The following is a 144179-nucleotide window of genomic DNA, read 5'->3' as shown; positions in this document are numbered from 1 at the left end:
CTGAGTGTGGCTAGTATAATGGAATATAAGATTGAGACTTCATAGTTTTCTGATGCACTGATACATGGTCTTGATCTACTACCGAAGTGCTCAGGAACACACATTTCCCAAGGTCTAACCAGACAGAATTGGGATTCCCAGACCCTCATTTTCTGGAAGAGTTAGAAAACAGTCAACAACACTAACCCTGGAAGCTCTGGCAGCCCTGATTTTTTTGAACCCAAACTGGTGCACACTAAACCAGGTCTATGGGTGGTTCAGATTTCACAAGTCAGGGTTTTACTAGGAAATTTTATATCAAACCATTCTCCTGACAAGCTCCAAAATGCTATTGTACATGCAAACCAGCAAAAAATTTCTCAGAACAACTTCACTAAATACTACAGGAACCCACTGTGATTACTGAAATCTCCGCAGCTGTAATGTATGTGTTTGATGCTTGGCTGCTGTGGTCACCGCTTGGATGCACTGTGATGATGAGACACGTAAGACTGTTAGAGCAAAAAAAGTATTTTTAGAGTGTTACATTTTATGTTTTTTTAAATTAATTCAGTTGGTCAGAGCATGGTGCTAATATGCCATGGTTTTGGGTTCGATCTCTGTGGGGGTATTCACTTAAGAGCTGGGCTCAATGATCCTTATGAGTCCCTTCCAGGTCAGAATATTCTGTGATTCTGTGAAATAACAAATGATGTCATCCAAAGTTAATACCAACTTTATTTTTCACTTTATTTAGTCATTGCCACTTTGGGATAATAATTATTCCTTTGTCCCATTCCCATATGTCTGACATGCTTCATAAGCCTTGTTATGTGATGATGCTAGTGCTCACTTCAAGTCTTTTCTGTGCCATTGTTTCACAGACTACAACTGATCCAAGCACTAGTGAGAGCAAGAGTGCTGATGACTATATTATGGTTTCCAAAGAAGAGGAGAGAAGTAGAAGTGCTGCTCCAGAGTCGGTGCAGCCCCTTCAGGCACACAAGGAGGCAGCAGTGAAGGCAGAAGCTCCGTCTCGTTCTTCTTTGATATTTTCCGACCCTCTGATGGGCTCCATTTCAGCCTCCTCCAGCAACCTGAGCTCCAGCCCTGATGATGACAGTAGTAATAACAGCAAAGATTCTGACTTTGCTATTGTCAGCCCACTGGACATCTAAGGAAACAGGTTGGGAGAGTTTGGGGAATCTGTCATTACAACTCAGCTCTAATTTCTGTGATTACATGGGTTGGATAGTTCTTTGGATTACAAGGACAGAAAATAGATAAAGGTAGCCCATTTCAGCTGCCAAAAGCCTAAATTAAAATAAAAAGGCAAACAAAAAAGACATAAATTTGCTACTTTTAAAAAATAATATATACATTTTAATAACTGCCTTAAATAAAGACCCAGTAAAACCCAGTTCTAATATACAGTTATTAGTAATTATGCTGTTACCCTACGTAGGAGCTTTGTTACTATAGAAGTGATGCTTTCCCAAAACATAGAGTAGTATATGCTTGGTACCATAATGGAAATGTGTGGATACCTGACATCAGACCTGATGCAGGAAAGACAGACTAGATTTAATATTGTCCTTTTACAAAATATGCTTGACTGAGTTTTCTGTGTAGGAAAGGGTACTGTTTCTTCAGAGACTGTGATTAGAAAAGTAGGGAATGAGTATCAAAAAGATTAAAAGCATCATCCTGGTAGGAAGTTTGTTCTCCCTTGAGGAATCCTAGTTTCTTCAATTTCATCCTGCAATAGCCTGAGGTGTGTTCAGGGCAGAGGTTTGTGTAGTTGTTCCTCAGTGCTTACTGGAGACTATGTGACAAGCTCCTTGAGAACGGAGGCCTACACAACAGAGCCTTATTTGCCTTTCTCTACTTTTTCCCCTTGAGAGTTCCCAATTCACCTCTTTCCTTCTTTATCTTCTACTTCCCCTAGCATGATTTTTTTAATTTTGCTCAGACTACTGCAGTCAAAAAGTCAGTGCAAGGGAAATAACAGGATTTTATAATGTAGACCTGAGCTGGTTGAACTAAAGCTAGCCCAAGTATGATAACTTACCAGGGAAGGTTGCAAACTGAAATGAAATGTTCATAATTAAAAGCACTTTATGTCTCATTGCTATTATCTTCTATAGACTCTGTTTACATATATTGCTATATGATTTCCACATTTCTAATCACAAGAAACATAATGGTGCAGCAGCATTAACCAACAGAAAGTTTTTAATTAACTTTGTTACTTGTTCTTCTATGGAAAAGTGTATTTTTTCCAATCAAGTCCATAATACATTTAATAACAGCTTTCTTTGAGTAGATAAGGGGGGCTTTCTGTACTCTCTGATCCCTGTAACCTCTGTTGGAATTCAGAAAACAGCTAGGGATGAGTAGACCGCTCCTCTTGCAGGGCCTACACAGAGTTAGCTTGAGGAAGGAATGTTAATATGTCACTCTGTCACAGCAGCAAAAAAATGCATCATTTGCTTTTAAGATGCATATACATTATACCATGCAACAACTTCCTATTTGCATGGCAAAGCTTGTGTTTGTTCAAAGTTATGAAATTGTAGTTATTTGCTGCTTAGTCTGTAATTGTAAATGAAGTACTGTATCCCAAAGATAAGGTGACATGTAATTTGCTGGTCTTAGATTTTACAAGGTCTGTGTCAGTGACTGAACTGAAGAGTTAATTGTCATGTAATTACATGGTAGCTGCCATCCTTACATGTTCAAAAGCCACCATGTAGTTCTTCAGAGATTATTTGTGCCTTGTAAAATGTTAAAATACTAGAATGTTATGAGTGGGCATAGCATCACACCTCTCTGCAACAGAGTTATACAAACAGTCAGGTGACTGTTTAGATGAAAGATCTTAAATGCATAACATTTTGGAGAGGTGTTTATTTTAAGCTTCATAAAAGATCACTTTGGAATTCAGCATGCATGCCTGTCTCCAGTTTATTTTATTACCCTGAGTTTGCATGAATACCAGGGGATGGGGTGGCTGGTTGATTTATTTAAGCCTTTCAAGCTTTTCTAGCTTTAACCTATACAGCAAGGCTTGTGGCACCATCAGCAAAGGGTGGCTGTTGAAGAAGTACCTGTGGAAAGAGGAAAGAAATATTCTGGGGACAGAGAGAAAAGTTTTATATTCTGTGATACATAAACATTCAAAGATTCCAGTAGCTTGGCAGGAGAAAATGTTTTTACTTCTTTTTTATTTTTTTAAGCATCAGTCTTTTGATTTCTATTCTAGTGGGTTGTTTCAGGGATCACATTGCTATTTTCTTGAACAGTCTCATTGCCAATGGAAGAGTGTGATTTGTACAGGTTTTTTATTTTTGTAAATTAGTTGTATCTTTAATGTTGCATATTTTAAAACAGTAGTTTATAAAGATTTGGGGAGTTTCTAAGAGGAACCAGTGAATACCAATAAACTGAATGCGTATCATGCCATGGGATATGATAAAAATCTCCAAAAGCAGAGAGACAATTATACCAATAAGATCAGAGTAACTCCAGTCAATGAATCTGGTTTGGTTGTACCATGTCCTTTCACATCTTAAATATGTTGTCTCTGATATTTGATCATAGTGCGGAGATAATGAAAAGTATTTTAGTATATTCGTTAAGTTAGAAACTTGTAAGTTAGAAAAAACATCAAATCATCCCCCTGTTTTGTGTTATGTTAAGAATATACTGAAAGAGAAATTGTCATTTAAAATACAAGATTATTCATTTTCTCTGGAAATGACCTGCTCCTAATGTTCATGGATAACAGTAATCAGATAGAAAAATTATTAGCATTGCAAATTGCTGACAAAAACTGATGCAGCGTTAAGATTGCCGATCTGAGACTGTTTTACTGTATTTACTTCATAAAGTAATAAATATTTATTACTTTAAAGTCTCTTGCATGTCATGTCAGTTGTATGTTCTGCAGAAAGGCAGCATCATATTTTGACTGGGTATTGATTTAGTCGTGGAGCTTTGTATCTTTACTCTGGAAGACCATTTAGCCCGCTTTATTAAAGAAAGAATTAACAAACTTTTGGGTTGTGCTTGTGCTGTTTTCTCAAAAAAGAGGGAGAGCTTTTTGGCTAGAATACTGGAAGTATCATTTCTGAGAACTAGGATGATAAAAACTTTAAAACTATCTATATAAGCACAAAAACTGATTGTTACTTTAATCAGATTTTATGTATGTGATCCAGGGAATAAAACTGGATGTCATTTATCTCAACTAAACAATACAGAATATTTCCTGTTTTATGAAATGTCTTGTATCTGAAAATGAATCAGTATTTACCATGACATAACTTTTCTGTAATTTCATGAAGCTAAGTATAGTGTCATCATTGTGTCTCAATGACAGTGCCAGTATCTGTACAGTACATTTCTGAATCTCTATACTTGAATTCACATTCTTAACTCATGATTCTCCAGTATGTTCTCATTAAATGGCATAGAGGCAACTATTTTAAAGATTACATTTCAGATTTAAGGTGTACTTGTGCCTGGCAGTTACAACGTCATCTGTTCAAATACATCCTAACATGAACAGATTTTCAAATTCTTGGTGTCAGCGCTTAAATAATACTTTTCATTTTGTGCTGCATGCGTTGGTCTAGAATGAATGATTCTAATGATTTATTAGACTTGAAAAGGTGCAATTTCATAAAATAAACTTCATTTGGCTACAGAATAGTAATTACACTGTCTTGTAATCTGTGCTGTTCTTTTGAGAGTGATTATATACAGTCTGTGCATAATGTTTGCCGTGTCCCCAGTCTGCTAGACTCTGGCTTTAGTAGCTAAATTTAGAGATGAAAAAGCATGAAAAAAGGTCATTAGAGTAACAGCAGTTTGAAGCATGCACACAGGCAACTTGATTTCCTGCTTCTCACAACTTACTTAACCACTGAAATGGTAAGGGAGGTTTTAGGTATGTGGGAGGATCCTGCAAGAGGCAAAGTGCACAACCCTGGAACAGACAATGAGCTGGAAGGGTTGCAGCTTGAGACTGAAACTATGGGTTCTTAAGGGCAGGAACCATCTTTTTCTCTGATGTTGTACAACACAAACACTGTCAAAATTAGAATAACAATAATAATAATATACTCATTATTTCACCACATCTTGCTCTTTCAAACTGCAAGCTAGATTTAATCCAATAACAGTAACTCAGATGATAACAGTAGTGTGGGAGCAGCAGAATCTGGTCCTACACTGCTGAAATAAGTGCAGAAGAGGAACAGTCATTTAAATAAATTAATTAAAACCAAAGAAACCTCACACCAGAAACAGGACTATAATATTGCCAAATACAAAAAAAACTGTATTTCTTTCTAGATATATACAAATTATAAGAGGTATTTTCCAAACTGTGCTTCAGATAGCATTTATGTAACTTGTTTAACTATGCCAGGAAGGTTTGTGCAAACCTATCTTTGTTTTTAACTTGTAAAAGCCTGGCTGATGCCAGGATATGGGAACTATTAAAATATATCAGCTGCAGAGAGAAGACATTGTGGTTCCATTTTCTGTGAATGGTAAGAATTTGATCCTTCAAATCCCGCTGATTTAACACTTTCACTGTCTTGTGTGGTAACAATGTGAAAAACCCTGTAATCATTTCCAGAGACCTGATGGGACCTCCACTGTGTAAGGCATCACATGCAGTTGCAGAGCTTTGAGCTGAGAAAGTTTTCACAGCTTTGCCTTTGGCTGTGGGCTTTGGGGACTGTAGCAAAACCAGGTTTGTCTGAATTTTTAACTCCTACGAAGATGCATTTGAAGATTTTACAAATTATCATGTAAGTATTTGAGACCTTTTGAAATATAAATGTTACATAGTTTTGAGATGGAAGAATAGTTGTCAAAATATCTTGATTGCCTGCCTGCTGTGTTAATTGAATTCAGCAGATGGGGAATCTAGCAGCATTTCCAGAGCATCATTAAACTGCCCTTTCAAACAAGAGTATACCAAGCAAACAGATATTAAAAGGCAGATTGTCAGTGGTGTCATATAGCTTTCTGGATAATATATATCTCTCTGCAATAGTCACGTACATGCATCATCAAGCCCCAAATGGAGGGGCTTGCAACATTCTGGAACATGTGGCAGAAAATGTAAGTGAACGTGAGGCTGTTCATAAAAACATTTTTAAAGCTTCAAGGATTAGAATATGCCAAAACAATTTTTAAAATATAAAATAAATTCACACAAAGAATATTTAGGCTTGCAAAGATTATCAGGTCTCAAAAAAGTTTCATTTAGTTTTGAGAAGTTTAATGGAACTCCAGGTTATAGCACAGGGTGACTTACAGAAGCACCTATATAGGAGTTTGGGACTGCAATGAACTTCCTGTGCTTCAGACTTGGAACTTTCAAATTCTGGAGAACATTAATTCCAGTATGTAAGCAATGAATTGCACATGTTTGCTAAGTTGCAAAGAAGTCATGATGGGGGAATTCCTCAGCAGACCCTCTTTCCAAACTTCTTTTGTTCTCATTTCCCACAGTCAAGCCCATCTGACAATTTTGTGGTACCCATAAAAACTTCAGCTGTTTCATCTTCTTGAATAACTGAATTCTCAATCACTGTGATCAAAGTTAGCTGTTAATCATCTCAGGACTCTAATACCCTATGCCTGCAGCCTGGCCACCAGCCCAACCAGTGTGCTTCTTGTTCTCATGTAAAATCTGAAATCTTATGAAAATCTCACAATAGTTCTACAGCAGGTGGTATCCATATTCAGTCCTCGTGACTTCCCTGTGGTAAACTTTATTGTAAGTTTTATTGCCTAATATTTTCTCTACCCATATTTCTGTTGTAATTCTTACAATCAAGAAAAAAACAGAAGAATATCTTGGCTTCACTCAAAAATACTTGGCTTTTTCTTTTCTGCCTCTCCTGGTGAAGTCTCTTTGCTGAGAATTTTTGGTTCTGTTTCTTGTAAAACAGCCTATGTGTATTTATACTGCTTGTGGGGTAAAGTTCTGATATATGTTCTCTTTAAAAATGCTGAAACAAAACACTGATTTCTCCAAACTTTTTCTCATAATAAATGGGGCTTGAGTTAAGCATAAACTTTAAAAAAAAACTGTGAACGGGAGTAGTGTCTGTTTCCAATTTCTAGAAAACTTCATCTTTTAGTAAACACACTAGAGGGCAAATAATGGCTCTACCAAACTATGCCATTTTCTTTAAAAAAAAAAAAATTAATTCCCTATCCCACCTGGTGAAACCATGGAGAGGGAGAACTCTATTTGGGGTAGGGTGCTCCTGGGCACAGGGGAAGGTGGCTTATGGTTGTGCTTGGAGGAAATGCAGGGCACCCAAGGCCATGCCATGCTGACATGTGTTCCCATGCATGGGAAGACCCATCCTTGTGCAGGGAACACAGGCTGCAGTGTTGCTGGACAGATGGAGGATCAGAAGATGAAAATTAGGGTGTTTTACCTTCCATGGATCTTTAAGCTTCAGAGGAAATAAAAACAGGAAAGCAATTGCAAGCATCATTAATTGTGCTGGCATTGCAGTCACTGAAATGTGCTTTCCTCAGTGTTTTCTTTCTGTGGGATGCAAATTTTGCATTGTAGAGGGGCTTATAAAGAGCAATAAAAATCTCTTTTTTCATATTCTGACATTTTTGCTATATGTGAATATTATGGATTTTTAAAGAGATGTTGTTTTTATTGGTGTATATCCACACAGAGATTGCAGCAACTTGCCTCCTTCTCTCTCCTCCATTTATCAGACATTCTGAAGAAAGCCAAAGAAAAGAGAGGGAGAGACAGAGCATCTTTAAAATTCTTGTAATCTAAGTCCTGAGTTTTTATGTGATGGTATTAGTATGCTTGGTATCTTGCACTGAGTAGAAAACCAATGTCTATTAAAACATGCAGGAGAGAGAAAAAGTGTTTACAATTTTTCATCTACGTGAGCACTGTGTGTTTTGCCAGTGCTTGTTAAGTTGCATCTGGCCTTACTGGAAGAATTTATATGATGAATTTGCCTTCTGCAGATTTGGAGTTTTTTGAGAAAGAAAATTAGTACTTGCTTTTCCACATAAGATTTCTTATTCTTTTCTAAAATCTTCATTCTCTGAAAATACCTTTTTGTTGTGCTTCTCTAAAATGGGCCAAGACTTAATTTTTCTTCCTCACCATCCTCTGTCTTTAGTCTGCACCCTGGCTTGTGTCTACACAACCTGCAGACCCATCTCATCTCCCCACCTCTGCCTTCCCTTCCCCAGGTTGGGATTTAGGAGAGATCCAGTTACAAATCATTTGGGGGAAACTGCACCAAGAGATGTAAGGGGACGATACAAATTGCAGCCTGACCCAAATGAGCAAATCACACCTTGCCAGCAAACATTCACTGGTTCTCTGACCTTGCAAAGCCACAAGCACACCCAGAGGTCTCGGGCTGTTGAGCCTTCCTCTTGTGAAGGGGAAGCATTTGTAGAAAGCAATCTGCATGATAGAGCAGTGTACCATTATTTGAGAATAACTGTATCCTTTACCTTTAAAATCAGGAAACATGAGCCTAACCATCAGGAAGTTTATAAAATGCGCAGCAAAGACCTCAAGCACAGAGAAGCAGCCCAAAATTCTCACATTTCATAAGCCTGTCAATGCACACTGTGGATGCTGCCATGATCAAGATAAAGACACGTGCTGGGGGCTGGTTATAGAAATATGAACTTCAGTTTCTGCTGCAAAATGCTGATGAGACCAAATAGAACCATCAGGTAGAAACAAGGCAAGTTCTTCCTTCAGAAAGAAACTGTAAAAGTTTCAAGTATACTACTTTGATACTCTCTAAGAGAAAGGCACCTTCTGGTTCAAAATTATTTCAGTTAGAAAATTTATGTAATCCTTTACAGAAAGTACAAAAGGTGAAAGATATACAAAGCTTTTAAAACTAATATATTTCAATTCATGATGTTTTAAAATTCCTTCAGCAATTCACTGGTTTTTGGATGGAGGGGAGCTTATCTTTAACAAGAAATAAAATCTATATGAGGCACGTGGGCCTGTGCTGCAGGATGATCCTTGGGAACAGAGCCAGGCAAGTTTAAAACTGAGAGATACTTAAAACAGAAACTGGGGCTTTGCTGCTTACACTCAAAGGCAGGACTGGCATTTTATGGGGCTGGCTCCTGGAGGTAGGTGCTGACCTGAAAAATTCACTCCTCTAGGAAGGCTGGTGAGCAGTACTGTCAGGGACAGCTCATACACTTAGGCAAATGGAGATGTCTGTCCATCTGTCTCTGCACATCCTGTACAATATCAAAACCATTAGCTGTATGATTGGCATTCACCATATTTTGGATGAAAGGCCAGTAGGGTAACCCAAGTTTTTAGCAGTGTGCTGGGCAATCTTCTCTCCAACCTTACCACATTTGCAGGGCCACCATGGGGAGAGGTAAATCCCCATTTCTAGAGCCTGCAGTGCAGACCCAGCCTGCTTGGATCAGATCACCCTGAGTGTGAATCAGCGCACTTTGACTGATGCCCACAGCCTCAGCAGCTTATTCAGATCAAGGTGTGCTCTTTTAATCCAATGTCTGCTGGCCTAGATAACCATGTGCATCAATGGTTCACCACAGGGCTTGGGGTGGCACTGCAAGCCAGCAAGTCAGGGGAATGCAAATGGTCTCCAGAAGAAAAGGCGCCACAGGGAAGTTTTGATTTATAAGAGGATCTGTTAAATTTTGAGAGTCTTAGAGAGACTAACAGAGGACTAAGCTTATTGGGAGCATTTTGTTTATCAGCTACATTGTTGCACTGGTAACTTGGGTAACCTGGGCATTGGGGAGAGCCTCTTCTCCCCTTCCTGCTTCATAGTTCTGTGCTAGCACTTGTTCATCTCTGCTGATGGTGTGTGCCCTTCTAAAACACCCATAAGAAATGACAGGTCCTTGTCCTGTCCAAGGTCCCTGGAAATGCTCAGTGCAGACACAGCCCCTAAGTACCCCTTGGTCTTCAGAGCTACCAGACACTGATCACACTTGGACTCGTGGGTCTGGTTGGCTGTGCACAGAACATCCGTGCTGAAGGCGTCCTGCACTCTGCTGGGAGCAGCCACCACAGAGCCTCCGGCAGCGCTGCCGCAGCCGCTGCTGAATCACGTAGCAAGCCCCAGCGAGGGCGGCAGCAGCTCACGCTTCTTGGAAGTCCTCGCCTCAGTTCAGGGGAAGTCTCAAAGAGGAATCACAGGCCAGCCAGTGCCTCTGCACTGGGGTGGGGATGGGACACTTGCCAGCAGCCCTGCACTGAGCTCTAGCAGCCTGTGGACAGCAGTGCCTGGCCCTTGCCCATTCCCTCCGAGGCTGCATTGATTTTGGGGGCTGTGTAGGGCACTTGGCACCCATCCTGCAACACACTCTGTGCCAGACATCCTCCCCATGCTCTGCTCCCCAGCCCCTCAGCATCACATCTCACTGTTCTGGGGCTGCTGTGAAGGTAGTGGCAAGTTTGCAAAGGCTTTTGGTATGAGTTGGCACTGAGCCTCATACAGGCTGGTGAACTCTAATTTTCATATATCCATGCATCTTCCAGTTTGGCTACATCTGGGGAGAAAGATTCCCCTTTTGGTTGTATTTGGCTTCCTGTTGAAAATCTTTTCAAAGCTTTTTCTTGGGACTTGAATCCCTCAGGGGGGTGAAGGGAGGGTGTTGGTGCTCTTCACTTTTCCAGAGTCAGGGAAGTGTTGGGGGTTATTTTCCTTCTTTTATCTGTGCATAGGCCTTCCTCCTGGGGATGAGCACACTGCCTCTCCAGTGCTGCTCTGTGCCAGGGGTGATGATCACAGGGCTCCAACGGGCCGCTGAGCATCTTCCAGAGAGAGCAAGGGGTACCACCAGGGATGATGGGAGAAGTCTGCATCTGAGCAGGCACAGCCATGGCCCTCGCCCATCCCCTGCCCTCCTGGAAACCCAGGCTGTGCGACAGCAGGGAGCTGTGCAGCACAGGCTCCAAGTTTCCCTGTGAACCAGGCTCTTCAATAAGCAGAGCGTGAAGAACCCCATCACCAAGGGTCCTCTGCCATGCCATGCGTGGGCCAGGCAGTGCCCTGTGGGCTGCCAGTGCCCCACAGCACAATGAATCTGCACTGACCTGAAACAGCATTAAAAATAGATCCCGAGATACTGGGGAGAGCGGAAAGGCGAAGCATGAGCTCATTGCTGCTGCTGACTTTTGCATTTGAATAGATTTTCTTAAACAGTAAAGAAGCAGCTAACATCTGGTTAGACTTTTGTTATGGAGTCCATGTTTTAGCACCATAATTACTGTTGCATTCAGAGTTTTCCTGAATTCCCTTATTTTACATCTCATATAGCTTAATGAAAGTGGCTAAGAGATTGAGCTGAAAATGCTTGTGCAATATTGATTAGGAGGATAATTTTAGGAAGGCTTGGTAACTAGAACACTTCATTAAAAGAACTTCTTTTTCTAAAAAATGTTGCATAGTATCTTGTGATTTTGTGACCTACCTTCTCAGCTAAAGATTAAAGATGATTTTTTCAAACTAAAGGTGTTGGAGAGTAAAAGAAACTAACTGTACCATGATAATAATGAGGAGAAGCTGTGAGAGCAGTGTGAAGGCTGTTGACTTCTAGTTGCCTCGAAACAGATTTACAAACAGCTCAAAGAATAAATTTAAGTACACATGAATAACAACTGCATTAGTCACGTTAGGGCTTAATGAAGTGTTTATGAAAAGCAGCCTTGTAGCACTGTCCTTCAGAAGTAATTCACTAAGATGGGTCTGATAACATGTTCTGGATTTAATTTGTCCAGTGTTTAGGTCTATTAGGAAGGGAGACAAGGATAGGATACCCAATATTGTTTCAGGATTAACAATCAATTGGAGAAAGTCAGAAATTCTGACTGAGCATCTGTGGTTTATCAGATTGAACTTTATGTGTTGTAAGTTCACAGACACCATTAAAATCAAGAGTAGAACCTACACCAAGCTCTGATTTTCACAGAACTTTTGGTAGGAACAGGACAAGAAATGGGGAGTTGAAGAGAAATTCTGTTCATAACAAAAGGAGGCTGCCAATGGTGATGTAATTGCCTCAGTGCAAGGCAAGGCACTGCCTTTTCTGCCCCACCTTGGACACTTGCCCATGCTGTTTTCCTTCTGTGGATGACCTGTGGCCAGGGAGTCTGAGATTGTAATGCTGCCATCTCTGCCATAATCTCTGTGGTCATTATGGAAACAGGGAACTTGCTGTGCTCCCACCGCAGCTGCATCAAGTTCCTCCAGCTACCCTAGGGCCATTCAGAGAATTGAGGAGTCAAATGCTTCTCCTTGGCTGTTGGAGAAGACCAATGTGACAGCTCATCAGCAAACCAGGTGTCTGAATTCACTGATAGCGGCAGAGCCACACCAAGCAGGAGCAGGAGCTGGTTTGTCTTTGGTTTTGGTGTCATTATGACCCCGTGTAATCTGCAAGGGTAGAGCAGGTTCTGCACAGGATGCTGAGGTGGGACCAGAGTTAGCATTTGGATGAATTAGCTGCCTCAATACCACTGAAGTGGATATTTGGATTTAATAGCTGAAGTGCTTTGCTGCTTCTGAAAATACTGCCAGCAGCTTTAAAGTCTAGTCTGAGCTGTTCTGTATGCCCTTTTCCAAGATCTGGAGGGGATAAATATAGCTCTTCCCTAATATTGCATAACGAATACATGAAAAATGGTGTCCTCTGCTGCTGAGGTAATGGGAAAACCCTGCTTTACTTCACATTGATAATTGGAGTAGGTCTGTTGATTACAGCATTTCTGAGAACTATAAACTCAGAAAAGAAAGAAGAGTAGTTGGCTGCAGAGGTTAAGTCTTGTGGTTTACTCCACAAGGTACTATAGATCTATCACTAATGCCACGTACTTGTTTGTATTAATGCAAAGAAAAAACTGCAATGGTCTGGATGCTGAGAGCATCATGAATCTGCTCTGGTTTGATTTTCTGTGGAATTCAAGATTAAGGCCACGTTTGAAGGATTGCTTGGATCAAATAGGTACATGCAAGAGAAGTAATCAGATGAGACTGTGTTTGCTACACTGAAAGAAAGTTGCTGCCCCAAAAAATCATTCTGTGACTTCAATAACTCTCAGGGCATGGAAATATTGACTGATAGATGCATGACTTCTCCTGAATTATCACTTGCCTATGTGTACTAATGTAGAAAATACAGACAGTGCCTATTCTTTGCCAATGACTGGAAAAATAATTAATGCTCTAGGTTACCTTTGTGGTTTTCAACAATAAAGGCTGGACGAGCTTTATGCTTTCATTAAGGAATAAATCCAGCACAGACAAAAAAGGGTGTTGGATACATCAGCCTCTGCACTGTTACGTGCCAATTTAGCCAATATCATGTAGTGCAATCTCTCTGCAGCATGAGAAAATGAAAGAATTTAGAGCAGGTTCTTTTCCTCAGAGTCTTTCACAAAGTACATTTCCAGATCTTTGCTATTCAACCTATTCTGAAAAAAAGGCAGAAGTAAATCTATGTTTATGTGGTTTATTATTTCAGGATGTTTATAATTTTTACATAAAAGTGCTGAACTTTATTTGAATTCGCTAGTTCATTTAATTTGTGGGAGAGGAAGGTTCCTGGGGGAAAAAAAATATTTGTAGAAGTCTGTGCAGAACAAATATGGTATGCTTCATGTTTGAATCTGGAAACCAAGACTTCTCCTTTTAGAAAGTGTGGGAAAGAATACCAATGAACTCTCATACATGGGATGACTTTAAATAATCTTTCTTCATCTGGGAAGTTCTAACATTAACAGAGGACCTAGTATCTTTGGAGAGCATAAGCACACCTTTATGGAAGGATGAAGGAGTTTCGGAGAAGGATGACCTGTCCAAGATCAAAAACTGAACATTGGTTTGAAACATTTTGGCCGTTGCTGAATTTTAACTTGTTCCCTTTGTATGTAATGAAAACCATCATTAAAACAATAAATAACTAGCTTGCAATGTTTATCTGGCCTTAAATAAGATCCTCCTATCATGGTATTTGAAAGTCACCATGGTCATAGAGAGGAACTGTTCCTTAAGTTTTGCTTTAAAAAGCAAATCGCTCAGTGTGCCTTTGGCAAAGTAAGTTTTAGGAAGCAAAGGACTTACCGTAAAATGCTGACATTTCCAAACTGGTCTTTTACAATGATCTTCCTCCATATTTGAACATCTTAGGGAGTGAGATCCCTAATGGACCTCCCAGTCTCCTCTTACCTGTCTTCTTACAGTAAAAGACAGAACTCAGCACTGGGCACAAATATTACTCTGTTGGCACTGATTTACACTTCTTTTGAGGAGTGGGAGGAATGGGAAGACACCTTTTATGATGGAGAGGAATTTTCCTGGCATTGCTGTAGTTCTTAGAGAAGAGAGCTGTGTCCAAGAGCATCGCTGGAAAACATGCCTTGAGGATCAGGGCTGGAGTTTACCTCACCCTTGGATATGTTTTGAAGCTCCAAACTATAAAAATGGAATTACAATTAACATGCTGTTTCCCCCAATTCTTTTCTTCTACTTTTTCATTGTTTTTATTGTTATTAGTGTCTCTTACAAAATACCCAATGTGATTACCAAGGGTTTGAAGCCCTTGCCTTGCAAATCATATGATAAGTAACATAGATCAGGGTGGATTTTCTCCACTTTTAGTTTCTCCACTAAAAGTGGAGAAAATGTCACCTGCTCACAGTGTCCTTCAGGAAGCAGGGAGATGTCATTCTTGCATGTTATCTTTCTGTATTTCCTGTAAGGCTCAGTATGTTGGTTGGAGTAAACAAGGGTACACCCAGATGAGTGCTGCAGGTTGTTATGGGTTGAAATAGCAGGTAGCTCACGTTATTTGTGTACAAAGTTTCAGTTCCTTAATAGCACAGCAAATCTTGAAACTAGGCTTACACACTTCTGTGGTACGTGGGAAGAATGCCTGTTTCTCTAGGCTTTGATTATAAATTCTGTACATTGAATAATTTATGTTAACCAGGATCCTCAAATAAAACTAGTGAAAATGCAAATAATGCTTCTTCCTTTTTATGAGAAAACTTCTAAGAGCATATAAATATTTTGTTAGAAGCTCCATTTCAGCTAGCAGACCTCCAGAAATTAGGGCACAGAGCTGTAAACTTCACATCCTGTTTTTTCCTTAATACCATCTGGGGAAAATAATGGAATGTAGGCTTTACTGTCTTTCCACAGATCATACACAAGCAAAAAGGCTATCGCTTGCTCTGTTGTGTTGAGACTGTCACCATTCATGTGAAGCCGAAACCTTGGATTAATCTCTGAACCATGATGGCTTTCTTTTCAAAGCAGCACCCTTAAATTAAAAGCTCTATGTGACTTGAGGCTCTGGCTGCCTGAGGCTGCTCTGGTCTCTAGGTCTCCTTTCAGTGGCCCCATCTCATGCAACTCCTCCCTAAAAGGTGTTACACCAACTCACTGCCCTGGGAGGAGAAACACAGTTGGAAAACTGACTCTAGATTTTCTCCTTCCCAAACATTGCAGCAAGGTCTATACCGCTGATTTTTTTTTTTTTTCAGATCTTTTGTAGATCTTGAGTGTTTTATTGATAAGTAGGGATATTTCATCTAGACTCTCCCCAAATTACTAACAGCCAGCAGCCAAGGAGCTGCATTTCCCAGTCATTGCAGCATTGTCACAGAAAGAGGAGACCCATCAAGGCTCTTATTGCCACAAAGGATTTAGATGTCATGCAGAGGAAGCAGAAATCCTGTCTGTTTTGTTACCTAATTCTTCACCCTTCAGAAAGCAAAAGAACTTCTGGCTCTTTCAAAAATTCAGCAATGTGATTTGATCTCCATCTTGATCTGTGTTTTCAGAAGCCTCCCAGCTGATTACTGTTAAGGACCTGAGTCTTCTTTCTTACATTTAATGTAACAGGAATAATATTAATGGGGTTTGGGTGTTTGTTTGCTCATTAAGCAGCCAGCAGGAGCTCGTTTAATGGAGCTCAAACTCACAGTTATTATATTATCACTTAGTTATTCAGCACTGACATCACTGCATCTTCACAGCAGGCAGCTGCACAACTTGAAAAGGGGTGTGTTTCACTTCAGCCTTGTACATCTTGATGAAAATAGGGGAACAGGAGTGGCTGGAGGCAGCTCTGTGCCAGCCTGATCCTGCCTTACTTCATATAGCCTTTCAAGCAAACCAGGCCCTCATCACAGAGCACAAGCCATGGGAAGTTATTCTGAAATAGGGCAGCTACAGGGAAGAGTAATCAGAGGAAAGCTGCTGCCAGTAAAAATGTCACATTGCTGTACAACTGTGCTTGCTGAGATATGTGCTTGCTTGTTTAATAGAGAGGAAGGGGAGGGATGGATGCCTTTGCAGTGGTTAAAAGTGCTCACCTAAGTTTCCTGAAATCTCAATTCTTTAGTTAATCCATGGGTGAAACAAATTTAACACCATGAAGCAGCTGTTTCTCTGTGAGTTAATTTCTAGTGTAGACTTCCCTGTAGTCCTTGAGGAGTTAATTGTTTCTTGTGTCTTTCCCAAACAAACTCTTGTCAATTGGCCAGGCAATACAAGCCAAGATTATCCCACCACTCCACAAAGCTGTGTTACAGGGGCATGCTGTAGAGTTTTTGTACTCATGGTGGTGTTTTAATCACTTTTCTTGCAAACATGCAGGACAGCAAAGGCCAGATGCCAGGCAGTGTAAGGTCTCAGTTAAGTCTCTTTGTACAACAGCTACATTGCCAAAGTCAGTCATTGTTCAGGTGGCAAAGTTGGGGTGAGTCAACGGTGCTCAGCTTTGCAAAGCCACGCACCAGCTCACTACAGAAAATGTGGAAAAGCAGCAAGGAAAAGAGGCAGGAATACTCTGTACATGGGTTTGTGGGGTTTTTTCATTGTTCTGTGCAGAAGAATATGTTCTCTTAGCGCTTTCTCAAGGGAAAAGAAAAATCTCTTTGGGCAGAATTGAATCATTTCTCTAACAGAAATGATTGGCAGACTCATGCAGAAGCACATTCCTGCAGATAAGTGATTGCTTCTTATATAAGAGAACAGCTTTTGCAGGAAGTCCTGAATGCACAACTTTGAACATCTTGTATTCAGTGTTGAGAACACATGACACAGGAATTTGTATTCACCACAGTGAGAGACCTCTGAAGTTTCTGGCCATGACTTTATAGATTATGTTTGTTGCTGTGTCATTCTGAGATTCAGAAGTGATTTTAAAGGGTGATGTGCAAAGGCAGAAATCTTTTTGTTCCACTAATGTTATAGAGGTGCCTACCTTTTTGTTGAGTCTATGGATCAGGGTCTGGGAATCTGCAGCCACAGAGGGATCCCTTCAACCCATTCCCTTCTTTGTTTAACTTTGTGTATGTAATTTCCTTTTTGTTGTTAGCAAGACAACACAAACATAAAAATTTTAACGCCTTGGTTTGTTTAGCAGAAATTACTAATTTTCTATTGCCAGAAAATTCCCTGAGGAGAGGAAGCCAAGAATGTTGGGGGGAAACACAGACAAACTACAGGTAACGCATGAGGCTTGAGGAAACGGCTCCGATGACTTGTGGAATATTGAATATTAGAGAGGAGTGTTCCCATATCTGTAGATATGGTTTGATATCTACCTGCTGAAGAGGTTACTGTCTGGTATGATTTCACTAACTGAGATTTTTGGATCTTTGGGTGTTTTGAGTATTCTTTAGAAACTTTTTGAGTGTCTTACTACATGGATGCATACCTGGGAGGTACCTAACATCGCTGGTATATTATTGTATAGTCTGCATATTGCATCTATGGAAAGCTCATGGAATTTTCATGAGGAAAATGTCCTCTGTATGCAATACAGGAAAGGCAGCAGGTCTGGAAGAAGTTGGGCAGGAGGAGCCCTGAAGTCTGGTGTGTGCAGATGGTGGGGTTATGAACCCCACAGAAGTTTTCTTCAAAGAGATGCCTTCATTGTATATTTAACCTAGATAATGGCATTTGGGAGCAAGCATCCCCCAAATAGATAAAGATAAGTAAATTCCAGTGTAAGGAACTGAACTGGCAAACTAGAATGCAGGCTGGCATCACAGTCAGTCCTTTGGGGCTTAGGGCATTCTGCAGCCACAGTGTCTTCTTAACATTGGACAAATGACTCAAAGTCATCCTATGACTTCTTTTCCTGCCCCTACAATGTTGCAGGGAGAGTTGACAAAATTGTTCAGCCAAACAGGTGAAGCATGATCCTAATTCAATTATTTATTCAATAAACATTTTCTGACTTTTGGTCTATAGCTTTGTTCCAGTGGAAAATAGCTATAAACATCCAAGGATAGTAACAATTTGAACTAGTATCTGGCATCAAGACAAATCTATTTTTGAGAAAAGGAGGAGGTGCCTAATAAACCCAGGACATACTTAGACAGTCCCTGTGGCCAGATGCCCATTACCTTGAGAAGTCTGAGAAGCTGCAGCCCTAGAAGGGCTTTGCCAGCTCTGCTCTGCTCTATGGAGGTCAGGTTTCCCAGACATCAGGTGTTAGCTGTGCCACAGCAGGATAGACATACATAGAAAAGGCTCAGCAACACCTCAGTGTTTCTGATGCTGATGCTGTTCAGGAGCTTGTATGTGTTACCAGTGTAAGGGAAAACAACTACAAGAACAGTGTTTAATAATGAAAGTGCAGAAGTGACACCAGGAGAGGTATTTTTCTGACTTTCAAGGCTCCCACAATAAGCAGAATACCTCTGGTTTATGGTTTATTTTTGTCAGTTCACTCTGCCTTCCACCTAAAAAGTGAACTTTATATTCTCCCTTTGTTTTGCTCTGCTGTCAGTCAGAATAGTGACTTGTGACCTTTTAGAGCTGTGACCAGTGTTTCCTGACTGTGCATTAGCCCAAGCTATTTCATGCATTGTTTGACAGCATAGAGATGAAACAACTAGCAGTAAGTTAATTGCAAACATGACTCTTGCAAGCTCTGCCTTGCAAGCACTCTACCTTGGGAATTCATCTGCTTCTTTAACTTGATACAGAGAAAGTCTCGTCTTCATTGCTTACAAGTGTGCAAAGAGATGGCTAATTGAGCTGTTGTCATCGTTGTTGCAAATGAGACCAGCATGCTGGAGCTGTAGTCTCAAGAGCACTATTAATCATCTTAAAGTGTCCTTTTTACTGCAAGCCCAGAGTAATGTAGATTGATTAAGGAACTGGGGGAGAGATGTGTGAAAACAATGCATGTGACAGATGTGCCTATGGCCACTGGATTAAGGAGGAAGGAAAACTTGCTTTCTCTGGATTTATATTTAGAGCTATTAAATGCTTAAAGAAAATTAATGTAGCTACCTAAAATATTCAAATGCAAGCAGTTCCCCTCAGATAGATGGAGCTGCCTCTAAAATACCCCTGTGAACTGAAGCAGGGACATCCAGGATGGTGGCCCTCCCTTCTGCAGCATGAAGTGCAGCCCACTCTGATGTTCTCACTGTTCCTCCTTGCTTTGTCCCTCTAATTTATTCCTGAGAGGCTGAGGCTAACAGGGGAGTGATAATTACATGCTGACTGCTCTTGTTAACCTTCAGTGACCTGCTCCTGTTGCTTTGCTGGCAGGAGCCCCCCTCACCACATTACAGGGAAGTGACAGAGGTGCTGCTGGTGCCCCAGTGGGTGGCTGCAGTCTCACACGTGAGTGCAGCCATCTGTGCTCCCTGTTGATCTAACACATGTAAAATACAACATTAACATGACGAAGGCATTTGGGGGTAGCTTAATGTGAAGCTGGAGAGAGAATTTTTCTTCCCCTGTTCTTTTATTCTACTACATTGTTTCACCATGATCCTTTAAAGGGTTATTATCTGCTGGATATTGATGCTTCTGAATAGTGCTGCTTGCTGAGAAAGCTCTGCAAGATGTGCCTCTTCAGGGTATTTAATTTTGATCTCCTGTATGCCAATCTACAAAGGTATTACTAACAGGATTTACTGCATCGTGGTTCACATCATCTGCACTTTTAAAGAGTCTGGGATGAATCCCACAGAGAATTTAGGAGCTACTTTCCAAATAGTTATGGCTGGAACAGAGAAGCAAGGAGCTGTGAGCATGGCTGGCACTTCCCATTTCAGCAGAGAGAGGACAAGAGATATCCCTTGTCTTCACCAAAGGATGCCCTGCGGTGTCCACTGGCAAAGGGCTGGTCCTGATCTTTGCCCTAAGGAGGAAAAGCACAGTTCAGATGCCCTGCTAGGCAGAAGAGGCAGGTGCTGCAGTGTGTTCCCAGCCCTTTGTGGCATCTGTGGGGAAAGCAAGGACATTGTATCTTTCTCCTTCATTCACCTACAATAATTGCTGTCATGACCAGCTAGATCACTTTTTTCATGCCTTTTGTTTTCTGCACAGAAGCCTTTCCACATGAAACTGGTCAGTATTGCTCATTATAAGCTCTCAGTGGTTGCTTTAGCTTTTGCCCTGCCTGAGTTGATTGTCCATAAAAGATAGTTTTATTTCTTGAGCTTCCATTCAAGCTGTGAGGTGAGGGTGCATCTGGAAAGCACAGCGCAGAACAGAGACCTTCCACTCTTGCCCCAAATAGATTGTGTCCATGGCAGGAAGCAGGACATGATTACCAGGGCTAGCTTCTCTTCTCTCCCAAAAACATCCCTGAGACTGCCATCTGAGCACCAGGAAGCAGCACACTCCTAGCAGATGTGCAGTAACAAGGAGCAATTTAAACCATGTTCTTGGCCGTGCTGTTCAGGACCCTCAGTATATTGTGGGTCCTGCACAGGAATGCAGTAAATAAAGTGCCAGCTTACCCTAGAGAGTGCTGCTGTTGAACACATGCAATCTACTCATGAATTGTCTTTGGATACATATGATGGTTTGCATTCAGTAATTTTCTTACATGATTGGCTGTATTAACCCTAATTCACCAATCATGTCCTCATCAACGCATGTGTTTGCTCCACTTGAATAGCAAACTTTGGGTGTCTCAGCAAAGGATGCTGAGTCACATTTACAAATTGGCACAGAAAAAGAGTAGTTTTATCTCCAAACAGGATTGTACTTCCAGGAGGATTAGTGAGTGAGTGTATTGGGAATTCATTTTGAGTCTTTGTTTCTTCCCTTAGTTTTGATATTCACATTTTTATTTTCAGAAGAGCAGGGATGCACCTAGTCAACTTGGCTGTCTCTTCATGGAATACACTTCTTCTGAAAAGGAAAAAAAAAGGGATCCATAGAAATGCAGTCTGAAGCTGCTTACATAACATGGCTTATCCTACCACATCTCCAAACCCCAAATTACTAATTTTGCTCAGCCATGAGGCACAGAGAAAAGAAGAAAGATCAAGGTATCTTTGACAGGAAACTTGAAGCAAACAGGGACTAAAAATGAATGAATAACTGAGTTTACTCTTATTTAAGCAACATTGGCAGGAGTCCTTTGAGTGACCTCCACAAAGCTTTGTTGAGGCATCCTTTTATACTCTTCTAGAAGATTAAAGCTACCTTTCATATCTTTAAATGTCCTCTTTCATAGATTCCATATGTTATCATCCTTGATATGCATAAAAGAGAGCTGATTAGAGAGCCGCCTTGAAGACATCACTTTACCGAGTCATCCAATTTTGAAGACACATAAAATGGTTGCTGGTTTTTGGGCATTTCTCCTGAAAGGGTGAATGAACTGATTAAGCTGGAACTGCCATTGGCTTTTTCTTGCCCAAAGAACCCGGCACTGCCTCTAGGGAGATGACAGAGAAGAAATGCTGTGGGCAGCTATTTTAACAGCTCTTTACCAAATGGATTATGCACAATTTGTCTGGCATTGAATCACTGGCTTGTGTAAACACCAGATGCAAGTGAAATGCAATGTCTTAACTAAAATGCTGTGTTTTGGCCTGTGAAAGCAATAGATTATTAAAGTTAATCCTATGGTTACCTATATTTATTATGTGATATGTTGTGTGATTTTATTATCCTCCCTGTCTCCCTGGCTGTGCCAGAGGCTGCTTTCACACCCAGAAGCTGCCAGGAAAGGGTGCTGCTGAGACCCCCATGTGTGCTTTGCTCTTGGGGTGGGCTCAGAGGGAATGTTTCTTGATGTCTCCAGAAATCAAGTCTTGCTGTTTGATGCTCTGAAGAAGGACCTGAGCACCAGCAACCTTCCTGTTCTCGCTCCAGTGCCTGCATCTCTGTCCTTAGGGGTGTGCTGAATCTAAGATCCCCAGGGAGGGGCAGGCACAGAGCCTTATTTTGGCCAAAGGAAAGATGTGACCATAGCCTGCTGGGGTGAATGTGGAGGAAGAGAGACATCTGCAAACATTTAAACTGCACATGGGGTAGATGCCTGCCATTCTGTGCTCCAATGACTGCCAAGAAAACCTGCAAAGAGATGCAGGGAAAGCACTGTTGTCACAGGGCTCTTGCCTTCCCAGCCCAGTCTCCTTTGCAGCAGTGCTGGCCATAGTTCCAGGGAGTGTGTCCAGGTAAGAGCAGGACATGGGTCTATGCAGGAGAGCTCTTGCTGGGTGGTCAAAGGAGCTGGAGGTCGGTGTCCCACCTGAAGGTGGCTCCTGGGGCACCTCCCCACAGCCCTCCACAAACATGCATCTCATCAAGCAGCACATGTTCAGATATAGTGGTTTAAGGTGCTCAGCCTTGAAACAGCAGAGCATTCAGGTGCTGGGTGGCAAATGTGGAGCCAACAGGGTTTTGTAGCTGTTTATAGTGAACACAGCCCTGGGGATGAAGAGGATATCCATGAAGATGATATATATTCATGTGTGTACATATATACACCCAGTCTACACCCCACCAAACTTTTCATAGTCTCACAGCTACCACATGCCTGAACCTAGAGCCACACCTGCTCTTGCAAGACCTTGCCTTGATTTATTTTTTTTCCCCTAGATGGGCAACAAAACATTTGATTTCCTTCCTTTCAGCTCTTAGAAGAACTGCATTATCAAAACACTGCCTACAGATCTGGAGAAGAGAATGGGGAAAGCTGTATGCAAAAGGACAGCCAGTGATGATAGTTCACTGCATATCTGCTGTGATGGGGGGATCCAAGACTGCCAAGAAGAGTTGTTGGTTTACCTGAATGGTGTGGCCAACTGAGCAACAGCAGAATTAATCAATACAGTTTGCTTTACAAACAAACAATAATATAACTACATGACATATATTAAAGTATGAAGGCTGGTGTTACAAGCATTAGGTGGTGCAGAGACTGAGCTGGCAGGGCATTAGTGATACGTGACAGTATGAGGAATTTAGTCACAGACACAAAGAGACTTCTGGAAACTGAGCTAGCTCTACATACTGCCTGCTCCCCCCTAGCCAGGCAGTATGTAAGATGCAGAAGTAGCTCAGTTCTGTTCAGCTCTGCAGTTACCACAGCCAGGAATGCAGTGGCTGTGGGACTTCTTAGTTTCTCCTTCCAGTGGCCAGATGTGGCTCCTCAGCCGGCAGGGAAGGATGAAGAGTAGCCCATGCTCAGCATGGTGCCTGCTTTGTGCACAAAGTAGCAATTGAGGACAAGGTCTGAGGCTTTCCAGTACTGTTCTGCCATGAGAAAAATAATTCAATTATCTGACAAAAAATGTGACTTAGAGGTGCTGAAATGTGTTCCTTCTTGATGAAAACACATAATTATGGAAAGTCATTAACCTTGCTGCAGAAGAGCTGTATCTTGATGCTTTAGTAATCCAAAGATAAAATGTGAAGTACCTGTTTCAAGCTCTCAGCTTTACTTAAGCCATCTGGGATCTGCACAAGCCATCTGATAACAGGTTTGCACCACTGGTCTGTTAAATGAACTTCATTAACCTCCCACTCTATAACAGTGCAGCTTTCTTTTTCTATCATGCAATTCATTGAATTACCAAATATCCAAGAAAACCAGCATTCTCTGAGGCTGGGAATGGACAGAAACTATAGTTTTGATCACAGTGATCTTGAGTCTGAACTTTTTAAATTAATCCCCTGTTCCTTCTGACCTCTTTACCAGCAAAAGGTTTGCAACCTTTTTTTTTTATTGCTGTGGCACCACACAGCGAGGAGTGAGCTAGCTTTTCCATTACAAAGCACTTTTTCATTTCTCAGCATGCTGAAGCCTGGCACACAATGCTAACCCAAGATGCAGGAAGGTTTTTTAGCAGCTTAAAGTGAATTAAATTTTCTTTGAGTTTTGGGAGCAAACAGGGTTGTTTGTTTCTAAGAGGAAAAACTGGGTGGTTTTAGCTGGAGCCTGGCAAAACTGTGCATAAATAGAGCCAGGAAAACCAAGTTGTTTCTCAGGCTCTAAATATACTCTTTCCCCTTACTCTGACAGAGATTTTATTTTTAAAAACAGACAAGATTCCAGCAATCTTAGTTCTTGCTTTGAATAAGTTCCCTCTTTCGTTCGTGTAATGCGTTTGCCTTTTTTTGTTTTCCTTATTTTGCCTTGCCAGTTCAACACTGAATAGAGCCATCCCCTGTCCTAGATTTATCTGCACAGGAAATCCATCCTGTTTCCACTGCAAGCAGCTTCTTTGGGTCACCCTTAGCACAACACTCTGTGGGCAAGGTGATCACAAACAGCATACCCATCTCATCCCTGCATGATTTCTGGGGAATGCAGAGAAGGCTCACGCTGGTCTTGCAGTAACTTTACCAAAACACAGTCCTGGCCTGAGAAGCAATGTCAATGTAATGAACATGCAGGGCAAGTATTGACAAGTCCAGTTTCCCTCTTAGATCCCCCAACCTGAGATGCAGCTCTCATTCCCCAAAGAGGGAGTGGGCTTTTCTCTCCTCCATCGCTTCTGTTGAGAAAATTTTAATAACACAACTGGTAATATCATTTGCTTTATGGTCAGTTGCCTCTGTTTTATTTGTAAAGTATTCTGAGATGCTTGAATAAGTCCAAAATACCCTCCAGCCATAAGCCATGCTGGAGGAAAATTGATTGAGTAAACTGAAGTCATTAGAGGAAGTAAAGAGTGTTAAGCAAGATACATGAATGTAAAAATCTGCACTGCCGCTTTGCCCATTTGAAGATCACTATGTAGTATAGATCTCTGATCTCTAGATTAATTTTGACTTGAATTGGTTTCCAATTGTATTAGATGTTATTTTCTTACTGAAATTATGTTTTACAAAGAACTGGATTAAAAAAACTGGTGTCCATCTAGTTCCCCTTAAATCACACACAGCATCTACAGAGGCATGGGTTGTTTTCACTTTTATAACACCAGTACAACAGAAGAAATGACCAGTGTGTGCTGCCATTTATGTGCTGCCTCCTCCTAAAGGCAAAATTGCCTGTGTGGCCATGTGCAGTGAGCATGATGAACATTCTATTAATGGAGATCCACCCTCAAAAACTAATCTAAGACAAAATCTAAATGGAAAATTATTAAAAATAAATGTTCCTTCTCACTAAAACCACAATATGGGGAAAAAAAAATCACCCTTCTATTATGTTAACCCTTATGTGCTCCTTGGAGCCTGTAGCTCTCAAAGTTATCTGCCCAGGGGGAGTTTTCATCAGTATGTGCTTCATCCTCATGGAACAGGGGGAGGAAGCTGATACAGCCCATCTGTTTCACTTTGGAGGCAGAGAGCTGAGGAAGCTGATTTGCCCAGCGCAATTTGACACGCTGAATGACAGCGCCAGGAAGGGAGCTCAGGTCTCATGTGTGCACCACTCTGCTCTCGCTGCCTGAGATCAAAGCAGCCCCTTTCCTTTGGTGCATCTGTCACAGACAAGGAGCTACATAAATAGCCTTGCAGCAGCGCTTGTGCTCTGACAAGCACATGATTCAATCCCTCAGAAGAAAGCAATGCTGAGCATAGTTACAGTTGTAGTTAGTGGAAATGTCCCATAGGAGAAATAGTGTCCAGTGCACAACTTGCAGTCCCATTTTTCAGTCCCAAAAACTTAAAGCTTCAGTATCATTCTTTTGGCTAATGGCACCATATTTCCTACATGAAGAACTTCTTGTGAGTCTTGGCAATAGTTCTTGTGTCCCTAAAACCACACTGAACACACAAACAGCAACAGAAAAGTAAGTGGGTGGGGATTTTCCCCTAATTTTTATAACCACACTTTCTTTTTGGTGCAAACAGAAAGATTTCCATTGGGGCCATAGCATAGAAGTCACATAGAAGTGACATTGTGCCATTGTCTCTCTTGGTGGCAGTCAGCTTTGCTGGGACACCACCTCTGTGAGCAATCTGCTGTGTGCATCTGTAAGAGAAATTTAGCTGAATACTGTGAAGGTGATGAAAGTAAGGACTTGAATAAAACCTTCAAAACCCCTATAAAGCTGGTTTCTCATTTTCATAAAAGCTGCAATTCTCTTTCTTTATTACCTGAAGTAACTTTCTAGCTCTAACAGCCAAGGACAGAAACCAAATTAAATAAAAACCACTTTAAATGTATGATACAGGGAATGGAATACTTTTAATGTCCTTAACAGTGTCAAATTCCCATTTACCAAATGAACAAGAAACAATGGTATGCTTTGGTATATTACCTATTGTAGCATTGAGGCTTGCAGACATAGCAAAAAAAATAAAGCCCAAGCTTTTGAGTTAAGGCATCTGCTAGAAATTAGTTCAATAGATCCAAGTACAAGGATTCAGATGAAAACAGTCTCTGAATTCATAGTGAAAATTCTCCAAATTAGTTTTGTCCAAATATTCCCCACCCAATGGGATCCCTAAACATCAGTTTAGCACTGACCTGAACTTATATTTAACTTTCCATTTTCAGTATTGGCAGCCATGCTCAGAGATCTTTTATAGAGCATGGTGTACCCCACATCATATTGATGGAGTTTTTAATGAACATTATTAAGTGGAGATGACAGATACGTGGTTCAAACAAGCTAAGCATGGTCTGTAACATGGTACAAAATTCACCAAAACCCAAAGCTACTGTGATATTTATGACTTGCTTCTTGTTGTAGCCCAAGTTTTGTTGATACTATTACCTCATGTGAGCTTTTTCCCCCTGTGTACTTCTCCAAACTGGTGAAATCCTTGTGCAGACCTGGCACCTGTCCACTGAGGAGAAGGGGCTCTGCAGCAGACACTGCTCCAGTGCCTGACAGCCTGAAAGCTGCTGTGGTTAGAGGATCAGGCTGGGAAGTAAAACTGAGAAAGCAGCCATCCTTGCTACAAGCAAGAGGATATTTCCCACAAAAGCAGGAGCTAACAAAGATAAGCTTTTTACCAGTGAGGTCAGGCTGTGCAGAGAGGGAGACAGAGGCATCTCTGTGGCCACATCCTCAGGACACCCTGAGCCAGTTGAGGAAAGGAGCTGAGCCAAGGAAAAGAGGTGAAACTCAGCCACACCAAGCTGTTACACACCCTTTTCTCAGAGAAGATAACCAGGCATCTTAACTAGACTAAGCACAAGAAAATCTCCTTCTGGTTGCTACTGATGCCTCCATTTACAGAGGACATCAGAAGGACACATAGGTTTGGTCACTCCATGGGCACAGCTCTGTCCTGCCTGCATGAAGTCACCACTGAACTTTGCCTAGATCTTGCTTGGACCGGGGACATCAGCATTTCCTCACCACTGAGGACTGAGGGGCTCCTTCCTGTAGGGACAGAGGAACGCTCGGTCCTCCAGGACTTCTGAGCTCACTGGGTATTCTGCGGGCAAAACAATGCCATTTGGGAATTGTACTTTAAAAACCAAAAAAGCGTCAACCACATCCTGCTTATTAAAGCCTTAAGGCTGGCAAAAGTCATCATGATGAGCTTTCCCCACCTCTTCCTCCAGTGACATTTATCTTCTTGTCAGGCCTTCTTGTATCCAAACAATAACAAATATGCCAGCAGTTTAAAGCTCATTTCCCTAGCCTGCCTAGGAACCACTCCAAGTTCTGACATTTACCCGATCCAGAAACTGTTTTACTTTGCCAAGGTTCCTCCAGACCCCACACACCACATTCAAAACCTTTTCTTCTCAACTTGCACCATACCTAGCTGCTATTCTTAAAGGCAAACTCGTCAAAGCACAGCAGGTATTAATAAACAGCTGCTGCTTTTCTTCTCAAGGAAAGCAATGAGAAGCTGCTGAAAATCTGTGTACATGATTCTTAAAAAGCAAAGTTCTTCTTTCTCCCCAGAAGCATTATTGATTTAATTGAAGAACTCCCCTGGGGGAGGGGGTTGCCTGCAGAAAGGTTACAGCCTGTTAAGAAAAAATTATCTCCATCAATTGTCAGCTCTTTAACCTAATGATGACAATCTTGAATAGCTTGCTCTACTCTGCAAAATTACATACAGCACTTAATTAGATTAATTAGCAAAATAGAGTTATCATAAAGAGTCTGGCTCTGTATTTCAGTGCCAGAAAGGAAGGAGGGGAAAAAAAGGCCCAAAAAAAAAGTGTGCACATTAGTCTGAATGAAACCTGTCACTCATTAAATACTAGATGGTAACTGCTGTGGTTTGATCATTGAAAATTTGTTTTCATGTCTATGCTGAAATCAGAAAAATAAGGTCTAAAAATTTCTCCTTTTTTGATGAATACTTGCAGTGAATGCAGCTTAGGATTGCTTGTTGCTGTCCTTCCAAAGGAAAGGGTTTCAGAGCAATGACTTCATCCTTAAACAAGCAGAGAGGTGCTGTAAAGGGAGGTAGTATGAGGCAATGAGGTGGCTCTCACAGGTTTCTCAGCATCATAGCCCCGTGCCAGCAGAAGCTTTACCAATTTCTTCAGAAAAAGCATACTTCAAAAAATGAAAGAAGTGCATAAATTGATGGTCTTTGCCAAGCCTGAGGTGTGTGAGACTCAAAGAATAATGTTTTGTGGGTTTGCAGTACACACCAAAGTGAGTCAATATTATGTTTCATATTTCCTGCTGGGGAGCATCAACACTCACATGATGTTCTGCAGCAAAACCCAAGCCCCGGTCTGTGCTTTGTTTATTGAGCATAAACACCTGTTTCACACTGAAGATGCCATCTGCTCTTACTGTGTCAATTGATGCTTCCAAGTCGTACAACATTACTTCAACCAAATGTTTAATACCAAAGGAGTGGTACCCTTTAAGTAAGAAGGATGGATTTGTATCTCTTTCTTCATGTAGAAATATTAAAAGAATTGTCCAGAAACTTTCTGAACATTTGACTTCGTTTCTGACTAAGTGTGGTAAGCTGAGAAAGTTCCCAGGAGAGAAAAGCCAGAAGACCTGTAGTACTCCAAAGGAGTAAACATAGAAATTTTCATTATATGGGCCATCATGGAAAAAAACATAATGTGTTATTTACATTGGACAGGTGGGTAGGGGGAGAGAGGGACAATCAAAGAGCAACAACTTACTCAATTTCAATTAAAGTTATTTTACCAAGCAAAATGTCAAGTAAGCTTTCCTTCTTCTTTGATACAATTTTAACTTGGTAATTTTGTACTATGCTCCATGCCATGCCTGATATCTTCAATTTTGAAATAATTCAATTTTAAAATAATAACTACCTGAAATTAGTTTAATGATACTGATATGTAAACTTCAAATGTCTGGACACCACCCAGGAGTGTTTGTGGATGAGTGCCATGTAGTCCCTTATGGTTTCAGTTTCCTTATACTGATCTGAAAAACGATATAATCAAATATCCAATTTACAGAGAGCACATATAACTATGTAAATAAGTGTAAATGAAAGTGAGGTGAAATCATTTGTACAGATGGATTTGCATCACTTGACTACGTGACATCACTAAACACATCTACAAAAGGAAAAACCTTGTGACCAGTAATGGAAGCTCATGTAAGATATCACTAGTAAGGATCATGTCTCTGTCATTCCCGAAAACATTTTCATAGTGTCAACACCAACATTTATGCTGAGAGATCAAAAAGGATACATAATGAAAGCAAAACAGTGACTTGAGGTATTGACAATGCACTTCAGTGAGATACTTCAATCTGATACACAATACATGTTCCATCATGGTTAGACTACAGGAAAGATTTCGGATTATAGGGGGATGTGCAATCTTGGTGGATGAGTGAAAGCTCAAGGCAGAAAAACTCAATCTCAAAGTGCAAGTTCTACCATGAGAAAAACTGGCCTTTGAAAAACATAACCTGCAAGAATTCTTTAGTTTTTAATTTTCATCACTTCAGAGCTCTGAGCGAGGAAGGGATAGAGATTTAAAAAACTGCTGCAGGTGAAGAATCTCAGCAGGAGAACTAGGTGAACTGGCATTTGTATGTGGTGTTAGGCAGACTAAATTACCTGAAGTGTTTCAACCTTAATTTCTGAATACCTCTTTGTCTCATGTATTTATGATATATGGTAAAGATAATGCATGCTATAGAAATAGATAGAGGTGTGTATAAAATATTATAAAACCCAAAGTTATGTTTCTAACCACTCTGGCTGGAAACCGAATGCTATTATCATTGTAACCAGTTCCAGGACGAACATTAAGATAATATCAGGCCTTTTTACCTTATGAATGGGACAGTCCTGAGCCATCACAGAAGATTTCCTCTGGCACCTACACCTGGGAGACAGCATCTGGACCTTCCTGGATGGTGATTAATGGAATGTCTCAAGGAACTCACACAACCTGCACCTGGGCATGATTAGATCTGGGTACTCAGGAACTGGTACATGTGAATGAAGCTTCTGCCTGGACACTCAGACATTCATCTGGGTCTCCTAATTTGTCTTTGTCTGTTCTTGCACATGTATGGATTCAACTTTACATGTGAAGAGACACAAAGAAATATGTGGTCATCTCTGCCTCAGGCAGAATGAACTGTTTATAAGCTGGCCTCTAGAAACACTCGGGGTGAACCTCTGGGGAAACGCTGTCACTCTGTCAGCCGGAACCCTAAGTCACCCAGCGTTCGCACCCGGGGCTGACGCTGTCTTGGCTGTGGGCTTTTCAAAATTTTCTATTTTTTGTTATCGACCTAATAAATCTTTGTTAAATTTTTTTTTATAAATTTAGCTACTGATTTGATCATTTATAACATATTGAAAGGATATTTGCCAGAAATTTTCAAGTGGATCTGAGACCAACTTCAGCCTGTACAGTGGCATCCCTCATGCTGAGGAGACGGAGCTGTGATGTTTTCTTTCCTTTTCTGCAGAGATGCAGAATAAACAGTGGCTGGTCAGATCATAAATTTAGCTGTGTGGCAACTTTCAGGAAAGGAGGCAAGAGTGTTATAAATAGGGGCAGGCAAACCAACTGACATAAACTTAGAAACAACCTCAGACTGGACTACAGACTAATATTTACACAAAATGTGTGGTAAAATTGGAATATAAATAGCTGTCAGTGGCTAAAGTCAGGATGTTTTACATGATTGAAGCACCCCAGGGAAGACATCTGATGGCTATTTGCATCATGACTTGACGATTTCAAAGATGGGGTCCCAGAAGTGTAGCCCCACAAATCCTGATTTTTAGTGGTGCTTCTCCATTTTGATAATTTTTGGTCTGTGTATAGCCATTCCCAACAGCAGTGATGACATCCATCTGGCCCAGCTTTTGCTCACCTAGAGCTGAGTTCCTTCTAAATAGCACATGAGATCTCTCAGTGAGTAAGTTGTTTAGTTTTGTTAAGTGTTCTCAGGGAGACAATCCACAGCTCTGCCACAGGGTAGCCATAAATAGATTGTGGTGTACAAGTAACATGTTACACATAAATCATACAGAGCCTTCCTGCCACATCCCAGGATGCCAGCACACCTATATTCAGTCCACAGACACTCAGTCATGTGTTCAGCTGGGCTCAAAAACACGGTATGGTTTGAGGTCTACAAAAATATATTTCTTTCTCAAAATATTCCTGGCCATACCCAGCCTCAGCTCAGTCTCCAGCACCCCTGAGATCTCATTTCTCCTCTCAATTACAGGCACTAAACAACTCTTTCTCTATGTGCGACTGGCTTCCTCAGGGAAGCAATTTGGAGGCTGAGCTCGGCAAGCGCAAAATTTACGCTACTTGGAAAAAGATGAAATTCTGTTTCTTAGAAGGGTGTTGGCCACTCTTTATGAGACAAAGCCATTTGATTTCAGAGTTTTCCTGGCTCAGTAACAGGACAAGCAATAAACCATTGCAAGCATTTGAAGGTCTCGAGACAGATATCTCTGCAATAAGCTGGCAGACATGGAAACTAGGAAGGGCCCATAGTGGATTTCATCTCAAAATGTCTCTGATGCACATGATATGTGCAAGATCCATGCACAAGGTATGCTCACACCCTGCTGGAGTTCTGGATGCTGAGAATTTCAGATTTTCTGTGCTCACAGACTCTGACTCCCAGGAGAGCACTGCATTTGACCTGAGGCTGTGGAAAAGGCTTCCAAAATTGATTGATAGCACTGGGATTATGGGTGTATCATTTGATTAGGAGTGTGTAATATCACAGGGAGGAAAACTTAGAGTTTAAGGTTTTAGAATATAGCAATATATATGGGGCAAGATGGAGGTTTTAGCATGGTGTCTGGTTGTTCTTCTTCACCTTCTTCTTCATGAGTTTGGGTGGTATTTTGTAATTGGACAGAAAAGTCCACATTGCGGACTTCAAGGGATTAGTTATTGGGTTAAAAGGGAAAATAATTTAGGTGTCATTTCTTAATTGGATAGTTTAGCCTTAAAAGGCCTTGGAAAGAAAGATAGCCATTTTGTAGCTTGTTAGTAGAATGCTGTAGAACTCATGACTTGTAATATAGATAAGAAATAATAAACACCTAAGCCTGAATGCAAAATAACCATCTCAAGTGCCTTCAATCCTGACCTTGACAGAGGCAAGAAAAAGAAGCTGAGAACGGGCAATACCCCTCTCAAGTTCTTATGTATTTGCACATATTTATGTATTAGAAGCTTCTTTAATTAGGGGCAGGCCTCCCTAATGCTCCAGCAAGACTCAACATCCTCTCCTTCATCAGTGCTGCACATCAGCATCCAACTTGGAAGAGCAAACCCAAGGAAAGCACTCAAATAACAAAGACAACAATTTCTGTGACTCTTTTGAATTCATTGCACTTTCTGCAAACTGCTCCTCCTTTACTGAGTCCTCTCTGTATGGCTGCAAGGTAGAGGCGCAGTACAGGATGGATGAGGTGGTTGGTCACAGTCCTCCCTACCTAAGAGCCTCCTAGGCTGGGTGGAAGACAGGCCACATGTGTGAGCTGCTGACAGCACTGAGCCAAAAATTGTGGTGTTGGTGGGGAGTGTGTTCACACCTAATGTGTGAAGCCAGTGAGAAAACAGTGACTTGCAAAGTGCCCAATCCTTTTCCTCTACCTAAGGGGAAAGACCTGACCACTCCTGCCCTGCTTTCCACTCACTCTGTGTGTGTTGGATGCAGAGGCAGCTTCTGTGCTGGGGCTGGGGTTTGGGCTCCTTGCTCACCTGCCCACTGCTGTGACATTAGAGTTTGATGCACTGCAGGGAAAACAGTTAATAAAATCAGTTCACTCTGTTTCTCAGTCATTCAAACTATTTTCATATGTGTCAGGTTTCATTTCACAAACCCCTCATGTTGTGTCTGAAACCAGTTGGCAGTTTGAAGATTTTGAGAACAGTTTCACAATGGATCATATAGTATGTGGTAATATGGTTTTATGGTACCAAGACTAGTGTTTTGTATTTCTGCCCTTTAGGCCTTCCAGCTGAATGTAAATTTAACTTAGTTTTCAGCATAAGTATCCTTCCAACTCCAGATCACCTCAGCATGCTTCAAACCTCTGGAGAAGCCTGAGCTTTCAGCTTATGTTTGCAGTTTAGCTGACTAGAACAATTTACATGAGAAACAGTTCGCAATCCATCCTATTTTTGTCATCTTCCCTGCTTTGTCTGCAATGTGTTTTGCTCTTTGAGTCCTTGAAGAGCTGTGAGCATGAGGAGAAGAGCAAAGTCCTACTGATGAGACATTTAAATGCCATAAAATGTCACTACATCAGATAAACTTCAAGATCTTAAAAAAGGATTAAAACAGAGTTTATTGGATGCTGACATGCAGTTAATAGCACTTTTGTGTGCAATGACTTCACACACTGTTTCTATGAAGTTTCAAATGACATGTAAGTGTATAAATTCCATTCAAATATAACCTTTATTATGAGGCCATCAATAACAGAAAAATCTAATTAAAAGAATAAAAGGCTTGCTGGAAACATAACCTTTTTTCATATCGAATTTGTAATGAACTCATAGAACTCTATGAAGGATATTATTTCAGAGGAGACTGACAAGCCCAGAGAAAATGCTGTTTTCCACCACATGGTTTAATGGAAGTTCCTCCTCTCTCTTCAGCAGCTCATCCTCTCCCTTTGTAATCCTGAACGGATTATTATTCAAAATGGCTGCATCAAAATACATTAAAACAGCAGCTGCACCTTTGAAATCTCCCTGTTTTTTTTCAGCTCGAATTATCTGCACTGGGACACTTGTCACCTTGCCACAGTCTATTACACCCAAGCCTTTGGCTGATGAATTACAGCTCTGTGAATCATCCTGTTTAGCAAATTGCCAGCATATGAGAAGGAACCAAATATCACTACCAGCATAGTGAACATTACAGAACACCATGGACAATGTAATGGTAGACTACATTTCCCTTGGTCAGTGCTTACCCCAGAAAAGTAGGCCATGGTGTCCTTCAAACCATAATGAGAATTACTATATAGAGGACTGTCAATCCACATAACAGAAGAAATGAGGCTTGACAGTTCAGAAAATTGGGGATACATACAGTAGCAGAACCAATTACTGCAATAGGATTCGTTATTTTCTCCATGTTCAGTTGAAAAAACTAGAAATTACCCAGGCCGAAGTTGTTGCCTAATTTTGACAAAACATGCTTATCTGTTTCTAGCTATTGATTTTGCCTGGAAAAACAGAATATGATAAAGTTCTGTTTACAGTCTGTCTCTCCCCAAACCGTAGTTAAGTAGTTAAGTCCAAGCTATGAACGTGCCACATCACACTGCAAATGTATGATCAGGATTGCTCTCATCTCTTTCTGGTTTTTTTATTATATCCTTATAGGAACATCATAAATATAAATATAATTACATATAAAAGTATTTTTATCTTGTTTTTGCATTGCCAAATATCACTTGTTTTTCTTCTGTACTGATTATTCAAAAATTATTACTTTTCCCTCCAGACTAAACAAAGATATTACAAGCCACTCAATACATACTGTAGACTAACGCTGAGAAGAAAGGTTCAGAAGGGCATCTGAAGAGCACTAGATTTCACATGCCTTTCTGATCCTCTGCTCCCTAATACTGCACTTCTGTCTCAGAAGTGCTTTCACTGTCAGTCCCCAGCCCCTTTCTTTCTCAGGTCTAGCAGAACAGTCCATCCTGCAGCTGATCACAGAATCTTTGGGGTTGAATGGGACCTCTAGTCCAACACCCCTGCTAAAGCAGGTTCACCTAGAGCAACTTGGACAGGATCACGTTGAGATGGCTTTTGAATACCTCCAGAGAAGGAGATTCCACAGCCTCTATGGGCAGTCTGTCCCAGTGTAACACCACCTTCACAAGAAAGAAATCCTTCCTTATGTTCTGGTGGAACTTTCTATGTTCCATTTTGTGCCCATTGTGCCTTGTCCTATCACAGGAACCACTGCAAAGAGATGACATCCAGGACAAGCAGCTCCATCATCTTTCCAAGGATTGAGGTGAGGCAACTGGCCTGTAGTTTCCTGGGTCCTTCTTACTCTTCTTGAAGACAGGGCTGACGCTGCTTTTCCTCCAGCCCTCAGGCATTTCTCCAGTTCTCCACAACCCCTCAAAGGTGATGGACAGTTTAACAACATCTAGCTTCCTTAGCACTCATGTGTGCATCTCATCAGGGCCCCATGGATTTGTGAGATCAAGTTTGCCTAAATGATCTCTAACCCAATCCTCCTCAACCAAGGAGAAGTCTTCCTTTCTCCAGATTTTCTCTCTTGCCTCCAGGGCCCTGGGATAGAGCTGCAGTTGCTGGACCCTGCAGTTCAGCAGCAGCTCATGAAAACTGCTGGACCCTGCAGTTCAGCAGCAGCTCAGTTGCAGTTCATCTCTGCAACTCAAAAACTGCTCTACCCTGCCTCAAAACTGCTCTGCAGGGTATTTTGAGCCCTACCAGGTCAGTGGTAGTTGTTGGAAGAAAGCACAGTAACCACAATGAAAACGACAGTTTTGGAAGCTGCTGGCAGTGGGGGGGAAAAAAATATGACCAAATTGTGTTTCTGAGCTCCCTGAGAAGAGTCTGTAAAGCACACAGCAGCCATCAGCAGCCCTACTAAGCTAAAGATGTCTCTTGATGTCAGGTGCTTTGCTACACCACTGGGAAACTCATTTAGATACACAACATGGTCTCCAAATTCCAGTGTACAGGCAGGGCTCGTGGGACTCAGTGTGATCATGTGCATCTGAAAAGATCTGAAATCTGTGGGAAGTCCCACCTACTGTCACTATGCTGGAGGGGGGAGCCTTGTTTTCAACATGTTTATGGTGCAATAACTCTAATTGCAAGTTATGTGCACTAAATATGACACAGAAATACCTATACAGAAACCAGAAGATCTCCTGCAGCAGGAGATTTGGCTGGCATTGGCTTTGACCTGTACCAGTTGATTCAGTAGATGGCCTAAAGTTCTCTCAAATATGATGAAAGAGAGATTATTTAAGGCCCTGTTGCATGACATCTAATCATTCTTTATTTACTGCAACACTCTGTAAAGTCAGTTATTCTGTATAAATTGGGCAGTATCCTTGTTGAGCTTGCTAAGCCTCAATGAAATCCTGTGGCTTGTGACTACTAGCTACTATGGAGAAATCCTTTATGGATTTCAGTATTTTGTAGCCTTTTATTTCATTAACGTGTTTCACCATTTTCTTACTTTATCTGTATCTGAAACAGCACAGTAGAACCTATGAAACAGCAATATTGAATATCAAATACAGCAATTCTTACAGCGTTATAGATACTATTACTTGCAGCACAGATCATAAGATAATTTTAATCTGGCTCCCCTAATGAATAGTTTGTGAACGGAATCTTTAATGTGAGGGTATAATTTTCAGAGATTCAGCACTTGGGGGAATTGCACCAACGTCATTTGCATGTTATATGCTTAGGCAATTTACAAAAGCTGCAATTCCAGCTTTCTTATTACAGTGTTATTTATCAACTATTTTCTAGTTTGTGTCTATACAAGGAAGTAAGTACATGGCAAATACAGCACTGCTGAAAACTGGGTTGAGCTTGTCTTTTTCTGTGTGATTATGAAAAGTTTGGAGGTGATAGATTTTAGAGTATATAGTGCTCTCACCTATCACATGCATCTCCACCATTAAAGGTGCAAGTTGTCTTTTCAGGGTCCTACTCTTGGATCATTCTACTTTTGGTAATGTAGGCAAAGTACATCACTGATTAGCTTGAAACACTCTGTTCATATTTAATCATTGTTCTTGTAGTTTTCCTCTGGGCTTTGAGCTGTGGCAGATCTTTTATGTAGGTAGAAAATGCCATTTTTCTTTTGCTAGAATTCTTCTGGGGAGATGCTGTCAGACTGCTCCATCACATGTGACAGATCATCACTTACAGAGAATTATCTCCAATACAAAATTGAGTTTTTATCTTGAACTGTCGTGTCTGAGAAGTCTTGGCTGTGACATGGGGTAGTGGAAGGAGCTGAATTTAGTAGCTGATTCCTTTTCCAGGATTGAAGATATCTCTCGTACCCAGTTCTCTCCTTAATCTCATAACAGCTGCCACCTCCCCTTCATGGGCTAGCAGGTCTCCTCAGTTAATACTATCTTCAGTGCAGCCTCCCTGAGCATTAGACTGTGCTCACATTATAGTGACCAGATTTTCAGTCCAGAATTATGTGTTGTCACAGTGTTGACATCACCAGTGCTCTTCATGCACTCTGGCTCTTACTATTTGTAAGCTATTGGCTGTTAAAATCACGTTGGAAGTAGTGGTGTAAAAATACTCAGTTAGCAAATCAATCCAACATTCTCCAAGCAAATAAACTTTGAATACTGGTTATGAATCCAGGCTCAAAAAAAAAAAAAAAAAAAGGAGTGAGGTGTATGCTTCTGTGCAACTGTGTGCCAATAAATGTAAGCACAAAATATTGTACTCTAGAGAATGATGTTTGTGAAATGCTGTTTCCAGTCCTGCTTGCTGACTGCTCCCTGACAGAGCCATGGGGCTCTGAACTGCAGCAGCAGCCTTCACTCTCCTGGGAAATTTGCTACTCACCTCCACAATTACAGATTCCTGGTCTAAGATGGGATCTTTATTTCTCCATCCAACAAAATTGCTTTTTCTCAGTAATCCTGGCACAAGTGACAGCATCAGTAATATAAAAAATATTTGAGTATTTTGTTAAATATTAATAGTTAAAATTTAATCATTATTTGGTTGAGAACATACCCAAATCACAGCAGTTATCATCAGTTCTCAAATTCAGAACAGAGACAGCTCAATCCTAAGGCTTTTTCCAAGTTTTTTGTGAGGTTTTGGGTTTTTTTATCCAGAGAATAACATATCTGAGAATAAAAGTGCTCATGCTGTGAGCCACAGCATAAAGTCTGTATTATAAGAGTATAACACATTCTTTTTTACACTCTTATTAGACAGGAAAAATATTGGAACTCTCCAGGACCTGAGACCCCACACAGACATGCTTAGCTTGTAATCAACTGATAGGATTTGTATTTCAAAACCCTCTTCACCAATCAGTAGCATGTTTAAGAATTCCTGCTAAGAACATGGAACAGCTACGTAGGCATCGGTGCACTCTGTAAACCAGGATCCAGCAAAACCTGATGTACATGGCATTCAAACACAGAATGTTGCCTTTCGTCAAAGCGCTCATTTATATGTCAGTTTATTTCGCTCCCAGCCACCTCCTGAGGGGGTTGGGTTTTTTCTGCTGTTACACAGTATGTTTCTCCTGCTACTTTAGAAAGTGGTAGATGTCATTTCCTCCAATTTATCGATGGAGGAAGCTGAGGGCTGGAGAACAAAGCACAGGGCTTCGAGTTCCCGCACTGTTTCCTGGCCGTGCTGCTTCCCTCTCCCAAACAGTCTCCAACACACAGGCCAAGGCTGCAGCCAGTCAAGAAGGGCCCCTGCTCCCCCACATTTATCTCCATGGAAAAGAGGTAACTAATTAAACACCCAAGCTTACTCAGAAAGCTCTTCCACACACTGCAGATAGTTTAATGAGGCAGGATTGCTCTTCACAAACATGAGGGGTTCATGAGAGCTGAATCACTCTTTGGTTGTGCTACTCCCCCTCCAGCTCAAGCTGCCTCCTTTCATACCACCCTCCCACGCCACCTCTTGAACACTCTCCTCCTGATCACAGGCACACACATCCTCCTTCCTCTCAACTCTGCTGGGCCACAGTGGCACTCAGTGAGAAGTCCTATGAGCTCAAGTGGCAAAGTATGAACCTCAAAAGCAGTGCATGCATCCAGGCCCAAAAAGAGAAAATAGCCGTTTGGTGTTTGTACCTGACCACTCTCCCAGCATCACTGCTCTCTTTACCGCACTAGATGATATTGTAAAACGAAGAAACACTATCATTTGTCTCAAAGTACCAGTAACAAATGGGAAACATTGGTTAAACTAGTAACATTAGGGATCCATCAGGATAGCACTGCGACCATGCCATCCTCTGGCTACCCACACTTCTGGGCTAATTTTTTGTTTTAACATCCAATGCTGCTTGTCTTTCTCTTCCTCAATGCTGCCTTTCAATTCTTAGGTGCCATTCAGCTTGGTTGACTACAATGGATGCTCCCCCAAGTCTGTGAGGACTTGTTGTTTTCTTGTATACTAAGCTCTATTTCTAATCTTTCTGCTGTGCTCCTTTTTGCTACCTTGTGTTTCCTCAGCCACCCACAGAAGAGGTGATGAGTCAGAAAGGGAAGTTTAATAGGGTCCTAAAACAGAAATAACAAGAAAACCTCAGGAGCTCTACTTAGGCAGTTTACTGCCTTTTTCTTATTGAGAACAAGCAAGTTGTAATGACTAAAGAACATCACACAGATTAGTTTTGAAAACTATCAGACTGATCTGTCCCACATAAGCTGCTTTAATAATACTGAGAGCAACAGGAATCAGGGAGTGTTCAGAATGGTGGAGGGTTTGATTGAAGTATTTACAGGAGCTCAAAGGACTGAAGGTCCTTATAGGATACATGCAGATCGATCAATCTTTAAACCAAGTTGTTAGATACTCCATTTAGAAAGTTTGATTGGTCAGAATGAGTAGATGTGAATAGAGAAAAAAATGTGGTAAAGTCCTACACCCATTACAGTCAAAAGAAGCTAGCTGGGGACATCACCAGTTTCAGAATTCTGCTCATGGTATGAAAAACCCCACGGGCTCATCATCCTTCAGCAGCAGCACTCCAACTCTTAGCTATATAAGCATAAAATGATTTCACAGTGAAGAACATGCCTCTGCAAGGGCACACTGTGCCATGATTATGGCTGTATGATTACCCTTCTTGCAAATATCACACTTTGTATTAGTTTTTAACCTTCAATTAACACAAATGCAAACCTAGGTAGGCTAAAGCTTATTCAAAGAATATTACACCGTACACAGGACACTCAGGAGCTTCCTGGATCTGTGCAGCAAATGAATATACCAAGAAGAAATCAGCATTACTTTTAAAATCCATGCCAGAGAAAACTATATCAGGAAATCATATGAATGGAAGGGATACTCAAGCACTGAAAGAGCAAAGGACTGGGTCCTTTCAGATTAGTTTACTTGATTAGTAGACCAGTGTTATAATTTTTGAAACTCACTTCCATTTTTCACTCTGCTGGCAACTCTGAATCATCTCTCTGTGCTGTTTCAACATCAAAACAGGAAAAAAGTGAATACAGTAACTGGCCATAGAGTCTTATTAAATTATTCTTGTGCTGTACAAAGTAGCTGAAAAAATGGTTGACTCATAAAGCATCTTCACCATGCCTGCATGGGCCAGCTTGTGAAATTGTGCAGGGCACCATTCTAGCATTCTTTGCTGCAGCAACAGAACAACATGAAGGTATAAAAAGAAAGGGCCAGAGAAAAAGAGGAAATTTTGCAACACTGCATTTAAATCCCAGTCCTACTGATTTGAGTAGAAGACTACCATTGACATCAGAAAGGCCGCAGCTTCAACAGTACAGCCTGGCCTTCACCTTTGCATTGAAGGCTTTTGCTGTTTTGGTGGCTTCACGAGGCTCAGGAGTGCCCCTTGTCTGCTAGAGCAGGCTGCTGCATCCAGAGGATGGAAGGCAAGGTCCTGGCTCTGTGGTTAAATATCCAATGGGTGCTATGTGCCACACCAAGCAAAACCAATGAGGAAGGGAGGAAGAATGCAAATGAGGTTTGGAGGAGCTAAAAACAGTTTTTCAAACAGGCACTGTTTAAACTTTTTCTTGTCTTCAAAAAAAGAATTAACTGTTAGTGTCTATATGGTTAATCTGTATGTGAACTTTTTCTTTCCCAATTTCCCTTTAATTTTAAATTGAGCAATATATTGACATATACCTGTACCCACTCAATTATTATTGGAACCAAACAAAAGCTAAAAAGGTAGTCAGATAAATAGTCACTCATATTTTGGATCAATCTTCCACAGTTAAAGACTACAGAAAGAGTTTAACTGCATTATAACACATTTAAGATAATAAAGGCCCCAAAAAAGTGTAAAGTCAACCTGTGATTAATTTTACTTTGAATACTTTGCTGGGTCTTGGTTGTGTCTTTCTATATAACCTAAAATAAACATTGTAAAAAAATGGACTAATAATATGGAGGCAAAGAATACTTTAAGAAAATACAACTGAAAAAATAGACTAATACATTTGGTGTTGAAATCATCATCACTGGGCTAACAGTAGAGCCAGATACTTTGCTTGCAAGTGGATATCCTCAACTCTTTTAACATGCAACATGTAAACTTCCTGAAGCACTTTTAGCTACACATCATCTTTCAGAGTGAAAGATGATGACTCAGCTCATTTTAAGACTTTGTGGTACATACAGTTTTGGACCGAGCATGAATAATGCACAAAAGTGACTTCTATTTTAAGGAATCAGCACTAAAATCAGATGCTAACATATTTGAAGTGTCAGTTAGCTAAATGCATGTATTTTAACTTTTTAAAAAGATATATATCTATATTACTCAAAAAATATTATCTTCCTTTTTAACAAAGTAGAACAGGATCAGTTCTGTAATCAACAATTCCATATATTGTAAGAGTGGAACATGCAAAATCTCTCAGGCCTTGTCTATGTGGTAATCAATTTTCACTTACTATTTTTTGCCTTAAAACAAAGGAAAAACCAATAAACTCTGTGGAATACTTTCAATGTTCCCTCACCTCTGTACAGGTTGTAATGTGCTAAACAGAAATACATAAATGCTAAGAATGCCCAAGACATCAGTTCTAATAACCTGGTTGGAGGAAAAAACTCTACAGAAATGCTTCATTTGTGATATAAATTGTGTTGTTCTGTAAATGCCATACAAACAGTGCTGGGGCAGGACTGCAAAAGGAGCCTTACTGGTTTTTAGGTCTCTCTGAAGCATAATGCAAACAGTGATGACATTTTCCCACTGCCTACATCTTTCAATTAGAACTAAAAGTCAGAAATAAAGTTCCAGCAGCCTAGGTTTTGGGATTTCTGATAAAGTGAAACTGACCTTGCATATTTATGGTGCAGATGGATCTTGATCTAACACAGTTGTTTTGCTGTAGATAAATTTAAATCTAACTCTAGATGAGATTTAGATGTGATAGATTTGGCCCTGGAAGACTAATTTCACAGTGGCTTAGGATACAGTTAACAACATGAATTTCAAGTTGTTTCCCATCAACTTCCATCAGAAGACTTTCAGCTGCCAACACAGAAAAGGACTGCCTAAAAAGCAACACTCACAGGTGTTTACCATAGGTTTAATGCTTCATTTTGTACTACACAGAATAGAACTCACTCCTAGCAAGATCCTAACATTAGGGTACACAGTCTGTAACGAGACACTGAAAGAGCTTAGTACCTTCTAAAACTGCTCCTAACCCATACAGTTTGACATTTAAAAGTGCAAGCTCAAGATGTGACATTTACTATGCAAACTGTTTTCATCCCACCCCATCCCCACTTTAATTTTATAATGCCTAGAAAACAAATTAAGTCCCTAATAATTCAATGAATTGTAATGAAGTGTAATGGTGTTTTTGTTCAGAGCTCTATTGGCTTTTACGGGATGTTATACAGAGGTAGATTTCATTACCCTCAGTGCAGAAAGAGCATCTTGAATTGGTTAAAACAAAAATCCATGTAAAATCCATGTCTTGTAGACTTCTACTTAAAATAATGCTTTTCAACAACCATCCCCATCTTCTCTTTTTCCCCACCTTCTCTTTTTCCCCACAACTGAACAAAAAGTGCATTTTGATCTCCAGAGGATTTAGCTTGTTTTTCTTCAAATTTATTAGCTTCTGTAATTATATAGTCCATTTTATTGTTAAATCAGAAACAGTAAGAGAACATTCTAGGTTGGTATAGTCATTTTACAATGAGCATATCAGCTACAATACCTTTACCTAATGTTGTCAGAAAACCAAAAAAGATCAGAACAGCAATTGATTTATTTTTTTGACAAACCTGCTTATTGAGATATCACCTATTCTGTAAGGAAGAAAATACTCAAAAAATAAAAAAGTTAAAATTTAGTTAAAAGCTTTACTTGTTTGGGAGCAATCTCATAAAACTCTTTTTAATATGAGCACTTCACTTCACAAAATGAAAAACTATTTACACCGTTTTGCTTGCAGTTTGGTCACATTATCTACACACATTTGCAGAAGATCTTAGGCAAAATAGGTATGTATCTTCTTCTGACATAGGCTATCAGATTGATTGCACATTTTCCTTTCACATAATGGCTCTCCTATAGTGCACTGAAGTCAGTGATCACTGTCTAATTACATTCTCATTTTAATTTATGGCTCAACAATAAAATCAATACCACTTCAAACCCAAATATCCAAGTGGCTGAATTACATATAGTGTGAAACATGTGGATTCCACTTTTTTAGACCTGATTTTCAAAAGAATGATATATCTCACTAGCACAATTAACAAACTGTGCAAAGAAAGAAACAACCTTTGCATCAAATTGGTTTGAAAATCAAGGCATCTTGCCAAATTCTGTCAACTGATTTCCTGCTAGTTACATCTCATTTAAAAAATGTTCATTTCCTGATGGCACTACAATGAACTTCTCAGCACGCGATTACTGAATTACAGTATCTTTTACATATATATGCTATATTTAGGCCAATAATGTAATTTCCATGTTACACAAAATCATTGCCTTCACAAGCAGAGTTGCTACATACATTCACAGTTTCAATAGATTGTAATTAGCTTCTCCAGTTGTGCTTTAAAAATTCCGAATATTTTCCAACAGTAAGTGCAAAGCAAATGTCTTATGCAGCTACAATTGGTCACAGAGTTATAAACTCCAAAATTACGAGAAGAGCCTTCTCTCATTCTCCATTTTCATCACCTGCTTTTTCAGGTATGACCTCCAGACTTCGACGAGGCTTTGAGATTTCTGCATTTTCAGTGCCTGGCTTATTAAGTCCACATGAAAGAGTGGCATAATGGATTTGCTTCAGATTCTCCAGTGCTTCATTTTTAGCATATTTGAGAAGATCAGCTTGTCCCTGTAGGGAGAAAAAATGCAGTTAGAATACACATTTGATAACAGCATTTTCTTCTCTTTCACCCTTCTGCTTGGTTTGGATTAAAAGTATAGTTGTCTTGCTGAAAAAAAAATCAAAAAAAACCCAAAAGAAAGACCAAAAACCAAACCAACCAATGAAACAAACAAAAACTCCTCAAAAACCAAAACAAAACTCAAATACGGATTATTTAGTGTTAAAAAGGATCAAGCTCTTTGCTTTCTCTGAAGGCAATCAGTGGCATCAGCAAAGGGGTAGGGGTAATTTCTTCCTAACAGTTTTCAAGCAAGTAATCTCTGCTGTATTTTTAATCCATGGGGACTATAAATGTTTCTGCATAATGAAAACTGTGACGATTGATTTTAATACCTCAGGGAGCCATTTAAAGCTTTCCTGGTTTTTTGGTTCCTAGGGATTTGTTTTCCTTAGCAATGTGATTCACTCAATAGCAGGATAGTAAAGGACCAATGCTTGTCAATGCATGAAATATGAAAACACAGACTGGCGAGCAGCACATAAAAAGGACAGTGATGACAAAGACTTCACAGGGCTGTCTGCAGTTCAGCACTATCGCTATCCCTCTGCAGAATTACAGAATCATTTAGTTTGAAAAAGCCCTTTAAGACCACCAGGTCCAACCATTAACCTAACACTGCCAAGTCCACCCCTAAACCACGTCCTTAAGAGCCACATCAATCTTCCTCTTCATAGCAATTAAGTTATAAGCAAAGCTGTAAGAGGAATTGTCCCAGGCTTAGGTCATTTGGCTCTTGTTCTACAGTCCTCCATCTCTCTGTATTGATTAAAGCTCTCTAACAGCAACAGCTCTCACTGTGGACTGTGGCCAGCCTTCCCTGCAGCTGGTATCTGCCTACCCTGCCCACTTGCAGCAAATGAGCAAGGCTGCAGCACATGGTGAGCATGTCTGTCTTACTGGTGGGCACAGAGAAGGTCAAAAACAAGAGCAGCAAGTCTGCAAGGGCCAAAGTGATTGTGCTGTGCTCGTGCTCCTAAGGGAGAACTGCTCCACAGCTCACAGGAAAATACCTGAAGGAGACAAATTCATACCTGAAGGGGGGAAATACACACACACACACACACACACAAAATCCAGGTACTGTAGTTCCTTGAGACTGCCAGTACCAGTGTCCAATGAGATATGAACACTGACTGCACCTTCTCCTGTCATGTCTGTTCCTCCTGGGTAAATTCTGTCTCCTGACAGACATTTCTCTTGAAGACATGCTAGCATCTCTTCCAAAGATATACGTTGCCTCTCCTCTGCCAAATAGGGTTGAAATGCATCTTTACCTCTTGATTTTAAAAATACAGGAGTAGAGATAGAATAGCAGTCAGACAAAAACGTGTGCACTCATGGTGTGATACTTCTGATGCTTCTTTAGCAACTCAGAACATAAATACTATCCAATGAAGAGAGCAGACTTATGTCTTTGAGACCCACAAATTGAAAACAAATTTTACTTTCTTCAAAGAAATAATGTTCCCCCTCCCCTCACCCAAGACAATAATAGCCGAAGTCTTTTTTCTGATCACCAGACAGGAAAAAATCTAGAATGTCATCAATCATAGCACAAGCTTCAGTAATATTTTCTTCTAAAGGGCTACTTTTTATAAAAATCACATACTTTTTTCCAAACTTACAAACAACTAAAAGCTAATTTAAAACACTCCAGCACACTAAATGAGTCATATCTGGAGTGCATCTGTTTCTAGCCCAAGTTCTCTTTTACATGGATTAGTAGAATATAGTTCTGGAATTTTAATCAAGTTGTTTATTATAGGCAGAGCTGCTAGCAAGCAGTCTATTAATAAGGTTGCCCAAAACTTCTCAGTTAAAAAAAACACCCCTGCTTTCAGTTCCTTACATGCTTGCCAAACTTTAACTACTTAAGCTGATACTTTCTATGCAGGATTTTTGCCATTGGCAGATTTTATTATTATTTCTGTTTAATATAGTTCTTTAACCTCATCCATATGGTTCATTCAGTTCTGAGAATAAAGATGGGGAAATGCCATCAGAAGTTTGTTAACAATCTTTATACTTCCTTCCCTACTCTCACTTGGGGTAGGGACTTGTAATTGGAATGACTACAGGGCAGTAGATCCAAGTTAAGAGCTTTCAATAAACAAAAATCAGATTTTGAATGTGGTTAGTACAATCACTGAGAATTCCACTCTTGATCATCCTTCAACTCGACAGCTCCAGCAATGTGGTAAGAGAATGTGTATTCCATTCCCACAGAATAATGAATGTGCATTAGGAAAAAAGTTGGGTTTTTCCTGGATGGCTTCTCCAAGCCACCAACACTGGGTTGCCAAGGCAAGCAGGCCAAAAGCCAGACTAGAGGGGAGGAAGGAAGAGCCTGAGACAGACTCTGGAGAAGAGGCAGATGGGGAAAAGGAGGGTGCAAGAGGAATCTCTGGGACTGACCTGGTAAGAAGCCTAGGGCTGCTGAAAGGGAAGCCGGACTGCATTATACAAGGTGGATGCTAGATCTTACTGCAAGACGAGATGGTGAAACACAAACACAGTGCAACAACAATAACTTTGGATCTGACAGGTGAGCAGAGAAAGGGAAAGATTGAGGTAACATTTGGGATTGGAATACAGAAAGAAAACAAATCAACAAAATCCACCACATTGAAAGTAGCCTGAAAATTATATACAAGTAGAAGAACTAACAACCCCAAAAGAGTGAGAGATTGGTAATGAGAATAAAAGCTGGTGAGAAAGAAAAACAAAAACACTGAGCAGGGAGAAGGCTGCTGAACGCAATAAATTGGGTAAGGTGATGAGAAAATGAAAATTAACACTCATTGGGAAGGATCTCTAGAGGTGGCAAGGAGGAAGAAGAAAATATTAGGCACCAAGGGGGAACAGAATAGTGGATGTAGGAAAGCAGGGAAGAAAAAATCAGGGGTTAGCAGGAATGGCTGGTTTGCAGCAGGGAACTGAGAGTATCTGGACAATTCTAATAAGGGAAGATGAACTTCGAAGACAAAAGAGGATCTAGGAGAAAGCCTGGATTATTGCAGACACTGTGTTCAGACTAAATACATTTGACCAAGTAGTAGCACGTTCAGACCAGGGTGAAATAGAAAAATGCACCAGTGCTCATTACTCTCTTCTCCAATGCTCAGAATTTCTGAATGCCATTGAACTCAGAAAAATATTTGTGAAACCAGCTGTGTCGCCATTATTTACCGGTATGTCTTGACCTCAAGATAAAACAAGAGACACCACTACTACCAAAAATGCCATGAGCTCAAGTGAGAGAGCTCTGCACGATTTGTGTGAAGTGCCTATTTCTGTTGATCTACCATCGTGAAGATGTATGCTGGGGAAATGAAACAGCATGCCTGCACCTCAAAGATTCAAGCTGTAGTCACAGTGAACACCACTGAAAAGTAATACAATGCATCAGAAAGGCAGAAAATTTAAAAAGTCATCCAGATCTGGATAAAAACTGCCATCATACTCTCAATTAAACAATCGCAAAGACTTTCTTTCTAGTTAGGTATCAAATGTCTCTTCTCCAAGGGCTCTCAAGGTTCAGTTTCAATTCTGTTTATTTTATGCATCCTGATTTTCACAGTAAGTGCTGTTGACTTAATAGCAAAGTCAGATAACTGCAAGCTGGAACATGGGAATCTCTCAGATCTGTGGACTACTCAGGGGTCTTCCACCTTCTTAGCAGCCTCAAATGACTGTAGCAACTTGCTCTGATAAAATGCATATTGTAAAGTCAATACAAGAGATCTACAAATAGCTCAAACTTTAGGCAAGCAGATTTATCTTAAGGGAGTTCCAAAAACCCCACATTCCAAGAAATAAGCTGGTTTGCACAGAGAACTCGATGCTGGCATCTGAAGCAGTTGTAGAAGAAAAAGAGTGTGTTTCTTGCAGAGTGGAAGGGCTGTCTTCACCAGGCTTTCATCTCAGATTAAGTCAAAATGTAAATTAATTTAGTCCTTAGTGTTGTCTGGCAAGCACACCAAAACACTTGAATTGACTTCCAGCACTGTGGTTAACAGGCAGCTTGTAGTAATTCCCAACTGGGAGTAGGATGGATCTGGGCCTTGCAGAGCACTGGGAGAGCGCTCTCCTCACAGCAGAACGCTGCAACCACTGCTACCTTTCCTTCACCATGGTTAAAATTCACTTACAGAACTGAGCACTCTGTAACTTGAATATTTCATGTTCACAGGCTTCAGAAAAAGTTGTTTTCTAGGCAGACATGAAAAACGACCTTAAAGAAGTCAAAGAACAAAACTGATATTCATTCAAAAGCTTTTAGTAAACAGCAGCAATAAAGAATATGGATTAATTTGGAAGCCCAATTCAGTACCCTTTAAACCTCTCTGGCCCAATATGCCTGTGTCATCTAATCTGGTTTATTTTTTCTTAAATCAATGTTAAAAACATTCTGTTTGTTTTGAAAGTTTTGGCTAAGAGGCAGTGTTTTATATCATAATTAGTAACTGAACTCCATAACAGAAACTGAAAACAAACCCAAAATGGTTCCTATCAGTTCTTGTACATCCAAAATGAGGTACCATTTCAGAGTCAGTCAGATATGGAATCAACTAGAATGTCTCAGCACAGCTACCTTCATAAGCTTTTATGTATTCACTCATGATATTCAATTAACTAGTTCTTGAACCTGAAAGTAAAATTGTACAGATGACATTTAAAATAACTGCATGAGCATCCTTTCCCCAAAAAATCCCAAGAAACTCTATCATTAATGACTGGTCTTTAGCTCAGGGTCTGGAAGCCAAAGCTCCTATCAGGAAATGCAAGAAGCCACTATCCCTTTCTCCTCAAAGTACAACAGAACATTGCTTTGAGCTCCTCAGAGTACAACAAAACATTGCTTTGAGCAACCTGGTGGAGTGGGACGTGTCCCTGCCAATGGCAGCAGGGTTGAAACTGATGATCTTTAAGGTTCTTTTCAACCCCAGCCATTCTATTATTCTGTGACACATTACAGTGTTCCATGCCCAGCTGACATGCTTTGAGTGAAGTTTTGGAATCAGGACAAAAGGCCTTAACTTCCTAACTTCTAAATAAGGGATTAATTAGGAGACAAAATCCCATCAGTCCAGCAACATCAAGAGACTAGTAGCTTCAGATATTTAAATTGAACTGGGATGTCTTCTGAGGACCTATAGGACCAGGCAGCAACTATCAGAGGCTTTATGAATGCTCTGTGGCTGCCGGAATTCACTTGGAGATTTGGTTGAAAAAGTTCAGATTATTTAAAAAGTAGTAAGAAGCTGCAGTCCTGCAAGTGCCTTGAATGTTCCATTTATAAATACATTTTTTTTAAAATACTGTAGGTGCAGAACTAATGCTATTACAGAGATAACAGATGCCATGGACTGCATGCCTTGTAAGAGAAAGTAATTAATATCATATAATGTGACATGCCTAAAAGCTCATAGCCAACAAGAAACATCTAACAAATGCTGAAGTTAGGAGTCCCACCTTCATTCCAAATATTTCCATTGATCTCTCCCTTTGTCTTTAGAACAAAGCTCTTTAGCTCTTCATTGCCAAGACTAATTTACAGTTGCTGTTACGTTCTTCCTATGGGCATCTCAAATTCTGAGCCTTATAGAGGGTTTTTCTCCAAGTTTTTCTATGCCAGACAAGTCCATGAATTTTTACAATAGGCTGTAGGAGTCTGCTGCAACAGCACTTAAGAGTGTTTTTCCTTCTTCAACAGTGTACTTTTGGCAGAAAATGGGATTATCTATATTTAGAAAATATGAGCCTGAGTAGTAACAATAAATAAATTACTAGCAAATAACTGTCTATTTGAAAGAGATGGATATTCTAGCAGTTTACAATCTCTGAATCAGGCAACAGACCAAATTTACTCTGAGTGATGTTGTGAAGTTAAATATCTCTGTGTACATATACGGGGTGAATAAGAATGGGCATGTGTGCATATACACATACACAAATTGGATGGAAGTATTTCAGCTGAATTCAAACATACTATACTATTAACAAATTTGGCCACACGGCTTCAAATTAAGAAAAATTAAATCCTTTAAAGCAGTAACTGTAATGCATATGCATGCAAAACACATAGATATACTTAATAACTTTAGCATCAGATGTTCTAAACAAAGTTTCCCTAGAATTAAGCTGTCAATTTTGCTATTTTATCAAACTTTCCATTGCATCAACTGCAGTCAAAATGTCCCAACTGAAAGAGAACAATCAATATGTATCTCGAGGGTAAAATGCAGCTTGATCAGTTTGGAAAACACATTAACCACACCATGTGAGCATGCCATGAGTCCTCTGTGCAGGAGCTGAGGATGGCACTCATGCAGGATTATTTAGTAAGGCTGTTCAGAGCCCCACAATAATCCCTGTATCATAGCTAAGAGTCCACATCTTTATTGTGTTTCCACGTTCATTTTTGTACTATTTGAGAAGGAAGTTAATTTGAAGGCAGGGAATTCAACACATAAAAGAAATCCTTAAAGTGGTTCAGATTGTTGCTCTTCTGTTCAATTTCTACTTAAATGTGGATGTTCACTTTTCATCCCTGTTATCTCATAATTTTTTGAGAACTGGGAACATGGCAATGGAAAGACAGTGAGATGGAAATTATGATTGCAGATCTTTTTCTCCAGACAGGAAATGTGTCTTAGAAACTGTTTAACTTCTGTTTAATTATATGATACGAAAGTATGGTTATAGCCCACAGTTAAAGAGTTTGGAGAGGAAAACCTCAGTGTGTCACTTCAAACAAATCTCACTTTTAACTTTCTGTATATCTAAATGTGAGCAACAGGACTTAGCAGATGCCTGAACTGCAGTACCTGTAAAATAACTTTAAAGATGTTCTGTAATGCCTCCTGTTAAAATTTCAACAACAGGCTGATTAAAATCTCACCTTTTTTTTTTAACTGATGTATTAATTATGGGACTAATTGTACCTTCCAAAAGAAAGGATCTTAATCTCTGACTAGAAAAATACCACCCAATCAATGTTGAAGAGATTTTCTCAATAATCTCTTCAAAAGGAAGGCCTTCTAACTTTATAACTATGTTACAATCCTAAGGACATGTACACAAGCCCTTCAGTGCTCCTCAGAGCCACACCTGCCATGTGGCTCCTCCAATTCCTGGCGAACGCAGGAATCACGACTTCACATTTCAGTCACTCACCAACTGCAAACCTCCCCCCCACCAACCCTTATGTTCAGAATGTAAAGCAGAGATGAAGCAAAGGTACTGCTGTTTCAGGAAGCATTAAAATAGATTTGCCTATCCAAGCTGGTATCTGACACCTTTGACAGAAAAAAAGGGATAGGAATTTATTTCTTTGACATTCACCCAAAGCCACTGAACTAACTCTACTCTATCCTCTGGGAAGCACAGGACTGATACATTACACATCCCATACACTGTCTTCAGGAAACTCTGTTCTGATACAGGAAATGTGATATTCTGGTCCTTTACCTATAAGCAGAACCTGCATATTTTTAGAATGCATTAACTGTACATGCTGTAGCAAATTTCACCAGTTTTTGATTCTCCTCTGCATTGGATTTGTGCAGTATAACACAAGAGGGATTGGAGCACCAAGTGACCTCATGAAAAGCTTAACAGTTCAAACCAGCATGGAAAGCTGGAGAAATACATATGCATTACTGCTTTTCTGTCATAGTTCACTGTAAGAAGAGGCGGTATGAAACCATATTTTCAAGAAGAACTAAAAATAAAAACTAGGTGGGAGAAAATAATTTTCTTTATAATTAAAACAGACTTTATAGTCCAATGTTGTGAAGAAGTATTTGATTGAGTAGGAGAGAAGAACTCACTAGTGGATGTAAACACCAAACTTGAATAATTTGAGCTAGAGTCGAGGGAATAAATTAAGGGAGGCAGTTTTGCTATCTCTACTAATTTTGATATACTCTGCTGAGATCAAAGATCACCGATAGGAAACCTGAACTGTTCCACATTCTAGTTTCCTGAAGGTCTCTGGCTGAAAGCTTTTCTTATACTTCACCATTTAGCCTTTTGTCAAAATGTAAGCAAATGTGCTCAACAAAATGTAAAGAGAGTCTCCAGCTCACACACTCAATTTATCCCAGTCTGGATTATGAACACAATTTGCTTCTACCATTAACCACCATTCATCATCGACTGCAGCAGTAACAGCTTCCCTTTTGTTTTTCAGTAACTGCATTAACCTTAACACTTCAAATCACAAAACAGGGTTTTTCAGTAACTGCATTAACCTTAACACTTCAAATCACAAAACAGGGTTTAAACAATGGCATAGCTGCTTTCCAGCCTGAGCCGCTTTGCAGAAGCCAAGAGTCATTGTTTCAGCCGGTATGAAAGGATCCTGCCAGTGTTAAAAGATTGCAAGAAGAAAATGTCAGACAAACTAAATGAAATAAGCTTCCATAACACTGCATGAGAATAAAAAGTCATATTGAGACTCTGCTGTGTTTCAGGTTATATAAATCAAACTGACTATGATTATAGAAGTGAATAAAGCCAGCTGAACTGTGACACAGAGTAATGACCAGTAAAAATATCAGAATTACAGTCTTGAACAGAAAAATACAGTAACTAACCAAAGGAAGACACATTACCTTTAAAATTGTAATGTTCCACGTAAAACTTTCTACTGATTTTTGTAGTTTTCTTTCTTTTAGGCCTTCTCTTGCTCCTATATTGTGCAGGTTTTCATGAAACTCCATTGCTGTAGTGAATAAAAGAGGGACAAATATAGTATCTATTTTAGTGCATTTTTGTGATCATAGAGATAGCAACTTGAAACTAATGAGGCTAAAAGACAGAGAAAAAGCTTCAGAAATTTTATTCTTCAAGCACAAATCTATCTGATGTAGTAAGATTCAATGTTATACAACATGCCAATACATCCAAATCTGTCTAAGACAAAATCCATGGAAGCACCTGTTAGGTCATTGCTATACCAAAGATGGAGCCCAGCAATTATTTCCTATAGAAATATAATCTCTAAGCACAACTGAATGTGTTGTACCACATGTAAAAACCTTTTTGTAGTTGCTATAGGATGGAAACCGTAATTTCATTAACTACTCTGGCCCAATAAATTTCTTTTGTGCCTTACTCTTTTATGCATTTACATCACAGTTGTCCAGCTTACAATTTATATCACGGAGTCTGCTCAGAAACTAGGCACTTTACCTTATCCCTGAGAATAAAGGAGTAACTGTGAAGGAGGAATGCCAAGTGAACTTGCCAAGGAATGCCAACAATATTTTACCACACCATGTAAATTACTGTGTCCACAAAATCTGTATCTGACAAACTGCAAATCAAAAATTTTTGGTAAAATTTAGATTAGCTCGATCTAAGCACTGAGCAGACCAAATGAATTTGTTTTAACACAGCACAGATAGCAGAAACATAATTTCCTTTCCATGCTGCTGTTACAAGCCATATAAAAATAAACTTTAAACTGTTTCTTTCACACAGGAGAAGTCAAATGTCCTTCCATGGGTACACAGAGCAACTAACATGGATTACAGCTACCCTCCTATGAAGGTCATAGCTCAGTTGTGCTCTCAGGATCTCCATCTAATAATGTACAGGGTATTTTGAGGTCAAAAGTTGCCAAGTGGTTGTGACATACACCTATGAACATAATAGTTAAAGCACAAATTATACTTTTAACTATGTTATTTGCTCAGTGAGTGTATGTACTTCAAAATTTACAAGTACTTTATTACCATGAATAAGCACAAGAACTTGGTTTGGGTGTCAATCTGAGAGAAGACTGACTTTTAAGGACATTATCTCTTCTTCACAATCTCTTTATCCTACACTCATGTCTCATTAAAAGAAAGAGAGATGACTGAATGTTTCCATTGTACATTTCCTTACCTAACTCCCACATACACACACACACATATTTAAAAAGTATTCATAGATTCATTTGAAAGGCAAAATTGTTCTTTCTACCCTTTCTTACTATTTTAAATTTTGCTACAAGAAAAATAAATGGCAAATATTTTCCCAAATTAACATAGTGTATAATTTTTATTTCAATCACTTCTCTACAGCTCTCCCTCTGCTGTCTCAAATATAATGTTCATCTTATATTTCCCCAAAACAAATTTCTAAACAGGTGAGAAATTAAAGTTCATAAACCCATCATTGTTCTAAGTATCCATTTCCCATTCATATCAACCAAAATAATAAACTCCCAATATGATTATGGAAAGAAAAGATTATACACAGATCCCTATTTACAATATTACACTTCTAGAGCCATCACAACAGTACAGATTTTCTGATCTGTACAATGACTTCTGAGACATACTGACAAACTTTTGAAGTTCTGCACCTCATTTCCATCTTAAACTTATTGCTTTTTAAGTCAGTGGACAGCAGCAATCGATAATAACTTGAACTAAAGAAGAAAGATAATGCTGCAGCATTATTCTTAATATCAGAAAGATATTAAGAATAATGCTGACCGCCTGCATGTTAAAAGTGGAATTGGTGCTTTGTAGATTTCAGATTATTTTGATATATACAAAGCTCATGATATCACAAACGTGGACACAATGGTGACTGTGTATTCTGCCAGCCAGAATATGTTCACCAACAACCTTCTGTGGTGATGCTCTTCCCAGTCTACACTCATGCTATGACACATTTCTGTCCTGCCAAAGCCATTCCACCCCAGCTAAGTACACTTGGAAGTTGGCAGGAACGTCTCATCACCCTTCTTCAGAAAATGAAGCAGTCAGATCATGCCAACAGGGCACACACATGTAAGCCCCCAGCTGACAGGTGCCTCCTGCTTAAACACCACTAATATTGGTACTGATACTGAAAGGGGCATCCTCAACATCTCTCACAGACTGGCAAACTCCTCATCATCATGCTACACTAAACCTAAAAACACAAGCAGGAACAAGCAGATTTGAATTTTATTTCTGCTTCCATTACTAGCTCTTGCCTGATTAATTGAAACAAATTATTTCATCTCTTTGTCTCCGTTTTTCCATCTGCTGAAAGGAATGACTTGTATTTGGTACACAATATATGGACAATTAAATTTTAGAGCATGAATGCAGCACAACATTTAACTGTTGACTATGTCTCTCTTGGCATTCATCTAGTATGTTCTCACTTGGTTTTCTTGCACTTTGCCTTGGAATTATTTCATGCTTTAACTATGGCAAAGGAATAACACAAGTGTTAAATTCCAAAATTAAACTTATTACAAGATAACAGAAAAAGGAAAAAAGAGGAAAGACATTCTCATTTACAGCTAAATTAATAAAATAATTTACATGTCCATATAAACCCATGTAAATATGCCTTTAGGATATGCTTACAAAGAAAATTCAAGGTTAAATTACTTTTTTATATAAACAATTTTCTGTCTCTTTGCAAATAAAAATTCAGCTCTCACTCTCATTAAGATATAATAAACAAGTCACTTTTATGAGGCTTAATTACTTCTAGATTTATTAGTCAATTAGTAATTTTGAACTGCCTGAGAGCTCTTGAATGGTAACAGGCATACCATTAACCTGATGTATCACCCGTTATATTTTTGCATATACCACCTCAATCAAAGAAAGCACAAGTTAGTCACATTTTCCATTTTTTGTGGCAGATGTTAAGGAAGATATAATTCACAACTTTCTGAGTGACCACAAAGAATATATAGGATGTGTGCTCTTCAGTTTGGATTATATTTTCTGTGTTTTAATTTTTGCCCACTGCACAAATGTATTTATCTACAATGAAATTATTACTGATTGTTGCCTTGAGCCAGAAAGCTCAAATCTAAAAAGCTCTTTTGACTGGAAACTCTTTACTAAAATCCTTACTTGCATAGAATCACTGAGGTTGAAAGGCAGCTCTGGACCAACCCCATTGCTCAAAACCAGGATCAGAGAGAACAGGTGTGCTGAGGTGGCTGTTCAATATCACCAAGGATATCCCCCCTTTTGTGGGACTGAAGTGAGGCTGACTGGTTTAGTCCTACTTTCTAGCTTTCTTTAACTTGTTTGCCTACTGCTTATAACAGTGTGACGAGGTTTCAAACATCATTATTTGGTCCCCATCTGAGTTTCTGCATGGTGGTACTAAGGGCTCTTAGTTTGCACAACTGCATTAAGAAGGCTGGTCATCACTGCATAAGTAAGGGTGAGCTGACAGAAGCCATACAATTTCCTAAGCATTTGCAAAATGAAAATGGATTCAAGTATTTCACATTAAAAAGAGCAGCTTTCCAGTAAAACATTCACCCCAACTATTGCAATGCATGTAAATACACTGTAATACATGTAACAAAACAGCAATAGCATGAGTCAACAGCAGGTTTGTACAGTGAACAAAATACTGCTGACAAATTTTCCTAATCATAACTAGAGATTTCAGAGCATATTTTCTCCTCTGCAGTACACTTGCTCATTCTAAAGCATTCTCATAAGCAATCCTTCAGTATTTCCAAATAATATTTTCCCCATCAGTGCTGAATCTCTTTCTGGTTCCCCAGTGAATGCTGGTTAGTTTGAATTTCATTATTGTCTCAGCTTTTCCCTCTCTCTCAGACCTGTTCCCACAGCCCTGGAATGCATTAGATGGCTTTAACCCTTCTTCATTCCTCCAGGAATACCTTACATCCAAGATGCTACTCTGAAATTTTACACACAATCCTCTTCCATTTTCAATAACTTAAATGGCATGAAGAAAAGAGAAACACTATAAGGCCACTTGATGCAGTAGGAACCATTTATCATTGAGGAGATTAACAAAAACTTGCTTGGCTAGCTTGCAAAAAGAAAACCAAAAGAGGATCAATTGCTCTCTAGATACTCTAGACCAGTCAGGTAAGACCTCGGACCTCAAAGGATCACTGCAGCTAAAAAGACAAAATTAGGATGGATGTCCACCAGCAAAATCAGAACTTAAGTAAAATTTATTACCATTGTAGATGTGGGTCTGTGATCAGTTCTAAAATGAGAAAATTGCTCAGATCAAAAACTCGTATTCATTTTAAAATACAGCTCAACATGATCCATTTTCAGGAGGTGCACTGGGAAGCAGACTTTAAGGACCCTACAGCCCTGTGTTTCCTCAACCAGCTGCAGGATGACCTACAGTGTTACATGCATAGGATGTCAAACCTGCATTAACTCATGCTTGCCATGTTCTGATAGAACATTTATGTTTATGATCTCAACAAGGACTAAATGACAGGAGAGAGAGCAATGTGTCTTACTGCTATGACATACTATAATAACAAGAAGTTTTCCTAAATAAAGCATACAAGGCAATATAATTGTCTTGACAGGATGATAATTTTGAGTCATCCCCTGTCAGAATAGCTTCCAGACTGGACTTCAGCTTTGCTTTATGTCCTGGATCCTTAGTGTTTAATTTTTCACAAATATGTTCAGTAGATACAAAACCATTCAGAACTTATGACAGTCATATGAGTTTAAAATATAGTTATTGTTCTACTGATGCTTGAAATGCTATAACAAAGATGCCCAGCATATTGTTGCAATCCCAACACTGTATTTTCATAAAAAATATTATTTGGTGATATATCTCAAAAGCAACATTTTTGATACTAATAAAAGACACTTATCTTCAACTGTATTTAGCTTGAAAAAATAGTTTTTTCCTTTCTTTAAAATGAAGCTACTTCATATAAAATTTATTGTCTTTAATTACTAACTAGAAACGACAGCTGTTGGAAGCTGGTTAGCAATTCCTCCTACTACTGGGCTCTCACTACAGTTCCAAAGCACCATATTTAAGATATTAATTAAAATGTGCTATATAAAGCAGCATAAGTTATATGTGCTATATAAAGCAGCATAGATTCTGCTATTTTTAAACTAGTTAAGAAGCATACATTAAAAGGGAAAGTGGCCTTAGGTCACTGAGCTGCATGTAATTATGGTTTTACATACAATATATGTATATTTGTTTGAACTGTCTGATGATAATTACATATTTATTAAAATCAAGATGTGAAAAGAAACTGAAACATGGAAAACTGGAGTACATACCTGTATGGTACAAGTACGGGAACATTTGGAACTCTGAGATTTGTTTGCTTTTGTAAGAGCTCCTATCACAAAGCCCTGGCATATCACAAAGCCCTGGCATGCAATCTCTGTTTATAGCAAAAAAATTCACACCTTGTCTTTAGCTGAGAACCAAGATACTAATTTTTCAAGGAATTTTTAGCAAAACAGCCAGCACAACACTTGCTCAGCTGTATTTCTAAAGCCAAATCTTCCCCTGATATGCTCGTTTGTTTTCTTTGATGAAAGCTTTCTTGCCAAGAGATGATTTACAACCTAGCTGAGACATGACTACACAGCAGGTGGGCTCCTCCTGCTAAGTTTTTTTTCTTCCAAAGAACTTTACCAGTGAAACAGCACAGTGATGAAACTCTGGCAATAAATGCATACACTGAGTATGCCTAACGTGAAATGAGTAACAAACAAAATTTGACTATGCCTATATGAAGTTAACACTGGTAATACTCCAGGTATGAAGCACTTAAATTCACTCAAGCCAAATATAGTTTCTTTCATTTCTGGTAGAGCTCTTTGATTTAAAATAAAATTAAATACTTTTCAAAAAAGTTATAAATACAAAATAAAATTAAATAAACATTAAATTTTTTAAATGTAAAGGAAATACCTCACAGCTTTTGATTACTTCACAGGTTTTAGGTTACCACACCTTGCAGGTCTACCACTATGTAGATTCAACTCAAATACTTACAAAGATGCTGTGAATAATTTGCATACACAAATTACTTCTTTACAAGAATAAAAATCCAAGAAATCAGTTTATATATTCAAATATTTCTTCCTCCACTGTGTAGGTTAAACGGTAATAAAAGAAATGAAAAATTCTAGGAAAGTATTTAGGCTGTAAGTATTCATTTCCACATATAAATATTTAATTTGCTTATACAGCTGCTACTCTTGGCCGCATCTTTGAAAGAGACAGCTTTAATTTTTTACAGCATTAAATATGTTTCTTAATATTTTTATTTTAGATTACATTCCTTAAACAGTCAGCTATTTCAGCCTCACAAACAATTTCCTCTCAAAATTAATTTTATCAGAAAAAGAGATTGGGAAAAGAGTCTGGCTACCAGACCATATCAACAATAAATCAAATCCATCATGTTAGAGAAGCAGTAGAAGTCACCATACTTGTAAATTCTCATATATTTTGCTTACAAAATACTCTTCACACAAAGATTTAAAATGAACCTTCATAAACTAATGCTTAGTGTATCTCTGTATTTTTTAAAAGTCATTACTAACTGCAAAAACGGAATCTTAGCAGGAACAAAGATTAGATGCTGAAGTACTTCTAAACACTTTGTTTCCACTGAAGACACTGAAAAAAATGTTACACCATAACTAGAGAATCAGAATTTCTTGGTGGGTTCTAAGAATATTTTGCTACAGATTTAAGATGCTCACGGCAGTAATCATATGCATTGAATATATTCAGATAATTACTTGACAAAAGAATACAATACCTTAATTAGTTGTCAGCATTTTTTAATTACTTTGACCTCTTTGGCACTATCTCTGTAGTAGGTGGAAATGTTCCTCAGACACAGACAGACACGTAGGTACTGCCTCTACTTAGGTGGCTAAAACTGTTTTGGTGCCCAGTGCCCTACTATTCTATTCTTGAAAAACAGTAAAGACAAATTGCATACTTAAGAGAACTTTCTTATTCCAACATCCCAAACAACAATGGCATCACAGCCTGCTGAGCACCATCCTTTCCTTTTAATTAGTATTTAGTCTTCCAGTCTAGGCTCACACAGTCCCATGTGCAATCACAGTAATCCAGTTCTCCATGTAAAAGACTTTCTTTAATGCTGGGGAGCCACTGAGGACTTAAAATGCTCACTAAATTCCTTAAGAAACACCATCAGAAGAGATTTATAGTAGTTGCAGTACTAAGCTTACGGTGTTATGAAGCTGAAAAGAGGAAATGTGTAACATCTATGCTAGAACGTTGTTACTTCCAAGGGTTAAGTAACCAGCTCCACCCTTCCAAACACTTTCAAGAACAATTCTATGTAAAATTACCCTTCTAGATACCAAAGTCAACAAAAAGAATATCAACTGACAAAACTCATAAAACCCACACCAACACTTTTTCTGTTCCTCTAAAACAACGCTTCTACAAAATTCACAGAGAAACAGACCTTGACATAATAAAACAGTTGTTCTGGAAAACTGACTCATGGCATTCCACCCCCAATGTACAGAAAACTGTATTCCACAAATACACTCCTCTGTGAAGACAGACAAGATTTCTGAATGGGGGTCAAGTTCAGCCACTACATGTATGAGAATGAATTAAGACTGTCAATAGAGGACATAAACACAAGAGAGGTACAAAGGAGAGGATTTTTTTTTCCACAGACTGCTGTTTCCATCTCTTGTTTATCAGTCTTGATACTCAAGAGAGACCCATGAGATTTTATTGAAAAGTTTCTGATTTTATTGAATGTTAGAATGCAGACTTAATAAAGATACTGATTTATGGCACACTGTAATTTTTCCCAGTGTTCAGATCTGGCTGAGCATACATTGTTTCACTGACAATAGTCATCAATCTCTTACACTTCCACAGAAATCTAACTTCTTTCTTTTCTGGCATTACATTAACAGGAGGGGGAAAAAAAGGCTTCATGTGAAGGGGCAAACTCAAGAGAGTAATGCAAAAGTCTGTGCTGGTCAAGTATTTGCCTTAGTACCAATGAGTGAGATCATTAGGAAGTACATGAGATGTCTCCTAGGAATCATCCACTCATTTGCAAAATATATCAGATTCACAAAAAAACCCAATACCATCCAAGGGAGCTAAGTAGGAGAAGTAATACAGGAAAAATGTGGTGTATGACTGGTGTGAATAACTATGGTGACAAACATGTGAGCATAAAGAAAAATGATTCATCACCTATTCACTAATACTATTTAAGTTGATCTAAGTGCAACTCTTCACTTGCCCTCCTCCCCACTAGAATGTCGTTTCAAGAATATTCAAGGCACAGGAGAAGAACAGGTTTACAGGGAGTACAGGCAATGACAGTACAATCTGAGCTGCTGTGAGCTGTACCTGGAGACAGAGGCTTAGTGGAGTTATTTGAGGAGGAAGGACAAACAGGAAGAAAAAAAATGCATAAAAAAAAGAAGTAGACAGGACAAAGAGCAAACAAGAAAAAAACAGGTTAAAATGATAGACAGAATACAGAAAATTCAGAAACATAAATAACTATCAGCAAAAGCCTATTGTGCTAATAAACATTGAAAATTATGTTGTGACAAGTGTAGAGAAAGGAGTTAAAACAATTTGATAACTGCCTTATTAAAATGAGAACATAGAGAAAACAAGGAAGAGCAGGTATTTCAAAGCATGCAGACTGGCTGAGAGGGGTCTCCAAGTACTGTTTTAGCCATAGCAGGTGACGTTGGAGCTTACATGGTGGTGATGAATATTATAGATTGCTTTCTTTTGACAGTGAATCTCATGAAAAATACAGTAACGGATCCAATTCTAAGATGTAACTGGAAGATCAGCATGTCCTACTGATGGCAGTCAAAAAAATGAAATATTTTCAGGTGCAAAGTCCAATGATAATAGACAGAGCAGTATTCCTTCACTCCCTAGTTACAAAATAGTAGTTTAAATGCAATGGCTTCTAACCAAGAGCCAAGACCTGCTGATGAGAGGCAGTATTTCAGAAGACATGGATTAACATGTTCTGCTGAACTCCACAGTACCCAAACCATAAAAAAACATAAATTCTCTTTCAAGTCAGGGATAACTGCAGAAATATTGGGAACCTAGTTATTGCCTTTCACACTGTAAATAAAAACTCAATTGCCCACCTATATACCAAGTCAAAAGTGCTCCTCAATAGTTAAGTATATAAATTTCTTTTGTTCTGTTAGTGGATTATCTAATCTGCCAGAATATTACATTTCCTTACATGTTTTATTTTGGTGAACCTCAGTCAAAAACTAACTTAGAATATAAATAACCTGAACAAACAGTAAGGGAAAAAAGCTCAACAGCTCAGTGGAAGTGTCATTTTGCTGGAAAGCTTAAGTAGTAACAGTGGAGAAGTAAGAGTTCCAACTATTCGAACAAAATTGATTTTATTCCTTTAGTTTTCAACTACCAGGAGCATTTGAAGTGTTTGTATGGCTGTCATCCTAGTATTTTTCTGCATGCAGCTGAGATTAACTATTTTCTAACAGATACTGTGTACTGTGTTTACCTTTAATGGCATCCAGAATGGCTGGAGTACATGTTAGAAAATATACTCCTTCTATGTCATTCATTACTTGCATTATTAATAAAGTCAGTCACTGTATGGATGGGATAAATAAGACAGACTCTACTCCAACAACTCAGAATCCAAGTATGAGGAAGAAAGAGAACAGATGGATACAGGAAAAGTGGGGAGTACAATGAAAACTATTTTGGTTAAGGTGGTAGGAGGACATGTGTCAATCTAGCTATATTTGTGGGATAATTTTAAAAACAAATTCAAAGGAAGTAGCCTGGTAGATGTTTACAGAGAGCCTGTGGGACAACATGACAAGGACTGAAAATCCAGCAGGCACTGGAAACTCTTGCTACCAAATGAGCAAACACAAGAAAAGTGAAAGCAGCTCAGTCCTGACGCACAATGAGGAAAAAAACTTAAAAATCCATCCAGGGACAGACATCATCAAAATGACTGCCAGGAAAATGACGTGCATAAGGCAAATCTAGGATGGTCAAATGGAGAGAAAGAATAGTGTAGCCGAGAGCCCAGAAAATAAGAATCTGAAAAAGAATTCTGGCTGCACAGATGCCTAGGGAAGGCTATGCCTATTAAAAAAAACATATGGAAAGAAATATGTATGTTTTTTATGAATCTGAATTTATAAAAATGAATTCATCCTCAGTTTGAGCAATCAGTGCTGAAATACACATTTATGCATCATATTAACACTAAACTGACACTGCTAGAATTCTATACAATAACTTCATTTTCTGAATTAGAACAGAAACCTCAGAAACCATTCCTTGCAGGTATTGTCAAGGCAATATTTTCCCCAACACACAAAAATTTACCCTTACTGATTTTGTATTTCCCAAGATTATAGAATCATAGAATGGTTTGAGGTTCAAAGGGACCTTAAAGATCATCTACATCCAAACCCTCTGCTAGGTGAAGGAACACCTTCCATCACACCAGGTTACTCAAAAATACTCCAGTCATATCTACCTTTAATTAAGTTCAGCAGTTCTTTGTCACCAGCAAGCTGTGTTTAGTAATTATCGCTCCCTGTAATTTAATGAATATTTGGAATATTCTTCTGAGCTTCCAACGCTGAACACCAAAATGAATTCCTAAGTCATGGTTCTCTCATTTAACCAGGGATGAGCTCACACAGTATTTGAATTATAAAGCAAAAAATGCAACGGAAGATTCAAAAGAGGAGTTCAGGAATTATGTGATTTGAGTACAGAGGAGGCTATAAATGGGGTAGGGTGACCTGGACATTCAAATTCTTTACTCTAGCAAAAATACAGGAGCATTTTAGGACTCTAAGAGATTCAGAGAATGGATCAGATTATCTTCAAATTCCCTTTAGCACCTAGATTCTATTTTCTTGTAGCATCTTTAACTGGCTTAATAGCAACAAAATAAGTGGTACTACAGTCATCTTGAAGTAATGTGGATTTTTGTAATTCTGAAAAGAATAAAAGTACACTGGGAAGAAAAGCAATATCATGTTCCCATATCTTTTCATTATTCACATATCTAAAATACTTTCAATAACTACTTAACTAATAACAATGTGTTGAGCTGAAATTAATATGCTGATATGGACAAAACAGAGAGGTTTTTAATATTATTTAATTTTAAAGAACCAAAATGAGGAGAGATGTTTATAGTTAAATGTGCTCAGAGAATATTAATAGCAAAAAACCTGAATTCTGAAAATAGCCATCTCTATAATTGTATCTTTACTTATCCAAAAGGCTATCGACCATGGAAATAATACTGCATTTATTTCCAAATTAGGTCTGAATTCTATAGGAGGCCAAAAGTCCTATTTTTAAACTTAAGATAGAAAACAGTTCAACAGAGAGAATCTACTTTGCCTATTTAACAAAATTCTCTTATAAGCCTAGTTATGACAACAAAAATTTACTGCTTATTGGCAGCTTGTCTACTTCTTATTTTAGCAGCTTTTTCACTATTTGAGCCCTAGAAGAAAAAAAGCCAGACAAAGGCATGATTTTGTTTTCTCCTTATCCAGAAACTACATGAGAAAATGTATAATCTTTTACTTGTAATTCAAATAGCATCTACTGAGATCATGAGATCAATTAGATAATCGTCCAAACCCATCGATACTAAAAGGTAATTCAGTTCAGCTCATTCATCTTAAAAAAATGCCTTGACCCTTCAGGCCTAAAGCTGCCCTAAATAGCAGGATCTATTACATAATCCATACTTAGGCTTATGTCACCACATTGGAGGGTTCTCATTTGAAGGAGATCAAAATCTCCACTATTTAGCAGAGGCTTTAAGCATCTTTATCATCTTAAGCAAAGGATTCCTGGACCCAACTGTCCCTCATGTAAAATAAGGCAGTAAGACTCAAGAAAGTCAGATATATGGAAGTTTACAGGAATCCATATAAGCTAGTAGAAAGCAATCTTTTCTGAAGAGCAACAATTCTAAAATAAAAAAATTTGGGCAACTGGCTTTTGCCTTGCCTCTAACCAAGGATCTAAACTGCTTAAGACACTGGTGACACTAAAAAATTTAAGCACACTACCACCACATAACTGGGAGATGATTTAAGAAGCAAGCACACACATCTACTAGGCAATGTCCTTACAACAGCACAATACATTTTGTGTTTGGTACTGCTGTGGTTTAATCCCATCCAGCAACCAAGTGCTGTGCATTTTCTTACTCCTGCTGGGTGGATGGGGGAGAGAATCAGAAAAGTAAAAGTGGGAGAACTTGTGGGTTGGGATAAAGACACTTTAATGGGTAAAGCAAAAGCCATGCACACAAGCAAAGCAAAACATCATCCTGTGTAAGCACTGCTCAGCAGCAACAAAAAACATCTCTGCATCATCAGCCCCATTTTAAAGCACTCTGTAACACAGTCCCATACCTGCTACTAGGAAGAAAAAGAACTATCCCAGCCAAAATCACCACAGCATTTTAGATAAATCTCTGCATCTATCAATAAGATATGTGAAGTAATATTTTGTCACTCATGGTATTTATGTTTGACAATTTCAAGTAAACAGGGCAACTTAAAACTTTCAGGTATTTTGACAGTCCTATGGTTTGACTAAAGTTCACAGTGTCTGAGGAGTATATGCTGTGAATCAAGGGGAGATCTAGAAATTCCAAGTGGGTAAGCCCTTCTTGCTGCTGATCTGAAAGCCACTGTTAACAGGAGGGAGTTTGTAAAGGAAGGCTGAGGGTGTAAGAGCATTCTTTTTTTCTTTTTGGGAAAAAGGAACAAAACAAAGGGACTGGAATTTGTAGGAGAGCAGAGAAGCAAATCAAAGAATGGAACAAAATTATGGAAGATAATGGGAGCTACAGGATGCTAAATATCAGACAGATAAAAATGTATTTGTATATAAAAAGCTTTTGTTCCAATTGAGTCATGCAAAACATTTCTGTAAATGCTTTGGCTGAGTCTTTGGCAGCATTCCTGTTTCTGATGCAAAATGTGATGCATCACTTTGAGCAAATTTGTAACATTATTTATAAAACAGTTAAAAGTTCAAACGAAAACAAGCATGTTTAAACAACAAGGTCAGGCATGCTATCAAAACAAGCAGGAAACCTTCAAAACTCAGCTGTGCCCAAGTGACAAAACTGTTACAAAATATCACATTAAAAAGGGGTCCTTTTGTGAAGGGGTCAAGAAGTACTTGCACCATCTATTTCAAATATATATCAGACCCAGGAAACTTTTCAGAGAACTTGTGGGAACAACACAGAACCAGAGGGCATCCACCCAACAGATCTAAAGAAACACAGGAACCAAACATCTGAATTACTGTTACACAACTATCAGAAGGCAATGTTCTCCTGACAATTCAAGTTTCACCAAGGCTCTTGAAGACACTGGGCTACCACATCAAAAGAAGAAAAGTTCTCACATAGAGAAAGAGGAGCAAATGGTTAAAAAATTTTGTTGTGAAGAAAGATCATTCTCTTTGCTTCCTGTAACCTTGGTGTTTTCATTTGTGGAAATGACTATAATGACAAGTTACGGTCCACGTATAAAATACTTGCAATTTCCAAATTCAAGATGTAATTCTATGAATCTTTGCTTTCTATGATTTGAAATGTCTTTTCACTCTTACTGGATGTGCCTAAATTACAGTAATCTTTTTTGTATTTTTGGTATTTTTGGTTGCTGGGTTTTGGTTGGGTTTTGTTTTTTTTTTTTTTGCTACAGTTGAATATTGATCATAAGTTTTGGAAAATAAAAAACATACAGTAAGTTCTGTATAATATTTTTTAAAAGCAGCTTATACTTACCTGCTTTCTGACACTGTACTATCTTCTCATATAAGCTATCTGTATTTTCAACCAGAGTCCTGATGGTGTGAATCATCTGTAGAAAAAATAAATAAAAATATACAGAATATCAGTAAAATTAAATTTTTACTTAAAAGTTTTAATCTGTAAATGATACTTAAAATTGAACTCAAATCAATAAACTAATATTTATCGTTAAGATAATGAATACATTCCTTTCCCTGGTCATAATGGGGAAGCAAAGTGCCCTAGATGTAGCATAAAGGCATAAAAAATACAATTATTTTGGACTGTCTACTCCATAGTGCACTGCCTATCAAAGCAACTGGAAATGATACAACCAGGCAATTCACTTTTGGTGGCTTGGTTGAGATAACCTGGATGCAATTTTCCTCTTCCTCATTCACTCCAACATTCAGGATGATGATCACTCATTACCCAGTGCATCCTTTTTCCTATGCATCATTCCACTGCTTTTCCAGATTTTTTTCCTCTACATTTTCCCTTTTGTGGCTAGACCTGCACTCATGTATGAGACAATGCTTTATGGAAGAAAACAAATCACTTGAGGCTGGTAGTGGAGGATAAGAAAAATAAATTATTCCTTTAGCTGATCTTTCTAAACAAAAAGCCTTTCTGGGAATCCCAGCTGAATGCACTAAGATGGAGCCATGCAGAATTTTCAGCCTAGGGTATGTACTGAGAAGTAACAACTTTGCTTCTCACCTTCCCCACTGACATCTCTGCTTTCCACTCAAGCAGACAATTTTCTCTCCACTAAAACAATGACTAAAGTTTTGACATGTTACTTATGTGGGTGTTCATGTGGAACTTGCTTTTCCTTAGGAGATCACCATTTGCTTTTATGAGGAGGAACAATCCTCATAAAAGCATGTTACAGGGAAAAAGGAATGTTACAGGGAAAAAAAGCCCAAACCTCTCTAACACTGTTCCTCAGAGAAAAATTACTGTAAGAGGCATGACTCTCTCACACATATTAGAAGGAGCCTTCTCCAGCTGAATGACATTGAGGCTGTTTTTCTGAACATTGCTCCAACTAAGGCATAAATCAATTTTGAGAAGCAGGCAAGCAAGTCTCAGATTTTTGATCGTGACAAGTGTGCAAGCAAGTGAGGAGGAAAAACACCTGCACAGACAAACTCCTCTTCAGGCTTCTGTAACTGTCAGCTGCACAAAAATCTGGTTTAAACAAACGACAAAGCATTTAAAAATAATTCTAGTTCCATTTCTATTATTTCGGTTTGAACCAATAAAGAAAATGATGCAAACCCTGAATTTTTACTTGCTACACACAAACAGCATGTGAAAAAGCAACTTTAGAGTAGGTGGAGGTCATCATACTGGGTAATTTAATTTAATCCTCACATCCCAATTAATCTCTATTTAGAGTATCTACTTAGCCTGATTTATATTATGTCAGTTGTCGGGGTTGCTTTAAATAAATATAAATTATAATATATGAAGTAAAAATAACTTGATCAGGTTGCTAAGCTGCAAATGAAAAACTTTAGCTTACCACAGTTTAAACTGGATTGTTTTTTGAATATAAATATCAATTTTCACTCAAGCAAAAACTACATATAAATAGAATTATGCTGATTACTATTTAAGTGTAACAAAATGAAGACAATTTAAGTAAGAGAATACTATATTTCACCCACATAGGGAGCACTGCAAACCGACTATTCCTAATCAGTCAAGGAGAAAGCCCCATTTCACTGTGTTTCATTACTATTCAGTCTCTAAAACAGAACTCACAAATTGAAATAAGATCACTGTAAATTTGCTTGACAGGCAAGGATTTACCTGTTTCAATATGTATGTCACATAATAAATTTGTTTCTGCAATGAATTTAAATTGAGAGAACCAAAACACAGCTGATGTCAGCTGGATACTTCCAATAGCTGATGTTATTTTGCTGAAGGAAAGGAAAGGAAACTGTAAAGCAGGTTTTTCTGAATTGAAAATCACCTTGAAAAATAAAATGCTGAGCACATATGAATCTTGGGCTTTTCTGGGCTGCTAATACACAATAATAAGAACTAGAGAGGGATTCCCTATCAATATGAGTCCTTTCACCTGAGCACTCTTTTGACTGGAGTTCATGAAAAGAGAACAACTGTGCTGCCTGTTCAAGGTATTTGTCTTGAAGGAATTGTAAGAAATATTACAACTGCCCTACACTGTTTTCCTGACCCCATGTGTTTAATAACATAATTTCTAAGTTATCTCAGTTAGGTCCTATTCCAGACACAGAACACATCTACCTGCTCTGCTTCCTTTCTATGGCCTACATGAACATCAGTAATTTAGAAGCAGTGGAGAACAAGTCTCAGCTGATTAGAAAACTTACTCTGAGATGCTGCACTGATTTTCAGAAATAAGAGAATTCTAAGATGAATAAAAATGCTTACATTACTGCTTTTTTGTTTACTTTCTGTATTGACAAAAGAAGAACGTTTTACTGATTCTGCAGATGAAAGGAAAAGAAACTAATCCCTGTATTAGTGCTCTTTCATCATGGTCAGGCTAACACTGAAGATTTATAATAACATGCCAATTTCATATTTCACAGTTCCAGTATGGAAAGCTGCTAAATACCCTCAGATCAAAAGGAATACCCTCTTTGTAACTTGTGAAGAAAAATGGCAATGCATTTCATGTGGCAGAAATTATTCTAATATCTACTTTTATATTATCAAGACCAGTAACAGTTACTTTCATTATCTTTGGTCTCTAAAATACATACAAAGCTGTATTTAAGATTAACAGCACTGCAGAGCAAAACTGGCTGAGCTAGCAATAATTCAGGGGTTGACTGCCACTACCATTCAATCACTGTTATGGAACACCCCAATTTTCAAATGTCCTTCCCTAAGAAAATAATAGAGCACTGTGCTGTGTGCATGAGTAGGTGTCACCTTCTAGTTGTGCTTGATTAATAAACTAATACTATTAGTTCATTATAATTTCATTCTTACATTGCTCTTCACCACACAGTCATATTTTAGTATGGATTCAGCTATTTGTTAAATTACTCTTAAGGAGTGTTTGAACATATGAATTCTTACTAGTGTTCCAGCCAAAGCTTTAACCTCATGAAAACACTCATATAGACATTCACAGAGACTGAAAGACTTTTGGCAGACACAGCATATGGAACAACTATCTATAAATGCCTATATTTAAACAGAAAATTAATCCAAATATACTTGTGTGTATATGTGTGATCAATATAAAAATGAAATAGAAAATGATGAGTAAAGAGGAGCTTCAGTGTGAAACCCACTATGTCTGCAGCAGAGTAAGACATGGAAATCTCAAGGCAAATTAGTTGTGGAAATTGAGGAGAAAGACCAGGTAGGATCCACTCTACACTGAACTAGTCAATATTGAACAAGGCCATCAATAAGCAGGTATTTTCTAACCACATCTAACTTCTAGAATATTATCAGTGATAAATCTGGAAAGAGAAATGGAAACAAATGTAATAGGCAACAACCAGTTCATTAAAAATGTATTGCAAATTGCCCATGCATATTCAAGAAAAGAACACATGCTACATGAAGTTTAGTAAGCTATATTTTCTAGCAAGCCTCTTACAATACTGATTCACATTTCTAACCTATGTTGCTTTTGGTTTGGAAGCAAAGATTCAAAATATCCAAAAATGGATTTTAAATACAGAACTTACAAGATATAGTGATGAAATTGCTTCAACTCTCCTTGCAATTCCCACCCCACCACCACACTCCAACCTCAGCACGACCAGAGAACTTCTCAGGTGCTCATTTCAGACTGGACTATCCTACTTTTTTTGCTGGTCAGTGGAAAACAGGAAATGCAGAATAGTAAGCTTTATAGCCCTGAAGTCATCACATTTTTGCAGAGGCCAGGTTAATAGTTTGATCTATTTGTTGTATTCTTCAAACTATATTGGTTAAATCATGCAAGCATTTTACCTAGTTATTCTAACAAGTGGATGAATATCAAGAAAGATGTATTATTATTATTATTATTATTATTATTATTATTATTATTATTATTATTATTATTATTATTATTATTATTATTAATATTTATTATCATTATCATTCAGAAATAAGCATTATATGATTAGTCCAGAATTCTCAATTACTATTGGATTATATACATTGTTCCTACCCTAAAAAGCCAATGATGATGGTTAGAAATCACAATTGTTGCTTCAGTTGGAACTGAATTGTTAACAGTTCATCCCTTATGTGATGCTGTCCTCACAAACCAAATGAAAAACTCATATACTGAAAAAAAATCTATCCTCCTTCTCAGCAAAACAGAACTCTCTCATTAAGATGGTTACTTAAAATTATATATATAAATGTCTAGACTACCCTTTAGGATAGTTTTTTTATGTTTCAAAGTTTGTTGTCTTGTGTTGTTTTATGAAAGAGTTAAGTGCTATGAACTAACACCATGTAGATTAATGCAAGTGCTCACATGTATGTACACATGCATGTATTTGAAACAATTTCTTTAATTTCAGCTGAATTTGAACAAGATCTGTTTCTACTAGGCTCACATAGCCAGGTCTTCTGGTAGGAGATAAAACATTCTGTTTATGCCCTCAACTTGTGGAAAATATGTAAGTGAACTCAACCGTAAATATTTTAAATATCACATTTAACAGAGGCCTTGGGAAAGAAATCTTTCAAAATCCCCAGGATTTACCCAATCCTCTGCATGTGGAACTGGTTGGTAGCATACAAGAAGACATCAGCTGTATTTTAAAATGGAAAAATCAACCAATTATAAACTGTGTCTGGCTGATGAAACTCAGTGAGAAAAAACACCTTCACTGACACAATTGCAACACCAAGCATGAACGTTATGTTTAGCAAGAAAAACGCATCACACATTCAAATTTCGACATCTGTAAATGTGTTGCCAATACTGCTAGACCTACATTCCAACAGCAAACCTTACAGTAGGTATAAATCAAATCTTCATTAAAATGGCACTCACATTCTACTTTCATCCAAAACTCTGCATATTAGATACATTTCTGAAATCACAAGCTACACCGTTTCTAATAAATGTATGTATCTTTAGTATTCAGAAGCCAAACTGGAGCTCTTAACAGCAGTAATAAACATACAATTTGCATTTTTCAGACATTTTATTAAGCCCAAGATTGTACAAATAGCACCATTATCAAACAGCCCTTCACAAAAATAGGAAACCAAACACAGGGCATTCCAAACTGCTAATAGCATCTGCACCACTTCAAAAGATGTGTTACACAGTGAGGATCAGAAGCTGCTACCATTGCCCCAAGCAGTAACATCCAGGAAAGGAACTCTGGTAGGGACTCCTTATAAACTCTTTGCCCTTGAGAACCATTATAGGTACCAGGACCTCAAACAAAACATGGTCAGCTCTAAGAGGATGTCTGTAAAAATTGTACCCAAGCAGTCCAGCATTCAATGTCAATGCACCAAAAGGTATCTTTATTGTGGCACTGGAACAAGCAAATGAATTGTTCTTAGTCCTCTCAGTGACAACTGCCACAGTCAGCTTGCTCTGCAGCTGCATAAGGAGTTGTTTTAAACTGTATGTGCTGCCTTTTATTTTCTGCTGCAAAAGAATGGTGTTATAGCAAATAAGAAAGGAAATTGCTGTAAAATCAGATTGCAAAGCTCACAACTCAAATGAATTGTGTTCTAAATGTTCCTACAGCATGGACACCACACTGAAAGAATTCTGAAACATCCAACTTCTAACAGGACCACCATAAACAACAGAAGTTGACTTCTACCAAGAAAAAAACATCCAAAGCTTTCCTCTGCTCTGGCAAGATTGTCACCATGTTGTAGAAGGCTACACACATTGGCTAAGCCTAATTTCCCTTTTGTAAACCCATGCTGAGTTTTTCCCATCTCTTTCTTGTGAGGGTTTTTCAGTACAAGAAATATATGGAGTACTGTCCGGTACAAACCCACAGAGATTTAAGGAACTGGAGCATCTTTTATATGCGGAGAGGCTGAGAGGGCTGGGACTGGTCAGTCTGGAGCAGAGAAGGCTCAGGGGAAATCTTAGGTGGTCAAACACTGGAAGAGGTTTCCCAGATTGACTGTGAAGTCTCCACCCTTGGTGATATTCAACAGCCAACTAGACACAGTCCTGGGCAACCTGCTGTGTGATCCTGCTTTGAGCAGGGGGTTGGGGTTAGATGATCTCCAGAGATGTCTTCCAACCTAAACAACCCTATGTAAAAAAGAATTATAGTGAAGTTGACATATCCAGTCAAAAGAACTGAACTTTCTGGCTCAAGACCACAATCAATAGTAACATCTTTATGGATAAAAATCAGGTGTGGTTTTGCACAGAAAGTTTAAAGCTCTATAAACAAAAGGTGATCTTTCTCCTATCCAAATACAGTCCAAAGTATCAAGGTAAGAAAATCAAGCTGCTAACTGCTACTTCTCTACACACAGAAGAATAATCACATCAAACCAAATTTCCTTCAAAGCAGTAAGGTTTTTAGCAAATGTATTGTCTAAGTTAGAAAATATTTTTTCAACTGTACAAGAAAATAAATTTAGCAGAGCAGCAGAGAGTTATTAAAGTTAGAAGGGACCTCAGGAGGTCATCTGATCCAAACCCCCTTGCTCCTGCAGGGCCACTTACCATGGCTGGCTGCCCAAGGCCATGTCCAGATGGCTTTTGAGTATCTCCAAAGCTGGAGACTCCACAATCTCTCTGGGCAACCTGTTCCAGTGTTCAGTCATCCTTAGAGTCAAAAAGTGTTACCTGATGTTCTGACAGAGCCTCCTGGTTTTCATTTCATGTCTTTTCTCCTGTTACTGGGCACCAATGGAAGTAGCCGCCTTCTCACCTCTTTGCACCCTCTTCTCAGGCATTCATACACATTGATAAGATCCCCTTCAGCCTTCTTTTCCCCAGACTAAACAATCCCAGCTCTCCCAGCCTTTCTGTGTAGGAGATGCTCCACCACCTTAGTGGCCCTCTGTTTGACTCTTCAGCACATCCATGCCTCCCTGGCACTGGGGAACCCAGGACAGGACACAGCACTGCAGATGTGGCCTCAGCAGCACTGAGTAGAGGGGAAGGAACACCTCCCCTCAAGCATAACTTATGTTATGATACAATCAAGTATTATGTTTCTCTTTAAACTTTAAACCACTGCCCTCTTCCAAAAAAAAAAAAAAGCAAACAAAAAAGCAGATGAAATTTCCCTTATGCTTACTGAACTTACTGGCATATTATGATAAAAATGTAATGCTGTACCTGACAGTGGCAGTTTATCCATTTAAGTGGAAAAAACATGGGAACAGACTCATGGTCTAACCTTTTCAGCCTACCTTTCCTCTCCCACCTCTTGTTGAAATGTTTTATATTCTAGAAAACACATACATGGAAAATGGTTTTTTTCTTTAGAAAGAAGCAAGACAAGATTATGCCATAATACTTTGCAGGATCAAAAGATATAAGATATGAAATCCACTTAGCAAAACTAATTCTTGTAGGCTTGAGAAAAAATAGAACATAATCTGTTCTTAATTCTGCAGCAACCCAAAATGAATTAATTTCCCCCAGTTTAAGAAAATCTACCAAAGGAACAAACAGTCCACAAGTCCTCCATTAAAGAGAACTATTTGTTCTTAATTCCTCACGAGTCACGTATATGAGAAAGACTAGGTTGAAGACAGAGTAAATAATCAGCAGCTCTCTTCCAAACTATGTACCCAAGGACAATAAACCCTTTTTAAATCCAATAGTCACTGCTTTTCACTTTCCTGATAATCTGGGTTTTGTAGCAAAATTATTTTCATAATTTTAAAACTAAAGCTGATAGAATGAAAAACCATGTGAAAAGTGGACAAGTAAGTACATGTATATGAAATTAAAATCCTCTATCTGTATAAGAAGCAAAAATCTATCATCTGTGTAAAAAAATTAATAGGCAGTTAATAGGTTATTTCTGAAATGAGAACCATCAGTAGCAGCTCTAATAGCCACAATTTTTTTTCACACAGATGGACTCAAAAAGACAAACACCAAATTTAAAACTTATTGAGAAAGAGAACTCCTATTGGAAATATGTAATACATATGAGAAGTTGCTATGCATCTGACCTATTTTTATGCTCTTCCATAAACATTTCACTGGACTACATTAAAACAGGACAGAAAGCTACATGCACTCCTCTTCCTGAGTAGCTGTATTATTCTATGCTCTTATGAATTCTGTGAGTCAGCCATTAGACATAATGGGATTAGTGAGAGGATACAAAAAGCTTCACCATCCATGCTCTCAAAAAGAAATGCAGAAATCTTGACTTCACAGAAGCATTAAATTGTCATTATCAGAGCTTTTCAATCAATGCAAAGCAGCTCATACTTTACAACATTTGGCACTGGAGCCTTGAGTACCCAAAATTAGACATTTGCTTTGTGGACTGAAAAAGCCCAGCATAAGCTAAGGTTATCATCTGCAGCTCTGTTTTTGGAAGCATAATTACAACCTTCATGTTGTTATAAAACAGGAAAATAAAAACTGATAATAAGCAGCACAACTCTTTTTGAAGAAACTGTCCAAGCTATTCACTATATTTTCCATGAATGCCTTGTTTTCAGTTTTTATGACAGACTAACAGCTACACAATCAGTAACTATTTCAATTAATCTCAAAAAACAGGATCTAGAATTACTATAATTTATTAAACATGGCAAAAACCATTACCTGGGCTATTTGCAATATTAAATTGCAATGAATGATGTATGTTTTCCCTTAGATCTCTTTGCCACCAAACTATATCCATTTATTACTTAAATAAAGACAGTTCTATTCTGCAGAGACTGATAATGAAAGTAAGCAATACTGTAGAAAGCCAGAGGCAATAATGGAAACAGTGAGACACTGTGTGTTATCACAATTTAAATACTGCATTTGTGTTGCCAACTCTGAAATTTACTGTTTTAACACACATTATAACAATCACACACTAAGATTGAGAAAGTTGTTGTTGAAAGGAAGTCTAAGCAGCTACATACCTCACACCTTGATGATCTTTGCAAATCTGGGGGCAGCATTAATTCATACAGCTTCCAGAGTGCTTAGCTACTTGAGCTACATCAAAGTTGCAGGAGCTATACCCACTATCTCTAATCCACTTATTGGAAAAACACACCCTTAATGCAAAAATCAACACAAGAAACTGTCTTTAAAAGTTCTTTTCCTGCTGGAGCACCAGGTTGAGTCCAACATTCACTTTAGCTATCAGAAAAGATCTAATAACTTTAAAAGCCTAAAAATTTAATGGTAACTTTATTTTAATATGAGCATTTGAAAGGAAACTTTGTCAAATGCTTTTGAAAATCTACCCAGACTGATCTGCTGTGTCTACATGCTTTTTGACATCAAAGAACTCCAAGGGATTAATGAGCCCTTCATTTTATAAAAGCTGTATTGACTCTTCCTCAACATGACACATTTCTCCATGTTTCTTCTAATTTTCTTCTTCAAAACAGTTTCCACCCATTTTCACAGTACAGATGTCAGCCTGTCTGATCTGTAATTTCATCATCTTCCCTGGAAATCTCTTAAAACACTGGTACCACACTAACAACTTTGATAGTCAGTCTCAAGTGAGAGAATACACACAACAATTAGCAGTTTCGATACATCAACTCTTGAGATCTTTCAGAACTCTTAAATGAGTATCTCCTCTTCCTGCTGTATTATTTTCCCAGTCTTTTGCCTTTCCTCTGTAATATCTTCTGTCAGCATTTCACTTACAGATTAATTCTGCAATTAGTCTTTCATAAAGAAGCGCTTCATGTGAAACCTTGATCTCTACAGGTATATGGATGCAAAAACTAATTAAGTGTTGTGGCTTTGCCTCTTTAGCTGGGGCTTTCTTTTAAACGTTGATCAGCTAGTGAACTTACATAATCTTTGACTGACTTCTGTTACTGCTTTTTCAGAAAAGAGGTTACTGTTATTTTTAAGATCATTTTAGCAATTCTTCACTGTCAGTTCTCTTTTATTTCTTATTTAACCATGGCAGGGTTAAATATGGATCCTGTCTTCCCCATTTGCACATGACTTCAGCTATTTGGAAGATGCCTTATTTTCATGAGAACCTCCTCCATGTTGTTCTCCCCAAGTGTTTTTGATAAGTGGTACATATTTACTTCAAACTCCCCAGGCGGTATCTTTAGTGTCGGTGATGTCTGTTCTTTTGACTACTTCTTTTATCTTTTTGTTTTGTTTTATGTAGTTATGCTCTCAAGTATAAAAGCAAGGAATAATAGCTTTTCAACCTTCTGTGCAAAGCATTAAATTCTCTTCTTCATAAGCCAGATAATGCTAAGAGGTAAATTGTAACATGGAAAACTCATGGAGCTTGACTTCAAAGTCATGGGCTCAAGGACAACATTCTGAACCAACTGGACTCAGAACACAGTTCTCATCGTCTATGCCAGTCACATATTCCTCAGGAATGGTACTATATGGATAAATCTGAATTTTCTTCAAGTGCACAATGCAAGTGATGAGCAGATGTTATCACATGATTTAAAATCATGTGATATCCAAAGACTGGGTTCTGCTACAGGAGATTGGTGCTACTGAACTCAGCCTCCTCTGACACAACCAGAAACTGAATATTTAGGCCTTTGCACAAGTTGAAGCAACATTTTCACTCAGCTTTAGGAGAGAATTACCAGCACTGCATCCAGCATTTTTTGTTGCCCCAGAAGTTTGCAACCTCAAAGGGTAATTCGGGGAACGAAGGCTTCTCAGCTGAATAACCCTGACACATTAGCAGGCTGAGTTGAAATAGAAGTTTTGCTCTACATGTTTCTCAAGATACAAATCTATAATCACAGCATAACTGTAATCCTCCTCACTGTATTTGCACTGTAACCATAACCAATGACCTACATCAAAAACAGGAAACTAATACAGTTTTTATGAACTAAATCTAAATCAAAACAGATCTGCTAATCACTCTTTCTTAGGCCCTGTGAAAGAGGAAATGGATATACCCTTGGCTTCCTTCAGAATTATGGAGTTAATCCAACATGCCCAATAAAGCTCTGCTCAATTAATCTATATTAATATCAAAATGAGTTTTAAAAGTGAAGAATATTTAAAATTTTGAACAGTAGCTGAAGTTTGAGAGGATTACTAATATTTTACCAAACCTTGACAATCAGTCCTTTTCAGAGAGGCTTTTAATAGCCCTATTAGTATCAATCCTGTCTGTAACTCTACCAGATACAGTGTCAAATTATCTGCTTTCCAGTTCAAGTTCAAAATATAGCCTATCTTATTTAGTTTATCTCATTGCTGAAATTTCCAGCTCTGTTACATGAAGTTAACTTCTGCATGATTGCACCTGCAATCTGCTCTATTGAGTCAGTAGCTGGAAAGAGCCAAAAATAAGGTAACTGGATTTAAGCTTACTACAGCACTGCTCATCCCCAATGATATGGTGTTTTCCAATTTAATAGTGTCGCTCTCTTTTAATACCTCTCACTTTCATTATCTCTCAACTCCCACCACCAATAAACACAACCTGCTTTCATGACCTTCCCTAGGGTATATATACAAAATCTATTCACCTTGTTTGATTTCATTTAAATAAAATACAGACTTATACCACATTCTGTAGACATTCTGAATTACAAAATCACCTCAAAAAAAAAAATTAAAAACCACCCCAAAAACTGAAAAATTTGAACTAGAACCATTATCTAATTAGGATTTAATAACATCTAATCCTAATTACTGTAGCAGCACTACTGATTTTTCACACAGGTACAGTTATCTGCCTGTTCCTTGTTAGTTTTTCTCTTAGAAGTAAATGCCTGCTTGCAATGTTCAGAAAACCCTGTCCTCAGCAAATGGGACACTTCATCCTCCACTAAGGGCAAACAGAGACAGTCAAGTTCTCAACAGTATCTGGCCTCATTTGCACAGTACTCTAGGATATCTCTGAAGTGCTCCTATACTCATCACTGAATAATGCTGCAGACTGAAGGTGACATAATTTATTTTTTTTCCTCTTGCCATAGTATAACTTTTAAGGTTTACTTACTGTTTATCTTAAAGGTTATAAGACATTTTTAAAAACATGCAATGGTGTGGAAGAGGCACTTGCCTTAACTCCAAGCTTCAGTCTGCAGCACTGATCAGTGATGGGTGTGATGACACCAACAGAGTGCATGCTGAAGTATCACATAAAGGAAGCTGAAGTTCATGAACAAGAGGGAAAAATAAAACATTGTTAAACAGTGAAAAGATGGTAGGGTGAAAAATACTCAGGAGCATGGAGAAGTTAAAGAAAAATACACCTGCAGTTTTTGCCTTTCTCAAAAATTCCTAGATATATTTGGTTTTTATTATCCAGAAATGATACCTCAGTTCCTATAACATTGGTTTTTCAATCCATGACTAGTACTAGCCTTGATCACTCAACAGCTCCTCCATTAAGTGAATGCAGATAATTTAAGAAAGCTATTTAACTATGTGCTATTTGTTTAAAGATAAAACCCCCAAATATCTACTGACACACTATTTTATTATCATTTACCTCATCGTTTCTTTAAAAAAACTCATGTTACACTGAAGATACTCTTTCCTTTCCATCAGCCCCTGCAGTATTCCACTTATTTGCAATTATCAAATTACCAAATTACCAATTACCAAAGGTGGACTGACTGTCCTGCTGTTCAGGGCTGGCATCCTGTCCCACTTGACAGAGCAACAATGAGTTCTTCATGCACTCCCAATGTAAACAAATTCTGAATAATTAAAATCTTAAATATTACCTTCTACGTTTATTATTGTTTTATAGAAAAGAGAGTATTTCTGACACACAAGAATCTCTTCATTAGCTAAAAAAAATCATAAACCTGAAACAATCACACTTTGAGAATGCCATTGCACATGCCACATTGAGAGGGCACACAAGGTAGTGAGAGCCTATGCATGCATTTATGGTATACCAATCCAGGTTTGTTTCATAAACATTGAACTCTATTTTTTTTATCTGCACGATTTCATACAGTACCTGACACCCTGGAAGTACAGAGATGCATCATTCTGACCTGTACTGAGGCCTAAGCCAGCAGAAAGTAAGACAAGTAGGTAATCATTACTTTGTCAGTACATCTGCCCTTCCACAATTTGGCATGAAGAACTCTCATTATTAAGCAGAATTTTACACCCACGTATTAATGAATCGTGACAAAAATATCCCAAGTCAAAACTAATGAGGTAAGATTTGTCCTTTTGAGGGTTCATTATACAGACACACACCAAAATCATACAACCCCCCCAAACCATAAAACTGTCAGACTCTGAACATCTGCCACTGCAGCAAATACCCATATATGAACTAAACACTCACATTTCTTCTTCTCTCTTTGAGGAAAGGATGATACAGATGTCTCCCACTCTTTCACAATGTACTTTCAGAAATAAGAGCACAGGAATATGTCTCCCATGGCTGACTTCATTTCCCAGCATACCCTACAGATTTTAATTCCCTAAAATCTTTTGTCAAACTTAACAGAGTATGGGCAAAAGCCAAATGTCACAAATTTAAATGCATCTTATTATTTTAACTTATATTTGATTAAAATAACCTTAAATTTACTTATCTTCAATACCATTTAGAGCTAGAAGCACTATCATACTGTTTCTTTGAAATTGAGTATTTCTATTTTAGGGACAAGAAGATGGACAAATGCTTTTTTTGCCAGTAAATAAATGTTCTATTACTTTTACATGTATAAGTGAAGTATAGATTTCTCAAGTACAGACATATTCAAATCATGTATAGAGTATAATATGTGTGGGGGAAAAACCATATGTGAGAGCCAAAGAGCAAAGCAAACTTAGATTGTAAAGATTTCTGGAGTAACAAGTAACCTTTGTCTAAGTATATTTTAAAAAAATGTATTCCAGATTTAGAACTATGATTTTAAGTACCTAGAATAGCTTAGTCACTAACAAGCAGCATCACCACATCAGAACAAACTGCAGGTAAAGACATCTCCAGCAAGAAAACAGAACTTCTTTACTTGTTGCAGCTGTAATCCCAACAGTCAAGCTTGTTTACATCCTAATTACAGTGATATCCTGTAAGCCCCCACTAAGAGGATATGCACTCTTTTCTTGTAGCTCTGCTATCACTGCAGCCCGATTTTGTGTCATCTATGGCACCGCTGAACTACACAAACCCTGCCTTCATTGCTAATTATCAATGAGTGGTTTTTTCACTTTGGTATAGCATAATTCTAAAGCTACCTTTTCTTTAGAAAGCAGTAGTTTACAAGCTATATATGAAACAGGGATACTGGTTAATTTTTCTCCATTTTTTTTCAGGCAAGTGACCCGATGCTGCCAGGTAAGGTTTCTCATTTTAGCACACAAAATTATTGCAAAATCATCATCACATGAAAGAAAACATTAAATAAATGATTAAATAATCAATTAAACTCTGCCACATTACTTCAGTGGCAGTAAGGAGGACATTTCAAATCAAACCCTTCTTGATCTTTTTTCCACATTTCAAATTAATGCAAAGCAGATGTAAATGAGTATTTATTGGTGCGTCAGTTCTTCCTTCTTTTTTTCCTGCAACATGTTTAATTTCCACTCTCTAGACACAATTTATGTATTTACTGAAACATAATGTCTGAAATTAACGTTACAGATGCTTACATGTGTAAAAATGGCTAACCAAATGACATCTGTATGAAAGATAGAGAAAAGGAAAATAAAAGAGCATGTGTAGAATTTTACATGCCAAGGTGCTTATAAAACTACAGTGCCTAAAAGCAGTGCCTGACATTCTTGTATTCGATGTTGAGCCAAAGCCAAAATAAACCAAGGTCCCCCAAGCAAAAAATGTAAATTAGTAAGAGGTTTATAGATACAAAGTAAGTTTCAAACTACTGTAAAACAGGTAAATCAATACATTCTCTTCTTCATGTTAAATCCTCTTGACAATAACCACTTTACCTTCTGAGGTGTGCAGCACGTGTTTGCATGCAGTATATCAATAATCTCCACGTTTTACTCTGTATGAAAACACTACCATTGCTCTACATTTGTGGGAATAACTCAAGCACAAGTAATGAAGCATGAAATAGGAAGTCACAGGTTAAAATAGGAAGTCACAGGTTTTAAAACAAGCATGGTACAGTATATTAAATATACATTTAAAAAGTCTTTCAAACAGATAATATAAGACAACCACAAAAAACTACTCACCATTTCATATGCTGTTACAATCTTTTTCAAGACCTCTGGAACAATCCCTTGGAGCTCCATAGTTGGATACTGATCATTGAGATTCACTACTACCAAGGGTGTATTATCAGGCCCAACCAAGTGCATAGACACAGCCAAAATGCACTGCATAAGATTTGCTACAGGAGAGAGGCCACATAATTCTTTGAATGAAACTACTGCATTCTGCAAAAAGGAAAGAAAGAGTTTCCTTTACAGTTAAATATGAAATTTAAAGTCTTGTTATTTCAGGATAAAATACTTCACTGTTATACTTGAGCTGCAATGGTTGTGCTACAATTACCACAGCTTTTCCCTGAAGAACTGGCATTTTCAAAATCAACCAATACTACACAAATGTTTACAAAAATGTTTAAAATTCAAGGAATGCAGTACATGCCACAGAAAAAAACATCTATTTAAAACAAGCATATCTCTTCTCTATCATGGCTAACATTAACTGTGGAAATAAACAGATTCTAAAACATAGTGGTTATATATTTTGAAAATTTTCAAGACATTTTTAAATGCCACCAAGTGAAAAAAATATTAGATGCTGAATGTCCCAATTAAGCAAAGTGAAGCAGAAGGAGGAATTCAGCACATTTGTAACTTTAAACATACCTGAACTACAGTCTAGACATGCTGTGGATCTGTGGGCTCCCATTTGGTGTGATTCACAAACCCAGCACTCCACTATTGAAGTATTCCTATCACAGAGCCACACTTAAGTGAATTTTTTAAGGTACCTTAACTTAAATACTGATTCTGTACCTTTCCCTAAGACTTTTTTAGTCATATTTTATACCTAGTATGGTAGAATATAATGCCATAAGTTTAAACTTGAAGAAAGTTTACAGCATTGGAAATACAGTGTGACTCCAAGTAGCCACTGACATTCCATGATGGGAATATTGTCATCACTGTACAGAATTTCGGATTTTTGTACCAATTGGGAACTGGTGATCTATGGCAGATCTGGAGTTTGTGTTCCTGTAGGAAATAAAAATGAAAATATGGTATATTTAAGTTACAAATGTGCTCAGTGCTCCTTTCTCTCATGTTGCATCCAGGTAGAGTATCTGGTACAAATTTTCACTTTCATCCAAACCACTTTCCATCTTACTGGCATGGTAAGACCCTTTTGTGGACATGTCTCTTAGAAAGACATAATGCCAACCTTAACTCAAACAGGAATCAAATGTGAAATATTTTGCTCTCCCTTTATCAGACAAAATACCAAAGCAGACTTCCAAATATGTATGCACAGCTTATTCATGCAAAATTCTGTGAACATGAAATTGCACCTACCCAGTCACTTAGAGTGTACCTTTTAGTAAATGTCCAGGAAACAGAAATGTCTTTTATCAACTGATGTACATTTCAATGACACAATAATTACACAGCTCAAGAGACAGACACTGAGAAATCCATTCAAACAGATTTTGCTCAAGATAAGTACATGGCTTTTTGGCTTGAGATAACCCATTAAGAAATAACCATTTTACAGAGAGGTTAAGAGGACCCAGAGATTGTATCAATTAATTAATGACAGGAGGACAGGACTAATATGTACAACTACAGTAACTCCTGCCTTTGGACTTCCAATTCTATATCCAGAGACTATTCCTCATACTGTTAAGTAACTTAAACATGTAATACCACATCCAGTCCAATCACCCATGTTATACTTTTATCAGTGATTAATATGTAAGAAGTTATGACATCAGCTTTTGTCTTGGTAATATAGGAACAAAAAGAAACAAAAAAGGCAATTCCTATACAGATTCAGAGAAACTATTAAATTTGCTGCTGTTTTTTAATATTAAACTATTAAACATTTTCCTTCTTTCTTTTTATTCCATCTTATATTAAAAAAATCAAACTAACCAACTTTGCCCTTTATAATCTGGCTTCTGAGGATACATTGGTCATAAAAACCATTACAATTTATAAAACAAAATTTCAGTAATACAAAAATTAAATAAATCTCCCATTTCCTGGCATAAATTGATACTTATTTTAATGGAGTGGTTTATTTGCTTTTATTAGCTGTAAAAACTTTGTTTCACAGAGTTTAAATGGTGCACATTATATAATCTGTTAGCAAAGTTAAAAAAAATTAATCTTCCCTCATGTGCTTAAAATATCTTCTTGATAGCATTTTGAGATAATGATAAATTTAGTTGATAGCACATCTTTCAAACTGACAGAATAAAATACATAAAATACCTTTTAATATCTCATGTTCAAAGAAACCCCACTGTAGAGTCTGGTTTCAATTATATAATTACACTGTGCATATACTGCAGCATGGACATTCAAGAGTTTAATGTAGCTAAACAAAATTCTATGATTTCACTGCTTCCTCAACTCGGCTCTTCCTTGAAAAGTATCTTAAAATACAGTACTCTTCATTCTACAGAATTCTAGCCTTCAGTAGGTTAACTTCAGGTAAAGTTCATTTTACATGCAGCCTGTAATTTGAAACATTTATGAGTCAAAGTATCATCCCAATATTTTTAAATTATCTTTTAAAAAAGCAAATTTATATACCAAGTGGAATGGGAGAGCTGCATAATGAGGTACTAATTTCTTATTTCATATAAAATTAGCTTTAAAATTGCATTACTATTAGAATATTTTTAATGTAAGATTATTCATTAAGGAAATTTATATACACTGATGTGCCTTTAAAATCCAGAATCAGGTCTCAGATGTTTCCTTTAATCTCTTTTCCTTTAACACTGTATAACACCAAGAGGATTTGATAGGTCAGTCCATTTGAAATGATGATTCTTAATTTTGTTGATCAATACTAGTATTCCATCAGAAGTTAATAAATAAAGTTTTATTAAATGAAATGTAACTTTAAAATTCAATTCTAATACATTTCTAAAAGGAGTTATGTACCTGGAATCTCCAAGTATATTTTTAAGTGACATCTCTTGGCTTCCACAAAACAAAGCACATCAGACTACACTTTTTCCCTAAATTCAATGTGTTTACTAATATGGCATCTAAAGTAGGACAACTTCTTCTAAAAGATGCCTTCTAACACCTCAGTGCTAATGCCATGTATTTCTAACATAACTAGGAAGAATCATGGAAAGCAAATGGATCTTTCTTGAAAGTACTGCCTTCTATTTGGGACTAAAGGAAAAACATAACCTTGGTGAAACTATGCCAAACATTCTTAGACATACAAATAAGGTCTCTGATAAGCATTAAAGTCTCCCTTTTCTATCTGTTGTATATTCTTCCCACATTTCTACTTAGTTTTTTCAAACTAAAATATTGCCATACTCTCTTTTAGTGTATTTCTAATATTCCTTCAACAATATAGGATGAGGGTTGAGTTCTGGAGTCATATTTCCACTTCACATTCACGAAAATACACATGTGCATTCAAAGTTGCATCTGTAGAGTTCACCTAAAATGCTCCTCTAACATGATCCATTCTTAGAACTGTTCAGAATTAGACTGAAATAGTTCAACATACAAGACTCTTTAAAAAGCAGGTATTCCATATGCATCATAATACAAAGGCACACACATGAACCAATAAATTATTATAAAACTGTACCTGCATGTTTTCTCTCAAATCCGTAGCATCCCGAATAGGTTGGAGGGCATTCTTGAATACTTCATCTATTGTTTTAATCCATAATGTTCTCATAGAAGCATATTCCCTTGATTTCTTGCCCTTCCTCACAGAGAGGCCCCTCTTATGAGGTTTCCCACCACCCCTTCGATTAGTAATGGCCACATGCACAAACAAGGAAGCATGAGCTAAATTTTCACCAGTCAAAGACTGCAGAGGAACGTGCCGATAACCAGTCTGGAGACACTCAAAGGGAATAGTGTACTGCCCAATAAACTCATCCCCAATGTAATCATCATCCAGCACTACAAAACGCACCATAGCTAGCTCTGGTAAATTTATTTGAAATTCAAAGCTTTCATCAAAAATTGGATTATCCCCGTTCTGGTGCATAGTTTTCGTCCTTTGCTCAGCACAGTCAGCAGGGATTCCATGTATTTCAACATAGACATAAGGATCCACAACATCACCTTTGGCACCTGATCCTTTGGGTTTAGGGAAGTTTTGCCCGCTAATGATTTTAATATGAAGCAGCTGAGGTGAAACTCCAGGCACGGTGTCTTTTGTATTCGCACTAAAGAAGGAAACTTCTTCTCTCATGATAGCAGGACGAAGGACGTAGCCACAGTTTCCATTTTGTCGAAACCAACCAATGTTAAGGTCCATCATTAAGCCAGGTGTCTGAAAGTTCATCGCTACTATCTGACAGCCACATTTCCAAAAGTCCTGGGGATTCATATTACTAGAGTCAATCCTCATAGGACTGGGGAAAACCCTCGCGAGAAAACGTTTGTTATAATTTACAAAGTCTCCTGGGTTTTCGTTGGCATACTTGCTAGCAAGCACTTCATTAAAAGAGCACACCTCCCAGTACTTCTGGAGCTGAAATGAAACTTGAAACTCTTTGAACTGAACTGATTTACATATGCTCACCAGCTCAGAGAGATCTTTGCAGAGCTGGAATCGTTTCCCTGTCATTGAGTTTTGCTGTTCTACCCCCTCTTTCGCCACTCTCTGTGACATTTCTGCTCCTTCGTCTTCATCTGTAACATCTCCCTCTAATCCAGAACAATTAGCAGAAAGCTTCTTTGCTTTAATTAGTATTTTCCCTTTAAGTGATTCCGGTGATGGTAGATAAGACTCTTCAATGTTTGGAGACTGCGTATGCAGTTTGTCCCCCAAAATTTTCTTCATGTGCTGTACCATCACTTTCTGCTGCTTAATAGAACAATGATTTTCTAAGCACAAAATAAGAGGGTATTCTGAAGCAAAAAAGGCATACTTATTAATAATGTCAATGACACTACGGAAGACAATTTGTGATGTCATTGTATGCCCAGTGTAAATCACGGGCTCGTTATCTGGACCATCCCATACGTCCAGCTCAACACTTCGACAACCCATTTTTAGAGCGCGAATGTAACCCGTGATGTCAGAAGGCCCTCGAAACTGATCCTCTATCAAGTATGTATTATGAGATGAGTTTATAAAATAATGAGATAAAGGTTGTTTCATATCTTGACAAACTTTTTTATGCTCTGGATCAAATATGTGGCAGTCTGGTGAAGTAAGATAATTCGTAAACCCATCTATAGAAAGGCAACCCTTTTCCTGGCCTTCTTTGGCTGGCTCGTACTTCTGAATAATTTCAAGGCTTATTTCTTCTGTGACCTGTGCCATACCCTGCTCTGCTTCCAAAAACATCATGAGGTCCTTGGTATCTAGAAATTCTTTATTGCTTGAAAACTGAACTAACAGGAAATAGATTTCAGGTCTGGTACAAAGCTCATGAAAAACTTCAATAAATTCTTCTTTTGTTACTTCAGTACCAGCTTTTTCCCTGGATCTATGTAACTCTTTGAATTTTAGTTCAATTTTGTTAGTTTTTAAACCAGGGTTTAAGTCTTTTATAAATTGTACAGCATTACATAGGGGTATATGTCCCAAATTATCTACATCTGATTCACTGAACATTTGTGAAAGCCACGAAGTCCGCATATTATCTTGAGTAGTTCCTAACATATCTAGAGTATGTTTTCCATAAGAAATCAGGTATCTTAAGCCAGTAACCCAAATATTTGCAACGTCCGCTGAGTTAGCAACCAGATCTAGTGACTCATAATTTTCTCCATATATAATTGAAAATGCACAATCTTCTGATATCTGGTCGTATATTCCATTGCTGCGAAAGATATCCGTATTTTTTCCTGTTCTCACTTCTTTGATTGACTTGATATCAATCTTTGCTTTCTCAGAATCCTTTTTGGAAGGCTCCCAGCGCAGAGACTGCATATCAGCATCCAGGAGGAAGTAGCGGTGGTAGACCCTGGAGTTGGATCGGACCTTCTTGAGCTCGGAGCCTTCCACCATGGCGTTGATGCAGTCGCTGGCGCTGCTGATCTTCTTCTCTGTGGGCATGCTGCTGAACGACACAGTCTTCTTTCTTTCTCGCTTCTGCTTCGTACCATCCTGGTAAACAAGGGGGTGGGGGGGGAGAAAAAAGTAATGTGTCAGTGTGATTTTGGTCAACATTGAAATAGCTTTCAACTTAAAGCTGAAAGTTCATCAAGCAGTTCAATAAAGTCTGCGCGATGACCAGTAAGATGGAAATTCTTACTGGCACCATCACAGAATACTAAAAATGCCTTAATATTTGCTCTTGCTTCTATAAGCAATCTTCCAGGGTTAATTTTTAGTACTTTTGATGGACAAAAAATTTTTAAAAATTAGTTTTGAATGTTAACAAAATAATAATGCTGTATTATTGCATACATGTATGTGCATTTTATTTTATGAGTTGTACCCTACTTAGAGAACAGGTTCTAAAGTCAAGGCAGTAGGAAGCTAGCTTTTCTCTGAGTCCTTATGCAGTCCTATAGATACTTGCCAAACTTGTCAGTACAGAATGTAAATCTTTAATACCATGCTGACAGGGTCCTTGGACCACAGAAACATTAATACACAATTAACTACATAAAATCCATAGGACACAGCCCTAACTACATAAAATCCATAGGACATAGCCTTAATCTTAGCATACAAGACTTAGTAAGCACTTCTTCAAGCAAAGCTCCCTTCACCAGAGCACCCATCCATGTTCTTCCCATAGGCTGCCCCCAGCACTCACACATCCCTCCCCTTAGCAAAAAAAAAAAAACACAACATCTAAAGAAGCTGCACTGAAACACAAGCAACTGGACAGGAGCAGATGCAGCTCTGCAAGTTCAGAAAATACAGCAGTGACTCAGAAGGGAACTTCTGAGACGGTTTAATTTAACTGTTTCCAAAGAACCTTCATGTCATTAGAAAGAACTTGAATAGATGACTTGGTCAGGAAGGGAAGCAAAAGAGATTCACCATTGCTCTTAAAGCAATTAGATAACCCAGAGATCTTACTTTACTAGAGAAAGCTTGGGCATATAAGGATATATAAGCATAAAAAAAGAGAGGAAAGGTAATTTAGCTACCTTTATTGTACCTATTTGTATTAATTAAAGCAAATGCAAATAAATCATCAGCACATGACTCAAGTAAAATCAATTTCATAAGAATTGAATTTAAGAAACTTGTGCACTTTCATTATCTGCATTTTCTGAGACTGAAAAATGCTAAGATTTTTCTTCTGAAAGCAACGTGTCTTGAGGAGCAACTTTTAGTCTGAAATAACACTTGCATTAAAATATTTTTAAATATAAATATTTTAAGATACCTTAATTAGAAGTGTTCTTCTTATAAACCAGCACAGTGCAAAAAATTTCTTTTCCAGCTTTACTAAAAAAAAAAATATATATTCCCTGAAACAGTTTTCCATTTGAAGTATGTTCCAGTGCAAATCAGCATTGCTTAAATGGCAGAAAGGAAAGTGAAAGAAAACTTTTAACGATTGCTATGCTGAACAGATGTTCAAATAAAAACCATCTATTACAAAATTCATTTCCAGCTCAGTACACATGTGCAGTATGTTGAATTTCATTAAATTAAAAATGCAGAGTCCTGGTTTTGTAATTTAATTTATAAGCATCTGAAAAGTCTTTCACTGAAAACAATGATTAGTAAAGTGAGCACCCTTAATATTTGATGTTCTGTGTTTGAGAAAATTAATCAACCATACTATTCCTGCACCTTTAATGACAGCAGAATTTGCTTTGTTCAAGTTCTCAAGAGACCAGTAAAAGTGAATAACCCTGCAGAGGCCTGCTTTATTTCCAACTGCAAATCAAACACCTGCAATGGATACTGCACAGGGTTGACTCTCAGAATCTCATTACATGTAGTTTAAGCATAAGGATTGTTTCCAAACAAATGCAAAATTCCTTAACATAAAAAAAAAGAAAAGAAATCAAATGTGATTTTTGTTTACAGAGATTTTTGTTCTATTTTAAGCCTAGCTTGTTTGTCTACCTATTTATATCTCCTAACCTGAAAAAGTGGCAAAGGACAGTCCCACATAAGTGAGCAATGACATTCCTGCTTGATACTTCAGGGCTTGGAATTAAGCATTTTGAAACCCCTTAATGCTACAGATTCCTCAGTCACAGACCTGGGAGAGGAATACTGTTGACTGAGAGACAGTTGACACCAGAACCATCAAGGCAAGTATTCCTTACCTGACCATGATCAGAAGAAAGGTCTACACCTTTATCTATGATCAGGACTGTATCTGATCCAAGTCACTGAACCACAAAGGAAAACAAAATATTTTCTATTTCTTGATGCCATCTGATGTAAAGAAGTCCATCTCCAGGCAGTTCAATTGCCAGCTCTGAAAGCTTGAATTGGAGTTCATGCATGTGGATCAGAGGAGCAATTCAATATATCACCTGCAAAATTATTTTGCCTGCCTGCCAGATGAATTCGCAGCCAGTTCAGCAGTACTCTTCATTTTTGCAGGGTAAAGGAGTCTAGCCACTCAGATTATTTATATGAAGCCAGCAGCACAGTGTGAATTGCTGTAAAAACATTCTGAGCTCCAGAACACCCTTCCTAAATTTTTGCTTCTCCAGAGATCAATAATCCTGAACTACCAGATTGCCTGTGCAAATCCCCATCCTGACAGACATGGAAGTCATGATCAATCTCTGCATGATCAGAGTAACTTCAAGGATATTTTATCAAAAACACTGTTGAGAAAAATTCATCTGAATTACCCACCTGTCTGAAAAGACACAGAAAAGAAACTCTCACTCCACAAGGTGAGAATGCAATTGCATAGAGCATGCACAAACTGTGGGAAACTCATTTGTGAGCCTTGGCAATATAATCTGGCATGGAGGAGACAGATTTATTCTGCTCTAAGATGTGGAGGATTTCACCCCAAAAGTGAGGTGGCATTCATGAACTGGGTCAGGTCTCTCATGGCCTTAGGTCTGCCTTGAATCAAAAAGAATGGCACATCAGAAAACTGCATCTGAACAAACAGGAGTGATTTCTTGGCATTCATAAGACTTACAGGGTTCTTGCTGTTCAACATGCTGGAAGTGACACTGACTCTACAGTGCAGATGCATAATTCAGTCCAAGGCAGCAGCTACAACTTTTGTGCTGAAACAACTTTCAGTCTTTCCAGGATCTCCTACACAATGAAGAACCATGTCTATCTACAGTTTATAGCATGTCCTGACATCATTACAGGATTTCCCCTAAAGACTGTCTGTGCTTCATAAGACTTTATCACTGAAACCAGAACCACCTCATCAACACATTTCCTAACACTATTTATGCCCCAGCCAAGATGTTTTGAGGAATAAAGGAGACCACAGATAAAACTGTTTTGAAACATTGCTCATAACCACTACAAACAACTACACAAAGGGTTTAGTTTATCCACAAGTTCGTAGCAACAGAAAGCAAAGTATCTAGCACTTTAAAAAATAGCAATAATCCCAGCTGTCACCTGTGGCACTTAAGAGACAGAGACAGCTGGAGAAAATGGATTAAAAGCACAAGGAGGGAAGAATATATCCATGATAACTTTTTTTTATTCCTCTCAAGGTACCAACAAAGAAATAGCTGTGTGACTAAGAGAGCACTATCTATAAAATAGAATTCTGGAGACAACAGAGAATCTTGAATCAGACATTGAGAGAGATGCACATCATTCCTGAACTGCAGTGCTTTTAATTTATGCAACTTTGTGATAAAATTACTTAAAAGGCAGCTTCAATAACCACTGGTACTGATAGAGGCAGAGTTCAAACAGAGATTTGATAATGTAACAGATCGGGATGATAGAGGAAATGATGAGTAGTGTATGGTTTGTAAATATCTCCCAAAGGAAAGGAAGCAGAGAGAGAACTTTATGACCTGTAAATGTCCAGATGAATCATGCCCCAGAAGCAGTACTTAAAAAATATTTAAACACCAAGTTGCCAAGATGTTTAGGTATCACTTGGTCCAGTGGAATTAAGAACACAGCCCAGGGCAGGGGCTTGCCAACCCCCTCAAAATGGCAAGTGTGGGGCAGCAGCTGGAGCAGAGTGCAGGACACTCCTTCCACCTGCCAATACAGAACAATCCTCACACTGGCCCATACAAACTTTGGAGATGGGTGCCTGTGATCCTGCCTCTCTCCATGACTAAAGACATCTGCTCTTTTCAGAACAGAGCACTTCAAACAGACGAGACAACAATAACAAGAGGAAGTGACACAATGACAGATTTTCAGAGCACTCTCTGGGAAGTGAAAGTCCCTGATGTCACAAAGTGTAAAACATTTCACATGGTGACCCTGAATGCAAAATTTAGTCCACGTAGCAAGGACCTGAACACTGGATTTTTTCCTCTCAATACACAGCTCCCCAGGTGACAGGTCCTGCCGCTACTTGTTAATGCTCTAACCATAAAGAATTTCCATTCCTTTTTATATACCAGAGGCTCACCAAAGCATGGAAGGCAGCTCCATGCTTCTCTTGAGAGCACATGGCTGAGCACTCCAAGATGCCCAGGCAGAAGGAACAGAGCCCAGCCCCTCCACGAGCCGCTGAGTGCTCAGCCAGCCAAGCAGTTAGGTAAGAAACAAGAAGACTAAACAAGAGCACAAAACACAACACCTGAAGTGCAGCACCTCACTGCAGGATTTTGGATTGCCAAGGGCTGAGCTTTGACAACCTCTGAGAAAACTCACACACCTTGAGGCCATGATGGTACAGTCTGTAAAAGCCACAGCCCCGAGAATTCCTACTGAGTTCATCCCAAGCAGGCTTAGAAACAAGATCAATGTGAACCATTCAGCCTAGAAAAGTCTGCAGAGAGGTGTAGTAATAAGACTGCAATCACGTACAGCATTTCAAGAGCTTTCAATTTTTATTTTTTTTTCATACAAGTTCTGAATTGAGTGGCATGTTAGTGAACCTGAAGGCCAGTGGTGTGCCAATACTCTGAGCAATTACAGGTGAGTAGGTGAGGCCAGACCTAAGTTTGGTAATTTTAATTTTTATCAAATTACACCATTATTTCATATAATACAGCATGAAAGCTATTTTAGATGCAATTTAATGTACATCTGTAGCCAACAGTTTCAGTAAAATTCAATACTTTATGATGAGAACAGGCAGCCTGATGATCTACATAATGAACACAGAGTGCACTACTCTTCTGACACTATGCAATTCATTGATGACTTTTTTTTGTAGTAGATGTGATACTTATGTAGCCAATTTGAGTACAAGACCTGCCTGTTTTCATCAAATGCAATTCAGCAGTAATTGCAAAATCACCTAGCTTGAAGACATAATGAATAACGAGCCTATTTCAGGAAGTGGTAAGTTAAAAAAAACCACAATTGATGCTTTGTTTATTTAATTAAGATTCTTAAACATTTTTCTTCAAAACAAAAACCTTGAAATTTATAGATTTTCTTCATACTTAAGGAAGCATGTCTATACATAATTAAGTCTACTAAAAGGAAAAAAGTACATCTTTAAGTTCATACTTTAAAATATTAATATTTAACACATTTTGTTAAAAGTATTATAATATTATATTATATTATATTATTATAATATATAAGAATTATAATATAAAGAACTTGTATTATAGTTATAAGAACTTATATTATATTATAATATAAAGAACTTGTTCTTTAACTTGTTCTTTTCCAAGGTTCCACCTGTGGTTTTAGAGATATAAATGCTAGTGTACATGAGCAAATAAGCTACAAAAGCAATGTCAAAATATCATATAATCTTTATAAATATTTTTAGCACAAAAATTTTTAGGGTTTTCTTTGAAAAAAACGCCTGTAACTGAAACAGCAATGATGAACAGGACCACTTGTTTTTGGCAACACATACAAAAAATAAATCATATTATGTATAGTTTAACTATGCACAGCTGCCAACTCATTCTACAACATAGAATGCAGCACTATAAAAGAAGCTAAGCAAGTTTTTGTGTAAAAGAGGCAGTAGGAAAAAAGGAAGGAAAATATCAGGTAATTGAATTTAGCACGGATTTCAAAAGTTACATGCAGTTAAAGGCAGAGTGGGAATCTTCTTTGGAAGAGTGTGGGGGAAAAGGGAGAAAAGAGCTGGGAGAAGGAAGGAGAGAGGTGGTGGTGCAGAAAAGGCACTTCACCATCCTTGCCCTCGATGCCCCCTCTCTCAGCCTAATTATCCTGGAATCAACAACTCGGCAGAAGAATCTGCTGACAGCCACTACTTAGCCCCTCTCTTCCAGCCAAGCATCCTCTCTTCCTTTCCATTTGCCATTACCAGGAGGTTCTCACTAACCCAGTGACCCGGATTCAGCAAAAGGCACGTCCTTTTTAATGCTGTTCCACAGCTGCCCAAAGCTTCCAGAGCATGTGGAAACCAGAACAAGAACAAACTCTCCAAGCAATCAGCAGCTCAGCTGACAGGATCCCAAACACTTCAGAAATGGCACCTGTTAAATCAGCCTGTGTCCAACAGACTCAGCAGCCACTGTTTGACTGCACACAGCTCCCAGCAGTTGTATGTAAAACAAAGCAGAGTCCTCAAATGAAGTAACAGCTATCTGAGGAGAGACAAAACACCAGCTATTGGAAAACACAAGTCCTCCCACTTGTTATGAATCACTGTATTTGTGCTCAGCATTTAACTATTTCCCCAAAAACCCAGTACTCATGACATATCTGTTGTTTGCAGAAATCTTTGAAGAGGAACATATTTATCTTATGTGTGGCAGGTTGACCCCAACCAGACCCAGTTACACCATGTTATAAATAACAATGAGGAACAAAACTATGATTAGTTGAATAAGTAACAATTCCAGGTTGATGTTGTTGTTTTGTTTGGTTGGGGGGTTTTTTGTTTGTTTTTTTTTGAGTTTGTTTGTTTGTTTGGTTTGGTTTTGAGTTTGTGTTTTTTTAGTAAATGAATTCTGTGATTAAAGGAATACGGACACAGGTGCTCAATATTCAAACAAAAATGACCTATATTATTTCAGATGAGCAAACTGCACAGTTCATGATAGAGTTAAACCAATTCTCTCTTCAGCCCCTATTCCAAACATTAATTTTCTGTCCTGTCTCTTCCTCCTCCTGCCCCAGTTGCATTCTCCCTTCTCCCCAGCTCAGCTCCTCAGGTGCTCATTAGCAGCTGTCTAACACACAGTAAGTTAATTTACCTCACTACCTCAGGAAACAAAAAATCTATTTTCTTCCAAATAAGTTTTCTGCAATTTTAGTGAGCTGAAACGATTGTGCATGTGGCCAGCTAAGTATCAGAGCTGGTTCAAATTAACCACTAGAAGCAAGGAACCGATTAAAAATAGGAGGAAAGAACAGAATCACTCACTTTTACCAAGAAATTAATTCAATTAAAATCAATGTAGTTGAAACTCTTCCATTGAAATCTGATCCTACATGAACTGACAGTAGAGTTTTATGTCATTAGGTTCTGTGGTGAACTCAATAACCTTAAAGGCCTTTTCCAACATAATTCTATTAGGGAAAACAAAATCTCTTATCTTGGTCCACCTCACAGAGTACAGCCACAATTTCACAAATATATAAAATATAAAGGCAAGCTATAAAAAAGAACTGCCAACATCATAAAATAACAGAATTGAGGTTTTCAGGCTCTTGGGCTCATTTTGTTCTGCCTCATTTCAAGAAAGGAGGACACCAGAAAATTTATGATTCAATGACATGAGAGAGATCACTTTCACATTATCTGTTAGAAAGAGCAGAGAAAAAACAGTAGCCTGTGCTGGCCTTGTTGCTGTTATAGCAGCAATTTAACTCAAAAGACTGTGACTGTGACAAGCCAGGAAATAACAGGATATCCTGGTTTTGCAAATAGAGTCTAGACCAAAGGCTTTCTCTGCAAAACTTCCTACAGAAAGCTTATTTAGCCATTTGATCAGCTTACCAAGAATAAAGAAACCAGCTTTTAATACGATTTTTATGTTGCTGTCTCAAGTATCCTCAGGTTTTTCATTATTCAAGTGCTCTCACAGGATGTCACAGGGGAGTTTTCCCTGTGCTCCATGGCACAGATACAGATTCACAGAATATTCTGAGTTGGAAGGGACCCACAAGGATCATCAAGTCCAAGGCAGACACTTCTTCCACAAATATTCCAAAGACATCCCCAGACATGATGCTGTTGCTCCCTTCTCACTCTCTCCCTCTAACATAAATCCACTCCATATTCTTCTGAAGAGAAACTAAACAATCTGATATTGCCTACTCTGCTGAAAATAAAGGACTTGGAGCTACTTTTACTATGCTTGACTTTGACCTAAGCTTTAAAAAGTCTGTGGCAACTAAGCCTTCCCCATTCTGCAGTTCCATGATGCCATTTATGTTTGCATTCCAGCAGCAATTACTAGGATACATCATTCTAGGATTCTGTCATTTTATAACATAATTTTATAATTTAATTATATTGTACTATGTATGACATTATAATTCTATAATACATTGATATATTATACAAATAATATTATATCTGAACATTAAAACACAGTAGCAAAACCAAAATTCAAACACCACTGAGGCATTTTTTCTTGTATGAGTTCATCTGCATATTTATGAAATTAAAATGAAGGGTCATTTGGTTTCAGGGGTTAATTTCCAATACAGATTAGTAGGGGAAAGGGGAAAAAAAGTCTGATCTGAAAAGAAAATAAATAAGAAGCATTTAAGGAAACTCCCCAGACTGCTGTGAGCACTGAGAGAGCCAAAGGCTGAGTTATGCTTGGCATAAGTGTCTCAGCTCTCAGTGTTACTGAGTTGGTTACAGTTCAGCCTTCTGGGGAGCACTTCCAACAGAGCAAAAGAGGTATCCCATTTTCACAAACTTGATAAAAGCAAAACATGCATACTTTGGATCCAAACAACCAACATCTTAACCAAATCCATATACACTGCAATAAATATTTATGAAAAACAGCAGTTACTAACTCCTGAGTCTTAAACTGAGGAAACTGCACTGACAAAAAGCTGTTAAAAAATGTGTGATGACATGAAGAATTTGAACCCTAGGTAAGTGAGTGGATTGTTTTTTAGGTTTCTAATTTCTCACATACTAAGAGAAATCATACCTAATCTATGAAAAACAGGTAATTTTAACTACTGCAGAGAAACTTAGGTTAATTATAACCACTTTTTTTTTCTGCCATCAATTATCAGAAAAAGTGATAGAAGGTACAGATGCTTTTAGCTTGAATAATAAGTGAAGATGTCAAAGCTGATGCTGCACGTAAAGGTACTGAAGGATTTGAAACTGGCTCAACAAAAAGGTTCAACAGGTTTCAGCACAGCTCAGGAGGGAAGAAGGCTCTGAGTTTTCACAGTTATCCCTAAGACCCGCAAGATGCTCTTTCTGCAGACATGCCCACCTATTTAAACCCTGAGCATTTTCATTTTCAGGTCTTCAATAACATTTTAAGTACCCAAGCATTATAGCTAAGATACACTTTCAGGGGCATTTTAATCAAGACATATCTACAAGATTTAATATGCAGCAGTGTGAAGCTGAGTATCAGATTCCCTTCAAGAATTCATGGCTGTGTGTTAGTTCCACTGGTAGAAAGCATGGCTTTTTTCCCTTTTTTGTTTCAGTCATAAACAGCATGAATTGGCAAAATACGTAGCACAGCTGTCAGCCTTTAAAGCAAAAGTACAGGATGTGACTCTGAAATATAACAGAGTAACTATGTTTAAGATTTCTGTAATTTCAGATGCAGGCTCTGCAGAAAGCTCCTTCACCTCTCCCTCTGCTGCTGCCCTTCAGTGTTATAGAGGAAGAGAAGCCAACAGCATCACCAGCAAGAGGTGAGACTGAGCACTGGCTCAAGACTCCCAACTCTTTTCCACTCTTGGGAAAGCCTTCTCAGCAGCTTTTTCCAGATTTTCCCTCAGACATAGGTGTTGGCTTTGGTTTATTTGTTTTTTTACTAACTTTCCTGCATAGCAGGCCAAGACTCTATCCTACCTGACTCAAAACAAACCAGGACAAACCACCTGAGAAAAACAAGCTTGTAGAGTGTGCATCTTAGGATGCCACTACAGGTATGTACTCCATGAAATTACATAAATTTAACTACTAAAAAAACACTGATATGAAAAACAATGCCTTACTCCATGCAGACAAGATTCTTATTTTCAATGCTGCATACGCAGCCAACAAATGAAAATAATTGTGGTTTTATGATTTACAAATTTAGTCAGAAAGCAGAAAAGTACCTAATCTCTCTCCTTTACTGTAAGAGGAAGTCTATGTGATATTCTCTTAACTGTCAGCATCTCTTGCTCACAAAAAATATACAGCAGATTGACCACAAATGTGTTATCTGATTTACAAGAATGGCTTTTTCACACATCCTTACAGGTCAATGTTATGACTAAATCAGGCATTTTTACTTTCCCTCATGTGGCAAAATGTTCACTTCCACCTGTGCTGTCAATTTGTGTATTTTGTTCAAATTTTAATCCAAATGTCATCTGTTCTCTTGGAAAGCTCCTGGTGTTTTTGTGTCCTTTCCTGTAGCTGAGTGTTTTCCAGGGAACAACACAGGGAATAACCTGTATGTGATAGTTTTAATCACATATGTGATTAAAACTATCACATCTAGGTTATTTATTCCAAGTCAGACATTCAGGCTACAGAGTAATAAAGTGTAATTTTTTTTTCATTCTAAAAACTATCGTTACCACTGCCCTGCAGCTTTCAATTCATCAACTGATTTTCTTCACTCTAGTGATTGATGAATGGTGTCTAAAGATTTGCTTCTGGACTAATTTTAATTGGTCTAGCAAATTTCACAAGATAACTTTAAAGAAAGAAACAGAACTTCACAGACTGAGTTGTTCTCCTTGTGTGGTTTGAGATAAGTTCCTTTTTGTCAATTAGGAGAGTGACTATTAGCAATATTAACTCTTCAACGCTACAAACAGTTCATGCAAACAATTCAGTATTAAATTAAATACAAAATTGGATCTTTTAGGAACTTAAAGCTTGCTAAACAAGTATTATCTTGCAAATTCTTGAGTTGCTACTTCAGCCTTATTACTTCAGTGGCAATGGTAATTAAACAGTGATAATTAGCTGTTAATTTTTAAGGACAATTCTTATGATATAGATACAAAATACTTACTAGGTTATCACAGGGGCAGACAAGACATGAGTACCCAAGTACCTTTGCTAACCACATAAGGCTGTTTCTGACTTGTTTTCCTTGTTGATTTTCAGGTGTGTGTAATTTAGAGTTGTCAAAAAATTACAGGAAATTCTCATGCTGAATGCTACATCAATGGCCTTCTCCCCCCCTTAACTCAGCTCTTTAATTATTCATAGCAGTTACAGGCACTTAGGAAAGAACAGTGAACCATAAATATTTAATACGAGATGCCTGTAACAGAAAGACATGAGAGAGACTACAAAAATCAAATAAAGTATTTGTTTATCCTAAGCAAAATAAAAAGCAAGGCAGGCAATCTTTATATCTAATAAATGTCCATAGCTTTGACAAACCAAACCTAATAAGTTGTCAGCAGGCTTTACCAAATAATCACAACTAAACAAATAAAAATTGGCAGGTATACCAGTTTTCTTCAGACTTTTAGTATTTAAAAGGGATCTATTTTGATAGCTTGCTACAAGTTTCCTTGTGAGGAATGGTGAAGATGTATCACTAGAGGACATTACAGTTCCAAGATGTTAAAGGATGCAAGAGTCAAGAGCAAATACACTGAAGACAATTTTTAAATACTCATCTACAACGGCAGCATCTTAGCAGGTAGATGCTGAGAAATTCTCAATATAAATTAGAATTACAGGACTTGGGGTGGTAAAAAAGTATGAAAGAACTTAAAAATATTGTCAAATACAGTCTATGACCCTTCTAGTTGTGCAGGAAGGCTAAGGATACAGTGTGCACTCACACTTCAGTATAATATAGCAGGCAAAAAAATTCCAACTTTTAATTTTCAGAACTCGCTGTACTCAATACTTGAAACAGGCAATAATGAAAATATGTTAATACTATAACTGTCTTCTGTGGAGGGAAAAAAAATTACTAGGAAAACAAGACTCCTTTTTTAAACCACTAAGTCATTCAAGGAAAATATCATTAATCTTTCATTACTATGTTCACATACCATATCTCAGTACCCTGTATGCAGCTTTCTAAATTTCTTACACACCACAAATACTCAAAAAGTCACAGTGTAGAGCACAAAAAAATTAAGTCCCGTGATATCCAAAACTAAAACCAATCACAGAAGCAAAACAATGTTCTCATCTGTTTTCTTCAAATTGAATTACTTTCTCCTTGCTCTGAAACCAAAGGCCTCCACTGATTCTGCTCACAGCTATCCCTGTCCTGTGAAATGAGCTCAGGGTCCCACCATGAAGGCTCCCCTGCCTAAACCAACAGGAAAAACTGTGCATGCCTGGGGTGGGCAAGAAAAGGCTGAAGAAGGAAAGTTTAGATAATCCTTAGAAACTAATTTTCCTTATCTCAACATCATAGCCACCCACCATGAAAACTCAGAGTTATTAAATGATTTAATGGGGAGACGTTGTATTCCTGTTCGATGCAAGAGAGAGAGAGAAACTAGAACTGTTCCCTTACAATCAACACCCTCACTCTCCCAGCTTCCTACTTCCAACTTCTCTTTTGTTGTAACTACTGGTTAAACAACACTTCCAAACATATTATTTTAATAGTTCATATTTTCTTGTTTTAAAATGATTTGAACATTCATCTTCAACATGGAAACCTTTGTGGAAAAAAAATGTTTTCTTTTCCTAAAACTGTTAGTCAGAACTGAAAATGTATCACAGGAGCCACTTGTGTAACTAAAGCATGCTGATAGTTTAATCAAGGTGTGGTGGAGAGTATATTTAGATTGTATTTGAAAGTTTGCCTGTACAGTGGACAGTAATGTAAAGAAAATCCCAGCTCTAAATTACACCAGTGTACCAGGAAAACTACTAAAATGGACACAGTTATATCTGCAAATGTGTCTTTTGGTTACCTGCCTTACTCCTCCCAGTAGTTGAATTATGCCATGAAAAAAAGCCTGCTGTTAGAATCTGTGTGGCCCCTAAAAATGGAGCTGGCCCTCATGTCACTTGCACCAATAAATCCAGAAGCAGACAAGCTTTCAGTATTAATACTTATTCTTGAACCCTGAAAATAAAGGTAATCATTCAAATGCCATAATGAAATCTGAAGGAACAACATTTTATACATCTAAGAACTCTCAGAATAGTTTAACGGATACAAAAACTAAAATAGTAAATCCTTAACTTCTTACAAAACCAGAGAGATTATTAGATTAAAAAAAGAAAAAAGAAACCAACAACAAAAAAAAAGCAATGAAAAGCACCAACACTAACATTCAAAACTTTGGGGGTTTAATTTTTTTCTATAGAAATAGATTGTATGTAAAACATTTTAAAATCATGTCTTCAACCAATTTCCACGTGTTTCTGTAAATTCATACTGCAACATGACTTGCCCTGTTGGACTCAACAGAACTGAAGTTTAAAATGACAGATGGGCTAAAGGGAAGCATGAGAAGTGAAAGGAAGCAGATGTGCCATTAAAGGAATGCTGCTTTGGAAGATTTAGATTTTTGTACTAAGAACAGAAAGAATACATCCAAAGGAAAATCATTTGTTGAACTAACTTGATGCAATGGCTAATTGAAAAGTTAACCAAAATATTAATTCTTTGAATCCTACATTTTGTATACATATACACACATAAATGTAGAATTCAATATCAATTTTCCACTTTGAATCCTGAACTAAAAATAGTCACATTATCATTGAAAATCCTATAAATCAACCAATTCTCTGAGACACAGAGTTAACTGAACACAGCAAAAATATTCTGGCAATATTAACAGTACTGTCTATTCATGTTTGCAGCAGCTTGTTGCTGGCCAATTTTTCTTTATCACTGGATTTTATCTGTCAGTCTAGTGCAGTAGAAAAGAACAAACAATAAGTGGTATAACTATTTCACCCTGACATTTGATAACTTCTCATTCAATATATGTTGAATGCTTATTTCAGCACCTTGTCTTACGCTGCAACTCTATCTCAATCTTCCAACCAAGTGTAAATTAGCTATTTAAACCTGTAGAAATGGGACACAAATTTTACAAATTTAGAAAATCGACAGCAATTTGGTCCCAGCCTGTTACACTGGATTACTTACTTCAACATTTTTTAAGAACAGTTCTAGTTGCACATATTACATAATAAGGAATAATTTTTGGCCTCAGTAATTTATTATAAATATCCTTCTTTTAGATATCCATCATCTTCTGCCAGTGCTCATCCAGCATTCCAGAAGGTTAAGGAACTGAACCTTCAGATACCTCTGTTAAATGATCTGGTCTCAAATACAGCAGAAATGTCCCAGTTTATACAGAATCTTTTCCCTACCACAGTATTTGCACACTTCTCACAATGGCATTTAGTTATAATAAAAACTATTTCTTAAAAGATCTATGAGAAGGAAGGAAATCATGGCAGAGTAAGCTTCGTGATGATAAAAGTCATTGAGACAGAAGCAGACTGTTTCCAGGGCTACCAATGAACCATATATTATGTTTTAGATGGTTTCCTAGGAAAATAATCCTAGGGATCACATCATCTAAGAATGCATAAGAGACGCACGCACATTCTCCTAACTTTAAAAATGTATTTCTTTATTTTAAATAATCTGATAAAAGAGGAGATCTAAAGATGATCTAAAGTCCATAGACTTCCCAAAACCAGGCAGTTGGGAATAAAAAAAAGAATCTGCAAAATTCAGATTATTAAAAAAAGCACAGATCAAAAGTTCACACCTCCTTCGATCCCCAAGTCAATCCACAAGACACAATCCCACTGGAGCTGGTGTGTCACCTGATACTTTCCACTATGTAAAATTTTAGCCCAAAGAAAATCTTTTCCCTTCATTTTTTTTTTATTCTGGCTTCACTTAAATGGAACAGATCTACAATGCTGAGATCTAAACATCTGAATTCCTTACTGCCTCTCCCTGAGATTTCCTCAGCAGACATTACAGCACAGCCGAGAACTCCCGAGGGCTGGATAAGAAAAACAAAAGCTTGTTGTTTAATGTTATCAATCAAACCCTGCTCCAAGAAGGGCAAGGTGTAGAGTACCTGCCTCTTTAAAGACAACATTCTCTGCTACTACACAGACTAAGATTCCTTATCTCTTCTAGGCAAGACACCAGAGAGGCTTATCTCATCAGAGCATGACCTGCTGTCTTCCCACAGAAGTTCCCAGCAATTTTGAAAGAAAACAGGAAAGGTTTCAGAAGAGATCTTAACCTGTGTCAAAATCCCCACTGTAGTAAACCGTGGTTTTTTCAATGTAGGAAATTCATGTGCTGCCTGAAGAGCTTAAAACCAGCACTGTACTCTTCACCTTCTTTTCTACCAAGAGAGTTGCAAACTCCATCTGACCAAAACCAGCCATCCCAGTGCCCTTAGCAGATACTGACAGGTGACAGATACACACAAGAAAGTCATGAAACTTCCTTGTATTAACACATTTTCATCTGTGTTGGAAAACCTGAATTAAACTGTAAAATTTCAGAAATGACTCCTCCTCAGATTGCCCTAATCTCAAATGATTTCTTTTCTTCAGGGAGATGAGAGCTTTGTACGAGGGTGACAGGAGCAGTCTTCTGCAGACATTGCTCCTCAGGGCCAGAGGGCTTTGAGCTTCCCACACACAGGTCAGTAACCTCAGGATACTCCGAATTACATTTACTGATAACTGGTTGTTAAGACAATTCAGTACACATCTGTTCAAAGGATAACAGTAACTGGAGAGCTCTTTGCACATGGATAGATAATCCTGTGCAATTGTTGCCTCAAATATACCAAGAACACTTAGTAATTGATAAATTAAGCTGACATCTCCCTTGACCTCCTGACAGCACTCTACCCAACACGTACAGGATACTGTTGGACCTCTTTGCTGCAAGGATCAATTATTGACCAAGTGTCAGATTCACATCTAGCAGGGCCCTAAGGTCCTCAGTAAAATATGAACAATTTTCATAGATAGGTCTTAAAAATGGCTAAAGGATTGTCAATAAGAAAAAGAAAAGTTAATATGCTAGTGATACATGTACTACTGATGATTGTTATCACAAGTTAGAATAATTTCTGTGTAATTTGTTTGTTTTAAACACAGTCCATTTTAGGAGGTTTGGTCCTAAAGATATTGTGCTCAGTGACATAAACTAAATAAAAATCCGTTATGCAGAGGGTTCATATTGGTTGCAACCTATTATAATTTCAGTATAATTTAGCAGTTTCTTGTGTTCTCAACAAAGTGCCAATGCTGGCCATGGTTTCCTTATCCATTGTTAGGAACCCCTTTGCTTATTATTTAATAACTTGTTTCCCTAATCATGATCAGCCTCACCAGTGCTGAGTGCAGGGGGACAATCACTGCCCTGGTCCTGCTGGCCACACTACTGCTGATACAGGCCAGGATGCCATGGGCCTTCTTGGCCACCTGGGATTGCTCCTGGCTCATGTTCAGCTGCTGTAAACCAGCATCCCCAGGTCCTTTTCCTCCAGGCAGCTTTCCAGCCACTCTGCCCCAGCCTGTAGCACTGTCTGGGGATGATGTGACTCAATGGCAGAACCTGGCACTTGCCTTGTTGAACCTCTCATGATTGGCCTCAGCCCATTGATCCAGCCTGTCCAGATCCCTCTGCAGAGCCTTCCCACCTTCCAGAAGATCAACATTCCTGCCCAACTTGGCATCACCTGCAAACTTATTGAGGGTGCACTCCATCCCCCATCCAGATCATTGATAAAGATGTTAAACAGGGCTGGCCCAATACTCAGTCCTGAGCAATGCCACTAGAGACCAGCCACCAGATGGATATAATTCCACTCATCACCACCCTTCAGACCTGTACAATGGTCAGTTAACTCACATATTTGTCTATATTCTGTATATTAGAGAGAAAAGATACCATTTGAGCACACAGTCTTCCCACTGGTTAATTAGTAAACACCAAAAGCCACAGTGTTGAAAAATCTTTAAAAGCCATATTATACATACCACAGTTTACTGATTAGCTTGTTAATGATGATTATAAACATTCTGAAAATTTCAAGAGAATACCTTCTACACTCTTCAAGACTTATCACTTACAGTCTATGCTTTTCCCAGAGTTTCTGGTTAATTTCTAACCAATACAGAAAATACAAAGCAAGCATGACATTAGAAACTTTCCCTAGTATAACACTACAAGGTAACTCTGGATGTCTATAAACTAGACAAGACTAAAATACACGTAAAAACCCATGAGAAAGTTCAGAAATGTTATTGTTGTTTATTACATAGACCCAAGCTTTCTGGAACAGCTATTCATTTTTGGAGTTCAACTTTCAGCTCTTCCAGCAAAACTTTTTAAATGATCCATTTTCCTGACCCCTAGCAATAATCAGCCAGTCTTTTAAGGAACCCCAAAGTGAACAGTATAACATGATCATCAGTTTATGCACGTTCAACTTCAAGCAAATCTTACAGGGCTGTAATCCTTTTTCAGTTCCTAACTGACTAATAGTTGGTGAAGTAACATTACACCAACAGTATTACATTTCAAGATGCATGAAAACATATCCAAAAATTTTCTCCTCCATTTAGCTGTTCACTGCACTTTGTGTGAATGTATCACAGCTACAGAATTATAATTCTAGTTTTGTTCCCATATGCCAGATTGAACAAATGTTATGCAGAGAAATAGATACATTTTATGGATGCATGCAAGTATATTATTCACTGATTTATAAGACACCGGTGGCTAACAAGAAATGTTTACACAGGCAAGCTTCCTAAAATTCTGTGTTGTATGGTAATAGGATGCAGTTCTGCCTGAGATTAGAAGTAAATTACTGTATCCAAACCACACTCCAGGTATAAACATAACTTTTTGAATAGCAAGTCTGCCATATGTATCATTTTGTCATGGACATAACTGAACAACACACACATTAGCAATGCAAGACTCCTCAAGAAAAACTGGCAGACTTGTCACAGCTCTGGATCCAGCAGTGTGTGGAAAACTCATAAAAATGTGTGACTGGAAGGCAGCAAGTGCTGCTGGTGAGACTGCACACACATCCGCTGGCTGGTTCCAGAAACAAACTGAACAGCTGAACACGAAGGCTAAACAACAGCAAACCTTTTGGATGCTTCTCATCCTAAGATTTTAAACAGTTTCAGGAAAATGTTCCAAATTCAGACTGCAACTCTGCCTCACTGTGTAAGATTCACTTGTTTTAACTAACTTTAAATGCTACAAATGTAGCCAAAGACTGAGGAAAATGGACAGGGTCACTTGCTGTCATCAGACGAAGAATGACAAAGAAGATGAAAAATGTAGAGATAAGACAAAGATTCAGGAACATGAAAGACAAGGGATTTGATCAAGTATTTTTTACCTCACAGTCTAATATATAGCAACAGACAGAGATGAATAGTACTTTTGTATATGTTTTTCTTTGGTTTATTTCCATGTTGTCCCAGCAGACCGGTATTTATAGAATTAGTAACATTGTGAAGCTTGTTTGATATAGTCATAACATTCACCTGGTAAGCTTTTTTTATTTATTTAAAGATAGTATTTAGTATAAATTACTTCTGTAACCACAAACTGGTTTAAAAAATATCACATTGATTCCCTTTGAAAAATAAATCAGCACTTCCTTCAGGAGTGAACCACTCTACTACAAAATGCAAAAACATATCAGTTGCATATACTCTTACACCCTTTGATATTTTAACATTGTTTTTCAACTCTTTTATTCACCATCCAATAATTGTCAGCAGTGCATACTTTTCTGGTTTTCTTTTTTTATTGAGATTACAGTAGAACTAGTCTAAATTCTTGTTTTACTAAGGAAATTCCATTGAGGTATGTTTTGAAACCAAGCTGTACAGTGACTAAATTTAAATCCTCACCACATGTCAAGATTTAAGTAAGGATCCAGAAGTCCCACTTTTTCTTACATGGAACAAACTAGACTTCTTTCTACCATTTTTATTTATAGCTTGTCATGAAAAACCACAAAAAAAAAAGAAAAAAGAAAAAGCATTTTAGAAGCCAAGGTGACTCTGAGAGAGCAGGCATTCTAAGACTTAGGCAATACTGTGCACCTTCCAACTAAAAGCTGGTACTAACACAGCTCAATCTTCCTCTGAACTGCATAAACAAATGCAAGGTGCCAACAATGCTAAGTCAGTTTATGCTCCAGGTCCTCAACTAAGAGAGTGGGAGGTAAAGAAAGGGAAGAAATGCTTAAAATTATGAGATTTATTCTTTAAGATGAAGAGAGTTTGAACATTCCACCATTGCATAACTGTTTTCTATTGAAGCTTTTATAAAAGAAGCACTTAAGGCAGCATTATTTTTATCTCCCAGTTAAAAAACTGTATCCTCTTGGCTTCCTTCTTTTAGAGACCAACAGTATTAAAGTACTTTAATCCACACGTCTCCCTTTTATGTCAGATGAAGGCAGAATTCATTCTTCTAATGAATACTACATGAATTCAATTTTTTAGTTATGTTACTAAAGTAGAAGGCATCATCAAATAATGGTTCATCATTTGGGAGAGTGCTCATGATGCCTTTTTTGGAATTTTAAAGCCACATAATTTTGAAGTGCATGCAATCTTTCTTATTTTATTTTTGGGGAAGTCTGCTACCAAAGACACCTTGATAACCAGTTTTAAATATAAACATAATTACTCAATATTTTTAGACATTACATTGGCATGTAGACTTTGAGACATTTTTTAAGTGTATTTCCAGAGGCTCCTGGGACACCAGTTACCAGGGCAACCTCTGAGGTCACATGAGCTACTGTAAATTACAGAAGTTTCAAGAGACTTCAATTTATGTTAAAATTGCATGTACCATGCATGACTGCAACCCACTGCACCGCATCGAACCCGTGCAGCTGCTGCAGCCCTACAAGACAGCCAAAAGGGTGCTTCAGGGAGAATTCCTGTCAGTAAAGTGACAGAGGGGAACATAGGGAGGAAAACAGTAATTCTCAGCCTCAACACACCTGAGCACTGCCTGAGCCACGTCCTCTCACATCACCAGATTCCACAATGCTCTCATGTCACACTAAGCCTCGTGTTCGATCGCATTCCTGATTTTCCCAAGCATGCTCACTCCTCTCCACTGATCTCTTCCCATCTTGTATGGTCCCCTCCCAATTCCAGCAATGCTCCTAACCAAGCTCATGCAAATCCTGATGCTGTCCTTTGCTGGCATGGCTTGCAGGACAGCCTAGAGACGGCACGTGTTGCAGCTCATTTGGAACAACACCTGGGCCGGAAGGCCTGGCAATGCAGACCTGGCACCTGCTCAGTAAGTCAATGCTAACAGAACAGACAGTCACTGCACTTTCCCCAACTTACTGCCATGAAAAAGAAATGCTGCTTCTTTTGGCTTTTTTTTTTCCCCCAGCTAATTAAGGAGATCTGTCTAAATCTCTGGATCATTAAAGGGAAAACACATTATATGGCAAACATATTGTCTGAGCACTTCAGACAGGAAGCACATACAAAAGATCTGTCTCCTGCTGGCTTTACAAAAACCAGATATCTTTTATAGAAGAGAAAAGACTGAAGACTTGGAGAAAACACAGTAAAACCTCGGTGTTTTCTCATTTATCAAAAATGTTTCCTTTCACATACAGTAAGTCATGCTGCCACACAGAACTTTTTAATCTGTTTACTTTACTATAGCCACTCTTACATTTTAAACTACTTTGCACTATTCTCTGAAAAATCACAGCTTTCTATTGAATTTAATTTATGACACTTTTGCTACAATTTTTAATCAGCAATATAGAAGAGTATCTGCTCTTTATTATGTTCTGGTTTTGGAAGGAGACTAGACAAGCCAGCCTGTAGTATAAAAAAAAAAAGCTCATTTGTAGAAGAGGCCATCAGTCAGTAAAAAAGCCAGTGGACTTTCCTTATCTATAGATTCTTTCAACAAAACACATTCACTTGATCAGTAAGAGTTTTGGCATCATCCTCCAAGCTCAGACAAAATGAAGCACAGCTCTGAACCACTTTCAAAACACCTGTCCTTATTCCTCTTCAGCACACTGGTAACAGAGGAAAAACTGATCAGCACACACTCCAAACCTGATAATAAAATAAAAAAACAAAGAAAAAAAAAACCATAACAACCAAACTCCACAATATATTAAGAATTAAAAACCAATACAAAAATTTTGAAGATTCTCAGAATTATTTCATTGGTTCCAAAAAGAAAAAGCAATATGCTTTTCAGAAGTCAAAAAAATAAGAGGACAAACTATTTTGGCTTTCATATACATTTTATTTTCAATATTAAAATAATGTCTTATATACATCTTATTTTCTAAAGTTAAAAAAAACTTCCCAGTAAAGGTTCAAATTTCTGGAAAAATACCTGTTTTTTCAGTGGAACCAAGCCATGATTCCCAAGCATTGCACATCATGCATCTAATAAATGAATGTACAAGTGTAATGAAACAGCAATGATTCTACCTGGAAGGGGAGAGAAATTTAGGGGATACTGGGTGTGTACATATAAATACATGTAAACACAAAAAGTCAAACAGAATGGAGAAACAGCCATCTTCCAGGCTCATATAGTTACTACTTTGAAAAGAAGCACAAGGCCCCACATTCCATGGAATTTTGCTACCTACACATATTCTGTCCTATGTGCTTTGATTGAATCAGAATGTTTCTATACCATTTGTCATAGGCAGAACTGCCCCAATTTCAGAGCAACAAGCTTCCAAATCTTAATGAAACAACACAGTTCAACCTGATTTTTCAGTGCTTCACAATTAGTAAGAATTATCCAGATCCATAAATTATGGGGAGTGCATTCAATAAATTATATAGATAAGCACTGGGAAAAACTGTTTACCAGAGTTTCTAGAAACAATGTGCTTTCCTTCCAATGAAAAATGTTACTTGAATTACAAGGTTCACCCAAAACATCTGAGGCCCAAATGATGCATAAAATATTGCACGCACTATATAAGTGGGAAAGAGAAAACAATAGCTGGTATTCATTCTGAAAGCTCAGTGAAATGTACCAAAAAGGAATGAAAATGAAAACAGAATTATAAATGTTTATTTAGATTGGTCTCCAACTATTGCCCAAACATACTCTCTACATCTTTACATCTGTAAAGTACATTCTCCACATTTTATAGCAATGAAAATATGCAATATTGTTTTCAGGAATAAGAGTCAGAAAACATTTCCAGGCATTTCCTTACTTCTAAATACACAGTCAAGTGATCATACCTATAGCAGAAGGAAGCAGAAGCTCCTTTGCTGTTGCAAAAAGTGACATTCTCAACATTCTCTAAGTCTTGAAATTCCCCCCAGAGAGTGCTAGCCCTTTACATTTCAATGCAAATATTTTAAGACATTTTCAATTATTATCAAGCGAGTAGTGAATTACTCCCAAAGGAATGTCCTGCGCTTTCAGAACAAACATTTTGAAGGGTATTAGCTCCATATTCTGACTGGAAAGAGGGAAGAATCTTTTGATCCATGTACTTCTGAATCATAATTGTTTTCTAATCTCCTCTAGAAACATCTGCATTTAGAAAGCCATACCATATACAAGTACATACATAAGGGACTGAGCTGGAACTTCTGTGATACAGATAATTTTTGAATTCTTTGTGTCTGCTTGGGTAACGCATGACTCTATAGGTTTAACCTGAATGAACTTTGTGTGTAAAAACAGGCAAAACTGAAAACTTAGAGATGACTAAAAATAAGTTTATCCAGTTCAGACAAAGCAGACAGTGCCAGTGAATGATCATGTCTGCTCTGCAACCCATCCTTGCAACTGATTCTAAACCTGTAAAGCCAACATCCACAAATTAGCAGAAAATACAGGGGAGTAAGAAACATTCTTTCTTACAAGACAAAAATTACCTCTTATAAGGCAAAAAATAAAGGTTCCACTTGAAATATACTATCACATTTTTATATTAATCAAGCAATGGTCTCTTCCCTTCTTACTACACATTATTTGCCTTCAACTGAATTTCTTCAGTCAATCCTAGCAATTTGCAAAATTAAAACATGACTGAGGCCTTCCAGTAGTTGCTGAAAAGCACAGGAAACAATGTTATAAAAAATTTCAGGCAAAAACTGAAAAAATTAAAGAGAAATTAGAAAACAAGAGAAAAAAATTGTAATGCTATTTAAACAAGAATTTTCTTTTCCAAAATTGATGACCCTGTCTCTAAATTCCCCAAGAGAAACTTCCTCAGCTCAGGCACTCTCGAATTACTACTTGCAGAATAGCAAACAGATTTCCCCTTATTGATCTGCTTTTAAACCAAATGTTAAAATCAAGTATTCTGGTTTTGCAGTGCAGTGCAACTAAGCAGAATTTGACTCAACAGCCTTAAAATTACATTAGAACTAGCTTGTTCTGGATATTTTTAGAACATAACTGGTGATCCTATTGTTCACAGACTCCAATTACTTCCTTATATAACTTTGTAGGAAATTTATTCTAGTATACACAACGTTTAGTTCATGTGTGGGTTTTTTTCCCTTGCAGACGCTACAAAAATGTTCATAGCATGCATTCCAACAACAATAATCATGATAGAGAAAGTCAAAATTACTCATCATTTCCTAAACATGGTACTGTGTGTTTTGTGAAATGCCACCATTCTGTACTTTTCAGTATTGTAAACCAATGGTTCCTAGGCAGGTAAAAAGACAAGAAAGGGTGAAACCGATTTTGTATTAATCCAGTGATAACAAAGTTAGAAAGCAAATTCTTTAGTTAACAGCAAAAAATGTGTTTTTTCATCTGATAATGCTACTTTAGATTGCCAGAAAGATTACCACCCATTTTGCAAAAACTAGCAAGTGTTTTTCATTTAGAATTATTTGACAAGTCCCCAACCACAAGATCTTCTAACTACCGCTCATAAGGCCACTGACTGTACCACAAACATTAATTAATCAACCACTGCAATAAAAAAAATAAAAGAAAAATCAACCCACACACACAAAAAAAAGAAAAAGAAAAAGAAAAAAAAGCTCTTGAAACACATATTTTAATTTTATAGGTCCTACAAAACATGTTTACTAAAATTAGCTTGGTAAAGCACTGGGCCAAAAAGAGTTTAGGTACAGTTTATTCTCTTTCCTGCTGCATCTGTTATAGGAATAACTAAAAACCTCCCCTGCCCCCCTTTCATGCTGTAGGGTTCAAATGACAGAATAACCTGGCATCAGGAGTTAGAGAGGATGCAGCAGATTGAAGGAATGCAAAATGCATTCAACTAGGAAGCTTCTTCAGCCAGGCTACAGTTACAAACTACAGTACATGAAAAAGTTATACAGCATGAGAAGTAACAGAGTCATATTACAATCACATATCAATAGTGAAAAGCTCCCCTAAAAAGAAAGCCAATTCCTACAGAAGAATGTCAGGCAGGAAGTTTATGACTGACAACTGAAGCACAAGAGAATTCACATAAGATCTTGGCATTCTTCCAAACAAAGGGGGTTTTATCCTTATTGATGCAATTAAGTGTCTTCCTTCAGACACATTAAGTCTATATTTTAAACTAACTTTCTCTAAGAACACACAGATCATCAGTAAATACTTTAAATGTTCACCTAGCTGTCTGTCCCTCCTTTTGTAGTCCCTTACCTAGAGCTTTTAATGAATTAGCCTATGTTAAAGAAATCTGAAAATGGAAACATATATCCCAACATTATTTTATTGCAGTGGTTTTCCTAAAGAAAAGAAAGAGGGAGGAAAAGTGGGCAAAATTAGGATGCCCATGAAAAGCCATCACCCAACTGGCCAATCTATATCTACCTATACAGCTGCCTCTTCAAGAATGGGACTTAACATGAGAACTTCATCATTATGTTCATAAAGTTCTCAGTTTCCTGAAGATATCTACCAAACTTTACAATTATTTTTGTAAAGCCTCATTTCTTCAACTAACTGTAAAACACCTTGTGTTCCCAAACAGCAAGATGCACAAGTGTTCAAGAATCTCAACATCTGCACTGAATCAGATGTCCTAGAATTTCAAATAAAGGCATATCCTGCACTTATTTTCAGCTTCTTTAGACAGCAAAACTGTAGCTGCTGATTTGGCAAACTCCTACAATGTCATTTTGGCCAGTGTCTCACCTTTAGACCCAAGTGATTACATTTCCAGTTTCATCTTCCCCAAAATGAACAAGTGGCATTCAAGAAATAAAAATCTGAGTTTTGACTGAAAAACTGCTTCATTAACACTGACTTCCAACAGCCAAGCTTCTTGTGCTGTAGACAAGGGCTCAGACACTCTACTCAAGGAGATTTTACATAGTCTACCACTACTGATAAACAGCCTACAGCTGGATTTAAGATCTTAAGGTCTTGGTACACAGAGTTAATCCACTCTGAAACTTGAGTAGTTGCAGCAGATGGTAATCAGAAATCTCTCATCAGCCCCAGAATATCCTCATGGTATATCATCCTATAAATAAGGCAAACCCCTTTCCCCTGGGCTGTACAACTGCTTATGGAACATCAGAAGTTTCTTTGGATTACAGAATGCTCAGGAAGATATGATGCTGCCAAAGCTTATATCTCATATTTTTGGAGTGAAGTATTCTTATGACAAAGTTAATGTAGTTTAGAAAAATGTCAGATTCATTTGTAGCTTATGCAGTTGCAATTTTAAACTAGAATGTCTCAATTTACTGATGCAGTTTTTAAAGCATCTTTTGTCTTACTACAGCTATTATGGGCATATTTTGAGTTTTGCAGAATTGCAGTCAGCTAAAAACAAAAATAATGAAAACTGATGACCTAATTTGGTTTTTAGAATAAATCAGCTCTATACTTTTAAAAGCTAGTGCTACTTATTCAAAGCAGAAAATGGTACATCTGAGGTTTGATCACTGTTGGTAGGTAATGAGATATATTAAAAACAAGGCATCTTCAAGAACAATTCAGCATGAGTCCCTTAAAGAATCCTGACTTTAATCTCAATCAGGGGAATAGGCAGTAGGGGGTGGGTATAAGCTGACTCCAAACATAAAAACAATCATTACACTGACTATAGCTTTTATATGTTTTCTACTCATTTCTGTCTCTTCCCATGCACATATAAATGTATAGAAATCTTACACATATCCAGTGCTTCTAAAAAATAGAACCTAAACCACACATCACACTACTTTGAAATGCTCTTTCAACTTTACAAAAATCAAAATGTAATTTTTTTTTTCCTTTAAATATCATTTGCCAATGAGAACATCATGTTCTGAAAATGTAGCAAAATAGTTTTTTTCAATTACTTCCTCAAAGTGGCAAAGTCAACAGTTGTTACCTCTTCTTGCAACAAGTTGCAAGGTCTGGGTTTTCCTTGGCTGTATGGTCAAAATGAAACTTTCTTTTCATCTACTCTTACATGAGGCTATAAAAGTTCACCAATTAAGAACCACATCAGCATCAAGATTTCTGGTTAGCAGGAACCCTATTACTTGAATGTAAAGAAAATGCAGACTCATCTTCTGGTGTATGTTTACATTTGTAAAAAACAATTCCTCAGGCAACCCAGTCCATTGAGATTTGAATGTTGCAGCAGAATGTAATCCCTACCAGAACAATCACGTGAAATACTTCAGAATATCTCTGAAAGACTTTAGAACCAGTGAACCCCAATATAACAACCTTAACTTCCACAGATTTTATAGCAATTTTAATAACATCTACATTAGCAATTAATTTATATAACGTTCCTCAAAGATCTCTTCTCCCAACACATATTTGTCTACACAGAATGTCAACAGATTTAGCTATTATGAAAGTTCTGATTGCATCAGCAGCACAGTCAAGTACCCAAATAAATACAAGTAATTGAAGTAATAATGTTTATTAAGCAATCAGCACTTCACACACTTCACTTTCAGTATTACATCTCCTATTTACAGTGACACGAGGGTTGCAGACACAATCAATGCATGAAAACAATTATGCTTTTTCTAATGATATAGATCATAATGATCTGATAAACAAAAAATTATTCTGTATCAAATAAGTCTTTCAGATATTGGGGAAATTCAGGCAACTTTCAACACCAAATGTGGAATTGCTTTGGCTGGGAGGGTTACTTCCTATGACCAATGACAATCAAACACACCAAAAAAAAATCCTCCTGCTTCTCAATAAAGCAGTGAGGAATCTGCCTCAACTCTGTATTTACTAAGTATATGTCACAACATGATATAAATGGTTAGGTGTACCCCAGTAAACCTTAAAAAGTCAACACCAGTCACAAAATAATTTTCAAGTTCTGATTTCTAATGAAGCTATTTAAACACCTGTGTTGATTTGGAAGTTTATTATCACATACCTTAATAACAATGGGCAACACTGATTTGCCTTTGTTCATAATACCTGGAAACTTGAAAGTCAATATCTTACCCATTTTTCTGTCATCACATTGTATATAACCTTGCCAAATTCAAGCTCTTATTACTATTACCTTGTGATCTATAATGCTAGAATTCTCTACCCACAAAGTCCTCAGTGAAAGGGAACATTCTATATGAACAACAGGAGTAGCTTTCAAAACACTGTCTTATCCATTATCTCACTTGAACTTCTGTTTAAACCACATATACACTGAAATAAATACCAGGAAACTGTGATGTCAGTAGGGCCAATATAAATATTTTTAAGCTTTACTAAATTAAAAAAATTTGGATAGTGTAGTTATGTATGCATGTCACAAAGACAGGCTGCTCATGTCAGTGCTGCACTCTACACCTATCATTATTTACAACTGGTAGAAGCTGCTGCTTTGTAATTAACTAATTTCTGTTAGTTGCATACTTACATTTCCAGCTGCCATACCATAAAATCTAAGCAAACACTCACAGCTACTGCAAGCATACTAACTACAGACTTATCCCAGGAAATTTATTCTGCTCTTGGGTGAGAGATTACAAATGTTTGCACACATTTCACTAATTCCTGAAGGCCAGCAGTAGGAAGAGACATAACCTCTACACTGACCTCCAAAGTTTGAACAGAAGTGGATGCAAAACTATGTCGGTTAAACAACTACTACAGTATGTTGTGATAATGCCCAGAGGCACAGTTAGGAAAGGCACCTGAATATAGTTATTAGACACTGCCAGCTTCAGAGTTTACAGAAATAAATCAAGAGTCCATAGGTTTTGCTCTGCAGTCTATAAACTGCTATGAATGTGTCATTAAAAGATCAGGAGTTTTTCATACACTGAGCTACTAGATCCCTCAGTATTAAATCATGTACAGGTACACTGCCTTTCACTGCTGACAGGCCATGCAGAATGAACAGCAGAGAGGAGTAAGTCAGCATTTGCAATTAGCAAAGTAAGAGTCCTTGAGGGTGTCCCACTGGGATAAAACTAGGGAACTAGGATAACACCAGGTAGGACCTAAGGAAAGCACAAATAAAAGGAAAATGATGCACAAAGAAGCGAGGGAAACAACAGGGTATTGTATCACTATAGAAAGTAGCATAATGAGGGCAACCAGAGGAAAACAATCAGCACTGGTGAAGAAGAAGGCAAAAGCCACATTACTTCTATATGGTTTTTGTTTGATTGATTTTAAGAAATTAAGACTAGATTTTGTGCCAGTTGATAAAGATTGGAAAGTTCCGCTCGATCCACAAGATCATGAAACTCAAGGAAAAGGCAAAGGCAGCCTGAAGAAGCCTCACAAGGAAAAGAGGGTAAAGTGGAAAGGAAGTGGTGACTTGTGAGCAATGTTTCACATGGTGACTAACCCATCACCTTTGGGCAACTTTCCACTGAAAAACACTGCAGCAAAGAAAACTCAATCCCAAGAAACTATGTCCTCAGGACAGAGATAATACTCCTTCCCCAGCACACAAGTCCCTTGCAAGGTAAATGCACTAGCCTCAGAATGGTGTGAAGGCACATTTAGACATGACAATACAGAACTATTTTCATTCTTACTCCTTGGAATAAGGATATTAATAGCATTAAAAAACATTATCATTAATAATCAGTAGTTTTAAACATCTGCATCTTAACTGAGTACGTCTCCAACTAAAGATTGCTTTCTTACTCCTTTCAAGAGGTATAGTTATACTGTGACCAAGATCAGATAGTAATCTGATTAGCTTTTAGGCAGACTAAATTAGGCTGCTGCGGCCTGCTACTGTCTCTGCAAATCTTTATACAAAAAGATTCTGAAAGTGGTCATTCCATTTGTGTATTTCTCCAATCTTGTCTTTATTAATTATATCCAAGCAACCTAAGAATCGATTATCTATTTTCAAGCTTGCATGATTTTGCTATCATTTTACTGTGTTTTAACATACTGCTCCTTGTCTAAACTCTACAAGCAGTCTGATAAAAGTTGAAAAGAAATGGAAAAGTTATATTTTTAATTTCAGGTATCTTCAAACGATATACTCCTGCAACTCAGACAAATGGTTTTGGTCATGCAATTTTTTTAAACAAAGTACTAAAGCTTATCTGCAATTTTTTTATTGTTTCTGTCTACAAGTCAGAAAAGCAGTGCTGTTCAGCTGACCTCAGAATCTAGAGAAAAGGTTCCTTCCATGGGTAAGCTTAACAAGGTAGGGGGAAGCCAGCTACTCACAGTCACACCTTAGGAGGCAATACAGAAAAGTGTGATGATTATGTCACTGTTTAAAATTAGCAAACACTACCTTTCAGGTTAGATCTTATTTTCAGAACAGCACGAGCAAAAATTCTCATACACCACACCAGAAGTTAATTTTTTGCTTTTACTGGTATGACCCTTGCACTAATATGTTTAACACTGAGCCATATAACAGCTGCTTACTTTTGCTTTAGTGAGTGCAAAGTGCAATATAAGTAAGGCTTCTCTTCATTACAGCACTCCACCAAAAAAACCCACACAGCTGGCTGTGTAACATGCAACAACATCTCACAAATCCTTTCTACCTTCATCTATTAAATGTAATCATTTTCTATTTTTAAGCTTCCAAGCATTTTAAAAAAACTGACAAGATTTTATACTTCAAAGACTAAGAACATAGTAACACATAGTATAAGAATCCAGAAGAATTATTAGATTCTGAAAAGTGAATTTCCTCCCCCCTCCCCGCCCCACTGTTCTCTAACTTCTAAATGGATGCTAATTAAGAACCATGCTCTTCCCACAGCCTTTAACTTTGGCAAGTTTTATATGTTAAATTACAACAACTAAGGAATGAGTGTAAAAACGCCAAGGAAACACATGATAAAAATAGCAATTTCAAAGTATTGTTTTTAACAGGGTAAGGTCCTTGGTTCCAGCATTAACAATATTGCTCTGTTCCCAAATCTTAAAACAAGAGCAGTATCTCTTTTCCAGTTTGAAGATACCATATTTAATAGAACCAACATGCCTTAGTAGGAGTAAAGAACTTTTCCTAACAATGCACAAACAAAAAAACCCAACTATCTGTCATTTTAGAGACAGCTGATCAAAACTCGTTTGATAGCTCAGCACTCCTCTCTCTGCAGCTTCAATGTGGTGTGAATGAACCACAGTCTGCAGCTCACACCCTGTCCTTCTGCAGCAAGAAAGAAAACTGGCCAGAGGATAAATCCAACACTCTCTGGGCACTGCTTTCTCCTGCTTCCAGTATTATTACTGTGCTTCTTTTTAACCTTTCCTGCCTAATGTTTCAGACAGAGCATTCAGATAGATTTTTGGCTGTGCCAGGCTCGGGAATGCACTTTTCCATTGGTAACAGCTCAGTGTCCAGCTGCCTTCCCTTCTCGAGCCTCCCAGTGAGCTGTTTCAGCTCCTCACCCATTCAGCAAAGCCAGGGCACTGCACAGCAAACCAAAGTGCAAGATCGGGCAAAAGGGCGTTCCCTCCACCTGTGTTGCACAAAACCACAAGAAGAGCGTGAGATGCTAAGGGCACTCACACACTGAGCTCTGCAACAAAACAGAGGTAAAATTAGTCTGCCTTGTTTTGTAAAATATTCAAAGAAATATTAAGCAGAGAGTGTACAATATGCATTCACATGTCAACCAAAGAGCACGTTAGCTGGCAATATTCTGATGGCTACAGAAAGCGGTAATAGATGTAAGCCAATTCAATTAATGCTAACTTAGCACTTGGTGTCTCTCTCATTTAATTCAAAACAATTCACGTATAAAATTGCACCTATTTGTGCCAATGTAGTTAAGTTACAGGAAAAGACTTCAAGTCAAGCTTTGCATTTTCTCTAAGTATATCATACTTTTATAAAAACCTATATAGGCTGAAGAATAACTAAGAGAATCAGAAATCATTAGCTGTTTTTACACAAAGATAACAACTTTTAGTTTTAACTACAGTTTATATTAAGTCAAGCATCCCAACCAAACTTTTATGCAAACTAAAATACACAAAGGCATTCAGTATCAGTCAGCTTAAGGTTCTGTTGTAAATATCTACACACAGAAAAAGAAGAATAGGAGATACAAAATCTCTACAATACAAAATACCTATTTCTCTAACTCCTGTTAAGCTGTATAACAATTATAAAGGATATAAATCAGCCTGAACAATGGAACAATAACTATGATAATTTCTCTACAGTTTCTGTGTAACAGTCTTTATGTAAAAGATAAGCTTATTTTTCCCAAATATAAGTACTTTTGATTACAAGGCATAGCACTTCTTCTTAGAATTCAAGACAATTTTTTATAGTTCAGAAGCAATTGTTTTACAATGTTATTAAAATATTATCTTATCAGACGTTTTGACCTACATTCCTAAAAACTGATGTGTGATTTCTGAAGTTATAAGGAAGTTTGATGAACTGGATAGATTGTGAAATGAAATGTAGAACTGATCAAAGTCTTCTTTTGTTACTATTATTAAAATTAGTACTTTGAAAATCCATGAAGATTTTAGCTCTCTGGCACTGAGAGGAGTGAAACTACCCCTTGCCCAATGACCAACATCTGGATTTTTTTCCTTGTTAAGGCTGAAAATACATGGCAGACTCAAGATTTTTTTATGAATGCCACTATCCTGAACTGGCAAAATGACAGGGAGATGCATCTATGACTGTAGAAAAGACAGAAAATGCCATTAGCAGCATCCAGGGAAGTTTGAGGACCGAGCAGTTATAAAGCCAGGCTTGATGGCCTGAACACTGTGCCAGCTTTGCAATGATTCAATCTCTATGACAGATTGAGGCAAAATTTTTAATTAATGTATGTAATACTTAAAAAATTAAGTACTCTGAGGAACTGTTGAGCATTTACATGCAATCACTTTTCCAAGCCATAGTAGCCATACAAAGGTTTCTGATCACAAATCTATCATATTCCTTGCACTCATCAACATCAAACCACCAGAAGAGATTTATTTAAAAGACATCAGTGTACCAAATTGAAATATGCAGAGAAAAACTCCAGACCATTCAATCATGTATTTATTTTAGAGACTTGTTTTACTCTGATGATTCCACCCTGGCACATGGGAAACCCATGGTCTGGCTGACAGTGTTGATTTTCTCCACAGCCTGTATGGAGCTGTGTTTTGGACCTGTGTTTAAAAGGGTGTGGATAAGAGCAATTCCTTGGCTGCTGCTGGACAGTGCCTACACAGAGTTAGGGCTCCTTCTTCACCCCCTCACTCTGGCCCCATTCCAGCAAATGGGCTAGGGGTGGACAAGAAACTGGGAGGGAAAAGAGTCAGAAGAAATAACCTGAGCTGGTCAAAGGGGCATTACACACTGTATAACCCCATGCTCAGCCACCAAATTCAGGCAGCAGAAAGGAAAGGTCAGACTGCTGAGAGCCACCAAGATGCTTGTGGAAGGTAAAAAGTAATTTCCTTTGCATCACTTGTTTTTCCTTCCTCTTTTTTTCACTTGTTACACTGTCTTTATCTTAAAGCAGCAGTTTTTTTGCTTTTGTAGCCATGGGACAGGCAGGCAAGTGAGCAACTGTGTGGGTGCTTGGCTGCCCTCCAAGGTCAACCAACCCACTACACGTGGCAAGTTTAAGATCCTTTCCAACCCTGTCTTCTGCTAAAAGGATCATCACTGGCATCTTCTTGGGATTAATAACACTCTTCTCTTGTATTTAAAATACCAATATTTAGAGGAAAAAAAAAACATGGAGAAAAAACAGCCAAGAAAAATGCTGCAGAGAAATAACAAAATGGGTAAGTATCTGACTAAGAAAACTTACCAACTCAGTTTTTTTCAATTTCTTCTCATTACTTTGATACTAAACCTTTATATATTTCTATAAATCAGGGAAATAATTTTAGATCCTTAAGTTAGAAGGAGTCATTTTACCACGTCGCTCAACAGCTGTGTTGCCAAAGCATTTCCATTTTTTTTCTCAGTACCACAGAAACTACCATTTGTTTAATCTAACCAGTCACAGTACAGATTGCTTTTTCTAGATTCTACTTCCAATTTATCTCTGGTTTCTAGTACTCTAGACAGAAAACATGTCCAACAATCTTCTGATGAACCATTCATTCTCTGCATTTCCCTTGGGAGAAAAGGAGGGCTCTCCCAAAGTTCTTGACATAGACTGGGATTCAAAGCATCCAACTAGTATCAAAAGTAACAAAAAAATTCTCACTTGAAAACAAAACTGTAACTCCTAAGAATCCTCCAGGCAGAAACTGTCATTATAAGCAACCAGATTGAGAAGATCATCTTACTTACAATTCTGGGGTTTGTGTTTAATTCTGTGTTTGAACTTAAATTTACAATTAAAAATAAAAAATACTGGTTTTAAAAAAGCACAAAAATACCATAAAATACCATTCTTATCTCTTCTTTTGTTCAATTAATAATAAATACACGGCAGCAATAAAGCCTAAATCCTTATCAGGAGTTGTGGAAGAAAACTTCTCTTGCAGCCTCAGTTTTTAGGGATAAACACTGAGAACTGTCACCTCTGCAGAATATTCTTCAATTGCAAGTAATTCAGATTGACCTACTAAGGACTCTCCAGATCAACTGGATTTTATCAATTCCCATCAGTTATTACTAAACACTATGGACAACAAGCAAAGATTTTCTGCTCATTTTTCTCTCTTGTACCCACCACAATTCCCACGTCTGCTGAGTGTGAAGGAATAATTTCAGTACCACCATGAGATTGCCACAGGTATCTTAAGTTCAATGCAAGAATTTTGCTAATGGATTCAAGCAGCAAGCAATTTCTGTTAACAAAAGGCTAGCTTGAGCTCCTCAGAAAGAGAAAAAAGCATCAAGAATGAAGAAAATAACTTTCCTCTCTCCCACACGCACAAGTCATCAAATTGTTCCAATCATTTTCAGAGCTAAGGGCTTTTTCTTATATGGGTGAAAGAGGTGAATGGAAGGGGAGGAGAATAAGTAATATACTATCTCCTGAGAGAGGGCAATTCTGGGAAGAATAATTCCAAGTAGATTTGTAGAAATTGGAACAAAGAGAGTGAGAACATGCTAGAAGAAGGCTTCCTCTAAACCAAAAAAGAACAGTGTCAGTGATTTAATTCAATACTTTCCTGTGACCTTTAAAATTTTAATCCATGAGAAAAGCTGTGAAGGATTCAATAGCTCATAGTTTATTAATCCTTTGTGGAATTACCACACTAACACTATATACTCAAATAAGAGAGAGGATAGAAAGTGACTAGACTTCAATAGAGACAGAGGATAAAACAGAACAGAGACATTTAAATAATGCAGACAAACAAGATGGAGAAACAGGAATGCCAAACCTTAAAGGAGGACGTTGATGTGACAGATGTTTCAGAAACTCCAGCTAATGAAGACTATCACTGGGAAATTATTGCCAGCACAAAAGTTCATCGAGTCAAAATAATTTGTTAGTGTAGAGGATTCTGCTATCCATGAGAGGTGCCTTACAGTTAAATCAGATAAACTAACTCTATCAAAACATATCACAAGATCCATATGCATTGAGATTTCAGGTGCAACCAATCTACTTTCACATACTGAGGAAAAAGAAGCTGAGGGACACAGCACATTATCAATAAAAGATTTCAATTCTTTCCAAGTACATGGGACAGCTGTTATGTTTCAAATAAGATGCCAAAGTCCTAAGAAATCTTTAAATCTATATATCACACCTGACTACTTTATAGGAGAGCAAATGTAGCATCAGAATACAAAGCAAAACAAAGACCAGTAAGGGATGATTTCTCACCATCTCACCCTATAAAGAGAATAAAGAGACATCAAATGAAATTAGCAGGTGGCAGATTCAAAATAAAAAAGAGTGGGTACCTATTCCTCACCAGGACATCCAAGATACAAAACTCTGAGCCACAGGTTGTGCTACAGATGCCAAAGTGTACAGGGCTGAAAAAGAAACCGGGGGAAAAAATGGGAGCAAAACCTATCCTTTAAATTAGATACTAAATATGAGAATACCATTGCTCACTCCAAGAACCCTTGTGCAATAGGTCACTGAAAAACTACTAGGTCATTATTGAGGGACAATAATACAGGTTAGTTCATCCTTGCACTTCTCCCTGCAAAAAGCAGGGCAGGGGGAAGCACTGAACTTCAATAATGAAAAGTCAAAGCACTTCAGTGTCTGTCTCCTGCTTTGTGCACTCTGAGGCTTCTGAGACAACAGGGGCTGCTGTCCTTGCTTCCACACATGGCTGAGCTTGATGGGCTGTCCAGCACCTGGGCACCTCCCTGAGGCCTCTCACCCCCACAGAGGTGAGGAGGCTGCCCAGGGGGATGCTTGGCTGCCTGCTGCAGCTCTCACCCAGCACCCCTGTGCTGCCAACACATCCCCTGCAGCCAACAGCTCCAGGACCAAACAGCCCAGGAGGCAAAGGCAGCAGTGAGGGACGGCTACACTGGCCCCAGTGTCACCATATCCTCCAGGTGAGCCACTGGGAAGCACCTGGCTTGCCAGAGGGGCTCCAATGTGATATTTTGTTACCTTGTCCTTCCCAGTGCTAGAATCCAGCCAGTGCCTGTGGATCAGGGACACTGAAGCCTGGACATTCAGCACTGTTATCTTTCTCAATAACTTTCTCAGTTATTGAGAGTTTGGCCTTTACCAAACCAAGAATCTGCATTCCCTGTACTCTTCTGAGCAGAGTTTCCCCATCTAGTATCTATTTAGTGGGCACACACATCAGTTTATTCTGTCTTCTTGCTTATCCTTTGCCTAGAGAACCTTCAGCTTTGCCCTCCTTGCATGCTTCAGAGCCTGCTTTCAAGCACTCCTCTGCTGGCCCACTGGAGATAGGATGATGGGCTAGATGTGAAAAGGCCATTCTTAACAGAAGACTTCACACAGCTTATGAAAATATGTGTATTTAGGAATTTGTTTATTTGTGTGTTTGACTTTAATTTATATTCCAGTTTTTAATTTATTCTCTGATCCATTTCAGGCTATGGAGATTGTTGCACTGTCATACCTGCTTCACAGCACACCAATGAACAGAACAGATCATGACTACCAGTTTAGGAACTTCCAACACCCACCTTTTGTTTTCCAAGAGTAACACAAGCTGGATGGAAGTGTTTTGCTGAGGAATTTGCATAGACAGCCTTTGCAGCAAATCATGGCAACAATCCTAGTACCACCTTTGTGGATGGCCCCAGGAGGAACATAGAATCACAGAATGGCTGACAATGGAAGGGACCCTAAAGACCACCTAGTTCCAATCCTTCCTTTCCCCATTATTGGCAGGGATGTCACCCACTAGACCAGGTTGCTCAAAGACCCCTCCAGGCTGGCCTTGAACACTTCTGGGAATGGGGCATCCGCAACTTCTCTGGGCAACCCATTCCAATGCCTCACCACCTTCAGAATAAAGAATTTCTTTCTAGCATCTTATCGACATCTCTTTTTAGCTTAAAACCACTCCCCCTTGTAGCTCAAAGGTAGTTTTGAGATACTTTCCATTTCCTTTATCCTTGGCTGTTTGAAAGTGTAAAGAAAAATGAAATGTTAAAGAACTTGAGCACAAAAATGTGAAATTTCAGAATTCTGTAACTTTCTCTCTTTCCTTTAAATAAGCACTCTCCCTTAAGGCTGTGACCTGCTTTGTTGCATGGTTTTTTAACAATACAAACTTATTGGAACAGTAAACTGGTATCACAATGTACCAGATGCTGCTTGGCCCATTAGGAACACCACAGCAATACAATATTCTCTTCCTGTGTACTTAATAAGCCCCAAGTCATGAAATAAACCCCAAAAGTAACTATTCTTAATAAGTCTCAAATTAAATAAAGAATAGTTTAAATATCTCTGCTTTTAAGCTTATATTGACAATTTGAAATGCAAGGGAATTCTGTTCTCTTCCCACATCTGGTTCTTCCAATGAGCCCTATGAAGCAAGAACATTCCTATGAATCAGGAAAAAATATAATGAAAATTAAAGTTATGATTCATTCATACTAAACTGAGTATTTTGTCTTCCTGGTAAATTCATCTTCCCCTTTACACATCTATAAATATATATCCACCAAACTAAAACTGATCTATTCAATTAATCCTGCATATCACACTAAATAGAATAAGCTTACAAGTTTGACCCCAGAAAATAACACCACCTTATGAAACTACCTTTAAAGAAAAAAGAAAATGTTTTAAAAACATGGGGTGATACACAGTGAATATACATGCTACAAAATCAAGAACTACATATAATAAAATAATGCTGTAGTAGAGATAAATAAAATTACTCTATTCTTTTTGTTGTTCTTCACTACCAACACAGGTCAATTACTAGAACTCACATAACACTCAGGCCAGACAAGAGACCTTCCAGTGTCACACACACAAAAAACCCCAAAAACATAAAACACCAAAATCACAAAAAAAACAAAAAGGAAACACGGACAGAATTAGAAGTGAAGGATTTACATTATGCCACCTCAAAAGTCAGCTTTCTGCATCATTTGCTTATTTCCTCTGTTTGGAAAACTGCCATATTTCTTCCTGAAGCATTTGTTAGGAAAGATTTTCTTGATGATGCTTCTGCCCCTTACATAGATTTCTGAGATCTTGGTTTTCTATGATATACAAGTGGAACACAAATGCCTCAGACCTGAGAAGCTTTGCAATAACTGAAGTAAAACAGGTTATGACAGCTAAGTATAACAAGTATCTTCAGTAAGGAATTCGAAAATAATTTGGGCAAGGAACAGGAGAAAAGGTGCCCATAAACTCTGACACTTTTCAAGCTACAGCTTAAAATGTGGGGGTTCTGTCTTGGGGAGGAGGGAGGGGGTGATTCTAAATTTTTACATGTAAGCAAAACAGTGTTATAAAATTCTAGCAGGTGTCACCTTCTCCCAGTCATCTATTGTGAATACTGAAAGAAAAGTCATAATGTGAAATAAGTACAATTTTCAGTAACAGTTTGGTTCAAAGTCTCCTAGACTTTTAGTACATTTCTTATTGTGTTTTACAGTAACAAATTACATTAAAACAAAGATTTCCTGGAGGCAAGAAGAAATGGCTTTTCATTGCTTATTTAAAACAAGTAATGAGTTTGGCAAGCTACAAAGACAACAGAGATGGAAATGAAGTTTTAAGCAGCACAATTTCTGCCTCAGAGAACTGCAGCTAATGTAAGGCACAGAATGACCACAGACATAGTGGAGAGAGTTCTCCTGTATGATCTCAACACAGCTGGATGAGAACATTTCTTAGCAGTAGAATAATGCACGACACAAGTTCAAACATTTTTTATTTTCTCCGAAGTGTTGCCTCTCTCCCTTTCCTCAACATAGCAGGTGCAAGAATGGCAGTCTTGTTTTGTCTCCCCACTGGAAGAAGACTGCTCCCTGAGATGACCATAACTTTTATTAAAAATAGGGTAGTAACAAAACAAAAATATTAGACACAAGTTTTATTCTGTCTATATTAAAAAAGAAATCTTATAAACTAAGAATTGTCATTAAAAGAACCATATTTTCAGAAAGAGGGTTAAGAAATGTCACTTTCATTTCATACACTGTAGTGCTGCAAGATGATTTGACGAGCCACAGAGGGATTTTGCTGCTGCTCAACAGTACCTTTCACAATAAGATCTCCCAAAACACTTAGCAGCAAGAAATTAACTGATATTCCACAAAGAAAAAAAAAGAAAAGAAAGAAAGAAATAAAACCACCACTAGCAAAATACTAGTAAATGTAAGCTTTCCACAATGCTGTACAGTGCTGAAATCTGTGAAAACTATGAGCTACCAAAGTTGTAGGAAAAGGACTAGAAAATATTTTGCCTCATTCAGTCAAGTTATTCTTTGCATAAAACCCATCCTGACCTACAACCAAAAATCCATTCTTTTTTTCACCAGCTTTCAAAAACTGCCCTACTTAGCAACAAGGAATATATTCCACACCTAACATACCTCTTTCTGTTTCTTATCATATGGAATATTACATTTTCCAAGTAACTCCTTTAAACATTGTGACTATGATTGACACCTCAGCTGTCTGTGAAATCATTGTATTCCCTTCCCCTGCAACCTGCTTGCATTCTCAAGCCTCTGGTTTCAGGAACCTTGGACTCAGATTTAAATTCCTGCCAAGTTGTTGGCCTGAACTAATACAGAGCTTTTTTTCATCCTTTCTAGTATAACAAATTGAGAGCTTTGAATTGAGGCCTTGCTCTTTTTTCTGAAGTTTTGTCTGTCAACAACAGCATTTAAGAATCTTTAACTGTAGAAGCTCCTGATCAGTGCAGGACCAATACAATTTCCATTGTGCTGCAGGGACTCCCAGAAGTTTGTTACCAAGGTCTCCTAAGCAGGTAAAAAGAGGAAGGTTTATGCAACTACACTGTTAACAATTATATAAGATTTCTTGGGCCTAGAGTTCAGTCTGTATTATATTTTAGAAAAATCCTGGAATAAAGAAACAAACCCAAAAGCCCACCTGGCTTATGATAAAAGCAGCCACCAGAAGTTTTCAGCAGAAGCCCATGACTTATTCCCATTAACTATTGTAAGTAGTGCAGATGAGGCATTTAAAATAAGAAAATTATAAGGTGTACATTTCTAGAATATAGAACTATATTCTAAACATTTTAAATAGTAAGGAAAAAAAAAACCAGGGAGTAGCTTTTACCACGATTAATTTTGATTCTTTCAAAATGCAGTGACATGGCAGCTAGGAATAAGGCTCTGAACCAAACAGGGAAAAACCATAATAGTGCTCTTCATTTGTCTTTTATACTAAAAAAAAAGTTTCATTTGTACTTATTTCACACAAAAATTTCTTAAACATTTATCAGTTATGCTATGTTTTAAAAGAATTCATCAGAAAAATCTTCTTTCTCCATCACCTCAGCCAAAGGTACCATTTGATGAAGTACACTGAGCAAATTTACATAAAGCCTCTGTGATGGTGGATAATCAGGCACAAGGTTAAAACACCAGGTGACAGGTTTTTCCCAGCAAAAGATGCATTTAGTTAATGGCATCTCTTAATGTAATTTTACTAAATTCACCAGAAAAAGTGAGAAAGACCTGAAATGAATTCAGCAATTCAATAAATTCACTTCAGAATACTTCTAATACATGAAGAAACAGTTTGCAGACCGTGTTGTAAATCTAAACATTAGAATCTTTTCTTTTAAATAAAATTAATTCAAGATTCTTAGGTATATGGAAAGTGGTTAATCTTGTAAATCATTTTTATTGGCCAAAGCTTTAATCACAAGGCACTCAAATGATTATAGTGAACTTTATATATCCACTAAGGACTGAGTTGAATTTTGGCATTAGATGTAGAAGAAAAAAAATATATTTTCTGCAGCTGAATCCACTGAAAGTATATACTTGAGCTATGATTTCCAACTAATATAAAAATTCATCAGCAATTCTCAGGACAAAAAATGGTGAAATTTCTCCCAGCAAGGCAAGAACTCCTAAATTACTATTTTTGGAGGTTAAGTTCAATATTTATGAAAAGAAATATTAATTTCCACATGTAAAAAAAATGAAAATCCATGTCATGTTCTATTCTTGCTACTCCAACTGAGTGCATGTCACTTAAACACAGAAGAAAAACAGCACATAATTAGACATTTTAGAACAAGCAGGAGAATTACCTGAAGCTTTGAGACTTAATTGCATCAAGATAATGCTGCTGACAGGGATGCTCAGAAATTATGAGTCAGACATTGGACTCTTGTCACAAAATGGTCACACAAAAGCCTGAGGATTCAAAAATCTGCAGGAATTCAGGAGTAACCAAGGTATGTGTCAACAGAGCAGCCCAAGTGAGAAGGAGCAGGCTAATAGGGATTACTTTCCTTCTTACAGTAGTGAGAAAGTAAAGAAGAACAAAAAGAAAAACCAGTTTCCCTCCTCAAAGGAAAAAGACAAGCAACAGTGTTGGGATTTCCTTCCAAGATAATGTTGTTGTATCAATCTTGTGGGACACAAATTTCCAGTTATCTTTGTCCTACGTTGCTTACTGTATTTAATAATCTTTTTAATCCTCAGTTGAATAATTCTCTGAAGAGAAACTTTAGATGCTCTATTTTCAGCAAGCTATCAGATCTCGTTGTACTTTGTGTGAGTTTTCTAAAGAATAAAAATGCCTTATTGTCTCTTCTGGACTCTGACACAGGCATTCTGAGGAGCCTCAGACATTATAAAGCAAAAGAAAAAAAAGCTTGAATAAAAAAAATCCATTAACGTGAGTGCTGGACATGAACCTTGAAAGTCAACCACAGCTACAAGCTCAATGTGCTAATCAGCAATGCTGTCACCAGCACCATGAAAAGACTTTGTGACACTTTAAAAGACTTCTAACAGAACAACTGTCTCCTGCAAAGATGTGAATGGCAGCCACTTCCAACAGAAGTAGCAGCAGCAGCACTGCCCTTCTTACACAGTTCTTTAAAAAGGTTTTAAATATTTAGCAAAAGGTTTTAACAGCACTCTCCCACTGCCAATTAGCAGCAGTGATACCATTTAAATATTTGATGATGACAACACTAAAAATAAATAAATTAAGGTCCAATTTAGTATCACAATATTGCTAAACCTTCATTATGTTACAGTGGATCTACACATTTGACTGGCACACATTTGGAGTATTATTTTAGTTCTGCACTGCAAAAAATGAATAAAACAGAAGGGAAAATATATATAAAAGAGCACCAGAATAAAAAAAGCATAGAAAAGCTTCAATAGGTGGAACAACTAAAACATCAAGATTTTTTAGTCCAGAAAAATAAATTACATGAAGCAAATGTGAGGAACACCTCTCAGCTCCTTTGTGTAAAAGAGAAAGTGTTGTTCTAACATAAGAACCAGGGGATACCAGGTAAACAAGTAAAAAGCTGCCTAGTAAAACCATGCAAAGAAAAAAAAAAACAAAGAGGGAAAAAGAAGACTTCTTCACACAACATTTAGTTAAGAAACTGCCATAGGATGTTAAAAGCTGCCAAAAGTCAAACTGGCCTTTGAAAACTAATGGGGGGAAAAAAAACACCTGTAAGGATTAAATGTGCCTTAGCTCCAGATCACTTAAGGCTGGAAGCAGATGTCAGGAAAGGAGGCTTTTTCCATTCTTCCTGTTGGAGGCAACATCATGAGCCAAATGGACTTTTCAGCCTGACCCAGGCAGCCATCCTTAAAATTCACAAGGGCTGGGAGAGCTTTTGAAGGCTGGGGGAAACTGATGCATTTAGCCCAAGCTGTGCAGCCAGCTTTCATCACACACAGGTTCAAGCCCCAAAGCCTGTGGCGCTCCAACCCAGTGTGAAGGCTGAGCACCCTGCCCTGGGCTCTGCACTCCCCTTTCATCACTCCTTTCCTGGGACTCACAGGCAGACACCAGGGACTGCACAGAGCACATCGAGTTCTGCTCTGCTCCAGCCCTTTGCCGGGAATAAAAGGTTCCCCAGCAGCTGTTCCAGACAAAAAGCAGAGTGTGGCCAGGCTGTTACTGCTGAAGCAGGAAGGCCAAGCTGTATGAAGGATGCAGAGAGAGCCAAGAAGAGGAGGGGCGAGCAGGCAGGGTGACACAACAGATGAGGTGACAGACACGAACCGGATCGAGGCCAAGCAGGCCAGTGAAAGACCAATGCTATCAATTCCACAGCATCTTCCTAAATCTACAAAATACCACAAGGTAATTCTTATAACAACTGAAAGCATTTGGTGCCAAAGACCAATGCTATCAATTCCACAGCATCTTCCTAAATCTACAAAATACCACAAGGTAATTCTTATAACAACTGAAAGCATTTGGTGCCAAAGACCAATGCTATCAATTCCACAGTATCCTTCTAAACCTACAAAATACCACAAGGTAATTCTTATAACAACTGAAAGCATTTGGTGCCTTCCCACTACACCACCACTCTCAGAGCGGATTCCACACCAGGCTGGCTGCTCCCTGAAGAAGGACCAAGCACGAGGCACATGGAACACATTATTAAAGCTGAAAAGTGCTAACCTCCAACAATGCTTGTGAAACACATCTCTGCAACTACTGCAACTGGGAAGAACAACGAGAAGTTAAAGGACACTTGGGTTTAACAAATGTACTACATCTAATAAGCCATGTAAAGTCCTTGGAAGGGGGGGGTCTTCAAAACCAAGGAATCCTATTATACAGGGACTCAAACTACTCATGTCTGATCTAGCTTTCTCCACTATGTGGTAGTAACGTGCCATGCCTAAATACGTTCTCATTTCACATAAATATTAGCCTTGAACTCTAGAATAACCCTGGCTTTTTGCAACAAACTGCCATCAACATATCTCAAAAAAATCATTATTTAGGGACCAGTCTCTGTAAACAACAAAATACATTTCAGTTGATTCAAGCCATTTCCTGAAGTAATTTATTTCCAACTATTATTGAGTTTTTCCTGCTTTATGTAGCAAAAATGTAAGTATTTACATTGTAAACGTCAATATTGCAATAATGTAAGTATTTCAGCAACTCAGAAACTAACATTTGCTACAATAGGTACCAAAGAAGCATGATAGAGTATACAAAGTCACTGTCTTGCATTTTTTTTTGTGTTCCTGTACTGTTCACAGGAGTTACTTAAAATCAATAAATAACTGCCTATCCTAAAACCCCCAACAATAGGAAAGAAAACATTCTTAACAAAAGCTTCAACACAAGCTGAATTCCTGTCCTTTTAGTCCAAACTACACTTTGGTAATACAAAGCAATGAGATTATATTTTTCTAAATAAGCAGCCATTCACATTTACTTTTATGGAATGCAGCTAGAGCAAACAGTTGGACACATGAAACTCTTTTATCACAAGGAACTAGGTAATTAAATATATAAAACCTCCCAGCTTTTCCATCATAAGAGGTACTTCACAAAACAAAACCCATGCAGACCATTCTGCTGCTGCAGAATTTCAGAATCATTCTTCCTCTCCTCTCCTACAGTAAAAAGGGCAGTAAAGGAGGGGGATATGTTCGCAGATGCTAAAACATCAAAGCACACACAGAGCTGTATAATGCTCTGGGTTTTTTTAGTGTAAGCAAAATAATAATGCTGGTAAGAAAAAAAAAAAAAACAAATATAAAAAAATAGGGGGAAAAGTTATAATCACAGAAACTCAGCCATAAAAGTATCTTGAAAATTCTGTGGATGTGTTTTTTACCAAAAAAAGCAGCAGTATTCTGCAATACTGATTATCTCATAATTTAAAGGAAATATCAAACCATTTAAATCAATGCTACCAAAGGCATTAGGACATTAGTCATTACACTAACAGGCATAATATTAATTATCTCCTATATACTTGTAAGGTACCGATTTCTTATACCAAAATGAAACACCTAAACAAGTTTCTTTTGTTAAAGATTTTTACACTTAATTTTGAAATCCTGCTTAATATCTTGCTATTTTTTATTGTTCATTTGATAAAACTGTCAGCTGCTGTTCTGAAAAGAAGTTGGTTTGTTTGTTTAAAGACACTTCCTGTCTGCCTCCACTTATTTCCAGAATGTGAATATTTGGTATCTGAAAAGATCCCTAAGCACCGTATACAATCTGAAGTACTCAGGGATATTTTATTACTTACTCCAAAAGGCCAAATGACATTAGAAGGAATCCCAAGAGAGGCAGAAATGAATCACAGCTATTTTACTTTCCCAAGGATGCACCAGGTAACACTGTGGCCTCAGTACTGCCAATTTCCACTCACTCACTCTAATGCACCCTTCAGTGTTTTGACCATTCATGTTTTGTGGTCTAGGAGGAAACAAGTGAATCAGGGATGTTCCTCTTTAGAAACAAGGGACAGTTGAGTCTGTACACACAGCTCTGTAAAAGAAGCAATTTAAGCAGATATTAAGAGATGTACTGCAGTCAAGAGGACGGGCAACAATCCTTTCAAAGGACTGCTTCGTGCACAGTCCTCTACAACAGGGAAAAGCAAGTGCAGCATGGCACTGCCCCTTGTTTCAAAGGCATGCCAGATGTGAAGATCCACTGTAAAACAGGAACAATACTCTTCGTAAACACAGCTGCAAAACAGGGAAAGAGGCCACTTGCTACTTACTCTCCTTAAACACAAACAAGCCAGCCCCTTCCAAAGGGCCCTTTTTGTGCCAATGCTGCAATCCAGTAATAATAATAATATCATCAATTTGTACTTACCAACAATTATTTTAATATATTTAGAAGGAATAATATTTTCTCATAAATTGTATTTTTGAACTAGATTCTGCAACACCATATTGCTCTATTTAAAGGTGGTAAAGATTACACATAACCAATTTTTATTTTAACCATGGAATATATAATTTGATCTTGTACCAAAGTTTACAATCACTTAACAACAGCAGCAAAAAAAAAAAATCACATATCACATATGATAAAATGAGAGAATCATTAAAACAGGATGTTTACCTGAAGGTGGAAGAGCTGCATATATGTTGGAAGGTAAGTTAAAACTAGAAAGAACCTGGCAAATTGAAGGTATAACCTGAAATAATTAGAATGCAGTTAGTAGGACAAGTACAAGTTTTTTGCAGATGATTGCTTTTGCCCATTACAAAGAGGAGCAATCAGGCAGCAGCCTGCATAGAAGGTTCATAATGAAAAGGTGATTAAAAGACAAAAGCATCAAACTGAAATTTATTAACAGTTGATCCTGTAGCAGAGCAGTGGAGCAGAATAGACTGACCTCTTGAGGTCTCTTCCAGCCCGATTTTTAAACCTTCCTCAATATATATACATTGCTGATTTTTATCACATTTTTATAATTTCCTCTTCTCCATGTATATTACACATAAATTATTATATATATTTCGTCCCCCAAAATTGACCTGCTAATCTGTTTATATTTACACATATAAATTTTGAACACAATCCCACGTTTGAGTGAAAAGATAAATAATTTAGAATCCATGTACTAATAATATGTCTTCCAAATTAATTTGGCCCTTAGAGATTGATAATTGGTAAATTTTATATAAGGGTTTTTCCTAACAGAGTCAGTGCAAATAATACAAGCATTGATGGTAATATCACCCATGCACCAGCAAAGGCTGGGAAACTACACTATTAATTTGTCCTGTCAGTCTCTGTTTAAATTCTTTTAATCTTCCATGAATGTAGTCAAATCATGGGAGCACAGTGTCTTATTTGTGAGCCATGGGCAGGACACCACTGCTCTAATTCCTAGTTTAAAAATAGGTTAAACTAGTCATGTCACTGATCAAGCCTGATAATAGGCATAAGTAAAAATCTCATCAGGTATTCATAATGATTTTTAATTCCATTAATTAATTTTTCACCACTGAACAGACTGAACATGTTTTGTGGATAGTCTAAGGTTTTGTGGGGAGAGGGAGTGGAGGAGTTGTTATTATTCACACTAGCCAAGCTCTTTACTCAGTCAAGAGAAATACACAGATAAGCTCTTCCAGAAGAAAAGTCAGAGAAGCTAAATTCATCCAAATTAAGAGCCTGCTTCAAGTCAGCTTTTGGAAAAAGTACTTCTCTTCATGGACTATGGTATATAAGCTAACTAAATCACATAAAGGCAGCATCCTCATGTATACATTTCTACAAACAACTTTTTTTTATGTGTTGCATATCTCCAAATAAAATTTTGATTACTGTGGTCTACAGAAACTACTCATGCCAATAAAATACATTGCACAACATACCCACTCAGTGGCTGTGGCACACAGTGTCACAGTTAACAAGTAGGAAACTGCCTGATACATAGGTCTAATGTATATATGCAAATACTTAAGGTGTAGAGCTTTTGTATCACAGAGGATATGCTCTTTATGGTGTTAAATATTCTTTCCAAAATATTGAATTTTTTAAAAAAATAGGAAGTCAGTACAAAATCAGTAGTAGAGGATGGAGAAGGAATACAAATATGGATAGGTGCTGGTAACCTTCTATAATCTAGCTGAGAGTCCAACAAATCACAGAGACAGCACCTTCTAAAAGACAGCTGCAGGACTCATGGAGCTGCAAGTAGCTATTCAGGTCTCTCATGCTGACAAACCAGAGATATAGGACAGATCTGCATTAAAACAAAAAAAAAAGCTAAGAAACAAACAAAAACAAATCCAGAAATTGCCTCTCAGAAAAAACGACACTTTGGCTGCATAGTTGAATGGCTGTCCAGGGTAAGATGTAGGGGTGCTCAACTATCACAGCCTTCTTTCCTAAATATATGCCTTTTTTGTGCTGTCAGTTTTGGTGTCAATTAGCACATGTGCTCTAGGCAAAATATCTTGTACTGCTGAGACACCCATGTCCTTCTTTCAAAGATCTTCTGTAACCAGAAGGAATTCAGCTGATACTGTCACATTTTGTTTCCAAGGGGAAGGGCACGAGTAAACCAAATATGTTGTTTCCTTCTTTCCTCTCCATGGCTGTTTTCTTTGAAATTAAGGAACCTTAGCATCTTTGGGCCAAATCAAATTTACTTACATCATTACACAGGTTTCTTTGCAATATGAAAAATGATTGAAAGTCAGGTAATTTCATATACTTTAAACTGTGTCCAGCAACCTAATTCCTTGATATTCTTTCAGATGGAATCCAAATATGTATGACCTATTCCTGGGCCTCCATGAAGACTTGTAAACGTTGCGGCTAAGATAATTTCGGACTGCAGAGAACCTAAGTCCACTAAAAATGCTACATTAGAGCTTACCATGAATGCAAAAGAGTTTATATTAAAGCCTTTAAAACAATCATAGTTGTAGAAAACACTGTCCAACATTTTCCATCTTTCATATTTTTTACACCTGATACAAATGGGTTTACAGTATGAACTACAGATCACAGAAGACTGAACAAGTTAGCAACATATTCTGGCACTCTAACAAGAAAGAAGATCTTGATGTACGTGCTGTCTAAATCCCCTGTCATAGAAAGACACGGATATGTTTAGTTTCAAAGCAAAGCTCTGCTGAAAATTATACCCCAGAGTATCTACCTGCTAAATTTGGTTCCTCTCTTCTTACAGCCTTTGAAAGATAGAAGTTTACAATGCTCAGCAAGTACATGACTTTACAGAATGAAAGCTTGAGTTTAGACACATAAGCAAAAGGGAAAGATGCAAATTTGTTTAAGTCATCAGCCAAGAAATTTATTGACACTGCGATCAGTATTGGTATATGCAAAAAAACCACCCTGAACTTTGCTTCCACACACATGTTGATAAAAACATTCCTGCTCACAGAATGCTAAAGCCGCCTTTCTCCACGTGTTTTTCACTGCTGCCTTCCTAAATAACTGCAGTCTCTCCTAAGTGTATCTATTCTCATTTTATTACTGCAACCTGTCTCCTAACAAAGACATATTTATCCCCATGGATCTCTTCCTGTCTAGGTCTATAGCTTTGGGAAACCATGAGGTTCTGTAAGCATTTATTGGACACCCCTGGAAGCAGGCAGCTCTGAGGAAACATACCCATACACCACAAGTCACTAGCTGCCTGAAAGATTCTCAAACGCCTACCACCTCAAAGTCTCTTTAAGAAAGGCGTGGAGGAACCTCACACAAAAATAAAGCAAGCTCACTGCCAGCTGTCAGAGAAGCTAAGAAAAGTTCACAGGATGCTTAAACCCACTTTGAACTGCAAGATGTAAATTATTTTCACAGAATATTATAGGAAATGTTGTAGGAAATTACATAATAGGAAACCACAGCTAGCTGCATCAGGAAAATATTATGGAGAAACAAAACAGTCACCCCAAAACCCGCTACATACAAACAAGTGGTATATAAATTAGTTCACAAGTCAGGTATCCAAGAGCCTTAATCCCACGGATGCACAATGTATCATCACTATTGCCTCTTGAAAAATCAGAATCTCATAAATACAGAGAATAAGAAAGTGAAAAAGTCTCTATAAACATATGTATATAGTCCCTGGCCCTCAAATTTGGTTCAACAAAGGCAATCAATAAAATAGATGATTCCATAAAAAAAATTGCTACAAATTCAATACAAATTGCTACAAATTCAATTTAATCCTTTCAGCCTAAATACAGCTGATACATGAGAGTGAAAGGCCAAGTAAACTACTATGTATAAAGACTGCGTTACTTTTTCCAGTAATAGCAGCTGCAGCACCTGTCATCATCCTAGGTCACACCTCAGCCTCGAAGGGTAAATCATATTATATCAAACGAGAAAGAAAAAGTCAAAATTAACAGGTGCACAAAAGAAATAAGACGGAAAAAATATGGAGCTACTGGAAAAAGGGAAGAGACACTGCAAGTGAGAAAGGAAAGGGAAAAAGGCAGCAACTGCTCTTCTCAGAGTTATGAAAATAGACAGCCAATGGAAGCACAGACTGAAACCAAAATAAAACACGGATCTGCGCTCCTGATTTTCATGCACAAACATTTGGTTCTAAAGAATTTAATCTGAATTAGAACTATTATTCAAATGCCAAATTTCCGTTTGTGACCCAAGCACCTACACAGTAATTGGCAGACAAAACATTTAAGTACTAGATATTACACAAAGGTGCATTTTACATACCAACTACAAAGTCATGTTTTGCATGAATGTAGTCCCTGGACCTCAGATTTGGTTCAAGAAAGGCAATCAATTTTTTCATGTTTTGCATGAATGTATGAAATCTACATCTGCATGGAACAGACCCGCTCCTTAAGGTTACCTTGTATCTTCTTTAAGAGCAGTTATGAGCTATTAAAACTCCAGGAACACTTTCCAAAAGCATATTACATCTTACTTTTCCCATTCTTTACAGACTTCTGTTCTACAAGAGCAGGCAAGAAGCATCTTCAGGTTTACTACCCATGCCAGATATTCCATAAGGTTTCATAGTGAAAACCAGGCACCAACACACCTGGACTCAAACCACCTGAACCGCTGAACTAAGCAGGCAAAATCATAATCAGAATATATTTAGACAAGTGATTTTTCCCAGAAGTATGACAATAGTCATATCTAAAATAAATATGGACCACATAACTTTAAATGCAGTGTTGCCACATTTTTCCACCTGAGATAATTATTCAAATAATAACAGAAAGTTTTAGCAATCAGTTCTTGGCTGCTGCACAGATTACTGCTCACATCTGCAAAATGGTATTCAGCAGCAATAACAGCAGAAAGTTGAATAATTTTGTATTCCAAAGTGCTATCATTCCTGTAGAAACTAAGAACCTTGACTCGGGTATCCATGAAATGTAATTCAAAACCTATTTCCTTATCTCATGCTTCTTGATCTTAATATATCACAAATCCCTAGGTACTATGACCTTGCTTGGTCCCCAGAGAGGCAGAAGGTTGCAGAATAATTAAATCATACACTACAGAGTAATAGAACAGCATGGTACACACTGCAAACAACACTACTGTCTTTCTTGGGGTACCACAGAAGAAACAAGAAACTGTTAAGAAGTAAAAAACCTGTAAAAAAAAAGAGTGAAGAATGAAATTATTCCAATATTGAGCTCAGCTGCCCCCTGTCCATTGTTATGATTTCTTTAGCACACACACACACACGCCCAGCATCACTGCTCAAACAGGAAGGGTGGGTACAGCCTGTCAAATGTGTTCCACTGCTCACTGCCCTTGCTCTCCCCTTGGTTTTTAAAGCAAGGCCCAGGAGACGGTAACACAACTTTCAATACACTATTGTGCATTGATATTCTTGATATTCTGCAAATTTTTCTATCCAAGCAACAGAACAACAGAGATAATGGGTAAAACACGGACTGATTGTGTGAAATTTATGCTCTAACTGTGGTGAATTGTGTGTGTTTTGTTTGGTGTTGTGATGGTGCTGGTTTTGATTTTGGCGTGGGGAATTCTTTTCTGTTGATGCGACTGACATTTGTGAAGATTGCATGATGGATGTGGTTTTTAGTGATAAGGGGTGGAATGTCTCTTGGGTTTGCATGACAAGATTTTGGTAGCAGGGGGGCTACAAGGGTGGCTTCTGTGAGAAGCTGCCAGTGGCTTCACCTATGACCGACACAACCAACACCAGCCAGCTCCCAGATGGCCAAGCCGGCCCCACCAGTGACTGTGGCAGTGCCCCTGGGATAACAGACTTAACAGGGGAGGGACAAAACACTGATCAGAAGCAACTGCAGCCAGAGAAAGGGGGGGACAACAGACAAGTGAACAACACTCCAGACACCGAGGTCAGTGAAGGGGCGGGGGAGGGGGTGCTCCAGGTGCCAGAGCTGAGATTTCCCTGCAGACTCAGAGAAGACCAGGGTGAGACAGGCTGTCCCCTAGCAGCCCATGGAGGACTCCATGGCAGAGGAGCTGGATGCCTGAAGAGGGCTGCAGCCCTGTGGGAAACCCAACCTGGAGAGGGCTCCTGGAAGGATTTGTGACCCCATGTGGGAGCCACACTGGAGCCATTCATGAAGAGATACACTCTGTGGGTAAGACTCAGGCTATAGAAGTTCATGGTCCCTCCCATGGGAGGAGACACAATGCTGGAGCAGGGTAAAAGTGTGAGGAGTCCTCCCCTGAGGAGGAAGGAACTGCAGAAATGTGTGATGAACTGACCACAACCCTCCTTCCACATCCCCCTGCACCACAGGACAGGGGTAGAATGAAGGGAAGGTGCTTTTAAGATTTGGTTTTATTTCTTATTATCCTATACTGATTTGATTAGTAATAAATTAGTTTCCCCAAATTAACTGTAATTAACAAATTACTGTCATGTTTTGTCCTTGACGGTAATTTCTGAGAGATCTCTCCCTGTCCTTATCTCAACCCATGAACCTTTCAGCCTTTCATTCTACCTCCTCTTCCCTGTCCAGCTGAGGAGGGGAATGATAGAGTGGCTTTGGTGGGTGTCTGGAATCCAGTCAAGGTCAGCCTACCACAGCTGATTTTGGAAGCATATAAATATCTAAGAAGACAACACATCTAGCTTAATTTAGATCTAGCTGATCTTGATTAAACTCAGATCTTAAGTACTTGAAGTTGTGCCTCATTTCACAGCTGTTATACCATTGGAGCAATTTCTCTGTGCTCTCTCAACATTTTCATTGGAGTGGGAAAGGTAACCCAACATATATCTCAGGAACCATGAATTTAAGAAACCAAAACAAGCGTCTTGGTAGAAATAATTGTATTTTTAAAAAAATCCCATTCCTTTTTGCCCAAGCTACATTCTACCACTGATGCTCCCCCTACCTTTCAAGCTGAAACATAAGCGTTCAGAATGTGCAGAGCTACTTATAAAGATGTTTCTATAGGTGAAGTATAACTCAGCCTACTGCTAAACGAGCTGTCATTTTTAACAAGCATGTTCCCTATTATATACCTTCTCCCACCCCCAGCCCAATGAGAGCCTGAATGTCTCATCACCTGCTGTGTGCCTGTCACACACACAAGCCAATGGAGCCACTAAATTGCTCTGCACAGGTGCATCCCAAATAACAAGCATACTGTGCAATTCACGTCTTTCCTTGCCAGGCTGGTGCCCATGTTGTCTTGTCACAAGCCAGCTAGTTTCTCTCACCTTCCCTAACAGGAGTTAGACCCTTCTACTTTAATAAACCTCAAAACACAACGCCCTGTTACCCCCGAGCGTGGATGTATACAAAGCCATCCTCTCACCGTTGTCCACTTCTGACAAAGGAAAAATCAAGTCCCCTCGCCACAGGGGGGAGAAAAAAAAGAGAAAGAAAAAAGCTGCCTGTCCTTTCATCTAGAGCCAAGGCTCTGTAAGCCCAATGTATCGCCCGCATCTCCCTGCCTCTATCACAGAGAAAAAGACCCCGATGGGGAGGAGCAGGAGCTCTTACCTTAATTATGCTGCTCCTCCGGGGGATGCCGGGTTTGCCTTCTCGTTGTTGACTGGCGGAAAATCCTCTTTCTTTGCTGCTGCTCTCCGGGCTTGCAGGAGGAGCTGATCCCGGCTCTTCACCGGCTCCCGGCTGGGCACAGTCCCCGTTGGAGACCCGGCTGCCCGCACTGTCAAAGCGGGATCTCCCGCCACCGCCGCCTCCTCCTCCTCCTTCCCCATCTCCTGCCTTGAACGCCACCTTGCCTTGGACCGGCCCCGGGGAGGAGGGCAGCCCCCCACCGCCGGTGCCGCCACCGCTGCCAAACTCCGCCATCAGCCTCCCTGGCTACGGCAGAAGCACCGCCGCTGCCCCCCTCCCCTCCTCCCGCGGCCGCTCGGCGGTGCCTCTCCTTCCGCTTTCTCTCTATTTACGATCGGGGGATTTTGAGCCTAAGTCTCTCCCCCCCGCGCATTTGGCAGCCGAGGCCGCGTAGCTCCAAGAGGGGAGGGGGGACGGACGAAACGTGTCGGTGGCGGCTCGGCGAGCACCAGTCCCGCAGCACCTGGGGAGGGAAAAAGAGACGAAACGTGACAACCGGTCCTCACACGAGGCGGGGGAGCGTCGCACCGCGGCGCGCTGCCCTGCGCGCACACACGGACACGCGTGGGAGGAGAGGGGCTCTCCGGGGTCCCCGCCCGCACACCCCTGACCCGCCGGGGGCACCGAGCGCAGCCCCGCCGCGGGGACAGGGACAGCGACCGGCCCGCCACGGGGCGCGGGAGGCTGGAGGGGACCGAAGGAACGGAGCTTTTGGGGCTGCTCAGCCGGGAAAACGAGACGCGTTGATGGCGGTATTTTCTCACCCTGATACAGCGACACCCACAATCGCTGAAGCAACGAAGCGGGAGCGAAAAGAGAACTTGCAGAACAACACGCCCCAAAGCCTCCGGCCCCGGCCCGGGGGAAAGCCCGTCCCACGCACGGCGGGGACCATTCGCCGCAGCCCCTCTCCGGCCACTACCGGCGGCCAGAAGCGGCGGAACACGAGCAGGCTCGCCGCCGCCGCCCCGCGGGGCAGCCCCCGGGCGCCCTCGGCAACTTTTCTCCCTTCCCGCTGCCTGCCGACATCCAGCCGCTCTAGAGCGGAGACAGCCCGGCCGGGGCAGCAGCGGCGCCCCCGGCCCCCGCGGCACCCTCGCCCGCAGCCGCCCGCACGCTGCGGCCCCGCTACCCACCTCAGCGGCGAGCGGAGCCCCCGGCTGCCGCTGCTGCAGGAGCCGCTTTTCCCCTCTCCCCTCCTCCCCGCTATGGTCGCCGCCTCTGCCCGGAGCCGGATACAGAGAGAAACTGATTCATGTGGCTGCTTCCCTCGTTCTCAGCTGCTGCTGCTGCTGCCGCCGTCGCCGCCTTCCCCGGCCCAATGCTCGGCAGCAGCCCCGTGGGGGGAAACGCCGGCAGCGCCGAAGGGAGAGGCAGCCCCGGCCGCCCCCGCGAGGAAACTCTCCGGGGAAGGCTGAGCGAACGATCCGGGCTCGCCCCCCTGCCGCCGCCGCCGCCAGTCACAGGGCCGGCCCCGCGCGGATTGGCGGCCCCGCCGCCAGCACCCCCTCCGGCAGCTCGGGGGCGCTCCGCCCGAGGGCAGGACCCGCCCGCCCCTTCCCGCGCCCCGCGCTCACCGGAGGATTCCTCCGCACGCTCCCGCCTCTCGGCCGGGCTCCGGGCCGGCCCCCCGCTCCCGGCCGCATCCTCTGCTCCCCTCCGCGCCGGACGGTGGCTCGGCGGCTCCTCCCGCCCCTCCCGTCGGCGCCCCGGGCCCTTCACCCGCCCCTGCCCACCCGAGGGGCTGCGGCCGCCCGGGCGCGCAGGAAGGGCGGGGGGCGGCGGTGGAAAGGCTGGAACGGCCCTACTGGGCGCTGACAGCCCAATTAGTCCAATTAGAGCCGTTAATTATTAAAGGAACGAATGTGATGGAGTGCTGGAATATTAAAAGCTTAACGGAAACTGCAATTTGATGG

The 144179-nt window shown here is 38.5% G+C and overlaps 2 protein-coding genes across 4 annotated transcripts in view; one reads left to right on the top strand and one right to left on the bottom strand.

The window, feature by feature from the left end:
* TBC1D5 (TBC1 domain family member 5) overlaps positions 1 to 4704 on the top strand; it is a 321912-nt gene extending 317208 nt beyond the window's left edge. For all 3 annotated transcript variants that reach the window (XM_066555139.1, XM_066555128.1, XM_066555119.1), the window contains one exon: positions 864 to 4704. In XM_066555139.1, coding sequence (XP_066411236.1) covers positions 864 to 1157 — 294 coding nt within the window. In that variant the 3' untranslated portion in view covers positions 1158 to 4704. The remainder of the gene's footprint in view (positions 1 to 863) is intronic.
* Positions 4705 to 43470: 38766 nt separating this feature from the next.
* Positions 43471 to 143636, bottom strand: PLCL2 (phospholipase C like 2). The gene is made up of 7 exons (XM_066555107.1): positions 143400 to 143636; positions 142183 to 142726; positions 86350 to 88836; positions 82746 to 82949; positions 67430 to 67505; positions 53412 to 53521; positions 43471 to 44735 (listed from the first exon to the last, which is right to left on the bottom strand). Exons 2-7 carry the CDS (start codon positions 142495 to 142497, stop codon positions 44556 to 44558), a joined length of 3372 nt encoding a protein of 1123 aa, XP_066411204.1. The 5' UTR covers positions 142498 to 142726; positions 143400 to 143636; the 3' UTR covers positions 43471 to 44555.
* Positions 143637 to 144179: the final 543 nt, after the last annotated feature.

Source organism: Molothrus aeneus, chromosome 1 (assembly GCF_037042795.1).
Source record: "Molothrus aeneus isolate 106 chromosome 1, BPBGC_Maene_1.0, whole genome shotgun sequence".
Lineage (NCBI taxonomy): Eukaryota > Metazoa > Chordata > Aves > Passeriformes > Icteridae > Molothrus > Molothrus aeneus.
Note: the sequence above shows the minus strand (reverse complement) of the source record. Positions and strands in the feature narration are given on the sequence as shown.

Bases quoted from the DNA above. Each gene is read 5' to 3' on its own strand.
- PLCL2 (XM_066555107.1), bottom strand. From the start codon at position 142,497: ATGGCGGAGTTTGGCAGCGGTGGCGGCACCGGCGGTGGGGGGCTGCCC. The intron at 88,837-142,182 runs GTAAGAGCTCCT...CTTGTTTACCAG, and splicing joins GGAGGAGCAGCATAATTAAG to GATGGTACGAAGCAGAAGCG. The intron at 53,522-67,429 runs GTAAGTATAAGC...TATTCACTACAG, and splicing joins AGTACAGTGTCAGAAAGCAG to CAATGGAGTTTCATGAAAAC.